At 41.4% G+C, this 144179-nt stretch overlaps 2 protein-coding genes across 2 annotated transcripts; both read right to left on the reverse strand.

The window, feature by feature from the left end:
• Nucleotides 1–28257: 28257 nt before the first annotated feature.
• On the reverse strand, nt 28258–98204 carry LOC126101102 (odorant receptor 43a-like). The gene is made up of 5 exons (XM_049911776.1): nt 97852–98204; nt 75321–75420; nt 61755–61856; nt 39311–39466; nt 28258–28968 (listed from the first exon to the last, which is right to left on the reverse strand). Exons 1-5 carry the CDS (start codon nt 98196–98198, stop codon nt 28915–28917), a joined length of 759 nt encoding a protein of 252 aa, XP_049767733.1. The 5' UTR covers nt 98199–98204; the 3' UTR covers nt 28258–28914.
• A 20275-nt stretch (nt 98205–118479) lies between these two features.
• On the reverse strand, nt 118480–119013 carry LOC126101344 (uncharacterized). Its single transcript, XM_049912014.1, has one exon. The coding sequence runs from the start codon at nt 119011–119013 to the stop codon at nt 118480–118482; it is 534 nt and encodes a 177-aa protein (XP_049767971.1).
• Between the last annotated feature and the right edge of the window lie 25166 nt (nt 119014–144179).

A 144179-nucleotide genomic window follows, 5' to 3' on the forward strand; every position in this document is an offset into this window, starting at 1 on the left:
GTAAAAGCGCCCTGACGAGCACCATTTGCAACAGTGGGCGAAACGTTGGAGAATTTTAGCCGCTGACAATCCGGTGACATACGCACAAGAATTTTATTGACACTGACAACGGGCGCAGAAACCTGCTCTTTCATTAAACCTATGGCTGTTCGCGCAATTCTCCTCTCAGTCTTTTTTTTATATTATCAGTGTACTATCTTCATTTCTAATAATTAAAAGAAACATGTAAACATTCTATCAGACTAACATTTTGAAACTAATTGCACATTTTTATAGATGTTCTCAGCAGAGATGGATACTGCATCGCTGCCATCTCAACCTACCCCTGACAGGCAACAGCAACACTTAACGATAAAACAAAATTTAAAATTTGTGTATTTTTGTGCTTGTGATGCATCATCAAAGGAAAGATACCGCGGTACTAGCCTTCTTGAAAGCGCAGTTCATGTATTCGAGTTATGACGTTATGGAGAAACAGAAAATATTAATCTTGGTAGCAGCTGGGAAATAGTTGGCTGCCCCTGCAGAATATATAACTCACAAGCGGTCACATTATTTTGTGAGCTATAATGGAGGTTACCAGGTACTTGTTTCATCCCGTCGGACATGTCTCTTAGTTGTTAAATCTTCGGATTGTATGGATGTAGAAATTGAAACCTGATCGACGAAAGTCTTCGACACATGCCAGTTCCTTTGTTAAGGTTTACATTTGACAAAGATTATCTTTTAATATCACGCCTTATTTTCACGATGTTTATGTCATTCGCCACGTTCGATCTGTCAGAAAGACTCCGAGGGACCAGGAACACATATAAAGACGACCAAAGTATCTCTGGACTTAACATTATCAGAGAAAATGTTTCATAGGCCATGACGATACATCTGACCAGATTCACCAGTAACTAAAATAAGACGACGAGATACCCTTCATTTTATGTCTCTCATCATAATCGTACTTCAATATATTACGTACCTGAGGATTCCTTGTTGACTATCTACGCACGGCAGTACATCTTTGCACACTTTCTAGTCATTTTTGAGCCCAACAGATTTCTCCACGACCGATTCCCTCTTGATTTTCAGATTCGCCATCAACATCGGAAGAATCTCGAGCTGCGAGTAGCACCGCTGAGGCCAACAGCTGACAGTCGAGGATAACGTTGTCTTCCCCAGAGAGAAGACCCGGCAGCACTGGTGGGCGTTGGACATTTCGTAGCAGCGGTCGCTGCCGTTGGCATATCAGTCGTGCTGGACCAAGGGCAGGTATCGGCAACCAGAGTCACACCTGCACCAGCATCAAGAGGAAGCCAGTCAGCGAGAAACACGCCGCGTATGTCCATAAGAACTCTCTCAGTTGGAAGGTCCTTACCGCAGCCCAAGCCCTGCAAAGACATCAGCGCGTCCAGACGGAGTACAAGGGCGCAGTAGAGCAGTGATGACACCGCTGCCGATTGTGAATGTGTTGGTCAAGACAAGAGTCGCCTCCTCCATCTACCGTCACGCGAAACACACCGCCAGTGCGTCCTCCACACAGGTCGCCAGGTCCATTGAGAAGACGAGGACACCATAGTCTCGGAAGAGCCACGAGCCGTTGAAGGTCCACACCCCTCCTAGGTACAGCAACCGGATGCTCATCTAGAGCACCGATCGTCCACTGTCTTGCCAGGACAGACGCTGTCCCCAGGCACTATCGTTCGTTTCCCGGACATTTCACTTACCGCCGAACACGAATGACGCTAACACACCTGCTGCTGTATTTTGAATGGAGTTGCGAAAGTGACTGCACTGGAAGCCAAAGGTATTGGCGAGAGAGACGGTGCAAGGCCACCGAATTCACTTAAGAAATCAATGTAGAACATGGCGTGAATATAAATATGCAAACCGCAGTTTAAATTTTCATTTGAAATTGCAGCTGTCGTCGCGAGATGTGAATTATGCAGGTGCACTGCAGGTGACGAACTCACATATTTATTTCTTGACTACATAATATAAACAATCTTAAGACATAAACAAAAGTAAAAGTTCGAGACTGTACAGTAGGTCAATGGTACATTCAACTCTCTTGCTACATGCGATATTTAAAAATGATGGCACTTCAGTTTACGTAACTGCGTAATTTTCCACTAGAGTACGCCTTCTCAAGCTGCCCGGAAGTTGCAAAACTGAGTGCCGGAACGGCACTCGAATCCATGCGTGGGCAGTTCAGTTGGTAGACCACTTCGCTTGCGATGCTCTTCCAGGAGAAAAGAAATCCATAATCTCTGAAAACGTATTTAGCAACTTTTAAATTGTGTATTGAGTGAAACATTGTTGCGAGTAGCGAAATAAAATATTTTTTACTACCTATATGTGCATACATTTATATAGATAAAAGGAAATTAAACATCCTTCATCTCTTCAATGAAGGGTCTACAATAATTGCCAAACGACTGTCCGGTCAGTAAGTCGATCACTTAACAGCGTGTTTGATGCCTTATTTACGACCCTGGAGTCGTATTCAGGAGGAAAACTATACAAATTGCAATTTAGGTTTACTACTGTTTAGCTAAATCGCATAGGCAAATTATCTGCTGTTTTCTTCGTAAGAGAACACAACCGATTTCGTCACGCGCTCTTCCCCGATACGAACTTTCTCTCAGATTTCAACAACCGCGTCATCGAAGACATGTTAATTATTAATATTTCTTTCTACATTTCGGCCATTTACGTGAAAATTCGTATTAGTGTCTTTTAAAAGGTAAACAGACGATGATGTTAACAACAAGCATTCAAAGGTTTTGAGATGCTGCAAAGTACAGAAAGTACAGAAAAGTACACGCTTTCTACATTTTGTCATATTTCTCGCCCTGCATTCGGTCTCCTCTCTGTCTCTATCTCTCTCTCTCCCACTCCCTCCTTCCCTCCCACCCTCCCTCTCTCTCTCCCTCTTTCTTTCTCACTCACACATTCGCACACACGCACACACACAGACACAGACACACACACACACACACACACACACACACACACACACACACACAGGCATAGATGGACACACACACAAGCGTGCAATCATGCGCGCACCCACATTCCTCCGCCGTTAAATTCGTTAGCCTTCTATTCACCCTCTCTTTTGTTTTATCCACAGCGTTACCCTCTTTACATGCTCCGGGGACAGGCTCCAGCGTGCATCTATTCGTCGTATGAAATTGTTTTTAAAAAATCATAAAATAATATTTCAATAGGACGCGACCCATATCTGAACATATATCCCGAAGTATACTTTCTTCCTGCGACACCCCCCGGATCACCGGCTGCCCAATGTGAAGCATCACGAATTGAAAGCGTGGTGTTCGACATAAACCATCCATAGGCTCTGTACACCCACTGGTTTGAAACATAAGGTATTCTAGAGAACATTCGAGAAATCTGATACTAGTGCCCATTTGAATATGCCCCAAGCACCATCGGCCAATTCTAATACTACCTTTTTCTGTGAATTTGACTCGCTTTTCGTTTTTAGTTACATAGTACGAGGGCTGTCCAGAAAGTAAGTTACGATCGGTCGCGAAATGGAAACGACTATGAAAATCCGATAAAGCTTTGCAGAGATGTGTTGGGCAGTGTCTCTAGTATGGCTCTAGGTAGAATTATGTCGCTCTTTTCATTCCTGAGCTCTTAGTGAGCGCGTAAAGATGTTATAGAAAATAGTGTCTCCCGCCAAGTACGAGGGCATGGTGAGAATTTTCTCCTGAAGATATGCAACCAACGTCACATAACTGTCGTGCGGTTTCTTCTTCAAGACAATTCTCAGCCTCATTCTGCAGGGGCAATGAAGATGTTCCTGCATCGTTTCAATTGGAAATGTTTGGTTACCCACAATACAGCCCGTAATTGTCTCTCACTGAGTTTCATCTCTGCTCAAACGAACCGCTGGCTATGAAGACAACATTTTGGCACAGACAACGAGCAGTAGGCCAGCGTAGAGAATTGGGGGAAATCACTGGCGGCTGCCTTCTATGATGAGGGTATTGGAAAGTTGGTACAACGCTACGACGAATGTCTGAGTCAGAACGGCGACTACGTAGAGAAGTGAGCTGAAAGGTGTAGCTAACTGTTACAAATGAAACATTTCTGATTTTCACTGTGATTTTTATTTCGCGATCAATCGTAACTTACTTTCTGGACAGCCCTCGTATTATCCATACATGTTGCTTTATCTACGTCAATCGTGGTACGATCATACAGACATCCCACTACTCGCGACAGATCTTGTCAAATACATTTCTACAAAACTAGAAAGACTGCTAGTAATTTAATGTTATCATGCCTCATTTAGAAAAGGACGAAGCGTTAAGTTTGCTTCTATAAACCCCTGTATTCTAGAGAGTTTGTCACGAAATTACGTTTTAATTGTCGTGGAGGGAAAATACTGCAAAGTTTAGACCGACTGTTTCACAGTCTCTGCCGTAGCAATCATCTTCATATATATATATATATATATATATATATATATATATATATATATATATATATATATATATATATATATCCCCAGCGCATGACACAAGTTATATTTCACCACGGCGGTTCTCCATACAAAATCAGTGCAAGTGAAGTTTCATTCACTCTCTGACGAACGCTAAGATAAAAAATTTGCAGCAGCACTCTCCCTGCGTCACTCCCCTTCACGATAAATATTATTCGCCAACCATCAGTACAGTAGAAAAAATCAAGACAGGCTTTTGATTACAAAAGTAGCACAAATTACGCCGACTAAAGTACAATTTGGATTTAGTTTCTAACGGTCACAATTCTAGTACATAAGCCTTCGATTTCTTTTTAACAACCGAGAACGAGTTTTGAAATATATATAATCATATTGTTATTAATGCTAGCGATTATCGGGTTTAGAAGTCCGATCACTATGTTATTCTGAATCGGTAATAATGAACTGTTACCATCTAAATCTTATGTCTCTAGTCAATCGAATCCGTGTATATGTAAAAATTCTGAAATATAATCCCGCTAATTTTCTTTGTCGTAAGTCCGTTCACACTCATCAGTCCCTCGATTGGTCTAGTAGCATACATTTAATAAATTATTTCGTTCGTTGTCCCTATGCCCTCTCTGCCGTACACTCTATATCGGATCTTAAAGATACCACGCTCTAGCATTCCAGTGTTTCTGATATTGTTTCTAACATCAGATCGCTTTATTATGAAATCAATGAGTCGTTCATACGTAGACACTAACACAACGTGTCTTTCCTTCTGCTAAGATTCTTCGGCACTTTGCCCACGCGCCACTAGCAGTGGTGTCCCAGATTTAAAACTCCACATACCATTCATCCTTTGTCTAGATTGGTTCATCTCTCACTATCATGTCGACTTTTGTGACGTTTGTGTTCTAGTATCTCGAAAATTTCTGTCAAAGTTTTTCGAATCTGTATATGCTAAAAAAAAGTTAGTTAAGATGACACTTTTGCTTAGAGACAATGAAAAGTTTATGTCTATAGATTTCACTGCCCAGATTGTTTTATGAGACTGACAGAAGTTTTATTTTTGTGTGTTTCATGCTAGAACCATACATTCATATAGACAGTGTACGAACTTACATGTGTAGTGCTGAGAGGCCGAGTAACTGTCATTACGCGCTGTACGAAAAGCAGCCGATACAGTTTAGCTCGTTTATAGCTGTTGTCAGGCTCTTCGATTAACTGTTGAATGGCTTATTAAATTGTTATAATATGTGTGGCACTACAAATTGTGTTTCTTATACTAAGTTCTCAGTGAACTGTTGCGCGATCGATAGCTCGCGTACCTGGAACACAATCACTGACGTGAAGGAGCGTGGCACTTTCGCCGCGAAGGGAGTGGACACATTATTAATTTGGACGACCAGGTCTGGAGGCGAGCGGTGCGTCGTCGTCATCCATACCTCTTCTAGGGGATCCACGTTTTCCACTGTTCGTCATCGCACAGCATTCTTGTATGCCCGGTGAGCAATGGAAAATTGTACTGAAATGCAGGAGGGTCTGCAGCGAATAGACGCATGGTGCAGGGAATGGCAATTGAATCTCAATGTAGACAAGTGCAATGTGCTGCGAATACATAGAAAGAAAGATCCCTTATCATTTAGCTACAATATAGCAGGTCAGCAACTGAAAGCAGTTAATTCCATAAAATATCTGGGAGTACGCATTAGTAGTGATTTTAAATGGAATGATCATATAAAGTTGATCGTCGGTAAAGCAGATGCCAGACTGAGATTCATTGCAAGAATCCTAAGGAAATACAATCCGAAAACGAAGGAAGTAGGTTACAGTACGATTGTTCGCCCACTGCTTGAATACTGCTCAGCAGTGTGGGATCCGTACCAGATAGGGTTGATAGAAGAGATAGAGAGGATCCAACGGAGAGCAGTGCGCTTCATTACAGGATCATTTAGTAATCGCGAAAGCGTTACGGAGATGATAGACAAACTCCAGTGAAAGATTCTGCAGGAGAGACGCTCAGTAGCTCGGTACGGGCTTTTGGTGAAGTTTCGAGAACATACCTGCACCGAAGAGTCAAGCAGTATATTGCTCCCTTCTATGTATATCTCGCGAAGAGACCATGAGGATAAAATCAGAGAGATTAGAGCCCACACACAAACAGGTGGCTTGCGGAGTGTGGATGTAGATGTAGATGTAGCTACGTTTAGCTCGTTGCTTCGGGTTCGAGATCACGCTTCATTCGTAAAGACTTATTTTGATCTCCAATGTGAGGGTTATAATTGTGGCTGGTACGCATCCTGCACGTCTTTGTCTGCTGCTACTTCTATATCGGATTCCGCTGAGCCTTCTGTTATTGTTGCTCTCTGTTCCTGCGTCTGGCCAGGTAATTTGAGGAGTGTGTCCATCGTATCAAAACATTTGGTAATTGTTGTAGTAATCCCTTTTCTTTTTTCTTCCCCATCCCCCCCACCCACCCAGAACCCCCTCAACTTTCGTGCAATGCCATACATTAGTGATTTGACGGTGGTCTGTGAATGACTTTGATGTTTAATGCGTCATTATTTAGGATATTAAAAATATTTTTCTAGTCTGGTATACGTTGTGCACTAAATCGCCAAACCGCTTTCTTTCGTTATTTCAAGCCCGCAAGCTTATCCGCCTTGCCGGGGCAAACCTAGTTGCATGGCCTTTGGTGTGTTATACTTGCAAGCCAAGCTTATGTTTCCATAGGTGAGGTTCATCAGCCAACCGTTCGCGTCCTTCTGCCACCCATGTTTCCCGTCCCGCGGGGCGGTTAAGTTTTTACCGTTTCCGCCCCGTGGCGTGATTTGAAGCTGAAGGTCGGTTGGCAGCTGAACTTCTTCACTGTCACGTGCAAGTACGGGAGTCGTTGCCCTCGCCATACCTTATTATCTTTTAGTAACTTTTCACAACTCTTTTGTCCGTAATTCCACCGTGTAATCTGAAAGTTTACGTTTTTACTTGTTTCACTTAAAAATGTTTTCTCTGTTCACTAGGCTATCTTTCTATGTTTGTGCCTTGGGGCGTGTTCCCACAGGTTGCTTACAAAAGGAATGTAGTGAGCAATGTTTCGTGCCTGTCTTAAGTAATTTCGGGTCTGTTCGTTCCCATAATATTGCCCGACGTATGGTGGTTTCATATCAAGGAACTTTCTTTTTTGTTCCCTTTTAATGAACCTCTTTTTAGGTTTTTTTGTACTTTTGTCAACACGTTAAATAAATGTCTGTGGACCGCCTATTTGAAGACTGTTTACCCAGAACCTTTCAATTCAATTGGTTCAATTGGCTCTGAGCACTATGGGACTTAACATCTATGCTCATCAGTCCCCTAGAACTTAGAACTACTTAAACCTAACTAACCTAAGGACATCACAAACACCCAGCCATCACGAGGCAGAGAAAATCCCTGACCCCGCCGGGAATCGAACCCGGGAACCCGGGCGTGGGAAGCGAGAACGCTACCGCACGACCACTAGATGCGGGCCCAGAACCTTTCAAGCAACTTGAAGTGTTATCTTGCTCCTCTTATTAAAATTTGCTGTAAATATTTCAACAATAGTAATCAGTGGCTCACAAGATTTGTACATTTTTGGAAAGAGAATAACATTTGTTGTAAATTTAAATTTTCATATTTAATGTTGACATGAAGGACTTTTGGAGAGTTGGGAGCAAGCGTTAATTAACACTGTAACCTATTATATGATCTTATTGAAAGTTTCATAAATTGTTGACCGGTTGTCAGTAATTGTTTTTAAGTAATTTTATTTAAATTGACAGTTTTGTCTTAAAATGTGAAGGTACTGTTGGCCTAATTAATAAAATTATTTGGTTGGCATGTGTTAGTAAAAATCTTCATACGAATGGTGTTCAATCCTTATTTGGCTCATCCTTCCACTCCCAGGCAACCTTACTGCAGTAGGGTGTACCACTCTCGTAGCTAGATCGTGGTTATTTCTGGAAGCTGAAGGATTGTTGTTATATTGAACATCCACATCTAATTATTTAATTACATCATAATACCTGTATTCCGTCTTAGACAGAATCGACTGTTTTTTGCATTGGGTTTCAGGTGCTTTCGTCTGTTACGCAGCCTCGAGTCGTGATGACAGTTGGCTGCCTTCGCATGAACCAGTTGCTATACAAGAATAAAATTCGAGGATTGGCAGAGAATGGGGGCTTGGAAGAGCTGTCGGCCCATCTTCACGGAGGTGGCCCGCAGCTCGTGGTCTAGTGGCTAGCGTTACTGCCTCTGGATCACGGGGTCCCGGGTTCGATTCCTGACCGGATTGGGGATCTTCTCTGCCCGTGGACTGGGTGTTTGTGTTGTCTTCATCAGTTCATCATCCTTATCACCATTCGTGACAGTAGCCAGATTGGATTGTGTAAAAATTTGGACTTTGTATGGGCGCTGATGACCGTGCAGTTGAGCGCCCCACAAACGAAACAATATCATCATCATCATCTACATAGTTGTGGGGGCTCTGTTGCAGGGGATTGCGGAGCGTATTGGTCAGGTGAGCGTGGTCATCGACCACTACGTCGCTTCCCTGTCAGACATAGAGCAGACCTTCAAGTTTCTTCGGTTCAGTGCCCCATAGCGCGTTCAGCTGTACTGCATGCAGGTGCAAATTATTCATTGGTTGCGTAGAGCTAAAGACCTGACTTCAGTAGTCACGGATTCCCAGCTCAAGTCCGCGGTTCATCCACTACGTAACAGAGTGATAAATTCGCAAACTAGTTTGAGTGACTTAGAGAGTGATCAGGGTTTACTTAACCACAGAATGCGGTGGTTACCGGAAATTAAGCCGTTCCTCTGGGGCACAGAAGTGGCCTTATAGAAAACCCATAGTCCAGTTTCGCTTGTTACCTAATCCCTTTTTGAACACTGTGGGCGGGATAGAATGCCTTGCTGTCGGTACTCAACAGGGATTGGTTAAATTTTTGTCGCTTACTGTTTTCTTAGAGAAACAAGTTAACGTTATTAAAGTGAAGTGCGAAACTGTTTTCCAGTTGATGTATCCTTTGTGTCAATGGTGCTTGGGCGAAACGATCAGTGAGGTTTTAGCGAGGAAGGGGAGTTTAATGGAAATGCACACCCTCGTGCTGTGGGAACGCTTGTCAGGCAGGGTTAGGAGCTAATTTGTTAATCAATATTTTTTCGTGTTCAACATGATTACGAGAACCTAGTTGAGTATATTCGTGGGACAGCCGTGGCCATTGATCTAGAGCGGGCTGAGCATGAGATTGTTGCCACCATTTTGCAAGCGACTAATCCGGAGGATCGTTCCATGCTCATGTTTGCCGAGAGGCAGACTACCTTTCGTAACTTGGATAACTTAGTCACTCTTGTGGAAGGGGTTAACCAAGGCAATCAAAGGAGAGACTGGGAAAAAGCGCTCTCAGTCTTATGCCAAACCCACCTCGGGTGCCGTTTCTGCTAGTAAGATGAGGTTCTCCCAAGGTAGCTGTTATCACTCGGGGTCGGCTGTGGCACTTTGCTCGCCAGTTCGAGGTCAGCCGAAAAAGGCGCTTCGACAGCTGACGCCATAGGCAGGAACGGCATGGCATCTTTTCCACGTTGCCGAGTGCACGTAATAAAGTAAAAGGGGTGACCCATAATGCTCTTCAATTTTTGTGGGCGTATGTCAATCATGAGCCGCTATTAGATTCCGGCAGCAATCTTTTCTTGATAAGTCGTAGGTGGTACTTCCGATACCGGATCATTTAAAGCCCGTGTATGAAACTTGTAGAACGGTTAATGGTCAAGCTCTTCCTTTGATAGGATTCGTGCTCATTACTAGTCGCATCAGTGAATTTTCTTGAGCAACAGAGTGTTGGTGGCGGAGGACTTAGGCAGCGACCTTCTCTTAGTGTGTGATTTTGTAAATAAAATGGGATTAGTTTTGGATTATGCCCTTGGTAAATTCTATTGCGGCTTTCGGTCTGAGGTGAAGACTCGCTTGTGCCGCAATCCTAGCAGGTCAGGTCTCTCCAATACTGACGTTAGTGGAGCGGAGTTCGACACTGCGAAGTAACCTCTTGACCAGGCTGAGGCTCTCCTTGAGATACTGCGTGGTTTCTCGAAAGCGTTGACAGATAAATTAGGTGTGAGCAATAGTGAGGAATACCGGACTTACTTTCCGACCTTCTTCCTGTCAGGCGATCCCTCTACCTGATATCCTCACCTAGGATGAGCGTATTGCATGATCTGTCGATAAAAGGCTCGCTGAGAGGGTCATAAGAACGTTCACCTCGCCGTACGCATCTCCGATATTTCGGGTGTCCAAGAATAATGGGAGGGAGGGGCTTCACACCCATTGTGAACTATGGCTGAAATTTGGTTTCGCAGGACAGAGCGAATCAGGTTGTGGAAAGGGGTCAAGGTCAATTAGTTATACAAGAACAGACACAACTTTATTCCTCAAACCAATGCACAGTTTTCTCTTTAAAACAACAAAGATCAATTCACGGCTGAGGGCCCAAGTAACTTCTCCAGAATAAGTTTAAATGATTGCTTTTAAAACACCAGGATTTAAAGTAAAGGCTGAAGGCCTTACCTAAGCAAAATTACAATATATTCTCGGCTAAAGGCCGAAATAATATTTCAGATCAACTAAGGAATTCTTTAAAAGCCAAGCATTTACAATTTCCGTCTAAAGGCCATATTAAGGAAAAAATGGTTCACATGGCTCTGAGCACTATGGGACTTAACATCTGTGGTCATCAGTCCCCTAGAACCTAGAACTACTTAAACCTAACTAATCTAAGGACATCACACACATCCATGCCCGAGGCAGGATTCGAACCTGCGACCATAGCGGTTGCGCGGTTCCAGACGATAGCGCCTAGAACCGCTCGGCAACTACGGCCGGCTCCTAAGGAAACTTGAAGTATCTTGTCGGCTGAAGGCCCCATATACTAAACATAAAACAGGCAATATTAACACACGGCTGAAGGCCTGGCACAGTACCTGCTACCAAATAAAATGACAACCATAAACAACATCAGTGCTGCTCAGAAGTGTTCCAATGGTCGGCCTGAGAAGGTCTCTCACGGGTGTAGTGAAGTGGGACAGGCAGCCAAGGTTGAAGGTCAGATAAGAGAAGGTAGCACAACTTAGGGACGTTCACGACCGACCGACAATCTTACCGGTTTCCAACCGTCAGATCCAACTTCGGAAATAATAGAAAATATCGGCCAATGACGAGTAAACCAAAATACATATTCTTCGGACACGGCCTCGCCAAGACCAAGGCATCACACACCAATCAAGACAAGTTTCAAAGAATGCAGAAAACACAAGTCACAACTGTCAAATTACTACGGAAGAAGGCTACTGGTTCTGGGCAGAAACACACACCAATTGCTGTCACACGCGTCAACGGCTGAGGAAACAACAGTCCACCAAAACGAAGAAATCGTAACAGTCGAGTTTTAAGAACAGGCAACTAATTACTCATTTCGAGGATCCTGCCTCGGTGGAAAGCGAAAAGTCGCTCACATAGTCGGTGATGAACGTGTGGGTGCTATTCTGTCATTCTGCACAACCGATTAATCTGAGCCGGCCGGTTCTAGGCGCTTCAGTCTGGAACCGCGTGACCGCTACGGTCGCAGGTTCGAATCCTGCCTCGGGCATGGTTGTGTGTGAAGTCCTTAGTATAGTTAGGTTTAAGTAGTTCTAAGTTCTAGGGGACTGATGACCACAGATATTAACTCCCATATTACTCAGAGCCATTTTTGATTAATCTGAGTACCCTTTACCCTGTGGCTCCTGCAAGATGCAATTTCCACCCCAACACTACTACAGAAGTCAGACAGACGCTCCTAACGTTCTAAAGAGAAATGCCTGAAAAATTTCAGCAATAAATATCTTCTGGAGTCGTCCGCTGTAAGGAAATGACACAAAAATTCACAAACATTCTTATGTAACTAGTGGGATACTTGGGTACTGGAGTAGTGCTAGTTAGTGTAAGAAAAACATGAAACTAACGAAAATTATTATTTTCATGCAAAAATTCTGAGAAATCACAGCTTTTAGTTATGAACTGAACAAGTTATTTCCGGGTTCTTTTCGGAATGTGAAGTTACCTCTTAAGGATAGGATTCGCTAATGAAATTTCTATACAAGGTTTAAGACTGTTATTGACTTGGCAGAATTGCTGAGAGCTGCGCCTACTCAACTTGAATAATTATCCGTTAGAGTGTTGCTAGGTACAGTGGAGGCTGTTGCGTGTGAAATGCAGTGAAGAGTACTGTTGTGGAAGGAAATATGGCGCTCGCAAGAGCTGTAGCGCACAATACGATAAGCTACGATGACTGCTGTCTGCGCCGCTCGCTGCTGACAAATAAGATAACTCTCGATCTGGATTGACCTTCGCTAATCAAACTCTCCCTACACAGCGATGAAGTCAAGGACTCCTATTCGCCCTTAGTCTAATTATTGGCGTAGTACACCAGTCAGATAACCAGTCCATCGTGATGCCACTCAAAAATTCGCTCGCAGGCGTTTAACTATAACTCTGTCGGTTCACACTGCACAATAAGTGTGGTGGCCAACACAGTGAACAACGCTTAATCACAAGGACTCAATACGGAGTCGCACTCGACAGAGGTGCTCTCCCAGTGAAGGACTGAGGAGAGACTTGTTCCTCACTCTTTGAGTACACGTACGAGCGTGTTCTCGTTCCAAGAGCGACAACGGAACGGCCCCTCTCCATGCCAGACTTGACGGGGTATATCTTTTGGTCCCTCCCATTACTCCTTCAGCTGAAGGCATCAGGAATATCGTCAGCCAAAAACGGGAGAATGACGTTTCGTTTAAGGTGACCAATCCGAAAATCTGTAGCATCGGCATTTGGCGTTTGCTGCCTCCCTGTGAAAACCTCTGAAACTGCGTGCTATGTTTGTAAAGAATGCGTAGGCTGGGCACTCCCACACAATGTAGCGGAATTTGCTTTTAAGCCGAACAAGGGGTTGTTCTCCCTTTCAACCATGCAAACGCTGTCTGATCTACGGGCAGTCGCCGGCCGATGTAGATATGTTGACTCTTCCTCTGAAGGGACCGGCCTCCTGGCGTGTGGTTTGCCTCTCTCGAACTAAAAGCTTTTGTGACTGTCGTGTCTTGAATTTGTGTGTGTACGCCAGTCTCGAGTATTTCAACACTGGTGCGCATTTGCGATTTACTTGTTATTTGCATATTGTTTACATGAATTCATACAACATTGACTTTATCTTATCGAGTTTGGGTTCGAATGAAGCGTCTTGATGTGTGGAATATGATTGTGAGGGCGGAATATGTAAGCAATGAAGGTCAGAAGATCACTACGTCTTACATACCTCCCTCCTTCTGACACAATTTTTGTCTGGGGTTTGTCAATGCCGAGGAAAACATTGATAAAGACAGGCAAAAATTGTTCTTCTAGATTTTCTAATAAACTTTTCTCAGCCATTGTTAACAATTTTTTCTAGTGATTTCTTTACAGCTATTGTTTCTATTTCTTAATTCTACGATTTATGTTTTGTTGTTAGGCAAATATATACTTTACAAACGTTGGTATTCTTTGTTGTTGCCAGTACATGTCAATGTTTTTCTTTTTCATTTCCAAAAATTGTTTTTACAATATTAATTTTTCTAAACTCGTTAGTGTGCAGTGTATCATGTTTTAGTGTGGTTATATCTTTTCTTTAGTTAAGCTTCGCGTGAACGTTTGCAAAAGCTCTGTTGTGTGACTTTGTTTTATTTATTTAGGCATTATTTTTGTGTCACTGTTTTAAGACTGAAGAAGTGTTTTTTTTTATTCTATTCTTTTTCAACCTATGATTAACCAAAACCTTTTTTATATAAAAAACTAACTTGGCTTTACAGGGATTTTTGAGATTATCTACTTATACTAATTAATTTTCTTTACATAATATTTTAAGGTCTCTATCACATTATGGGCTTTACATATATGATAAAATAATTACATAATTGTATTTTTACAAACATGTCATTTTCTTAACTGTACATTTGTATTTTATCAGTTTCTGTGATTGACGATCCCCACTGAAATACTGTAAGGCGTCGACTCATTTGTATGGGCGTCACAAATCATGAGAGAAGCACTCTAGCATGCGATGCCGGGTCTTACTTGTTGACATTGTCATCATGGAGAGGTACTTTTAACCGATGATGATGACTGTGGTTTACTGCATAAACGGTCTTGGTACTCCTTTGCTGTCACACCTGGGACAGTATGGCAGTTCAATGATTGTAGTTGACTACCGACGACCGTCACCCAATATTGTGCTGTGACATCTTGATACTTCACACCTGGTTCGGTATGGCAATTTGATGATGTGGGAGGAAGAATACTATTCATTTGGCTGAATCTGTTTCTAGATAACGTTGGTTGGTACTACTTAATATTCCGTTCGCCGTTCCCCTGTATTTGTTTGACTATTCAATGTTTATTTTTGGAGAGGTTGTTGTAGTAGTTGCCATGCCTCAAAGTTCATGGAAAGACGTTTGTAGCAATTTGCTTTGTAGGATAGGACAGAAAGGTATCTTGCTGTCTCTGCCCTTCTTCATCTTCCATCTTCTGTTCTTCTCTTCTTTCTTGCATTCTTCTGTTCTTCTTGGGCTAGGAATATGTGAATTTTAGTGTAGGAGTGATATAGGATTTGTAGGATCTGACTGCCTTTCCAAAAGTTACTTGATGAGTTTGTAGATCTTAGTAATTTTTTGTACCTTCGTTGTCGTCTCGTCATATTGTGATTCTGCCCACGCTCTTCTCTTCTGCTGTGTATCAGTGTCGTGAAATATGAAATGTCCGTGCTGCGCATTGCTCTCCTTAAGTCCAACCTGGTTGCTACCTGCATTTCCAGTGTGGCCTTGGTATTTATGTTGTTGTTATTGCCCTAAGTTCTTTCTCAACATGTCTGTACCCTCTCCATCGCTATCTCGAAGCATCTGGTGTTAAGGGAGTTGGTGATTGGTGTTGGTGGCGATGTCCCTTTTTTCGTGTAGAGAAATTTTTTACAATGTTTTCTTTTATACAAACAACAAGAGATTTTGACTGTATACAATACAATGTTTATAAAAATGAAGAAAATTATTATTTATTTCTCATATGATAATTTAATTAAAGCATACATCTATCATATTTATAGCCGACCACTTCTTCATTCTTTTAATTGTTGTGTACCATTTATTGTTTGTGGGCATGTTGTAATGTACTTGATACTACAACAGATTGTTAGTGTGTATTGTGTCTCTTTTCTTTTAATAAATGTGTTGTTCTGTTGATATATTAATTTAACTTTTATTTAGTGGTTAGTATAACATAGGGTGGACGTTAGTTTGCCTAACCTCTTCCGCATTTTTCAATTCAGTATTTACCTTTTACAGTATTCGGTGGCCTAACTTCTACATCTGGTTTGTCTTTGCTGTGTTGTTCGTGTCTCTGTGGACCATAATTTCCTCGGTAATTTTTCACGCCCTGGTCTCGCCCATTGCTGTTTCTGACATCGTGACCTCTATCAAAGGACCCTTGACCGTTGGCATTTTGATTCCTAAGCCCATATCCGCCACTGTATGAGTGTCCATTACCGTTCCTATTTCGGTACCAATTATTCTGGTTATCGTTTCTATGCCAATTGTCTCCATTGTGCCACTGTCCTTGTCTGTTAAATTGCCTGAAATTATTGGTGTTAGGATTAAGATTACTATTATTGGAATATTCGTTCCTAGTCCTTTCGATTTGCTGTTCCCTTTCCTTTCTTTTTTCTTTCACCTCGTCTTCTTTAAACATAAATTCAAGTTCCCTTAAAACCTCTTTGAATTCTTCGGTATTTTCATTTTTTCCTACTGTCGCCTGTTGATACTTTACCAGTAATTTCATTCTGCATCAGCTCTCCGTTACTGTATGGTTTGTCTAGGCATTGATTCTTTTTGTCCATTGTATCAAAGAGTTTTAGCACGCTTTTCTCTCCTGAGTTTTCATATGGTGTCATCTGAAGTAACTCGTATTTAATTTTGTTTTGCTCCTCCTTAGACCAATATCTTTCGAGAAGTGCTGTTATGAACTGTAGGTAACGCGTACAGGTAGCCGCGATCATTTGTATCACCTCTACTGCTGTCCCTGACATGTATACACAAATTAAATCACGTTTGTAGGCTACGCTCCAGTGGTTTGGTAAGCCTACTTGAAACTGATCGATGAATGTGCGTGCATGCAAGCTCAGCCATCTTCCTTGAAATGTTGAAATTTTCTAACTGTAAGGAAGTGGCCTGTATCATATCTACTCATAAATCCGGTTTGTGGCTGATTCATCGACTCAAATAATCTGCCACTTCTTGTGTCATCGTGTTTATTCTCTGGTAATCTACTGACTGTCTGCCTAGTCTCAATTTCCTGACTCATATCCGCGTCATGTCGTATCATTGGTGAACAAAAGTGTTGTTCGTAAGTTTCTACTCTCGTCGTTCGTGATATAGTACCTGTGCTGCTATTATGTTGTGTCATTGAATTTACTGATTCAGTTGCCTGTCTTTCGATTACTATCGGCTGAATGTATGTGTTCCGTTTTTCTGGTCCTGTGGCATGTCATGTATTACTTTAATCGGGGTTTTCTGTTTCGATTTCTGCGCGAGTTTTACGTCTAGTCTTGGTTCTACTTGAACTGTCTTAGAAGGTGCGTGTTCGTGTACTGAATTTATGCTGACGTGTCAGTTGTTTCGCTACAGGTGTAATCGGTCTCGATCTTTTCTTCGATAGTTTGTATCAACTGTGTTCAAAGCTTTTCAAACAAATTTTTGTTTTTTAGTTTTATTTTATTGATCCGCTGAACATAGTTTTTCAGTGCAACCTTTGCGACCTTTCTTTGAATTGCTTGTTCTTCCGAAATTTGTATTGCTGTTCGAGTGGCTTTTTTCGTAAAACGTTCCACCTTTTTGTCAACGTTTACCTTGGACCTTGTCCACGTCAGTGCGTAATTGCTGCTGACCTTGTGGTAGTACCTGAATTCTTTCTCTAGATTCTTTCGCGTCTTTGTTTATATGAGTGATCTGACTCTCAATTCTGGCGATCCTTCTTCCATCTGGATTTTAACCTGTTGGATCTGTGTGTTAATAACCTGATTATCCTGTTTCAGTTCCTGATTATCCTGTTTCAATTCCTTATACTGTTTTGTCATCTGTGTATTCTGTTTCGTTATCTGTGTATTAATATCCTGATTCTGTTTCGTCATACTAGCGTTCATTTTTTGTAACATCTCCATGATCGTGTCCTGTCGTGTAACACTACCTTCTGCTGAACTATGTATTCTCGATCTATTGTTTTCTACTCGCTCAGTTACGTCGTTTACTGGCCTATGCTGTGGCGTTTCTAAGTTTGATAACTGGAATAACCCGTGATGTCTGTGTTGAGGACTAGTTGCCTTCGTCATTGAACCATTACGTGGCGCAAACAACTCCGCATTCTGCTCTCTCTGTTGTGTATGTCTTGTGTTTGTAGGTACAGTTGCGTCTGTTATGAAACCTTTTCTTGGCGCTCGTAACTCCGCAAACTTCTGTGTCTGTTGTTGGGGCATATTTAGAATGTGTACGATAGGTTCGGCGTAATCTAAATGTTCCCCCTCTTCCTCACTGTCTACTTCTCTTTGAACGTTAGCTAACAGCCGGTTCATTGACTGTATTGACACGTATACTGTCCCTGAATATGCGGCAAACAAACGCGTTTCCTGTGCTCATTTCGCTTCTAATCTTTGCCATTTCCTACGTGGGCTGTCTATTTCTGGCTCAGAATGTGCCCTACCTGTAATTTCATATTCTGGAAAATCGATGTTCTCGTCCCTTCGATTCCTATCTGCCTGATCTGTCTCAATTTCATCCCAGTCTAACTGAGCCTGCTGATTCTGCAGCTCCCCGACTGTCCTATTCTCTGATTCACCGTCTGTCCTATTCTCAGGTTCACCTTCTGTCCTATTCTCAATAAGCTCGTATACTTGCTGTCTATCGGGTTGATTCTCCCCCATCTTGTCTACTTGCTGCCTCTCAAATAACCTTTTGGCTTGTGCTCTCGTTAACATGGAAATTCTTTCAACACACCACAACCCTATCTACAAAACTGTACGACCACTTACCAGTTGGTTGCACCACCAACAATAACAACGTCGTGACTTCTCAGCTAATGTTCTGTCTGCTCTGCTACAGTCTCCAATCTCCACCTGTGCGCTTGCAAAGGGAGAAAAATGTTGTTTCTTAATTCTAACTTATATGGTGCTGAGCCACGCTGCGTCTCTGCGTCACTCTGCGTCTGTGCCTATCACCTGACAATCCTATGCCTTAACAGCTGCACAAAAATCGTAAAAAAATGCAAAATTTTCCAACACAATAACACACACCCTTTTCCCTTCAATTCTGCTTTCTTCACTACCTGTATCTATTCTGATCCCAATCTTCGCAAATAGCTACTCGTATTTAATACATGAAAGAAAGTTCTGCAAAGGGCTACTGCTGCCACCTGCTGTACCTAACTATCCTGACATTTTCCTATCCTAGTAGCTTACCTGTTTTACCTATCCTGGCAGGGTCGCCATTTTCTGTGATGAACGTTAGGGTTAGGATTAATCTGAGATGTGCCCTTTACCCTGTGGGTCCTGCAAGATGCAATTTCCACCCCCACACTACTACAGAAGTCAGACAGACGCTCCTAACGTTCTAAAGAGAAATGCCTGAAAAACTTTCAGCAATAAATATCTTCTTGAGTCGTCCGCTGTAAGGAAATGACACAAAAATTCACAAAATTTCTTACGTAACTAGTGAGATACTTGGGTACTGGAGTAGTGCTAGTTAGTGTAAGAAAAACATGATACTAACTAAAATTAGTATTTATTTTGCAGAAATTCTGAGATATCACAATGGCATTTTTAGTTATGCGGAATCGGCAACAGCACTTTTAGTTATGCAGAATCAGCAACAGCATCGTCAAATACATATAAATCATATCACATGCACGAGTCATGTTGTCAGTAAAACTACTGACATGACTAGTGCATGTGATGTGATGTGATTCATATGTATTTGACGATGCTGGTGTTGATTCCGCATTTAGCACTTGACGATGCCACTATGGCTGCAGTAGATTAGGACTTTGTTTTTATGAAACATATCTGATGATGGTCATTAAAGACCGAAATCGGTAATCTGTTAAACAAAAAAGGTTGTGTGCATAGACGTAAATTAATTATTACATATACGGATCACTGTGTTTTTTCGCGACGATGTCGCAGTTTGTGAAATAATGTGCTGGGCTTTCGATAGAATTTACGATAGAATAAAGAGGAACGATATTCTTATGTCGCTATGGTTGAGCTCTAGATCTTGGAGCCTTGGGATTCATAACGATGTATTCTCTGCTCTCTTTATCAGACAGTACGAAGTTGCATCGTTTTTAGTGGGATCACAAGTCAGTTCCGCGATGCTAAGAATTCCTCAACTTTCTTGTTATAATTCTCTTTGACTTTTGATTTGAATTAATCAACAAATGTTTCACTGGAGAGAAAACCAGTGTACACTGATATTGAGGGGGCTATCAATAAGTATTAGTCGTTACTAAGGCAATTTGATGTTTCGCCTGCTGCCATGTGTTAGATGACATGGAAAGCGAAATGGTTTTAATTCAGCAACAAATCAAGTCCGATGTGCTACAATCGCTTTAAGGAAGTAATGGCAAAATAAATTTTTTTCCAAAAGTCTCGTTTACTTAGTTGAGTGACATTTCTTGAAGTATTCAGCTGATTCATTATTTTCACTTAGCCAGAATTTTCATACAAAAACATCACACTGATGTGAGTTAGAACTTAACTTGAATCGTAATAAACAATTAGCACCAAGTGTTTCAATAAATGGAAATGTGTGTAATTATAATCCTGATTCAGAATTATGTCCTAATATAAATACCCACGGGGTACATATGGCGATATTTTTATGATATTCTGCTTATGCATAGAGAACGCTTCTGTCTGCTTACATTCTTGATATGAGTAAATTCCGTTGCCAATAATTACTTTTCAGACTTCAGTGCAGCAATTGCAGGCTGTTAAAAACTTTGAATTGCCATAGAAAATTTGTAGGAGTGTTAATGCATCTTTCTATGTATGTTGTGACTTTATTGCTGAAATATAAAACACCTGTAGTTGCTAAAAGATCTGTGTAACAAATACTGCATAGATTTTAGTGAGCCCTGCAAAAAATGTGTTCAAATGTGTGTGAAATCTTATGGCACTTAACTGCTAAGGTCATCAGTCCCTAAGCTTACACACTAATTAACCTAAATTATCCTAAGGACAAACATACACACCCATGCCCGAGGAAGGACTGGGACCTCCGCCAGGACCAGCCACACAGTCGATGACTGTACACCTTCGACCGCTCGGCTACATGGGCCCTGTTCAGGATAATGTAACTGGTGTATTGGGCTGATGAAAAACAAGGCTACCAACTAAAAGGTGGTTGCAGAAGCAGCTAGAGCTACGATTGCGAGAAAAGGGAAGAAAAAGTTATTTCACCTCTAGGTAATAGCGTATAAGACACAATAGTGGCATAAAAATTCAATTTTTCCAGCATATATTTTGCAATGCCACATGAGAAATAAAAGCAACTCTCTCCCCCCCCCCCCCCGTGTCCTTTCCTTCTCTCACATACGCAGATACTCATATGTTTATACATCCTAATCTCACCACTGGTCATTCATTGTTACAATATCCTCATTGATAAAGACATATTTCACTGTTTAAATCAAGAATTTGTGTACTTGCTACAAACAACAAAAAATAATCATCTTGGCAACACATTTTCAAGGTTAGTTTATCGTGACAGTACCACAATTAATCTCAAGATGTAATCAAATTTCTAAATTATTTTATTCTGCAAATCCCGTAATCAGAAACATATTAGATGACAGCTGTGTTAATAAGAATGAGCTAATAGCACAGGCATAATAAAAGATTGTAGTTTTCTTATTAATACACATATTATACAAAAATTATGGAAGTGAATACTTGAATATCAGTTGGATTAGTGCTTTCACTAGAATAGCGGAATGTTTCATTGTGCCTTTTACCTAATATGTTAATCTATATAAGCTTTCTAAGTAAATTATTTTAAATTTCTTAGAGCTATATCTTCTTTTATACGGCCTTCCTCCAATTCCTCTCCTGTGCTACTCCCTGAGTAGCCAGATGTCCTCAATTATTTACTGGATGTGTTTAGTCACTGTCTTCTTCTACAGACTCTACCCTCTCTAGGTCTCTCTAGTACCATGGAAGTCATTACCTGATGTACACTCCTGGAAATTGAAATAAGAACACCGTGAATTCATTGTCCCAGGAAAGGGAAACTTTATTGACACATTCCTGGGGTCAGATACATCACATGATCACACTGACAGAACCACAGGCACATAGACACAGGCAACAGAGCATGCACAATGTCGGCACTAGTACAGTGTATATCCACCTTTCGCAGCAATGCAGGCTGCTATTCTCCCATGGAGACGACCGTAGTGATGCTGGATGTAGTCCTGTGGAACGGCTTGCCATGCCATTTCCACCTGGCGCCTCAGTTGGACCAGCGTTCGTGCTGGACGTGCAGACCGCGTGAGACGACGCTTCATTAAGTCCCAAACATGCTCAATGGGGGACAGATCCGGAGATCTTGCTGGCCAGGGTAGTTGACTTACAACTTCTAGAGCACGTTGGTGGCACGGGATACATGTGGACGTGCATTGTCCTGTTGGAACAGCAAGTTCCCTTGCCGGTCTAGGAATGGTAGAACGATGGGTTCGATGACGGTTTGGATGTACCGTGCACTATTCAGTGTCCCCTCGACGATCACCAGTGGTGTACGGCCAGTGTAGGAGATCGCTCCCCACACCATGATGCCGGGTGTTGGCCCTGTGTGCCTCGGTCGTATGCAGTCCTGATTGTGGCGCTCACCTGCACGGCGCCAAACACGCATACGACCATCATTGGCACCAAGGCAGAAGCGACTCTCATCGCTGAAGACGACACGTCTCCATTCGTCCCTCCATTCACGCCTGTCGCGACACCACTGGAGGCGGGCTGCACGATGTTGGGGCGTGAGCGGAAGACGGCCTAACGGTGTGCGGGACCGTAGCCCAGCTTCATGGAGACGGTTGCGAATGGTCCTCGCCGATACCCCAGGAGCAACAGTGTCCCTAATTTGCTGGGAAGTGGCGGTGCGGTCCCCTACGGCACTGCGTAGGATCCTACGGTCTTGGCGTGCATCCGTGCGTCGCTGCGGTTCGGTCCCAGGTCGACGGGCACGTGCACCTTCCGCCGACCACTGGCGACATCATCGATGTACTGTGGAGACCTCACGCCCCACGTGTTGAGCAATTCGGCGGTACGTCCACCCGGCCTCCCGCATGCCCACTATACGCCCTCGCTCAAAGTCCGTCAACTGCACATACGGTTCACGTCCACGCTGTCGCGGCATGCTACCAGTGTTAAAGACTGCGATGGAGCTCCGTATGCCACGGCAAACTGGCTGACATATATATATATATATATATATATATATATATATATATATATATATATATATATATATATATATATATTTGTTACTGTAAATATTCTACTAAATTTATAGGTGCTATAGAGGTTGATCCACGAAGATACAGAAATATTTTAATACGTTATTCTACAAGTAAAACTAAAGAAAAGAAGTTCACATAAACATAGGTCGGTAAATGTTTAGTTTCAGAGTTACGGCTAAGAAGAGATTTTGCCTAAAATTCAGCAACTTCGCTAATATTAAACCATCGCAAAACTGTACGAGGTTAAAGTAAAACATGATTTCCATTTATCCTATTGTTACTGATCTGGTAAATCTGGCAAAACATGTCCCAGATGTGTATCTGCAAAGGTTTTCCAGAACATTCAGAGAAACAAAGAAGTAATTTCGTAAAATTTTTAATTTATTAGCTACACATATCAAAATAAGTTTTGCATCACCCAGGTTCCCAAAACTCCTGAAGATAGACATTGACTGTGGATATTGTAACACAGACACAGTCCCTTTTTCTTTTCAGAGATGTCACTAAACCCGCATAAAGATGTAAATAACCATGCATTAGCAGCGCCTGTTAGAAGGAGGGGGTCCGACAGCCGATCAGTTCCAGTCATTCCACCACGAAGGAGGTACACGGCTCGTGTTGTCTGTAGTTAAACTATGGCTAGACGGCCAATACCGTGGTTCGATCGCATCCGCATTGTTACTTTGTGCCAGGAAGGGATCATAACAAGGGTAGTGTCCAGGCGTTTCGGAGTCATCAAAAGCGTTGTCATTCGGACATGAAGGAGATACAGAGAGACAGGAACTGTCGATGACATGCCCCGCCCACGCCGCCCAAGGGCTACTACTGCAGAGGATGACCATTACCTACGGATTATAGGTTGGAGAAACCCTGACAGCAATGCCACCATGTTGAATAATGCTTTTCGTGCAGCCACAGGATGTCGTGTTACGACTCAGACAGTGCGCAATAGGCTACATGATACGCAACTTCAACAACGACGTCCATGGCGAGGTCCATCTTTGCAATCACGACACCATGCAGCGCGGTAGAGATGGGCCCATCATCATGTCGCATGGACCGCTCAGGATTGCCATGACGTTCTCCTCACAATGAGTGTCGCATATGTCTTCAACCAGACAATCGTCGGTGTTTGGAGGCAACCCGGTTAGGCTGAACGCCTTAGACACATTCTCCAGCAGGCGCAGCAAGGTGGAGGTTCCGTGCTGTTTAGGAGTGGCTTTATGTGGGGCCGACGTACGCCGTTGGTGGTCATGGAAGGTGCCGTAACGACTGTACGATACGTGAATGCCATCCTCCGACCGATAGTGCAACCATATCGGCAGCTTATAGCCGACGCATTCATGGACGACAATTCGCGCCCCCATCGTGCACATCTTATGAATGACTTCCATCAGGATAACGACATCGCTCGACTATAGCGGCTAGCATATTCTCCAGATATGAACCCTGCCGACCATGCCTGGGATAGACTGAAAAGGTCTTTTTATGGACGGCATGATCCACGAAACACTTAGAGGGATCTACGCCGAATCGCCGTCGAGAAGTGGGACATACTGGACCAACAGTGCCTTGATGAATCTGTGGATAGTATACCACTGACGAATACAGGCATGCATCAAGAGGAATTAGATATTAGAGGTACCGGTGTGTACAGGAATCTGGACCATCACCTCTGAAGGTGTCGCTGTATGGTGGTACAACATGCAATATGCGGTTTTCATGAGCAATAAAAAGGTTGTAAATGATGTTTACATTGATCTCTATTCCAATTTCCTGTACAGATTCCGGAACTCACCGAACCGAGTTGATGCAAAACTTTTTTTAATGTGTGTACTTATCCCCATTTGTTTCTTAAATTCCAGACAGCTGCACAAAGTTTTCAACATAAGTTGTAGAGAATTTTATTTAGGAAAAATGATGGTAATAACGTTAACTGAAACTGTATGAATGTGTCAGATAACCTGCTTTTATTGACACTTTAGCACACGTGAATATATTTTAAACCGAAAAAAAACAAAACTCAGTGTTAAGGAAGTTGTACATTGTACATAAAACGTAACAATAAAAGTTCAGAAATGTCTCTACCAAGTTCAGTGCATTTAGCTGCACGTGTGTGAACAGATTTTGTTGCTCGTTTCAGTCTCGCGGGCTTGCTCTTAGTTTCGTCTATTCCATTCATAATGCGAGCAAATAATGCCTCACGTGTATTGACTTTGTTCCCATGTTTTATGGGATTCACCAGACCAGTAACAGCAAAATAATTGGAAATCGTGCTTTACTTTAACGTCGTACAGTTTTGCAATGGCTTCGTGTTCGCGAAGCTGGTTAATTTCAGGCAAAATCTTTTGTTAGCCGTAGCTTCGCAACTAAACATTTGCGGACCTATGCTGATATGAACCTTTTTCTTTAGTTTTACTTGCACAATAACATATTAAAGTATTTGCATATATTCGTGAATCACCCTGTATAGTTGCAATATAACTGTAATTGTTGTATGAACTGAGTATTATTTACTGTGTCATTTGTTTGTTGGATCTACATCTACATACAGATTCCGCAAACAACCATATGGTGTACGACGGAGGGTAGCTTGCACCATTGCTGCTTATTCCCTTTCTTGTTCCGCTTGCAATTGGGGCGACGGAAAGTGGGCTGTGATGTACCTCTTTAAGAGCCCAAGCTTGTCTTATTCTACGCTATCGTTATCCTAAAACTAGTGATAAACAAACTATACATAGTTCATAAGTGTAGCCCTAACAATATAATATTTTTATGCAAACATCACTCATAATTATTTCCATATCCTTGTATTATTTCTGTGAGCTTGTATGTGTTTCATAACAAATGAAACAGGTCACACACTGAAACAATTTCTGGTGAACAGATTGTCAATTTGTGTAATATTATGGTTGTGAAAGGCCAATTTTCTGATAAAGCCTAGTCACCTTATTTTACTTGGGACACAAAGTAGCTTAAAATGTGAATGTCACAAAAATGATTAGCAGGAATTACACCATATTTTATGTAGCCTGTAGATTCAGTTTACTCTGTAGCGGTTCTTCCTCCAATATTTTCACTGTGCCTTGATAAACATAGAGCCAGCTCCAGTTTTGTAGGGCGGTTTTGTGATTGCGGCTGGACTATGGGTGCTTATGTACCGGTCAACTTGGCCTTCATACCCAATGATCATCATCAAGCTGGCCACAGGCGCTTAGAGCAGCAGTACCATACACAGTCTCTGTACTGAGGTTGGTGAGCCCCACCTATCACCTGGAGGCAACCCTTATAGTGCATCAGGAGTATATATTCCTCACAGCACCTTCTTCCCAAGCATACTATTGCTCGTCTAGCTGTGGAACGCCTTTCTACCATTTGACCATGTGCATGAAGTGTGTGCTGGAGTCCTTTGGTGTGGTGCACATACAGGTTCAAATCCGTGGCTCTAACAGACTGCCATCGTAGCTGCCGCAGCGTCTAAAGTAACTTTACGCTTAGTGCAGTACTGGAATGATTACACTTCTGTTTATATTTTGACATGATATTACCTCAAATTTCAAACGATCATCACAGCCATTTAGCTGGCTTCACAGATGGTTATAAACAGGAGAATTCCTTGGCTGCTCTGTTGTTTCCACTAATCTTGTCCTCAAGATTTGGTAGCCTGCAGACTTCAGTCTTCGATACCTAATTATCCGAGACCTTGAGGACGCCGGAACAGATAAGACTTGCAGTCCCTGCTATGTTCCATGTCTTTTATGACTCCCTGCTTGCTCTTCAGTCTTTGTATCCGACCGATAAAATGTTCCGAGACATGCTGGATGTCTTTCTCCACTTGCAAAGGGCTGGGGAAGGGTGTGTCTTTCTGTTGAGCACCAGGGCTCATGGGTATTGCGGGGGAAGTAAGTGAATATGTAGCAGCGAAGGAGGCGTGTCGTGATCCTCAGTTAGCTCAGGGTGTCTTTCCCTACACGCATTCACTTCACTGTTGAGGTGCAGAGTCATGTGTCAATGGGAAGAATAGTGGCTGGATGTGACAGACAAGTCCATAACGCGGCCGAGGCGCACCTCCTTCTAGCCATGCAGGTGTGATAAGTTGCTCCTTACACAGCGCTACGACGAATGGCTTCTTGCTCCAGCGAGAGGATCTTCCAATGTGTGGTGGTTGTGGTGTTTGGCGCACACCTTTCACCCTTTCTCCACTGCCGTATGAATGTAAGATGGGGGGATTGCGTGGGTCAGAGCGGTGGACATGGGAGTGAGTGAATGTCATTTTGTGGGTGTACTCATCAGGGTGTTGCAATATTTTCAACCTTTTTATCCACATTCGTTTCTTTTAATATTTGTAAGTGCGGGATAACGTCGCCATTTGGGGCCCCTAACATCTAGATAACACACATATACAGTGATCATCAGAGGCTGCATGTATTTTATTATGACCTATTTGAATTATAGTTATAAATAGCAAAACTCAATCACTGTTTAAATAAACAGGTAACTCATATCACTGTCAGTAGGTACGACGAATTTGAGAGTAAAGTAGGAAAATACCAATAATTTTTCATACCTGATGAAATTAAAGGCTTTTTTATTCACACAGATGTCAGTATGGCGTAATTAGGATCACAGTGTGAAGATCTAATTTGTCGTAATCCTTTTAGTGAAATACAATATACGTTATATACGAACAGACGGAGCATATGACATAAAAATCTGACAATATAATGTAAATAACCAAAGTTAATTTCATACTTCAAATTACCTGTACTTGCTACTCCAAGTACATCTCCCAGTGTAAGATAATTACAAGAGATGAAATATCAAAGAACTGATCAAAATAGCCCAGGTTAGTCTCAATTGAAATTGAAATGTACCTAAACTACTTATGATATAATTGCCCACCTCCTAAATTACTTATGATATAATTTTCCAGTTATTTAAATTCAGGATAATAAAGTGTGGGTATATAACTAAATCAAATGAAATCAACACATCTACTAGCCACAAAAACCAATAAATGCATTATAGTGACAATTAAATTTATGTTCAATTTCAGCAAGAGCTATCAACTCAAGAAACTTGGATTACATTGTTCAGGTTACAAACTGTTGCACACACATTTAACATATTGGTGAGAACACCATCTTGTGCAGTACTGGAAAGGCACCTATAGCTCGATACTACTGTCTTTGGTAAGCAACTAATGTTTTCTCTTAAATTAAATAAATGTTTAATTTTTTTCTTAATTAGAAGAGAAATTATGAGAAGAGCTAATAGTGTGATGTTATCTATCAACAAGGAGAAAGCAGTAAAGGTGATTACAATTTCAGCTTAATAGTCTTCAGTACATTTGTTACACCAGCAAGCATTTATTACACAAAACCTCGAACAGTGTAGCATTTATAGCAGCTTCCAGAGAAAATTAATTTGAAATTCATATTTAGATAGATGAAAGTTAAGCACAAATTTTGTGAGATACTTTCCATCTAAATAATTATTCTTTGTATACATTCAGTAAAGAAACATTGCTCATTAACTGAAATTACTATAAATTTCGACATATACTTTTCCTTATTTTAATTTATATCTATCCTTTCATAGGTTTCACTATTACCCATACATTTAGCTGATGTCTTTTCAATTGTTATTTAATATGAACATGTCTGATATTTTGTAGCTTTTTGTTACATCATATAATGTCATGACGGAATGCCATCAGTGAAAGAAGTTTTGAAATATACAGGTACATCTATTAAAACCATAATATCATAAACCACTGGAGACCTTGGTTCCAAATTAGGGATTGACTCTATCATTTAGTCATTTGACCCAGCAATGCGTAGTATGAATATGATGCATTCACCAGCTGTAAAAATAAAATAGAAATGTATAAGTTCCAAAAAGAAGTATTCCACAGTTAAATACCTATGTGTGAAGAGGTTCCATTAACTTTTGTATTTTAATGCAAGAAATAACAGAGTAGCTAAAAGAGAGCTCTTCAAGACATGAAAATGGATATCTCCAGAACAGTTAAATACAATACTCTCTGGACAAAACACTAAAACTAAAGTTAGATGTATCTAAAGAGAAGCTATCTGAACTCAAAGACATGTTCAGCTATCGATAGGAACATGCTCAAGAGAAGATCATTGAAGCCCATAATATATGGAAAGATTGCTATATGATCATTTGTTAACACACCAACGGTTAGAACACAGATCCTTCGATAATGACAGTTATGATAATATACAAATTAAGTATTTTTGCCTGTTTTCGAAACACAACTGTCCTTAAAGAAGTTTAAGTATAATATCTTTCTTTAATTTATGCCTCTTTAATTGTTACTTTTATGTGTAAATGCCTGAAATTCGCCTAAAATTTATAGCATTTCCACTACAGAAGATGGCACCAAGAAGGAAGGACATTAGTGTCTTGTGACAGCCAGAGCGAGAGCACCAGCAGCAGCGAGTACTGTTTGTATAAAGCGTTTATTTTGCATTTTGTTTACGACCTTCTACTAAGGAAGGGATTCTATTTGTGTTTATCTGCTCTGCATAGAAACTAACAGTTCTTGATAAAACTTTACGTAGTTTTCGTGTTAGATTTCTTAGTGTTTTCTTGATCGTTTAGAACAGAAAGCGCCCTAAAACCGTCTTTTGTTTGTTTCGCGGCCGTTAGCCACTAGTCACTTGAATCAGCAGTTGTCTTGTGACAGCCAGAGCGAGAGCACCAGCAGCAGCGAGTACTGTTTGTATAAAGCGTTTATTTTGCATTTTGTTTACGACCTTCCACTAAGGAAGGGATTCTATTTGTGTTTATCTGCTCTGCATAGTAACTAACAGTTCTTGATAAAACTTTACGTATTTTTCGTGTTAGATTTCTTAGTGTTTTCTTGATCGTTTAGAACAGAAAGCGCTCTAAAACCGTCTTTGTTTGTTTCGCGGCCGTTAGCCACTAGTCACTTGAATCAGCAGTTGTCTTGTGACAGCCAGAGCGAGAGCACCAGCAGCAGCGAGTAGTGTTTGTATAAAGCGTTTTTGTACTTATTTGCTGCGCTTAGCTTTTAAATAGTTTTTCTGGGAAAACCTAGCGTAGTTTTCGCGTCTCGTATTTCAGTGAGTGTTTCTTGATTATCAGAGTAGCTCATCAGAAGATTATCTTGGGAATTTGTCACCGTATAGGGTAGGGTAAACATAGTCATGTGTAGGGACTGTGGTTGTTGTGAGCGGACGCAAGGAGAATTGGCCACTCTTCGGGGGCAGGTGGAGGCTTTGTCTGTTAGGCTCATCGAGCTCGAGGCGCAGGCGTCGGCTCGTAGTGGTGTTGGGGCAACTGTGGTGAGACCTATGCCTACTTCGGTGGCCTTGGAATCACATGGAGCCCCTGATGTCGCTGCGCCTTCCGGCAGTGAGCATCTTACCGGTCAGCCATCACTCCAGGGTGAATGGCGGACAGTGGTGGGCTCGCGCGTGCCTGGCCGAAAGGCGAAGGTGGGATCTGGCCGCGTGGCAGCTGCCTTACCCCTTTCCAACAGGTACGGGGTGCTTCCTAGTGGTGATGACATCGTTTCCGAGCCACCACAGGATGCCTCGCCTGTTGGGCCAGTGGCCGATTCTCCGGCAAGGTCCCGACAGTCACAGAGTGCGTGCCTATTAGTTATAGGAAGCTCCAACGTTAGGCGGGTTATGGAGCCCCTCAGGAAAATAGCGGGTAGGTCGGGGAAGAATGCCAGTGTGCACTCGGTGTGCTTGCCGGGGGGTCTCGTCCGTAATGTGGAGGAGGCCCTTCCGGCAGCTATTGAACGCACTGGGTGTGACCGGCTGCAGATAGTAGCACATGTCGGAACGAATGACGCCTGCCGCTTGGGTTCTGAGGCCATCCTTGGTTCCTTCCGGCGGCTGGCTGATTTGGTGAAGACAACCAGCATCGCACGCGGAGTGCAAGCTGAGCTTAATATCTGCAGCATAGTGCCCAGAGTCGATCGCGGTCCTCTGGTTTGGAGCCGTGTGGAGGGTCTAAACCAGAGGCTCAGACGACTCTGCGACTATAATGGTTGCAAATTCATCGACCTCCGTTATTGGGTGGAGAACTGTAGGGCCCCCCTAGACAGGTCAGGCGTGCACTACACACCGGAAGCAGCTACTAGGGTAGCAGAGTACGTGTGGCGTGCACACGGGGGTTTTTTAGGTTAGAGGGACCCCCCCTTGGGCGAAACGATAAAATACCTGACGGCTTACCAGAGAGGACATTATCATCGTTGATAAAGAACGTCCGTCCTCAGAGACCAAAAACAGGAAAAGTTAACGTAATATTGGTAAACTGCAGGAGTATCCAGGGCAAGGTTCCTGAATTAGTATCTCTTATTGAAGGAAATAGTGCGCATATAGTATTAGGAACGGAAAGTTGGTTAAAACCGGAAGTGAACAGTAACGAAATCCTAGACACAGAATGGAATATATACCGCAAGGATAGGATAAACGCCAATGGTGGAGGAGTATTTATAGCAGTAAAGAATTCAATAATATCCAGTGAAGTTATTAGCGAATGCGAATGTGAAATAATCTGGGTTAAGCTAAGTATCAAAGGTGGGTCAGATATGATAGTTGGATGCTTCTATAGACCACCTGCATCAGCAACCGTAGTAGTTGAGCGCCTCAGAGAGAACCTGCAGAACGTCGTGAAGAAGTTTCGTGATCATACTATTGTAATAGGGGGAGACTTCAATCTACCAGGTATAGAATGGGATAGTCACACAATCAGAACTGGAGCCAGGGACAGAGACTCTTGTGACATTATCCTGACTGCCTTGTCCGAGAATTACTTCGAGCAGATAGTTAGAGAACCAACTCGTGAAGCTAACGTTTTAGACCTCATAGCAACAAATAGACCGGAACTTTTCGACTCCGTGAATGTAGATGAGGGTATCAGTGATCATAAGTCAGTGGTTGCATCAATGACTACAAGTGTAATAAGAAATGCCAAGAAAGGAAGGAAAATATATTTGCTTAACAAGAGTGATAGGGCACAAATCGCAGAATATCTGAGTGACCACCATCAAACGTTCATTTCTGAGGAAGAGGATGTGGAACAAAAATGGAAAAAATTCAGAAACATCGTCCAGTACGCCTTAGATAAGTTCGTACCGACTAAGGTCCAAAGCGAGGGGAAAGATCCACCGTGGTATAACAATCATGTACGAAAGGTACTACGGAAACAAAGAAAGCTTCATCATAGGTTTAAGAGTAGTCGAATCATAGCTGATAAGGAAAAGCTGAACGAAGCGAAAAAGAGCGTAAAGAGAGCAATGAGAGAAGCATTCAACGAATTCGAACATAAAACATTGGCAAACAATCTAAACAAGAACCCTAAAAAGTTTTGGTCATATGTAAAATCGGTAAGCGGATCTAAATCCCCTATTCAGTCACTCGTTGACCACGATGGCACCGAAACAGAGGACGACCGAAGAAAGGCAGAAATACTGAATTCAGTGTTCCGAAACTGTTTCACTGCGGAAAATCGTAACACGGTCCCTGACTTCAGCCGTCGCACGGACGCCAAAATGGAAAATTTTGAAATAAACGATATCGGAATTGAAAAACAACTGCTATCACTTAGTAGCGGAAAAGCATCCGGACCAGACGAGATACCCTTAAGATTCTATAGTGATTATGCTAAAGAACTTGCCCCCTTTCTATCAGCAATTTATCGTAGATCGCTGGAAGAACGTAAAGTACCTAGCGACTGGAAGAAAGCGCAGGTCGTTCCCATTTTCAAGAAGGGTCATAAATCAGATGCGAATAATTATAGGCCTATTTCGCTTACGTCAATCTGTTGTAGAATAATGGAACATGTTTTGTGTTCTCGTATTATGACGTTCTTAGATAATACAAATCTCCTTCATCATAACTAACATGGATTCCGCAAACAGAGATCATGTGAAACTCAGCTCGCCCTATTTACCCAAGAAATTCACAGTGCCATAGACACTGGCGAGCAGATTGATGCCGTATTCCTGGACTTCAGGAAGGCATTTGATACGGTTCCGCACTTACGTTTAGTGAAAAAAATACGAGCTTACGGAATATCGGACCAGGTTTGTGATTGGATTCAGGATTTCCTAGAAGAAAGAACACAACATGTCATTCTTAACGGTTCAAAATCTGCAGATGTAGAGGTAATTTCGGGAGTACCGCAAGGAAGCGTGATAGGACCTTTATTGTTTACAATATACATAAATGACTTAGTTGACAACATCGGTAGCTCCGTGAGGCTATTTGCAGATGACACGGTTGTCTACAAGAAAGTAGCAACATCAGAAGACTCGTACGTACTCCAGGAAGACCTGCAGAGGATTAATGCATGGTGCGACAGCTGGCAGCTTTCCCTAAACGTAGATAAATGTAATATAATGCGCATACATAGGGGCAGAAATCCATTCCAGTACGATTATGCCATAGGTGGTAAATCATTGGAAGCGGTAACGACCGTAAAATACTTAGGAGTTACTATCCGGAGCGATCTGAAGTGGAATGATCACATAAAACAAATAGTGGGAAAAGCAGGCGCCAGGTTGAGATTCATAGGAAGAATTCTAAGAAAATGTGACTCATCGACGAAAGAAGTAGCTTACAAAACGCTTGTTCGTCCGATTCTTGAGTATTGCTCATCAGTATGGGACCCTTACCAGGTTGGATTAATAGAAGAGATAGACATGATCCAGCGAAAAGCAGCGCGATTCGTCATGGGGACATTTAGTCAGCGCGAGAGCGTTACGGAGATGCTGAACAAGCTCCAGTGGCGGACACTTCAAGAAAGGCGTTACGCAATACGGAGAGGTTTGTTATCGAAATTACGAGAGAGCACATTCCGGGAAGAGATGGGCAACATATTACTACCGCCCACATATATCTCGCGTAATGATCACAACGAAAAGATCCGAGAAATTAGAGCAAATACGGAGACTTACGAGCAGTCGTTCTTCCCACGCACAATTCGTGAATGGAACAGGGAAGGGGGGATCAGATAGTGGTACAATAAGTACCCTCCGCCACACACCGTAAGGTGGCTCGCGGAGTATAGATTTAGATGTAGTGAAAGAGGTTTTGAAAAAATAGATTGTAAGGATATCACCAACAAATTTCACTCGTCGCCCTTTCATGTGTTTCAAAGAGCAGTATGTTGTTCATCCTAACTATCTAGAGAGAATGCATACCATTGTTAACCTATGTTAGTGATCACGTTTTGTATCTGTATTTGTGTACACAAAATAAGGCCGCTCTTCTAAACAGTGATCTGGGTAATTCTTGTGTGTTGTTCCTCTTCCTCTTTTACCACACTGAGCATGAGATACGCATTTCCAACTAATTTTCTCCCACATCCAGTTTCTTTTTGTCAGATCCTGTGATTAGCTTTCACATTTTGACTTACGAAATTTGGGACACGATGTGTGCACGCGAGCTCAGAGGAGCAGTGACACAGTGCGTCTGGTTTGAGCTGTCCTTTGTGGGTTTCTGATAATTGAATGAATGTGAGTTGTTGATATGAGACTTCCATAGTATTTTCAACACTTATAAGTTTCAAATCCGTAAGCAATAGAAAAGAAAAGTGAATGTGTGGGTTTCTTCAGAGCCTGGACTTACTTTACTTCCTTTCCAAAAAATTTACTTGAGGGACACTATACTTCCTTTGAGCAACGCTAAGCTGGAAAATACTGCAAGTGATACTCATGTTCTCAAAATGGAATTTGACACTCGGGCCTACCATCGTGTGAGAGTCCATCCTCGAGGAAAAAATAAAGGATATTTCATTTCTTTCTTAATTTAAAATTTCTTACAATTTTGACACCTGCCACCTAAAATTCAGTGCGAATTGTAGTTCCTCACAGCTAGTGACAATTATATACAACTGTTATTAACATTCTCTTCGACATTTGTATTTTAAGGATTTGCAACAAATGATGAAATAATTTTTAAGGGAAACAGAAAATACATAAAATTTTAAATGAAAAGTAAAATCACCCAAGTCCATTAAACCAAGGTACTACATTAATTAATCATTTACGCTACCATTATAGCAGATAGCGTATTGCCATTTCCTAATCTTAACCACTGGGAAACATCACGTTAATCCTACCAACACTAATGAAATTTCGATAATGTGCAGTACCAATAGGCAGTTCTTTATGCTCACCACAAAATATGCGGAACGATTGTTTTTAACTTTTATTAACAACATATTTTTCAATAGGCACTAATATTTATGTAGGGTCTACAGCCCCAAAGTGTATTTTAGGACAGTCTTGAAAATACTACAGCATATTCTGCAAAGTGTATGCAGTCGGGAGGCGACTCAAAGAACACTACAGTTTATTTAAAATGCAAAGTTCGTTAGTTATCGTTGACTTTTGACTTTTATTCACAAAGGGTCTTAAGACTGAAAATAAATGACATATATAGCGAGAAGTCGCATTCAGTATTAACCATTATATTTTTGGGTTAAGATTTGCTGAAAAATTTAGAGGACTTACGGCGTCTTAAATAATTAATCGTTAAAAACAATCGATATTTTATTCAAAATTTTAAAATGTAATGTACATAACAAGATTACGATATTTTCAAAAGGTGGGCGTAAAATGCCCCCAATTGCAAGGTTTAAGATGGATATATGCTTCAGGAAGCCCGAGTTGCGGAAGTCTACATCCAAGACCCATTCTGTCATTAATTACTTATGTGTGAGGGAGTTCCCTGTTGCGCTGGTGAATCCTTGCTGACACTGATTCACTCACTCACAGTACCCAGTTCAGCATTATCGCCTGCAAGTGGGTTTATCTTAAATTCTAACCATTTTCAACTTCCCACCCAGATATTTTATTTAGTAATTTGTTCACCAGGTATCAATTGTATTTATGTAAAGGTCAGTGATCCATGGGATAGTAGTGTGTGAACAATGAGAAAGGTGTCATATTTACATTTCCATCAGCTCTCTCCCAAAGTTTCAGAAAGCCCAACAGGGTCACCTTAGTAACAATTGGTAAGCAAATTAAATATATGGACACATACATCACCTGTACTGTTCCTAATGAAATAGAAGACGACTGACAGGAGCGTCTGACCTTTTTCATACCTGAACCCCGCCGCCCACACACTGCCCACCATCACTGAATTGATCCAGTCAACCGATTCTTAGTCAACTTGTGCCACAAATTTCTTGTCTCCAAAATTCTATTCACCACCTCCTTATTAATTTCGTTGTAACCTTCAGCACTCTTCTCTAGCAGCACATTCCAAAGCTTCTATTCTCTTCTTATCTTAACTGGTTATTGTTCGTGTTTCACTACCATACATGGCTGCACTTCTGACAAATATCTTCAGAAAAGACTTCCTGACACTTGAGTCTGTATGCAACGTTAGCAAACTTCTCTTCTTCAAAAACGCTTGTCTTGCCATTGTCAGTCTACATTTCATATCCCCTTTACTTCAACCATCATCAGTTATTTTTCTTCCCAAACAGAAAACTCATGTATTATTTTAAGTGTCACGTTTCCCAATCTAATCCCCTCAGCATTATTTGGTTTCATTCGTCTAAATTCCATTAAGCTTGTCTTTCTCTTGTCGATATCCATCTTATATCCTCCTTTCAATACACTGTCTATTCCATTCAGTTGCTCCTCCAAGTATTTTGTTATGTCTGACAGAATTACAATGTCATCGGCCAACCTCAAGGCTTTTTTTTTTCTTCTCCCTGTACTTCAACTCATATTCCAAATTTTTCTTCAGTTTCCTTCACTGAAGGTTCAGTGTACCGATTGAATAACATTAGGGATAGGCTGCTACCTAGTCTCAAACCCTTATCAAACACTGCTTCTCTTTAATGCCCCTCTACTCTTATGACTACAATCTGGTTTCTATATAGGTTGTAAACAGCCTTTCGCTTCCTACATTTTACGCTTGACACCTTCAGAATTCCAAAGAGAGTATTCCAGTCAACATTGTCATAAGCTTTCTCTGAGTTTATAAACGCTGTAAACGTATCTTCTACTTTCATTAACCTATATCCTAAGTTAAGTCATAGCATTAGTATTGCCTCGAGTGATCTGACGTTTCTTTGAAGTCCAAACTCACCTTCTGTGAGGTCAGCTTCTACCATTTTTTACATTCTTCTGTGAGAAATTTGTGTTAGTATTAGCAACTGCTTTATTTGGAATTAGAATTACTACATTGTTCTTGAGGCCTGCCTCATACATCTTGATCACCAGATAGAAGATTTTTGCTGTGTCTGGCTCTCCCAAGGCTATCAGTGACTCTGACCGAATGCCATCTACTCTCATCTTCATTTACGTCCTCTTCCATTTATATAATGTTGCCTTCATCTTCTTGTATACACCCTCTATATGCCACTTCTACCTACCAGCTTTCCCTTCTTTGCTTAGTACTGGTTTTCCATCTGAGCTCTTGTTATTCATATAGCTGCTCCTCTTTTCTCCCAATTTCTTTTAATTTTCCTGTAGGCGGTATCTATTCTTCCCTTACGGAAATATGTTCCAAATCCTTACACTTGTCTGGAGGTATTTCTGCTTAGCCATTTTGCATTTCCTGTCAGTCTCAGTTTTTAGACGTTTGTATTCCTTTTAGCTTGCTTCATTTGCTGCACTTTCGTATTTTCTCCTTTCATCAATTACATTCAATAGCGCTTGTGTTATCCAAACATTTCTGCTAGGCCTTGTTTTTTACCTATTTGGTCTTCTACTGCCTTCACTATTTTGTCACTTCCACCATGTTTCTTTCCCCTTTTCTAGGCAACTGTTGCGTAACGTTCCCTCTGAAATTCTGAACAACCTCTTGTTCTTTTAGTTCATTCACGTCCTATCGCCTTAAATTCCTACTTTTTTGCAGTTTCTTCACTTTTAATCAGCAGTTCATAACCAATAAATTGTGGTCAGAATCCACATATGTCCCTGGAAATATCTTACAATTTAAAATCTGGTTCCGAAATCTCTGTCTTAGCATCATATAATCAATCTAAAACCTTCCGGTGTTTCCAAGTCTCTTCCACGTATACAAGCTTCTACACCATACTTAAACCAAGTGTTTGCGATGTTAAAATTACGCTCTGTGCAAAATTCCATTAGGTGGCTTAGTGTTTCATTCCTTTCCCCAAGTCCATATTCTGTACAACTTTTCGTTCTCTTGCTTTTCCAGCTATCAAATTCCAGTTCCCCGCCACAATTAAATTTTCGTCTCCATCAGTTATGTAAATAATTTCTTTCATCTTATCATACATTTATTCAACATTTTCATTAGTTAAATATATTTGTTTTTTGATGTTGTGGAGAAAAGGAAGGAAAAGAGATTAGCGTTTGACATCGAATAGATTACGAACTAGTTATAGTTGGAACGCAGGCTTGCATTGGGTACCGATGTTGATTCAGCGGAACCAACCCAGCATTAGCCTGAGGCAAATTATGGAATGCATAGACAACCTAAACCTGAATGTCCCTGTAAGTCCATCTTTATGAAGATGGTTGCGGAATGTCGAGCATTCAGTATAAAATTCTGAATAAAGGCACCTTCAGTCGTCTAAATTTCCAGTTGTTATTTTATTTGTGCAACCAGTTCCAGCGCTACATTATGCTATCTTCGCGTCCCTGGCCAACGTTTTAGTAGGATCCCACCTCTTGACCTGCAAAAATAGGGGCCACCATTCAGTGAGTTGTATCCGTAGATTTCTTAACTCAGCGATCCATTCGGTACTCACTTGCTAACTTGTGTCGACAAGTAATGATCGAAGGGATCACTGTGATAAGAAGAAATCTAAGGAAACCTCTCCCTGAATGTTGGCCCCTATTTCAACTGGGCCAGAGGTGGGATTCTTCTTACACGTCGATCTGGGCCTGAATATGGCATAATGCAGCGCTGAAACTGGTCGCACAAATAAAACAAGAACTGTAAATTTGGACGGCTGAAGGTGTTTTGATTCGACATTTTGTAAATGTAGGTAATCGGATGGCCATTTCAACCGGATTCCCGATGAATACGAGACCAGTATCTTAAGTAATGTGTCACTTCCCTCGGTTACTATGCTGGTAGGCAGCAAGCTCAAGTTTAATAATTTGGTCTTATACAAAATACATGCACGAGTTGTTTTGTGCAGTTGTACAAGTGGCATTTTTCGTCGGACCAATGAAATGTGATATCTATTTAAGCACTCACCGAAACGAACGCTTCCCTGTTCATGGGGTAGAGGTGTGCAGTGGTGAGAACGAGCGGCTTCTGGGCGCGGCTCATGAGTATCCTCAAAGCGCGCTTGAATCGACGGCTCGCCTTCAACCAGGAACAGCTGTACGCCGCCAGCGTTACTGCCTCCGCCTGCGGACAATGAAACACCTGCTGAAGTTTCGCTCGTCATGTGGGGCTTAAGGCAGGAACTAAAGTTTTTTTAGAATTACGGCTCAATTGTCTTAAAACTTTCTAAGGTGCTTTTTATCATCAGTGACCTATAACAAGAGATGGAATGGGAACCGAATGCAGGATTAGTGTGGGTCGCTGTTACCTGCAGACGTGGAGTAAAAAGCCGCACTGAGTTCTTGAATTTATTCCCATGGATTCAGGAGATGACCAATAGGGGGCAAGTTATTCTTATTGTAACTTACTGCTGCATGGAAGTTCATCCCGGCAGGTCACTCAAGAGGTGAGAAAATGTTTTTTACTATATACAAGTAACTTTTCCGATGTTTTACTTCAACTATGTATAATGTGCGTTTTAGTCACACTTTCACGTGGAAAAAATGGTTCTAGTTGGACCCCCAAATTCAACAATGTCGCATTTTTATGAAAATGGCACGATGGGGTATATCCCTGTAGTTGTTCTGGGGTAAATTGCCGCAGTTACAAAAAAGTGACAATTCTTCATTGATAATCCCCGGCAGAAGGTGATATTCAACACACACTGCGTGAGAATATCTCACCTGAATATTTTTCGGTCTTTAGGGACAACTTTCCAGCAAAGCTTTGAAAACTGAGCTTCTAACTATGACACCCAATAAATAACGAGTGGAAGCAGAATGCATGGGAAAATAAAAACTCGCTACTGAGAAAGAAAAATATGCCAGAGAAAGAAGAGAGCGCTATAGAAATAAAATGACGTAAGCTAGATTTCATTATATCAATGCCAAAAAAGGAAAGTAAACAAATCAAATTGATCGTTAATTCAGTCAGATTCAGACTTCTCACATCATGACGGTAGCTCGTATATAGATATGGTCTTACTATTTAGCTACGAAGTATTCAAGGAAGCACAAAAAGAGGAAGAACAAGAATCAGTGACTGCAAGGCAGAGTCAGAGGGCTTTACCTAGATAGCTTAGTCTCGGTAAATGAACTCGTTTAGGTTACCCTAATGATACTCTTTTCGTGCTGGAAAAAATGTAGTTTTTAAACATTATCTTCCACTTTGCAAGATATTTCAGTTCAACATTGCTTTGAGTAATTTGGCTGCAATACAACAATATTACAGAGGATTATTTCAAGTATTTAAATTAAGCAGTCATCCATTTTTATCCATGTTTATCTCAAATAAGGCAAAGACCCGCACTCATCGCTTTAGCACATTTTGTGTGGTGAAATCCAGAAATTTTTGATTTAACTAAATTATCTATTCCTCTGTTATTAATGATGAAACCGAGCTGGAATTTTGATGTCTTATAGATAATAGTCCAAGCTGTGACTTCTATTTGAAATCGCTGGACAATACGTCCCTTATTGATTACATTTTTAGAAAAACTGAGAATTGCGAGGCTGTACTGCCAACTGCCCCGTGTATGGGTAACCAAAGTGCATGATAACGAATAAATATTTACTAAACGAAAGCCGGAAAGCGTGGAGAGTTCATGGTGAATCTTCTTTTGGGATGGGGAATAATTACAATTGGAGTTCCACAGGGTTCAATTCCGAAATCACTCCTGTTCTCACTCGCTCATTTTCTCTCTCTCTCTCTCTCTCTCTCTCTCTCTCTCTCTCTCTTTCTTTCTCTCTCTGTCTCTCAACACACATAAACTTCGTCCCCAGACTGATAACTGATAAAGCAGAAACAGAGTTCAATGTTGCTGATCCAATCATCGTAAACAATCCCAAAAGAGCTGCAGCAACAAAAGGAGTGATAAATGCAAAATTCAAAGTGATGATATGTGAGACAGTCACATACAAAGAAACACATTTCATTCTATTCTGCAGAATGCTAATTGTATCATCATCAGCAACAAAACAACAACAGCAGAAAAGAAAAGAAACATGCATAACTATTAAAATTTCTTCGGAATGTATACGATAGGCACTGGGATTGTAAAATATATAAAAAAAGAAAGAAAGAAAGTTACATTAACGGAAAAAATTGCAACACCAGAAAATATTTAATGTGCAGTAAAGAAATTTCGAGAATGGATTTCTCTAGGTAGCTTATTTAAGTGATTAACGTTGAAATAACCAATGTAGTCGTCAGAATGTTGAATGCAAACCTGCATGCACTGCGTAGTTCAGGTACCGCATGTCAGTTTGTGGGATTGAGTTCCTCGTCTGTTGCATATGGTCGGTGAGTACAGTGACGATTAACACTGTTTGTATATGATGCCGAAGTTGTTATCCGATGATGTCTCACATGTACTAGACTGGAGACAGATTTGGTGATCGAGCAGACCAAAGCAACATGTCGACACACTGTAGTGCATGTTGGTTTACAATAGCAGTATGTGGGCGAGCGCTATCTTGTTGGTAAACATCCCTGGAATTTTATCCATGAATTGCGGCCAAACAGGTCGTATCACCAGACTGCGGCACAAATTTGCAGTCAGGGTCCGCGGGGTAACCACGAGAGTGCTCCTGCTCCCATATGAAGCACGCCCCAGATCATAAATGCAGGTGTTGGTCCAGAGTGTCCTGCACGCTGTCAGATTGGTGGAGGCCCTCAACCGGCCTTCTTCTAACCAACACAGGGCCGTCACTGGCACCGAGGAAGAACCAGCTTTAATTAGAAAAGGCAACAGACGTCCACCATGCCCTCCAATGACCTCTCGCTTGACACCACTGAAGTCGCAAACGGCGGTCTTTTAGGATCAGTCGAATGGAGACTAAAGCCGTCAGCACACGGACCGTGCATCCGTACGTTGAGCTTTGAGCGTGCCGAGTTTCTGACGTCATAACGAGGAATGGCACGTTCGGGAGTCCTTTTGAACGTGCAGAGCAATATCTAGCATATGAGATATTCTGAGGGTGCGTCTGGGCGTTGACCAATCAGATGGCACATCGCCACCTACGTACGGAGTTGTGAGGCGCCATATTGGCATTCTTTTCAAGCCTATACTTATATATGCCATTTCTGAACACCAGCAAAGTGAGAGTCACTCAAAAATCCGTCGTTAATTGTCTGATTCGTTGCAATAATATGAGAAACATCATATTCGTTGCAAAAGAATTATTGTCACTTGCGTATTATGAGAGTATGCCGTTTGAAGCCAACGACATACTGACGATCCACCAAAAACACAATGTTTTTGCTACAATTCGTTATAATTAAAATTCAATTACTAACATAGTTACGATTAATCCTTTCAGGAAATGGCAGGATGTTAGAAGTGGCTGATATACTGGGTGATCAAAAAGTCAGTATAAATTTGAAAACTGAATAAATCACGGAATAATGTAGGTAGGGAGGTACAAGTTGACACACATGCTTCGAATGACATGGGGTTTTATTAGAACCAAAAGTTGAAAAAATGTCCGATAGATGGCGCTTCATCTGATCAGAATAGCAATAATTAGCATAACAAAGTAAGGCAAAGCAAAGATAATGTTCTTTACAGGAAATGTTCAATATGTCCACCATCATTCCTCAACAATAGCTGTAGTCGAGGAATAATGTTGTGAACATCACTGTAAATCATGTCCGGAGGTATGGTGAGGCATTGGCGTCGGATGTTGTCTTTCAGCATCCCTAGAGATGTCGGTCGATCACGATACACTTGCTTCAGGTAACCCCAAAGCCAATAATCGCACGGACTCAGGTCTTTATCAGCCAGGCTGGGGATGATGCGATTCTGTAACATATCGGCGTACCTCTCACCCGTCACGGTAGCAGTACTGACGTTTTGCTGTCCACCGCCATCCGTCTGACATTTTGTGAACTTTGTTTTTCTGGTTCTAATAAAACCCCATGTCATTCCAAGTATGTGTGTCAATTTTTACTTCTCTATCTACATCATTCCGTCGTTTATTAAGTTTTCACATTTATACTGACTTTTTGATCACCCAGTATAATTGTCGCTGAATTGTCGTCAGAGGGTTCGGTCAGAGGGTTAGTTGCCCTCTGTAATAAAAACACTGAGTCAACGGCTCAACACTGAAATTGACGGGTGTCCTGAGACATCCGCACCGAACATATGCAACGAACAACATCGAACAAAATGAGAAAAAGAAGTAGCGTAGTGGGTAGCATTATTGCTTCTGCGTATTACGGCGATGGCGGTGGTTCACGTCTTCCCACATCCAAATTCTTTTTTCCCCCTAACATTCACGTTTTTAATAGGTTATGATGCTTTATTACTAGTTTAATATATGTACTATAATATTTGATGTTATGTAAACATAAGTTCACCTTTTTTCCGAGGAGTGAGTTCGATTGGCTTAATCTGCAGGACAGCTTGCGCTATTTGTAAAAGAAAAACGACCAACATATCTTTATACGTTTGTAATTCATGTGTTGCAAAGATTTTGCTACTAGGTAGGAACAGTGATCAAGTAAGAATGACCTTGGGGTTTTACTAAAACGTGGGAATGATGAAATAATGTTTATCTTACGTGGAGAATTATCGCAAAATTTGTATCGCACTGTTTTTAATGGAAGTTTTATAAGCCTACGTCCTTACTGATTGGACATGATACTTTCCTTTTCGCCTTCAAACATGTACATGGATATTGAAGTTTTTATTTGTGTGTATAACATATGGAACAATGTGACTAGCATATGGGCAATGGAGGAAATGTGCGTTTTAATAGAGCTAACGTGGCTATTTTACGCCCGCCCGTTTAGTAAACAGTGTGATTTACGAAATAGAAACAACTGCCGCTGGAGTGCGTTGTGATCGCGTGTACCACGCTGGGGCCCACGTAGCGTATGCACAAGTCGCATCGTTCCTCAGTGTTTAGCAGCACGTTGACCTCAACACGCTCAATGTTGACGTTCGACAGCACGGTCCGTATGCCGACGGGTTAAGGGCCGTGTGGCTCGGACCTGTCCTTGAAGTAACCGATTTGTAACAGTTCGTTGTATCACTGTGCTGCCAACTGCTGCTCAGACTGCTGCTGCAGATGCAGTGCGACGCGCCAGAGCCACACGCAGAACACGATGGTCTCCCCTCTCGATAGTACCAAGTGGTCGTCTGGAGCCAGGTCTTGACCTAGTCCAAATTGAGCGAGGTGTTGATAACGGCATCAACTCACGGCGTCTAAAGCAACGTAACTAACGCTCACTACCTTTACAAAGTTCCTTTAAAGCAAACCTGAATTGCATCGCTTAGTGACGCTGTTAGCATCATTCCTATGCTGGTGGCAGGAAATTGCTATAGACTTCATCTTTCAGATGTAGAAACACGCCTGTTAGATTTCGTTTATATCACACAGCTCCTCCTTCGTGTAGTGATTTTTTTCCGTCAGTGTATTATAAACCTTTTAAACGATTGATTTCAGTAACATTTCCTCTTTGTACTTCTAGCTACTTATTTTGGTGCTGAAAGCATTAGACAATTTGCCTAGTTCTCATACTTACTTTCTGCGACGTCACACAGAATGATTTTTCTTGGGCAGTTTCACACACACAACGTATTCCTTGCATATAAACGTTCTGTGTTGTGCATGTGGGCAACTGTTTAAAACGTACTCCTGTTAACGACAGGCTGACTGTGAGCTAAACGGTCCAGTCACATCATTGTGAACACCTGCCAGAGTCATGCATAACGCCTTTTGTAGCGCGGGTTGTTAGGAAGACAATCAATGAGGTTTATGATGTTTCCGTAAGTAGAAGAATGAGGAAAAAAACTATTCTTTAAGTAACGTTTGAATCCGTATTTAAGATATTGGTTGGATGGTTCATTTTGGGGAGAGAACCGGACAAAGAGGTCATCGCCCCCTTCAGATTGGGGAAGGATGTGGAGGTATATCGGCTGAACCTTTTCGAAGGAATCATCCTGGAATTTTCCTGAACCGGTTTAGTGAAATCACGGAAAACCTAAATCAAGATGGCCGGACGCGGATTTGTAGCGTCGTCCTCGCAAATGCGAGTCCAGTGTCCTAGCCACTGGACCACCTCGCTCGGTATTTAAGATATCGGAGAGTGGAAACGTTATAATTACAAGTCCCTTTACATGAGCTGAAAATACCTAATTTGGCTTCAGTTACAGAATAGAAGCTTTCGAAATGTGGTGCTACAGAAGAATGTTGAAGATTGGATGGGTAGATCACGTAACTAATGAGGAGGCATTGAATAGGATTGGGGAGACGTTTGTGGCACAACTTGACTAGAAGAAGGGATCGGTTGGTAGGACATGTTCTGAGGCATCAAGGGATCACAAATTTAGCATTGGAGGGCAGCGTGGAGGGTAAAAATCGTAGAGGGAGACCAAGAGATGAATACACTAAGCAGATTCAGAGGGATGTAGGTTGCAGTAGGTACTGGGAGATGAAGAAGCTTGCACAGGATAGAGTAGCTTGGAGAGCTGCATCAAACCAGTCTCAAGACTGAAGACCACAACAACAACAACATAGACACAGAACTGCTAAATATTGAAAATAGTTTCCCAACTGATTATTTTCACTGAATGTTAGAATTAAAAACTCTATAATGTTTATCCAACTTTGCCTTGCCGGGACTAAAATACATCGTTGGGGGAATGTCAATAATTGACTACGCGAGGGAAATTTAAGCTGCCGCGGTGTTTGGACGTTGACTTAGAAAAGATTATTACATGCTGCTAAAAAAGTAAATTTCGTTTTTGAACAGTACTTATGCTTTAAGAAGTTTCGATCTGTGGCTGTTGGCGTCTGACCGAATGTTCTAGTCAACGTCATGTTACCAAATACTGATGAGCTAGAAGCAGAACCTCGTTAACATTTATCAAAAGGATACAGTGTCATACTCCTTAGAAATTATTATTCGAATTATGAAATTACACTAGAGGATTAAAGCAGATGCTTACAAGCTTTGCTCAAGATACCAAAGGGAAGAGAACAGTAGTTGGTACTCGTTGTTTATTGTCAATGAAAGATATTACAGAGTCAACCCATAGTAGATCAATCACACCCTTCCTTTGATTTTCATACAATTACAATTCATATTTGGGAAAATAATAAAACTAATAATTATCTCTGTCCAACGAAATATTCATAAACCACGATTCTGTATGGAAATTTCTATGTCCATTTGAAGGCGCAACAGGTTCTGGAAAGTACGGACATGGACGTGGAGGTATGCCGGCTTCACTGCCGTGGCCAGCAGCCCTACGTTTCTCGGCTGAGGAACCACGGCGCGAAGAGGTCGATCGTGATGGCCCCCGGTTGTCGATTGGGTCTAAATAGGGAGGTTTTAAACTGCGTGTAGATATGGACACTGTCCCCAGTGATGAATGCACACTTTTACTCTTCCATTGTGCCTTCCACATTCACAAGATCACCGAGGAAAACATTTTCCAGCTTATAACAGTCCTAGTTGCAGGGTGTTTATCAACACCCGTTTCACGCCGTTCGCGCCAACAGTCATCTGTCCAATGGAGCATCTTACAAGACCACGTGTCACCACTCAGTGGACGTCCAGTGTAGTACCGACGTGCAAATTCCAGTCTTCTTCACCGATGAACAGCAGTTAGCAGCATGAACCTGGTGCCTGCTGCAGAGCCTCATAAGCAAAGACTTCCGTTGAACAGTCGTGATGGAGACGCTGCTGCCAGGTAGCCCCCTTTGTTCACCCGGCCGGTCATCTGCTCAACTGTTGCACGTCTATTCACCTGTACACATCTCCGCAGCTGTCGCTCATCCCTGACATCCATGGTCCGTGGTGCACGACATATGTCTCAGCGCTGGTTTTGGACTGCGCCATTTTGCCGTGCACGCTATACTTTAACCTCAGAAACGCTAGACAGTTTACAGGCTTAACCATTTCGGAAACGCCTCCACCCTTAACCGGAAAGCCAATGAGCATGCACGTATGGATGTCAGACAGTTCGTTGCATTTCCGCATTACAGCGACTGCACTGTTTTCGGCGTGACCCTGACTCGCTTATATGGAAACAAAAGAAAATTAGATATTTAAATACCGATGTCATGGGAAAACTGGGGCAACTGGTGACGTGAGGAAAGGAAATATTATCTGAATCACTTCACTTCTTTAGTGATTAGTGTTTGATCTGATGAAAAGTTCACCCCACAGATCTGGTTTTGCAAAGTTCAGTTTGGGCAAAAGGATATTAAGAGTAAAGATGTAACATTAACATCCTCGCCCTTGACACCAAAGCGGACAAGCAGTGCTGTACAGAGTAGATCAGATCACATTAGATTACATGGACTGTTCGTTCTAATTGATATAGATTTTTACAAAATAAGAACAGATATGCTACTATACCTTCAACAGGTACCAAATAAAATTGTCCTTGTCGATGTGGAGTTCGTCAAAAAACATCTTTAGCATATTTAAATTTAAAAGGGTATAAAAATGCCACCAAATATTAAATATTCACTACTCTTAGGTACGTATGATAATTGTAGCCACACGGCATCATATACAAAAGAAATCGTTTTGCATTACTTATTTACAATGATCGCATTACTGCACAAAATTTGTACAGAAGTCACATTGCGCACAGTATTACATTATGCAATATTGTCAGTGACATGTATTAATCAGTCAGTTCTGGTAAGAAATCTGTGGAGTAGAAGAAAATGTCCTCCAGTAAATCCTTCACTCTCTTCTCAAACTAAACTTGATTATTAGTTACATTTCTTATGGCTCCTTCTATGTTACTGAAAATTTGTATTTCTGAATAGTGTACACCTTTCTGAACCCAAGTAAGTGACTTTAAATCATTATTGTTAGTACTGCTTCCATGAACTGATCTATTAAACAAAACTAATGAATGGAAAGTTTCACTAAGGAATAAATACTTTGGGAGGTAGTAGTTAGTATCCGCAGCACTCCGAAGAACTTTCTTCAATTAACACTAGAAATAATTCGTATTGAACGTTTTTAAGATAGGTAAACTTTAGTTTGGCTTCATGTGTTACCCCAGAAAATAAGCCCATATCACATTATGGAAAGAATGTAAGCATAGTAAGTGAGCTTCTCTATTTGTAGAACACTTGTATCTGAAAACATTCGTATAGCCAATAGAGATTTGTTTAGGTGCATCAGCTGTTCCGTGTTATGATCCTCCTAGCTACCTTTCAAGGACGTCATGTCACTGTGTTGGTTACTGATCCTGGACTTAATGTTATATGCTTGTGCGTTCGGTCTATTTGGCTTCAACGATTTTTACGCCGAAGTATTTCATAGTTTATATAGTTATGCTGTGTAACGGATCCCCCAACCATTCCCTTGATGTTTGGATACGCGCGAAAATGTTCCTAACTTTTCCCGTTATTGTGCATTGTGGCTCGGGTGCCCTGCACATTGAATATCAGTGTGGCCCTGAACGACAAGGAACTCTTCAAAGAGTTCCCATCTGCTGCTTTCTGCTGTGAAGTGAGTTTTGTTGACCATAGGCTTTCAATGTAGCAAGCTGGGGCTTTTACCTTTTCTTGATTTCTTTTTTTGCTCTTTTCATTGCAGGTAAAAGCGCCTTTAACGTGACAGTTTCTCAAGTGAACTATAACACCCTGCCTGTTACAGGTAACAGCATTTTATTTAGAGAAGGTTGAGTCACCATTCTTCCCATATCAGGGCTTAAATGTTTTGCTGACGTGTGAACCTTCCATACTGGTTGTCACGAGCATAGAGTATTAGGATAGGTATCATTTTTTTATCGCAATGATGACTGAATCTTTCCTGTCATCTACATGTACACCTGAATATTTGGTCTGAAATCACGAAACCGGTCGCATTCCTGTAAAGTTCACATACAGCTGAAAGAGTTTTATTTCAGAAACATGGACGACTTCAGATGCGCTTGCCCTCAACAGGAAACAATTCGTAGCTTACCAGTTAAATTCATTTCTAAGTTGTAATCCCAAGAATTTAACACGGTCAACTTCTTCTATCAGCTTATCGTCGTATTTTAGGCATATACTTTTGGGAAACTCTTTACAAGTTCTGAAGAGCATGCAGTATTTTTTTTTTCAACGTTTAGTGACGGAGAATTTGGTACTAACCATTTATTAACACCCATAAAAATTTCACTAGCCGACCACTCTAAGGCTATACTTGATTTACTGTTTATTTCAATGTTTGTGTCATCTGCAAACATTGCAAAATTGGCATCTGGTAATGCTACAGATGATACACACAGGAAAAAAGTAAGGTCATTAATATGGAACCTTGGGAGACACTGTGTTGTTGTTGTTGTTGTGGTCTTCAGTCCTGAGACTGGTTTGATGCAGCTCTCCATGCTACTCTATCCTGTGCAAGCTTCCCAGTACCTGATGGATGGATGGATATGGTGTTATGGGCACTCAACAGTGTAGTCTTTGGCGCCCGCCCGGTACCTACTGCAATCTACATCCTTCTGAATTTGCTTAGTGTATTCATCTCTTGGTCTCCCTCTACGATTTTTACCCTCTACGCTGCCCTCCAATACTAAATTGGTGATCCCTTGATGCCTCAACACATGTCCTACCAAGCGATCCCTTCTTCTAGTCAAGTTGTGCCACAAACTTTTCTCCACAACAGTATTCAGTACTTCCTCATTAGTTATGTGATCTACCCAACTAATCTTCAGCATTCTTCTGTAGCACCACATTTCGAAAGCTTGTATTCTCTTCTTCTCCAAACTATTTATCGTCCATGTTTCACTTCCATACATGGCTACACTCCATACAAATACTTTCAGAAATGACTTCCTGACACTTAAATCTATACTCGATGTTAACAAATTTCTCTCCTTCAGAAACGCTTTCCTTGCCACTGCCAGTCTACATTTTATATCCTCTCTACTTCGACCATCATCAGTTATTTTGATCCCGAAATAGCAAAACTCCTTTACTACTTTAAGTGTCTCGTTGCCTAATCTAAAAACCCTCAGCATCACCCGACTCAATTCGACTACATTCCATTATCCTCGTTTTGCTTTTGTTGATGTTCGTCTTATATCCTCCTTTCAAGACACCATCCATTCCATTCAACTGCTCTTCCAAGTCCTTTGCTGTCACTGACTGAATTACAATCTCATCGGCGAACCTCAAAGTTTTTATTTCTTCTCCATGAATTTTAATATCTACTCAGAATTTGTCTTTTGTTCCCTTCACTGCTTGCTCAATATACAGATTGAATAACATCAGGGAGAGGCTACAACCCTGTCTCACTCCCTTCCCAACCACTGCTTCCCTCTCGTGCCCCTAAACTCTTATAACTGCCATCTAGTTTCTGTACAAATTGTAAATAGCCTTTTGCTCCCTGTATTTTACCCCTGCCATCTTAGAATTTCAAAGAGAGTATTCCAGTCAACATTGTCAAAAGCCTTCTCTAAGTCTACAAATGCTAGCTACGTAGGTTTGCCTTTCCTTAATCTAGCTTCTAAGATAAGTCGTAGGGTCAGTATTGCCTCACGTGTTCCGATATTTCTACGGAATCCAAACTGATCTTCCCCCAGGTCGGCTTATACCACTTTTTCCATTCGTCTGTAAAGAATTCGCGTTAGTATTTTGCAGCCGTGACTTATTAAACTGATAGTTCGGTAATTTTCACATCTGTCATCACCTGATTTCTTTGGGATTGGATTTATTAAACTCTTCTTGAAGTCTGAGGGTATTTCGCCTGTTTCATACATCTTGCTCACCAGATGGTAGAGTTTTGTCAGGACTGTCTCTCCCAAGGCTGTCAGTAGTTCTAATGCAATGTTGTCTACTCCTGGAGCCTTGTTTCGACTTAGGTCTTTCAGTGCTCTGTCAAACTCTTCACGCAGTATTATATCTCCCATTTCATCTTCATCTACATCCTCTTCCATTTCCATAATATTGTCCTCAAGTACATCGCACTTGTATAGACCCTCTATATACTCCTTCCACCTTTCTGCTTTCCCATCTTTGCTTAGACCTGGGTTTCCATCAGGGCTTTTGATGTTCATACAAGTGGTTCTCTTTTCTCCGAAGGTCTCTTTAATTTTCCTGCCGGCAGTATCTATCTTACCCCTAGTGAGATAAGCCTCTACATCCTTACATTTGTCCTCTAGCCATCCATGCTTAGCCATTTTGCACTGTCTGTGGATCTCATTTTTGAGACGATTGTATTCCTTTTTGCCTGCTTCATTTACTGCATTTTTATATTTTCTCCTTTCATCAATTAAATTCAATATATCTTCTGTTACCCAAGGATTTCTACTAGCCCTCTACTTTTTACCTACTTGATCCTCTGCTGCCTTCACTACTTCATCCCTCAAAGCTACCCATTCTTCTTCTACTGTATTTCTTTCCCACATTCCTGTCAATTTTTCCCTTATGGTCACCCCGAAACTCTGAACAACCTCTGGTTTAGTCAGTTTATCCAGGTCCCATCTCCTTAAAGTCCCACCTTTTTGGGAAATGTCTTACAATTTAAAACCTGGTTCCTAAATCTCTATCTTACCATTATATAATCTATCTGAAACCTGTCAGTATCTCCAGGCTTCTTCCACGTATACAATCTTCTTTTATGATTCTTGAACTAAGTGTTACCTATGATTAAGTTGTGCTCTATGCAAAATTCTACCAGGCGGCTTCCTCTTTCATTTCTTACCCGAAATCCATATTCACCTACTATGTTTCCTTCTCTCCCATTTCCTACTGCTGAATTCCAGTCACCTATGACTAGCAAACTTTCGTCTCCCTTCACTATCTGAATAATTTCTTTTATTTCATCATAGATTTCTTCAATTTCTTCATCATCTGCAGAGCTAGTTGGCATATAAACTTGTACTACTGAGGTAGGCATGGGCTTCGTATCTATCTTAGCCACAATAATGCGTTCACTATGCTGTTTGTAGTAGCTTACCCGCATTCCTATTTTCCTATTCATGATTAAACCTACTCCTGCATACCCCTATTTGATTTTGTATTTATAACCCGCCTGCCACCGAACTTCACTAATTCCCACTATATCTAACTTTAACCTATCCATTTCCCTTTTCAAATTTTCTAACCTACCTGCCCGATTAAGGGATCTGACATTCCATGCTCCGATCCGCAGAACGCCAGTTTTATTTCTCCTCATAACGACGTCCTCTTGAGTAGTCCCCGCCCGTAGATCCGAATGGGGGACTATTTTACCTCCGGAATATTTTACCCAAGAGGACGCCATCATCATTTAACGATACAGTAAAGCTGCATGCCCTCGGGAAAAATTACGGCCGTAGTTTCCCCTTGCTTTCAGCCGTTCGCACTACCAGCAGAGAAAGGCCATTTGGTTAGTGTTACAAGGCCAGATCAGTCAATCATCCAGACTGTTGCCCCTGCAACTAATGAAAAGGCTGCTGCCCCTCTTCAGGAAGCACACGTTTGTCTGGCCTCTCAACAGATACCCCTCCGTTGTGGTTGCATCCCGGGTTCGATTCCCGGCGGGGTCAGGGATTTTCTCTGCCTCGTGATGACTGGGTTTTGTGTGATGTCCTTAGGTTAGTTAGGTTTAAGTAGTTCTAAGTTCTAGGGGACTGATGACCATAGATGTTAAGTCCCATAGTGCTCAGAGCCATTTGAACCATTTTTTGTTAAGTCCCATAGTACTTAGAGCCATTTGAACTTTTTACTTAAAATAATACTGCGATTTACACAGATGCATTTCACAGATCACGAAATATACCAGTAGCCTGTAATTACTAAATTACTTAAAATGCCGGCCGCTGTGGTCGAGCGGTTCATGAATTAAGATCATTCTCACTGCATGTGTATATAGCCTTCTTAATATCAGACTCTTCAAAAATCCGAATTGTGACGTCGATGATATTTTCTAGTTCTCGTCCTTAAGGCGATCTGTTTCTCTTACAGAAACTTGGTACTCAAAATAGAAATACTCCGAGGCGACATTTTCTTCGTTGTAAGAACATTTTAAATTTACTTTTGGAATGCTCACCATAATTAAAGAGGTCATTTCTACACTGATTATATTCACTTACACCAGTATTATAAGATGCTGTACTGACAGCCGTTGTTCTAAGTGCTTCTGTCTCAGGATGGAATCATTGTACAAGTCCTGGTGTAATCACACAAACGCCGACAAAATGTCTTGTCAGAATATCACCTTTGTTCTTGAGAGACGTCTCTCAGACGAAAGTCTTCTCTCATAACATCTGAAGATCGAATTGCGGTCAGATCATGTGAACGAATAAACGTATTAATGGAACTGCTCTCTATAAGAGGCTCTCAGAAATCTGACCCTGACGCTAGCAAGAAAGATGTAAAAAGTCAACTGGGTTTCGAACACGCTGGATCTGCATCTACATCTACATCTACATTTATACTCCGCAAGCCACCCAACGGTGTGTGGTGGACGACACTTTACGTGCCACTGCCATTACCTCCCTTTCGTGTTCCAGTCGCGTATGGTTCGCTGGAAGAACGACTGCCGGAAAGCCTCCGTGCGCGCTCGAATCTCTCTAATTTTACATTCGTGATCTCCTCGGGAGGTATAAGTAGGGGGAAGCAATATATTCGATACCTCATCCAGAAACGCACCCTCTCGAAACCTGGACAGCAAGCTACACCGCAATGCAGAGGGCCTCTCTTGAAGAGTCTGCCACTTGAGTTTGCTAAACATCTCCGGAACGCTATCACGCTTAACAAATAACCCTGTGACGAAACGCGCCGCCCATCTTTGGATCTTCTCTATCTCCTCTGTCAACCCGACCTGGTACGGATCCCACACTGATGAGGAATACTCAAGTATTCTGATAGAATGGAAATTCTTTAAGCGAATTTAAGATTGCGACTCTCTTGAACTAAGCACACATCTGTGCAGTTGAGTGACAGGGAAGGAGATAAGCCAACGAACCATGGACCTCGCCGAAGAGATGAGTTTATTTTCATGCCTCAGCGATACAGATAACCGTACCGTTCTTGTAATTACATTGGAGGGGTATCTGTGGAGTGGCAAGACTAGCCAATGGTTCCTAAAGAGGAGTAGCACGCTTTTCAGTAGTTAGCCAACAAGTTCAGTTGAGTTTGGTTTGAAGCCGACGTTGGTCCATTTTGTCTTTCCATTGCTCAGCTGTACGCAAGTAGAAACTACAGCCGTTATTTTTCCTGAGGGCATGCGTCTCTGCTGTAGTGATGATTGATGTTGGAAAGCTCTTCGGCAAAATACTCCAGAGGTAAAATAGAACCTCCCTCGGGCCTCCGCGTGTGGAATACTATGGAGGACCTCATCATCAGGATAAACAAAGCACATTTTACGGGTCAGAGCATGGAATGTTAGTTTCCATAATCAGGTAGGTACATTACATAATTTGAAATTGGAAACGACTTGTTTGATATTAAATATGGTGGGAATTGGTGAAGAGTGATAGCAGAAAGAACAGGACTTCAGGACAGGTCAGGTATGATAGGTGTAGGGCTAATGATGATTAAGAAAACAGGAATGCAGGTAAAATACAACGAACATCACAGTAAACGCATTATCGTAGCTAAGACAGACATGAAGCCAACACATTTCACAGTAGTACAAATTCACAAGACAAATAGCTCCGTAGATGACAGGGAGATTGAAAGAATATATGGTGAGATACAAGAAGTTATTCAATTAGTTAAAACAGACGAAAATTTGTCATGGGTGGCTGGATTACTGCAGCAGGATAAGCAAGACATGGAAAAACTGTAGGAGATATTAGATTAGGGGAAAGTAACACAAGGTGAAACTGCTTGGTAGAATTTTTCATAGACCTTAATTTAATCAGCACTAACACTTGCTTTAAAAATTATTAAAGAAGGTTTATACATGGAACAGACCTAGGGACATAAGAAGCAGCAAGACGCTGACTTGAGGTCGTATACTATTTGGTCACTTTCGTTATCTCTGTCGGCTAGACCAACCGAGTTACAGATCGCTCTCCATGATTTCAGGAAGGTTGTTGAATCTGATATGCAATGGGCTGCGTAATAAGGAAAGAAAAGGCCCCGTAAATGATTTGTGGTTGTGGCTCTTACTACTTCATTTATGATTAACAACTCATGGGTTACGTATCTACTTAATAGACAATACTGATCAAAGTTAACCAAAATTATATTTACTCTTACCGAGTGACCTCACACACACAAATAGGAAGTACACATTAATGATATTAATAAGTTGCAAACAAAAGAGGAAATACAAGTCGTGAATATAAGCACGATTTAACTGTGATTCGTATTTGCTTGACAGGCCCAAGCAATCTCCATTGACTCCAGCTGTATTCTGACCATCATTGTTATGTTGTAAAATGGCATGACCCATTGAGACAAACCGCCTCTGCTGTCTGCTCTGTACAGTGACGACATTGTTGCGCTTTGTTCAACCGGCAACTAGAGATAATTCAAATTAGAGTTAATTTTGGAATGAACAGAGTTTCAATAGAAAATAGTAAAAGAAAAATATATAACCTCAGTATCGTTCTGCTTCTTACCTTCCACACTTTTATATACGTGTGGACATTTATCAGAATCTCATCTTGTCCTCTGATTCATCCGAGCTTCCCACTGTACTTTGCTCTACACCATACTCAAAGTGAGCTGAAATAGCATTTCAATATTCTCGTCCGGATTCAGTTTCTTCAATATTTATCAACACAAACAAATGCTCATCCGAGAGAGTTGTTCACTGACCCTGTTGATTCTACTTACACATATTTTTGTTCTGTTAAAGACGCCCCACTTACAGTTCCGTAGCTGCACTGCAGAAGTAGAATACAAGAAGACCAACAACAATTCATACGAGGGTAAGTCAATTATCATCCGCAAACTATTTATGAAATTTTATTGTAATCAAATAGGAAACTCACAAGAACATCATTTTTCGACATAGTCTCCTTCAGTTTGAACGTACTTGGTCCATCGTTGTTTAAGCTTCCTGATTCCCTCATAAAAGAAGGTTCTCGGTTGAACTGCGAGCCAGGAATGCACCGCTTCTTTCACTGCTTCGTCCGAGGCAAATCGACGTCCCTTTAATGCCTGTCTGAGTCGACCAAACAAGTGACTGTCTGAAGGGGCAAGATAGGGACTATATGGAGGACGATCCAGTACTTCAAGTTTGAGTTTCTGGAGCGTTGCAGCAATGTGAGCAGCAGTCTGCGGACGGGCATTGTCGTGCAACAACACAACCCCTTTTGACAGCAATCATCGACGTTTGCTTCGAACTGCAGGCTTTAGCTTGGCAGTAAGCATCTCACTGTAACGTACACTGTTTATTGTTGTTCCCCTTTCTCCAGAATGTTCCAGTACTGGACATTGTGAGTCCCATAAAACCGTAAGCATCAGTTTTCTTGCGGACGGTTGGGCCTTGAACTTTTCCTTGCACGACGAATTTGGATGTTGCCATTCCATACTCGGCCGTTTACTCTCCGGCTCGTGATGATGGACCCATGTTTCGTCACCAGTAATGATCCTGTTTAAGAAGTTGGCCCTTTCGTTATTTTAGAGGTCCAAATGTTTTTTGCAGATGTCCAAGCGCGTTTGTTTATGCAACTGTGTGAGTTTTTTTAGGACCCATCTTGCACAAACTTTATGAGGCCCAAGTCTGTTGTGGATGATTTCTTAGGCAGAACCATGAGTAATTTGCAGACGATGTGCCACTTCGTCAATAGTTAATCGTCTGTCTAAGAGAATCATTTCTTGTGAAAGCTCAATGGTTTCTTCATTTGTGGTGGCAAATCGTGGGTAACACTTGTGCGACCATTTCGGAATTTTTCAGTCCATTCGTAGACACTCCGCTGTGCCAAAACACTGTTTTCGTACTGTAACGAAAGTCTTCGATGAATTTCGGCCGCTGATACGCCTTCTGACCACAAAAAACGTATCACTGAACGTTGCTCTTCTTTGGTTCAAACAGACAGCGGAGGAGCTATGAGTAACAGCACGGAAGCCATAACGAAACTAACCTAGCGGCTTGAAAACTGCAAATATATAGCAAATAAACAAAGCATGCGTCATCAACGTAAAACGACAGTACTACCAAAATAAAAAAAAGCTATAGCTAAATTGCAGATAATAATTGACTTACCATCGTAGCTACGGCATTGCTGAGCATGTGTTGTTCCGAATTACGATGCAATGTACCTCCGGACGTGAATGCATATATGCAGTAACAAGCATTGCGATGACGGCAGTTTGTATGAAATGAATGAAATGTATTTGCAGTTGCTATTATGCACAACCGTCGGCTATATAATGGAATGACGACAATGAAAATTTGTGCCAGACTGGGACTCAACCCGCATTTACCGCTTATCACAAGCGATCATCTTACAATTAGACTATCCGAGCACGACTCATGGCCAGAGCCAAAGTTCCATATGTCGCCAACCATGTGTCTACATCCTGTACGTACATCCATTACGTATTTTACCGCACAGGGAAGACACTATAACTGAAAGTCACTTGCCCGCTCTAGGCGGATAAATATGATATTGCAGTGCCTGTGTTGTTCTCAATTATGATGACCTATTCAGTCGGACAACACATCGAGCTAGCAACTTTGAATTAAAACGTCTCCCTTGTACAGGAATATAATCAATGGATACTCCAGTACAAGTTGTAGACGCTTGGTTGTCGACACGTGGATGTTTGTGTCTGGCCGTGACTAGTGTTATGATAGCCATATGGTCCGGCACCAATTTTCATTTTCGTCATTCCATTATACAGTTGACGGTTGTTCATACTCGCAACTGCGAATATATTTGATATAATTTCTAGCTTTCAGTAGCACTGAGTTTATTCAGTGGGACAAGATGTGATGTCTTATAAACTATGCAACTGGCAGTGTGGACTTTTATTTGAAAATAAACTAGACTAGAAATATTAAAGTTCATGTGCCCTCATACATCTTCTAAAACCATAAGAAAAGAAAGAGTGGTTACAATTTTGCTATGGAAGAAAAATACCGGGTCAATGGTTCTAGTGTTAAGGTAAATTAGGGTGTTATTTCTCGGAAATATTTCTCCGTCTCTCTTCCACATCCTTCCATAAGCCGAGCATGTACTCTGATGATCACGTTGCTATGGAACGTTATAACGTGGTTTTCTTTCCTGTTTTCCTTCTGCTATAATGATTTGCAGTAACACATACAGTTAACGCTCAACCACCAGCCTTCGATAAATTATGGTCAGTTACCGTGGTTTTATGTTTGAAACACTTCATCCGTGAGTGTTTCATGTATGCCCGATTGGACCTATGCGTAGGGAACGAGCTGACCACCGTACACATATAGGAGTCGCACTCATCCAGCAATATACCCTTATGTTACCACGTATCAGATGGAGATCTGGCCCATTTACAAGACGAAGGCCGTGCACGAACCTCATGGACGTCCCTATGGACTCTGCCTCATGGAGCAAACTGTACCTATTAGAAAAGGAAGTCTGAGTCATTCGAATGAGATTCAAGGGTGCTAGTTCTGGGTTTTGGTCTTGGAGGGGGATATTTCACGCACTTTCGTAGATTCGACGTTGTTTTAGTCTGTATTATAATATTGCCTTTATTACTTAGGCCCAGAGAGATTACAATCCAATTTGTGTGTACAATCTTCTCGAGCCGTGCCAATCTCAAAAAATTTACGACTTTTAGCGTTTGAAACTTTTCTGAGTTTATTGTGACTTTCACAAGCAACAAATATTTTGCAACTGTTGTTGCCGCTGTGGTGGTAACTCCAAAGACTAATTCGATGCAGCTCCCCATTCTGGATCTCGTCCAAGCTTCTTCGTCTTTGCAAAACCACGGAAAGTTACGTCTATATGAATTTGTTTACTGTAGTCAAGCCACGATCCCTCCATTTTTTTTACTGCACCTCCTTTCATTACCAAATTGGCTATTCCTTAATGCGAGACGGCGTGTCCTATGTACCTATATCTACTTTTAGTCAAGTCGTGTCATAAATTTCTTTCTCCCAGTTGTAACCAGTACTCATCATTTGTTATTCGATGCACCGGCCTAATCTTGAACAGTCTTCTAAAGCACCGCATTCCAAAAGCTATTATGCTGTTCTTGTTTGAACTGCTCTTTCAAAAAAGTGATAGAACAAAGGGAGCGAAAGTTTATTTACAACTTGTATGGAAACCAGACTACAGTTGTAATAGTCAAAGAATACGAAAGGGAAGCAGATGTTGAGAAAGGAATGAGACAGAGTTGTGCCCCATAGTTCATGTAGTTCATGTTATGTAGTCTCCAAGTTGGCAAACTATGAGGGATATCACGTAGGGATCTGGAAAGTCCAACAAAAAAAAAAAAAAAAGTCCAGAAATTTTTCATCAAATCTACAAATGTTATAAATATAGGTTTGCCTTCCCTCAACCTGTCTTCTAAGATAAGTCATACGATCGGCTTCGTCTCGTATATTCCTACATTTCTTCGGAATCCAAAGTGAATTCCCTGAGGTTGGCTTCCACCATTTCTTCCATTCTTCTGTAAACACTTCATGTCAATATTTTGCAACCATGAGTTAATAAACTGATAGTTCCGTAATATTCAGGCTGGTCACACCTCCCTTTCTTAGATTTGGAATCACTGCATTTTTATTGAAACGAGGTTATTTCGCTTTTCTCACACATATTACCTTGCGCACCAGGCGTAATTGCACCAGGTGGAATAATTTCACCAGGTGGAATAATTTTATCATGGCTGTCCCTCCCAAGCACATGAATAATACCTGGGAAATGTCGTACTTATATCCACTTAGGTCTACCAAATCTGTAAAATTCTTCATAAAGCTTCTACAGTATCCTTCTCGAGTTGGTTTCGCTTATACAGACCCTCTGTATATTTCTTCATCCTTTCAGCATTTCCTTCCTTGCTTAGTACTAGCTTGTTACCTATGCCCTTAATGTTCATGCAGTGGGTGCTACTAACATTTCTCCTAGTCATGCATGCTCTTTCAATCTTGCATATTTCCCCAACTCAGTCTTCCTTTGCCATTTTGCAGTTCTCGTCAGTGAATGTGTTTTGGGTTTTTGAAGTGGAGAGTGAGATCATTCGTAGAAAATCAGTCAAAGATATTTTTAAGAACATTGTTTGCCACTTCTGTTGCTGTACATATGCTGTATGTTTGCTTTGATTACAATGCCAGTATAACCTGCAAAAGGAACTAATCCTGCTTGTTGTCTGTCACAAGAAATGATCGGTTACATAAACAAGAAATAATCATGGACCAAAGACTGAGCCTTGGGGCATGCCATATTTAATTTTTCTTTCCTGAGTCAAAATATTGTTCCCTGATTAGACTGTCTGTATTTATAAGTACAACTTTCTGCTTTCTTCTGAATGAATTAGGTATGATGTGATCCACTGATTGACTTAACTGTCAATTCCATAAAGTACCAGTTCATCTTGGAAAATGTTGTGATTCATGCAGTAGAGACCACAGGAAATAACCACTGGTGCTATTTTGTTATTTAATGCTTGTAAAATTTGGTGAGTGAACTTGTAAATGGCACTTTCATTTTAGCAGTTCATCTCAAATCCAAACTGGGGTTTACTGAGATTATTGTTTTTGTTCAAGTGGAATTCTGTTCTAGAATACGTCACTTGAATCACCTGTCCTAATGCTGTCAATTCGTCTTTGAGAGCACACATTATGCTCATGCCCCATATTGTTTCGCTGACCTCGAAGCTCAAGAAGTTACTGTTCAAGGAGACACAAGTAAAGAAGCTCATTTCGTGACAGAGGAGGTCAGTAATAAGCTGATCGGATCATGTTTACAGCGTTTAATTCAGATGTTAAACCCCACTTAAATGGCGTACTGTGACAATGCTGCCTGCACAAGATTTATTTCTGTAAGTGAGCGCCACCTGCATTTCAGCGAACCAGTGACAGCATCAAACTGCAAGTACGATATATTACACAGAAGTAACTGTGTGTAAGTTAGGTTACGTGATGTAATATAAAACTCATATAAGTAATTCGTAATTTGTAGAATAATATCCGCTGCCAGTCATAACGGAAGCGGTTGTTATACTACACCCGATCAAGGAAAGGTCAAGGAGTATAACTGCATCCGCTATGAATAATACGTATTTAATGAATTGTAGGTTAGAACAAAAATATTAGTCAGATGTTAGTTAAGTGAAGAAATCTGTAATCTACAGTAATCTACTTAAAAACTCAGAAATTTGGAAACACCAAGTTCCACAAGTTCCAAAAGCGGATCACTTTGTATATGGTCCAATGAAACGGGCGTTACACCGGCAAAGAACGGCTGTTACTCATCTGAACTTTACTGTTGAGCGTTACAGGTTCCCATTTCCTTACCCGAATATGTACCCACCTGTTCGGTAATGTTGTGTGCCGACCAGCAGTATAAGTAGATCTGGCCAGCGGGTACAGGAAGGAAACAGATGCACTTCAACACTGAGCCGAGTTCCGTGCTCTGTAACAAACAAATGAAAGAGCCACAATAAAGGTTACAAGGCAAAAGAGAGAATTTTTGAATCATAGCAGCGATTGTGAGAGACGCACATTTCTAAGATCTATAAGCGTTTTCTAAAACTGTTGTGAACACTTTGGTTGAACCGCGCCATCAAATCCAAACACCCAGCAGTTTTGATGGGTGGCTTCATTCTGTTGCAGGATAATGCCCGCCCACATGCTGCCGAGTTTGTTGCGAGTACGCTGCAGAAATGTCGCTGGGAAACCCTTACTTATCTTCCATACAGATCCGATCTCTCGCCATGCGGTTTCCATTGTTTTGGAGCCATGAAGAAAAACATTCGAGGACGTCGACTAGCTTAGGCGGAAGAGCAGCACGTCTGGGTGCAATCATGGTTCCTTAAGCAACCGCAAACATTTTTCAATGAAGGCATTGCTAGTCTTGCGTCCAAGCGGGATAAATTTATGAACAGTTGTGGTGATTAGTTTTGAAACCATAAACACTGAAGTTACTTCTTTTCCATCTGTTTTGTTCCCGTTTGGCTGCTACTTCTATAACAGGACGGCAAGCGGTCGACCAAACACCTCAACTCCTATCGCACTTTTAGAGCCCGGACATGTCCAGTAACTTAACCTTCAAACGACTGAGCCGTCCCTCCATTTGGCTACTAGTGTCTTTTCGCCTACCTTGGAAGTGCACTTTGGGGAGCTACCTATGTTAGTAAAAGTCTCCCACCATCAGTGGGACGCAATTGTTCATAGTCGCTAGACTTTTCTGTTCGTGAGTAGTTACAGTGTGGAAGTTGCAGCCATCACTTTGGGAGCAGTCCCGTGTAACATCGAGTACCATGAGCGCAAGTTACCAGTAATCACGTTCGTTACACACCGTTACCCACGCTCCGTTACGTGAGACTCCAAGCAAGTATCCTACCTTGAGTCCATCTGCAGTAATGTGAGTTACAATGCGCCGCCCTTGTTTCAGCTTGTATTGAACTGGGGACGTAGAAACGGCGGAGAGGCTTCGTCCCCACCATAGCCTGAGTTGTATAAAACAGAAATCACCGATATGGTATAACTGAAGCGGAACGAGGGGAACCAGCCCACCCGCATTCGCCGAGGAGGATGGAAAACCACCTTAGAAAGGTTGGCCGGCACACCAGACCGCGTCACTGATCCGCCGGGCGGATTCGTGGCGGGAACCGGCACGCCTTTCCACCCGGGAAACTGTGCGTTAGACAGCGCGGCTAAAAGGGCGGGCTGCTTCAGCTTTCTCACTCAGCTTCAGTGGTGTGCTTTTACAATGTTCGAGGTGGAATTTATGTAATCAGTCTCCCTCACTCTCTCTCTCTCTCTCTCTCTCTCTATCACTCTGAATTAGTTTTCGATTATTGCTTCGTTGCACTTTGTATGTTTTTGTCCTGTATATAATCCGGTCCATAACAGGAATGACCCTCTACATTTATGGCAGTACTTGTGGAAGGACCATAGTAACTTTTCTAACAGAGTTACCTCGATTTCTGTTGTCTGTTGTTTACGGTATATAAATAAATTAACGCCTCGAAAGTCCTCTGACTGATAGCAAGTGTTCCCTGTCCTTTTTTTATAATTATATCGAAGTCTAGACATCTAATTCGTTACCTGAAGGACAGGAACCCGTCAGCGTATCTGGTGCAAAGGACAGATAATCAGCAGGTGGCTGACTACGCAGGTGGCTGACTATCTCTCTGTCTGATAGATACAAGATGTGAGGCAGTTTATCAATCTTTAATCTCAATCGCCGCAAATGCCTCGATTGCCTTGACCGCAGTAAGAGTCTGTCACGTCCAAGCAATAACTATTCTTCAATCGCTACAATACCAGTTATAAAGAAAATTTTGCATGACATGAGCTCGTATCTGTATTTTGAGGTGAGAATTCTGATTCCAACATTACACAGTTAAATGTAACTGTTAGAAACTTGAACGAGGATAAAACGTTAATTCAAAAATGAGTTGTGAAAACAAACCGTAGTTAATAATCAATATCATGTCAGAATTCTCTTATTCTAAAGTGTAAGCCTTCTTAAGTGCAGGAATTCCTTCGCTCTCCTTCTTCACCGGTCGTCACTTGATAATTTGGTCTCGCAGGATCCTCTTCAGGTCCTGAAGTAATTGCTACCTTGTTCTGCCTGTGCCCCTTTCACCCAACAGTTTGCCTTCAGAGCAGTTCCTCATCCATTTATTAGTCCTCTGTACGTGTCCCACAAGTTTCAATTCCCATCACTTTTTTTGTATACTGTCGATTTCCCTTTCCTCATTTATATTTTAGGACTTCCTTATTTGTTTCTTTCCCAATATCCAGATCGTTACGGTGATCATCCCCCTGTATCTAAATAATGCTATTGCTTCCAGAAGTCCTCTATCGTCTTGACCTATTGTCCAGCTCGTGTTTCTACGAAACAATGTAACAAATGGAAAAGCTTCAGCAAATTCCTCTTTCGATTCTGTGCTAAAATGCTTCACAATTGAGAGACATAGGCAGCTCAGTGAACTTATCGTCTTCAAGCATATTGCTCGATAAACGACAAAATTGACTGATCTGTTCAATTTTCAATCTTCCGAGTTCTAATGTTTGTGATAAAGTGCTGATCGTTTCTATCTAATAATAACAGTTTAGTTTTAGAAGTGTTTATCTTCAGAGTATAGTAGTGCCTTCGGCATACTGCTTGTATTCTGGATCCTAGACTAAAACAGTATCGTGAGCCAATGTAGTGTTTTGCTTCTGAATTTCTCTTTGAGGATAGCATGTGGAATACGTGGAACAGGATTCGCTATAGGCGATCAGCTTGTTTACCTTCTTTTATTGATTTTAATTAGTCTTTCCTTCCACTAATAGCTATACCGTATATGTGTCCTAATGAACCGCCAACCTACTAGTCAATACCTGTTCCACGCACAAGCTTAAACGTCAGTTTCCAGTTTTTAGTTCCAGAGATATTTCTGTTATCGCTAAGAGCAACAAAGCTCGTCAGAGTCACTCCAGGATAATCCGCAGTACTAAAATTACTTCGGTAGTTTCTCTGCAGAAAGAAAGTAATTCCCCACAGTCTTGATTTAGATCGACGCCACTGAATTGGATAGTACAGTGATAAGATACTGGGCCCATATTAGAGCTGATAGCGGCTCAAATTTCCTTCAGTCATCAAGGTTTAGGTTTTCTGTGAGTTCAATAAATCACTTAAAGCAAATGCCGGGCCGGTTCCCTAGAAACCGCAGAGCTAATTTCCTTGCCATCCTGCTACAATTCTAAGTTTTGCTCCATCGTTGACGGGATGTCAATCCCTTATATTCTATCCTTCCTTTCCTTTCATATAGATGTAAGACTAATTTTTCATTCTGTACAAATGCCACATGCACCTTATTTCTTATTCGCAAGAATCGAGTGTACGAATTTTCTCATGGGCATCGTGTAGATGATTGTACAAACTTTGCAAGCTTTTTATCGGACACGAAACTCATTTTATATAGGTATAACGTAGCAGTTCTTAAAATTTACGAATGAAAATACACTGAAGCGCCAAAGAAACTGGTATACGCAAGCGTATTCAAACAGAGATATGTAAACTGGCAGCATACGGTCCTGTGGTCGGCACAGTTGTTAGACCGGTTACTGCTGCTACAGTAGCAGGTTATCAAGGTTTGAGTGAGTCTGAACGTAGTGTTATTGACAGATAAATACGTACATGCATTTGCACGGATAATAAGGTGATAGTCAATTATTGCTGATTATTTCCCAAGTAATACGAGAATAATTCATAGTTCTGCGTACTGTGTAGCGTTACACATGATGACCTGTGATACCACCAAGTCGGTGATATAAACGTCAGAGAAAACGCAAATGTAACGTTACTCAGTAAATACCTTGAAAAACGCCATAAGAGATTTCTATCATAAACGATTTACGTCATGTGAACGTAGACTTCCGCGGTCAGAAGAATTTCATTGACGATTTTCGTCGTTATTTTATTCCTCCCTGTAGAGGTGTGAAGAATTAAAGGAGAAATATAAATGATATTTTGATAAGAGCAGCAGCAGACGCTCTTGGAAACCTTAGAAAACAGAAGCAAAGAAAAGGAAAATATGGAATCACAAAATACAGGAATCCATGGAAATAAATAACCACGCTTACAAACAAATAATGAAAAAGTAGGTCCCAGAAGATATCGAGAAACATGAAGAACTGCCAGCTAATTCAGAAAGTAAGCTCACAGAATCACCAACAAGAGAGTTGGACAAGCACCCACAAAAGTTTGATGTTTTTATGGGCGGCAAAACATGGATTTATAATCCGAAACCATTTTCAATGATAAAGTAAAGAACAGTTGGAGATAAAGGTAAAACATAAAGGGCAACATTCCAGAAGAGTGGGATGTGTACCAGCAACAGGTTTCATCCTCTCGCTCCTTTGATCAACGTTCAACGCGAACATGACACTACACTATACATACACCATTCCAGTCATCTACAGTTGACAATACACTTACCCACACAGCTCTCATATTTCCCAACGGGAAGGTAATAGTGGGCGCGGAGGGCACGACAAAATTTTCTAATTACGTTGCTGAACCTGGCCTTGGAAGTCTCCCGACCAATCATGCCATAAGACTTTACAAAGAAAAATGACTCAAGTAGGACAAAAATACGGATTTCAAAATAGAAAATTACTCAAAGTGGGCATTAAATAAGAAACGATAGCACATATAAGATAAAACGAAGAAATAATGAGCTGTCTGAAACAGATGTAAACATGAGAGATCGAGGAAGTGAAAATGAAACCTTTTTTCGGAAGGAAGGAGACGAGGTACTGGCAGAAGTGAAGATGTGAGGACGGATCGTGAGTAGTGCTTGGGTAGCTCAGTTGTTAGAGAACTTGCCGGCGAAAGGCAAAGGTCCCGAGTTCGAGTCTCGGTCAGGCACACAGTTTTAGTCTACCAGGAAGTTTCAAATGAATACATGTTGAAATATTCATGTAAATATGCTGATATCGAAGCTCTGTGGCATTTGATGGAAAGGCACTAGAGAACTCAAACGCAAGAGATACGTTTGTGAAGTCTGATAACAAAATTGTCCATTAAGAGCTGTTTGTAAGAATCACACAAAGATAGTGACGTGATGACGTGATAAGATAGCACAAACAACCATAAAATCCCTACGTCGTTTTAGGAAAGGAAGAGGTCACAGGTGGTATAAAAGAGCTGACATGATAAAAGAGAAACAATTTTAATAGATACTATACAGTATCATTTAAGCTAGTAAAGGGATGAAAGATTTTCAACTTACTTGCAAACAGAGGACTACCACTGTGTGTGAGAAAAATGTGATTACATTAAGACATCATTCTTCCTTCAAATCAGTAACCGGCAACCTTAGTAATTCCATTCATTATCAGTACCATTAAAGATGTTGTTGTGGTTCATCTCTGAGGTAGTTTATCCTGTCGAAATCTCTTCATTTTTGAATAACTACTGCAACCAAAATACAATGAACCTGTTATCTGTAAAGAAGCATTAGTCCCTCCCTACAATTTTTATCCGTCACGGTACCTCTCCCCAAACCCCTCACACACACACACACATACACACACACTCACACGCACACCCACGCACACTTCAGCGCCAGGAGAACTTAACAAATATTCCTTGATGTTGCAGGATGTGCCCTATTAATGAAGCTCTCATTTTAGTCAAGTCGAGCCATAAAGTTCATTTCCACATAAATCGATGTAGTACCATATAACGTTACATCATTCCAGACAAATGCTTTCATAAATGAATTTTTAAGAGTCGATATCAATAAATATCGAGTTTTCATATCATTGTTCCTGTTATTCCCAGCATGAATTTCAAATCTTTTTTTATTTATTTTTTTTTAAATTTTGTCATAGTTAGTTAATTGTCTACACAAATGGTGAAAGTCGTCTATTACTTTTAGCGTCTAATTTCCTAATTTAATTCCCTCGCCATAACTTAGTTTAGTTTGACTACATTCCATCACCCTTGTTGTGCTATTTTTGACGTGCACCTTATGTATACTTTTCAAGGTAAAATCAATTCCCTTCAACTGATTTTCCAAGTCGGTTGCCAGCTCTGTCAGGATTCCATTGTACAAAGACAACCTTAAACTGTTTAATGTTTCTCACTGTATCTCTTTCAAGTGTTTGCCTTCATTTCCTTTACTGCTTCCTGTGCTAGCAGACTGAATAACATCGCGGATAGTTCACAACCCCTTTAATTCAGTGTTCTATTGCTGTGTCTCTTTCGTGCCCTTTGACGGCAGGGTGGTATCTGTACAAATCGTACTCAACTTTTCATTCTATGTAGTTTACCGCTGATAATTTCTGAGTTCTTAAGAAGCTTTAAAATCAGAAATGTCAAAACAGCTTTCTAATTTCATACTCTTATAAATGTTGGTTGGTATTTTTCGATCTACCTTTTAAGGTAAGTGATGTGGGCAGTATTACCTCGTGTCTTCCTACATTTCTCCTCAACCTCCACTTATTTTGCTCCATATCGGTTTCTACCAGTTGTTCCATTCTACTGTAGATAATGCGTGTCAGTATTCTGCGTCCATGACTTACTATGCTAATGGTTCAGCATTATTCACACCTGCCATGTTTGAAGTTGGTATTATTACATTGTTCTTGAAGTCAGATGGTGTTCCACCAGTCTCATTAACCCTGCGTAACAGATGGAGTAATTTCATTATGATAGTTTCCCCTAAAGATCTTGATTGATATGATAATACGTTATCTCCTCAAGATGCCTCGTTTCTGCTTAGGCCTGTCAGTATTCTGTCAAATTCGTCTCGCTCTATCACGCTTCCACTTCATCTCCATTTACTTCCTCTTCTCTTTCATAATACTGCCTTTAAATTTCTTTACTTTGTACAGTTCAGGTACGTATTCTTTCCACCTTTCGGCTTTTCCTTCTACGCTTATATTGTACCGTCATCTGAGCAGTTGATGTTCATACAGATACCCTTGTTTTCTACAAATATTTCTTTAATGTACTTACATGTTATGCAAGCTTCTATAACTTTATATTCATCGTGTAGCCATTTCTGTTTTGCTATTCTGCATTTTCTGCCTGTGTCGTTTCTAAGAGATCTTTGATTTGCTTCATATTCAATCTTTATGTTTTTTCTTTCTTCTTAAATTTAATACCTCCTATGTTATCGAAATATTTCTGCCAGGCTGCGTCTTCTCCGTTATTTATTTTCCTGTTTCTTTCACTGTTCATTCGTAAAAGCTACCCCTCATCTTCTGCTGTATTTCTCTTATGTCTGAGTCAATAATTGCTTAATATTTCCTTTCCTATTTCAATGTTTACGTTTTTTCATCTCATGCTTTTTCTTAATTGCTGTCTGTCTGAAATTTCTTCAACTTCAATCTGCTTTTCAAAACTTATAAATTGTCCAGAGAGGCCGCATCTACTACTGGAAACGTTTTACAGTTTGAAATTTAGTTTAGATATTTCTGACTTATTACTGTGTACCTATAAACGACCAACCTGCAATTCACACTTAAGTGTCACGCAAAGGGTTCGGCGAATAATCTTCAGACTTTTTCACTAGATTTCCATCCCGTTAACTAGCGGGAAAAACCAACTCTTAAATCACTATAATTTTATTACGATGATCATTTCTCCCTTTGTAGCTGGGCGTCAACAAAAGTTTTAGAATTTGGAGAAGGAAGTTGTTGATTCAAATTTCGTGGCAAAACCATGCTGCAATGAAAAAACCCTTTGTTTTATTGATTGCCGCACCAGCTCGCATGTTAGGTCAGTAACACTCCTTTCGTACTCAGCACTTCATGATAAACAGAACTAGCTGCCTTTATTTGATATTTCTCGATGCCGTCCATCAATTTTAAGTTGTTCTTAGTTGTTGTCCCTTGGTGTTTAGTTCAATAGATTTTTGTGATTTGTCCTTTATCCGAAATTTAACGACTTTAGTAACCTGTAGATGACCTCACACTTCCCATCATTTACAGTCAACTGCCACTTTTTGCGCCGTACAGATATCTTGCCTAAACCGTTTTGCAATTGGTTTTGATCTTCTGGTGGCTGTACTATAAAATCTGTTAGTTTTTGTTCCACAGACATTCCTACCATTACTCACCCTGGTTTTCTTTCAAATCTGGTTTATTATTTTTCGGAATGCACCCTTTGCCACATGGCATGGATTTTAGGAAGCTATTGTGCTTCCTGTTAAGAGCAGACGTTCCTCTCTCTATCCCAGTTCCACTGTTTGCAATGTTGTGTGAAGTCGTTAAAAGATATGAGTTATGTTTGAAGTAATAAATTTTTAGAAAAGCGCAGCGAAATCTAATACTGAAGCTTCAGCACGACCGCGCAGGGATTGGGCTTCATCAAAATCTTGATATTCATTTTGCAAGCAGTGATCTTTCTTTCAGTGATTGCATGGAATACAGGGAAAAAACGGAAGTGAACGGTATACCATGAAAGAAACAGTACTGTGGAATCTTTCTCGATTTACTCATTGTTTACCAAAAAGAAGAAGAAGAAGAAAACAGCATAAACTTATGTAAACATTTCCTGGAAGGGGAGGGGCATGGGGAGGTTTAACTTCTCCTCATTCTTAACTTCGTTTCATTAGCAAGGAATCAATATCGAGAGACGATTGGACACGGATGCTCTTGAGTATGCAATAACCTCTGACACGCGCAACATCCAAGTATTTGTACTAGCTAACAGGAAGCTACAGGAGGATGGTACATAGGGTTGGCACACCAGCAAACAGTGTTATTACAGGTGGCTCAGAAGAAAACTAGAAACCAAAAATACCACTTTGGTAAAAGTTCTAACAATTACAACGAATTTTTATTGACCCCCACTTTCCCTGGCTTGCAACTATTCATCCTGCAGGAAATTGATTAGGGCCAAGATGTTAGTCCACCTCCGTAACGGAGAACAATGGTTCGATTCCCAGTACTGCAAGAGAGTTTTGCTTTGTGGGAGGACTGGTGTGGTGTGCACTCAGCCTCGCGAGGCCAATTTAGGAGCTGCTCGACGATTACTAGCGGTTCAAAGGCGAAGAAACCCGACTATTGCCGAGAGAGCGGTGTGCGGTTAGCACGTGCCCCTCCATTCCGATGACGCCATTCTCAGGCGTGGGGTGGCTGGTCGGGATCGAGTGACCCTTACAGGGCCACAAGCCGAACTTTACCCTTACCCTACAAACATACGATCCCAATGTAGGTGGATCATAGATACAAAGTCAAGCCTGACAAAATCATATTGATGTAGATGAAAATCGGTATACACAAACCAGGATATATTAGATCCAGGTATTCGTTTTGCTCAGTGAACTAGGCATTAATTGACTGATGGGATGAGAACTCTGAATTTTACACATGGTCCATAAACAGGAAGCAACAGACTTAAATAGCTTATTGTTTCACACGATATCAAAGGGCATTAAATCCTCTAGTTGATTAATTTAACAAACACAGTGATCATTAACACTTAAAAACTAAATTAAAAACGGGTCCGATCCAAAAATGAAGCCATGTAAGGTGTACTCATAAGAACACATACTATGCACCATGCCAGTGCAGGAGAAATCTACCTTCAGACGCCTTTTTCCGGTGCGTCATTTCAAAGTGGTCAGGGAGGCGTCCTGTGCTATCTCCATCGGGTGGATGCTAAGGGCGCGGGAACTCGTGGTCTTCGAATCCACCAGTATACTGGACGGGTTACTGGTCAGGCATACTTTTAAAGAAAGAAAGAAGTTTGCCGCACCCCGCCCCGTCAGACGACAAGCCAGATTTGAAAACAAGAGTCAACGAAAATTTAACAAGATTTTACACGGAGAAATAAGAACAACTGCCTTGATAATTACTGTTTCATGTGCGCATCCAAATAATTTACATACTGCAGAGCTTATTCACTATGAGGTTTATGGAAATATGGATAATAGAAGCTGCTGATAAGCAACACAAAAATAAAAACCAGTTGTGAGATGGTTCCTTATGCAGTCCTCCAACCAGCTATGAAATATATAAAACAAATATCATAAAAGGAATCCGCTGGATTAATTGAAAGTATGTTAAGTATTACAGGTAAAAATTACGTGATAGGGAGCTGAAACACGTTCCTTTCAATTACACGGCGAACGACTGTATCACCTGCAAACGATTTGAGACTACCGCTCAGAGCGTCTTCTTTATCGTTTATACAGATTAGGAAAAGCAGAGGTTCTGTAACACTTCCTTGGGGAACGCCAGGTATCACTCCCTTTTCACCTGATGACTACTGTCAGGAACTTCGAACTGTGACCGTCCAGACAGGAAATTACAGTCGCACAACTGAGACCATCCACCGTAGGCATACAGTTCGGTTAGAAGTCCATTACGAGAAATGGTATAGAAAGCCTTTTGCAAATCTAAGATACGGAATCAGTTTGAGATCTCCTCTCAACAGCACTCACTGATAATAAAGAGCTGGTTTTGTTTCATTACAAAACCTATGTGGAATTTTCTGAGCTATGGAATCAGTGTGAGATCTCCTGTCAACAGCACTCAATAATAATAATAAAGAGCTAGTGTTGTTTCATTATAGAATGTATGTGAAATTTTCTGACATCCCAGGTCCTTTCCTAGAATACAACAATTTTTCATATGCCTTAAACTTAGTGTTATCAATGAATAAATGGTGCTGAGTGCATAATTTTACCTGATGACTTTTCTTTTCCTTCCAGTCTCACAATCTTTGTTCCTCTGTTTCTCCTTTTCTTCTTTTTCTTGTCACATAACATATCCTAATATGTCTTCACATTGCATTCTGTATACGACATGCTTCTAATATGCAGCGATGAAGATAATTTCTGTATTCCTACTCCAGAGTGTATGACTAAAATGAAACCTGCCGCACGGCATTATCCGAGCGGTCTTGGGCGCTGCAGTGCGTAAGCTTAGGGACTGATGACCTGGGCAGTGAAGTCCCATAAGATTTCACACACATTTGAACATTTTAAAAATGAAACTTCAAAATGTTTAATTCAACACAAAAATAAGGTTTGACATCATTGGTGTAGCGTGCGTACAATATGGGGCATAGTACTGTATTTCCTGGAACTCCAGACACAGAACTCCTAATGGTAAGACATGTTTGCTGTAATTAACAGAGTACTTTCAAACAGCAGTAAATCATGTGGATCGTATGTTCAGGACTGTGTAATTCGGAGAGCTCATAAATTAAGCCATGACGACAGAAACTGTCGAAGACCTTCTCGACGTTGGGAATGTTCTGCTGTGCTGCATTTCCTACAACCTGTAGGGATGTATATTAAGGGAAGGCTTTGATTTTGGAAGATGGTGAGTTATGAGACAAGGGAAGGAGATCAGTACTCTAGCTCAGGGATTCAAGTTAGGTTCTTGTCAGGACCTGAAGACTTATTGTTTGGTAAGTGAATGATACAGGCACATACAAGACGATAGGAAACAGGTCTAAATTTTGTTTCTGTTCTAATGTAGCTCAGTTGAGTCACTCGGTCCGACATCCATCGCCTCTTGCATGTCATCATCGAAATTGGGACTCAGAGGAACTAATCGAAACTAATGGCTTTTCTGTGTCTTCAGACACTAATCTCTTTCGTGGTATCCACCCTGGGAGAACCCTTCTGCGTTTTCACGATGTTCCGCACGTGGTTCGTCTTCTGATCTACTTCTCTGAGTTTCTCTGTCAGGTTAGGCTCATGGTCTCTTGCAGTTTTTGCCTTCTGGTCGCATAAGGGAAAGGCAGTCGGTGGGATAACCTTACCGTTGGCAACCCTCCTCACACGCCACGCCACACATTTATTGTCAGCTTTCAGGTTTCTGGGACAAGTACCTAGCACCAGCAGCAGTATCATCCTGGAGCTTGTCTCACGAACACATACTTGGAGGTCGTCATTCATGTATTCGGTTGCAGAGCCCACCTCTCTTTTATTTCACCATCATCATGTCTGGCTCTTCGGCATTGGCACGTTACAACCCAACTGGGCTGTTATCTGAGTGCAGCTCAAAGTAAACAGTGGCTTTAGTCCTCCAAGGTAGAATCCTCAGGGTCGATTACCAACAAGGAAGGATCTTCATCGACAATCTTCCACAACCTCTACTTACTGACATTCATGAGGTTAAAACCGAGATCAGTTTCCGTGTTCACGTTCCCTGCCAACAACACCTGTTCACTGATGCCTGTCAGTTCCTGTACAACACCTACATCTACACCTACACATACGTACTCCACAAGACACCATACGATGCATATTGGAGGGTACCTCATACCGTTACTAGTCATTCACCGTCCTGTTCCACTCGTATGTTATGTGGGAAAAATGGCTGTCTCTGCTCCTCCCTGCGAGTCCTATTATGTCTTACCTTATTTCGCGGTACTTAGGCGAAATGTACGCCAGTGGAATCGCCTTGCAGTCAGCCGCAAATGCCGGTTCTCTAACTTTTCACTACATTCTTTCGTGAAATAAAGTCTTCCCTCCGGGGCCAATATTTGAGTCCAAGAAGCATCTCCGCCATCATTAAATGTTGGTCGAATCTATCAATAACAAGTCTAGCAGGATGTCTTTGAACTGCTTTGATGTCTTCCTTTAATCTGACCTGCAGGCGATTCCATTCTAAGCAAGTTGAAACCAATAAGCTTAGATTTTAAAACTAATGGTTGGTACTCTGGACAGGTTTATACAAAAATGAATGAAATGAGATTATTCCAGAACTGCCTACTCAAAGTGACAGTTATTATTAAATGTGCACATGGACCAATTACTGCATATGCAATACACATTACTGCCGAATTACGGCTTTCTGGAGCCATTCACCTACCTCTACTAAACAGATCGAGAACGCTATTTTGCTGGAAAGGTGGTTTTTTTCTTGCATCTAGGAAATTTTGAACAAAATTTTTGCCAAATACATTCCGTTGGTTTATAATATTACATTTACTGCAAAAACTTTCTTGATGTCCTCTAAAATGATAGCACTATGACAGCATCACTTCGCCCAATGCGCGTACGGTGGAGGAAACAGTTCCCAGTGTCTGTAAAACCTTGTGGAGACTTTATGAGAGCCCTGGTTAGACCGCAGTGTAGCCCAGCAAGTGACTCTATCGCCCGTTTTTCTGTCGAAGGCCATACCTGCTTCTTCATAAAATGTCAAAACTAGTTACGTGTGAAAAAATCAACGCAAATGAAACTTACAACTGTTATGATAGTGAAATGAGAAGTGCAGAAGGACATACGTTAGCCATGCTCTTTCATAGAAAAAAGTCAATCATCAGTTACTCTTTCATCTGGTTTGACGAACACAAAACATTCATGTCTGAATTGACAACCAGTCCCTCTATAGGCATACTGACATATACCTCCACACAACAACATTAAATTGTGTTTGCAACATTTTAAAATGAAGATCTTACGTATGTTGCTTGAAACAATGACACACACGTGACGAGGACGCTGAAGCTGAATTGTGTCATTACGATGGAACTCATTGTCTTCTCCAAATGCTTGACGAACCTGCAACAGCAAATAAAAAAGTTCAGTCAATGGTACACCGTTTCACAAATTTTAAAAATGTAGTAATCCAATAAAATGGTGCCTTTCGGAAAGTAAAATAACATACAATTCCATAACCTTGAGAATATAAGTCAGTATTAGGGAACTTTGAATTGAATTTCTGTTATTCCTCAAAAAATTTTCATAATTAAATTTTTTCCTCAGACTCAAATCAGCAACTCGCAGTGACAGAAGGCTTCAAAGTACCTTGATGTGCCAACTGTGAAATTCCGAATTGCCAGTAATAATTGTCGAGTTGAGTCTTGAGTATTGTTGAATAAGGTCACTATGTCATTTGTGGTGTAAATAATGCTAGTGTTCGTTGTTACAGATTTTAATGTTTGAAATATATAATCGTCTAATTTACAAGAAATTGTTCTCTGTCTTAGATGGTATACTGTAAAATGTTAGTAAGATGAAAGTAAATGAAAGAAAGATAATTAAATATTCCTACTGCTATTCTGACACCATTTATATGATCATTGTAATTTGCAAACCGTTAGTTAATTATAAAATGTAAGAAACCTTTGCTTCCCCATGCATACATTTAATATGTAAGTGCTAAAATAGCTATAACGCATGTTTTTGGACTCATATTATGCAATAGTACCTTGTGAATATTGCAGTGCTATGAAAGAAGAGTATGAATATAAACGTATAGACAATTCAAGACAGATTATAAAATATAAATTACAGTGCAGTATGAGTGATTTTGCTTACGGACATTTGTGTGAAGTTTTCTTACACTTGTCTGTCAAGATCTGAGAGCTTTTGAACTTCATATAACGTTTCCAGCCAAAAGCCACAACTGCATAAGTAATCATTGTGTGTCTTCAACGCCAAAGGGCAACTACGAGATTGATTCAAAGTGTAGAACCGGAAGTTAATGATTGTTTTGCATCTAGAGCCAAGTTGGAACATAAAGTTAACATATACTGTATATTTTCATACATTGATGTCGTATGGGATACTTTTCTGGGGTAACTCATCGCTTAGGCAAACCGTATTCATTCCACAAAAGAAAGTAACTATATTTATTTGTGGAGCTGACACATGACGATCTTGCAAGTAACTCTTTGAATAGTTGAGAATATTAACCACAATCATATTTAATCACTTATGAAATCTGTTATCAACAGTCCATCTGAGTTTGAGAGTAACAGGTATAGTCGCCAGCACAGCAATGGACGGAAAAGTGATCTGTACTACCCTGTAATGAATCTAGGTTTGGCACGCAGCTAATAAACTCTTTGGTAATCTACCCATGGAAATAAACTGCCCAACAACAACAGATTTCTTTTCAAATGTAGATTAAAGAGCTTTCTCCTTAACAACTCCTGCTATACTATAGCAGAATTCTTGAGTAGAGATAACTAGTCATTTTAAAAAAAGCCGTAAATAGCCAACATGAAGCAATATAAGTATTACTTTTTTTAGTTTGTTGTTTGTAAGTGTTGTATATTTGTGCTGTTGAAACGGTCTACATCAGAGCGTTTATCGTGAATTAGACCCTTGGAACAAATAACTAAATAACAAATTAAAAGACTTTGAACGATCATTAACGATCACTCTCGTGAAGGTGATTTATGATATAGCACCTACTGGATTAACACCACCGCAGCACAGCCTGTCTTCTAAATATTTTGAGGTCCATTCATCAGTGTTATATGTAGAAGCGAATGGAAGAAAACTGTGTTAGTACTGTTATTCTGATCAAATTTTTAATCCAAGTCCAAGAGGTATTGCCACTTAACTGGACAAGACACCGTGAAGCAATGTTACTGAGTGAGGAGCGTTTGGAGAAGCCTCCACATGGTAAACGTCTTTCGGAGCTTACAGATGAGAAGAATGTTAATTAAAAGTAGAGAAAAACAATATACTCATTTTTACGTACTCACAGGTATCATTTAGGCTGTGAATGAAAGATATTAATTTCATATAGTGAGAACTAGTAACGAATTACAAGACCACGGAATAAGACAGTAATACTAATAAAGGACAATGGAAACAACTGATGTATTTTAGTGCCAAAATGAATATCGTAGCCTACAATAAATTTACAGAACGGATTTCCTGTGTTCCCTTAGCTTAAAGCCTTCCTTTATATTTTAACTATGCATTCTATTCTTATTTCAACAAATTTCTCATACTTTTTCGCATATTTCAATTGACTTGCTGCCTATGGAGGCTAAGCTTATTAGAGGGACGGAGAGCAGAGAACTGTCAGCCTAATTCCGCCTTTTTGTCATAGAAGGGAGAGAATCTACGCCAAAGAGAGGCCATGCGTGTGCTACGCTGTCTGCGTCATCGGAAGTAGACTGAGAAAAAATACGTTTGGTACTAACAATGGACATTACATTTTCCCTATAGTGATTACAGAACGGAGCTAAATATGTGATTAATGATAATATCCATGTGTTTGTGTGAAATTAACATTTAAATTCAAGTTACTGACGCAGACGCAATTCATTTTAAGCTCACAGGGAGATGTCCACCACATGAACCATGAAACTATCCTTGCTCTGGTGGCTTAAATACCTCAACAGTACAGACAAGCGTAATGTAGTTATGGAGGAGTGTCTGTAGAGAGGCCTAAATAACTTATGGTTCCCAAAGAGGATCAGCAGACTTTTCAGAAGTTGTAGGCTCAACAGTCTAGATCAGGTATCCAACCCGCAGCTAGCGTGCCGAATTCAGCCCGAAGCAAGTATCAATGCGCTCATGAAGTGAGTATCTCTCACACGATTGGTAGAAAAAATTATATATACTAGAGATTGAAAATACCGCTCCACTTTTAACTTTCTTTCATAATAACTACCGGTCTCGGGCTCTCATAAGCCCATCCTCAGGTGTCCCAACTATGATATGGCCCCCGAGCGCCTCGGTGGACGTGTACTAGGCACGGTCCACATTAATTCTATAACTACCCGGTTTCTGGCCTCTTGGTCGTCTGGAATGCGACGCTGTTAACATTCGAATGTAGGAAATCGATTTCCAGCGCTTGACCTATATTATTATCTTCTTATCTTATATAGAGTTCCACACATTACAGTAGCTTATGTGAATGAAACTACTACGTTGTTCACCAAACACAACATCAGTTCTATGTGACACAAACTCTTTATATGTTTCTGAGGGTGTGAGACGAAATTTACATCCAATTACGGTTCGGAAATTATAGTACATTCATATCACTCCTATAAAATGATAGCAAATTTTTAAACCTATACTCAGACGTCTGGATTTCACATATGCGTGAGAACGAGGCATGCAATTTCCATTACCTCCAACGTACGCCAGTTACCCAATTTTTACTACCTTTTCATTTGTTGGGAAACAATATTTGTAGCAGAGTAGGTGGAGATTATAAGGTGTAATTCTAACATGTGATAGTACTATCTTTTGTGTTATCACGGTTAAGGTGTTCTCGTTTCCGTAAAAGGATCAAAATCTCAGCAACTAGGAAACTGAGAGTTCTTCACACGTGGTTTGATGAATACTGGTGTTTATATAGACATCGGATGTTTCCGCAGAATATCTGAATAATAATCCGACGGATGCAGGGGTGCTTCCCTCAACAAAGTCCCTTATGTGGAATATACATTTGCCATAACCCCGTAAAATTTGAAATGAGCGCAGGTATTTAATTTTACAATTCAGATGAAAACGCTTCCTACTGATTCCGGCGTTAAGTACACAAGGTGAGAGTGCAGAAGACACAATGCAAACATGCTGGTGACGCTTTAACGCTATTTAAAGTCCTTAGATTCACATGTGAAAGTAAAGTCGATACAGCGTAACTCAGTTGGTCTACAGGACACACAAAACTCAAGCGATTCTTCACACAAAACGTAAGTATTTTACGAAGTACATAGCACATTCAACATCTCCAACGAATTTGTTATCCTACAGTCATCAGGGGTTTAACATCAAGTGAACCTGTGTGATAATGAGCTCAGTATTATAGCAAGGAAGATAAATATAGGTACCTTATGGATAGACCTAAAGAGAATAGTTGCATGATATTGTCTTTCTTACAACCTTGGAAGCATTGAGATAGACATGAGCTATTTGTGATTTCGTTTATTCAACATATTTTCTAAGATCAAAGTGTGATGACAAGTGTCACAGATTTGTGGTGGAACATACAGGGGATAGACAAAATAAAATATGAACACCTGTACTTACTTGGGATTGGTTTATTAATAAGGGGTTGGACCAATATTTGCCCATAAAACAGCTGCGATTCTTGTTGGAATACGGGCATATAACGATTGTATAGTCTCCAGTGGAATGTTATGCCACTCTTCGACCAGAAACTCCTCTAAAACCTGTAGAGACTAGAGAGCCGGAAATCTGCACTGTACACTGCGTTCCAATACCGCCCACAATGTTTCGATAACGTTCCAGGCCGGGGGCTGCGACGGCCAGGGAAGGCGCTGCAGTTCAATTGCATGCTCCTCTTACCACGATTGTACTGTCCTGTCTGTGTGAATAGCCGAATTATCGTCATGAAATATCGCGTCATTGTAGAGGAACAACATTTCATGGGGTGCACCTGAATATCTAAAATGTTCACATAATCGTCCGCTAGAACACGGCCTTAGAGAGTAATGATGGGACCGTCAGAATACCATGATAAGACTGCCCACACGATCACACTTCCAACTGCATGCTTAACCGTTGGAATCAAGCAATCAGGACTGTAGGCTTCTTTTGACGTTCTCCAAACGTAAACCCGGCCCGATGTTGCAAATAAGGAAAACGTTCATTCGTCGGACCATATGAAGTGTTTACACTGATCAGCCGTCCAAGATTTATGCTGCTAATACCACGTTTTACGCTTCTTTGCTTTGGTTGTCGTCAATAATGGTTTCTGTATAGCAGCTTGTCCATGTATAATCGCTTTATGGAGTTCTCGGTGGACAGTGTCGATAGATACGGGGAGTCCAAGATGGCTGTTGAGCTCTGCAGTCACTTTAGCGGCTGTAGCTTTCTGTTGATTTGACACAATTCGTGTTAGTGTACGATGATACCTGCCATTTAGTTTTTATTTGCCCCCATTATTACGTTCATACGATGATGTCTTGTCATGTTTTGTGTAGGCTGTTTATGACTGTTGAAACACTTGCTCTTGAAACATTCAATAAGTTGGCGGTCTTGGTTACTGATGCTCCAGCTAATCGGGCCCCCCACAATCTGCTCTCTTTGGAACCCTGTTAGGTTTTTCACTGCACGTCGAGTCGGCCTCTGAATGAAATACGAAGTGTGCGCTACCCGTAAACAACCTGCACTGATGCCTAGTCCGTACTAAACACGCATATTCTAGCGCGACACGAGCCTTACCTTTTCTTGTTGACCGTCAAACAGAACCAACCCATTACTACCACTGTTCACATGGGCGTACCCAGCGAGGGGCAGGGGGGGGGGCAGCTGTAGCTTTGTGTTGATTTGACACAATTCGTGTTAGTGTACGATGTACATGTGTACGATGTAGTGTAGTATATACACCCCTAGAGGATATTCGCAGTTTTTCACTAGTTTACTGTTTTATTTATTTAATCAGAAATGCTGCATGTTTTCTCGGATTATACAAGTGCATTCTTGTATTTTAAATGTTTATTAAAAGCAGTTTTTCACTTGTTTACTGTTTTATTTAATAAGAAGTGCTGTATGTTTTCTCGAGTCCTTGTCTCCTGAGACTGATTTGACCTGCCCCCCCCCCCCCCCCCCTAGTTCAGATCCTGGGGACGCCCTTGACTGTTCACATTAGTTTTCCTATTCACTGTAGATGGTTACACGGCACATCCATTCAGAAGCGTCACAGAAAAGAGAGGCGAATTAACTGTCGCAAATATACATTACTTGTTTCCACAGGTTTCTAAATAATTTCTGATCAGTGCATGTATAATTTCTTCAAAAACATGCTTGCATTGGAATTATTTTGCTGGCCAAGATTGCGAAGTATACCAGATGGGATTGAGAAGATTCTTTTAGAAGTCTGAAAAAGCATTTCACAGTAGGACATGGTCTACAGTTCGTTTACAGACAACTGCATCAACCTATGGCCAGTAGCGCACAGTTAACGTAGCGCAAGTACCATGCCTGTATGCAATAGACTCCCATCACAGTGAAGTATATACACCCTCAAACCAAGGTAACATAGTCGGCCGGAGTGGCCGAGCGGTTCTAGGCGCTTCAGTCTGGAACCGCGCGACCGCTACGGTCGCAGGTTCGAATCCTGCCTCGGACATGGATGTGTGTGATGTCCTTAGGTTAGTTAGGTTTAAGTGGTTCTAAGTTCTATGGGACTGATGACCTCTGATGTTGAGTCCCATAGTGCTGAGAGCCATTTGAACTGAGGTAACACAATTTAACCTTCGTACCACATCAACTCATCCTACTGGAGGACAGCAAAGTTCGTTATACTAGAATGAGAATGTCCATCATCTCAACATGCATCAACGACAGACGTAGAGATCACACAGTGTCAAATGATTTGTAAATAATTTATGATGAACATGAACTTGCATTGGCCTGCAGTAACACGACTGAGTCTGATATGACAGTCAACTGTGAAGTTAGTTCTTAAAATATCTTAGTCCTTAAAAGACGTGTGGTCATTGTGATTGAGTTAGCAGAGTACTAGTGGTTATTGCAATAGCAGTGCTGCTAGATTCATTCCGTAGGTTCAAGCTAAACGTCCACTGTAGTACAGTGAAATACGGTACTCTTTTGGTGGGTGACAGAATTATTATTAACTCACATTGAATTTCTTCGTAGTTGTGCCTAGAATATATTCTAATGCTCAGTCTAGCAATGCATTTTTTAAGTATTCCACACATAAATAACATTTTATCTTATACACAAGGCGTGAAACGTCTTTAGTGGATTTTCAAATGCAACATCCCCAGTGGATTTTCAACCACCACTCAACCCCAAGTGTCCAGCTTTCCTTCTCATCAAGGACATAATGGAGCAACACGCAGAATTTTCTCCAGGAAAGCCCTAGGGTACATTGGAGTAGGATACACTGAATCGCTGGCATATTATTCACGTGTAACATTCCATAACAATAAAATCTCTACACATGCTTAATGTCATATATACAACATAAATCACTTATAATTTATGTGAGGAATCACTTAAAATCCCCTTCCTTTTCATAGGAGGATTGACTGGAATTTCGTGGGAGCTGCAGACCAACTAACTAGTTATCTAATGATTTTACTTTAACATATGGACCTAAGGACTGTAGGATGGCGTTAAAGCTTCATAAGCATGTTTTCGTTAGGTCCTCTGCTGTCTCACCTTGTGTGCATACTTCGGATGAGGTAGAAAGCGTTTTCATCTGAATTACAAAAATATTGAAAGTCTTTATATAACCGCACTCTTTTCAAATTTTACGGGGGCTCTAGCTACCATACATTCCACACAAGAGCTCTTCTTGAGGGAGGAACGTCTGCCTTCGTCAGATTATTATTTGGAATATTGTGGAAGCATCTGATTTCTACGTAGGGTGAACAATAATAAAATTGTGAAACTGTAGTGACGGATTCCTGACTGGAAATGGAGGAGAAGAGGTCCTATTAATACATAGACGGTGTGTGTGCAAAGACAACAATTCTTTCCGGAACACAGTGCAGAGCTCCAGCTTATCCACGTAACAACAAATGTTCAAAATGGCTTCCATTGGATTATAGGTTATACGCATAGTAGCGGTTGTCATGCAGGATACACATAGCTGACCTTATGCTTACACCATATTGGCGGGTCACATGCGTGGCAGCTTGTAAGATGGTTCATCACAATATTCTGTGGAACCCAGTCCGCCAAATCTGGTGTACGCACAGTTTACCATCTCCCTGCACGCTCGTCTGTCTGAAAGGACGCATGATCACATAAACGCCCAAAATGGGCCTGAAATGTTGTGTGCTGTGGTTGGTATCCGTGGTGTTACTTATTTTGTTATTGCCGTGCTACCTCTTAATTGTTTCTACCCGCTTGGCCAAACACAAACATCATTTCTGCTTCTTCCCAACATAAATTGCGGATCATTCTGCTGCTTGCAGCAGGCTACGTCAGGTACATACTCTGCAACACACGAGGGACACACGGTACTTGGTCAGAGAACTGTCATTCCTCAGCGCCATCAAGCATGGCAACGATGCATTTCTGGACAAATGTTCATAGAACCTTTTTTCCTGCATTTCCAGAGAGGAATCTGTCCCAGCAGTTTGTCGGTTTTGTTAATGTTCATCTTGTATAAACAGCAGTATTCGTCAAAAAACATGTGACCAACTCTGTTTCCTAATTGTTGCTGTTTTGTGCCTGTAGCAGAAATGGGAATACTTTAACGTCATAACTGAATGGATAGTACTTTCAAATGTTAAAACTGTACTTACTAATTCCTACATGTTCTGCTAGTATGCTGTTCCCCATTAAATACAAAAGTAGCTGAAATTGGGTAACCGGGATGCTCTGAAGCTAGTTGAAACTGATGCCCCGATTCTTATTTACATGTGAGACCGAGATGTCTGAGCATAGGTTGAAAGGTTGACTGAGTGATGTGAATGTCCTACAATATCCGAACCGGTTATACGACGGTTGTCCAGAAAGTAAGTTCCAATCGGTCGCGAAATGGAAACCACAGTGAAAACCAGAAACGTTTCATTTGTAACAGTTAGGTACACCTTCCACGTAGTTCTCTACATAGTCGCCGCTCCCACTTCGAGTGTTGTCTTAGTGTTGTATCAACTTTCCATTATCCTCGTCGTAAAAAAACAGCCACCTGTGATTTCGGCCAGTTATCTGCACTGGTTTGCAGCTCATTATCTGTGGAAAAATTTTGTCTTCATAGCCAGCGGTTCTCGTGAGCAGAGAAGAGACTCAGGGGGTGCCAATTACGGACAGTACTGTGGGTGATGAAACACTTCTCATAGGAAACGCTGCAGCAGCGTCTTCATTGCCCCTGCAGTGTGCGGCCGAGAACTGGCATGAAGAAGGAACTGCTCAACAGTTGTGTAATGTGGGCTGCATCACACAGGCGAAATCTCTGACCAGGCCCTCGTACTTGGCTGGAGACGCTATTCCCTGCGCATCTTTACGTGCTCACTGTTCAGTCAAAACTGAAAAGAGCGATCGACACGATCGACGGGCATACTAGCGACACTGCCCAACACGTCTGTGCAAAGCTTTACTGGATTTTCCCAGTGGTTTCCATTTCACGACCAATCGGAACTTACTTTCTGGACAATCCTCGTATACCTCCGGAAACCTATAACGGGTTCGTGTCATGTAGAACTGATGTTGTATTTGGTGTGCAACGTAGTAGTTTCATCCTCTTAAGCGACCATAATTCATGGCTCTCTGTATAAGAGAACCTTGGTAGGTAAATATAGGACATGTACTGGAAATAGATTTCCTACATTCGCATGTTAACTGCGTCGCATTCTTGACGACTAAGAGGTCACAAACCTGGCAGTTATAAAATTAATGTTTAACTGCAAAATCATGACTTCTTAGGCATACATCCGAATGTTGAGTCAGCTTATAAAGGTCAGCGGCTGTGTTGGGCGCAATAGGCGAGCGTCTGCCTGCATTCAAAGCTATAGGCAGCGGTGCCAGCTGCTAGACGCTTTGTAATTAATAGTATAACACTGCAAGAAATGAAATAAAATGAAAAAAAATGTAGCAGCAAAGCGAATCGAATCTGACAAATGGTCAGTTAGTGCAAAATACCAATGGGCTATTGAACCACTACGTGAATCAGTGTTCGTAAACCCCTCATACTCTATTTGCATATTATTAGAGAGCGTCTTACCTTTTCCTAAGGCACATTCAGGCGAAATATTCTAGGAACTTGAAAGGGTGGCCAGATTGCCTCTAATCGCACAGTTTTATTTTATCTAGAGTTTTTGTCAACAGGATCAATAGCGATATTTGAGATCAACAAACATCTTTTGAATTCAGTAATCTGTGGCATGCGAATTACTTCAGATTAAACCAGGGCCGGCCAAACGCTGCACAGTGTGCAGACGTGCGGAAGTGCTGCACACCTGCGCACGTGTGAGACAGCGAGCGACAGCGACATCTGTTATGAGACATGTGTCCTAAATGAACGGCGGCGGCTCCACTTCCCTGTTCATGTGGTACACGCAAGAGCTTGTTTATGAAAGATTTGTCTAGGTGATGAAAATGAATAAATCAAGGTTTCGATCAAGCATAAGTGATGAAAATCTTCGCAACTGCTTGCGTTTGTCAATGAGCCGTGCTTTTGCGCCCGATTTTAACTATAAAATTTCTCATGACGAGTGATAATCGTGTTTGGATTTATTCCTTTCATAATTAAAAATTATTGTTTACTAATCGTGCATTATTGCCTCATTCTGCTCCATGTTACATTATTATCACGAAAATTGCTCATTAAACCTATTGTTCCAATGTATACTTACATTTAGGGCTTTTTATTAATGTGACAAGGGCTACGCTCAGTTGAAGTCGATAGTACATAACATTCACCTAATTGTCGATTATTATGGAGATTTCAGACGGAAATGATGAAAGATATACCAATAATGGTATTGAAATAACAGATGATCATCGAGAGGTCTGCGGTTATCATTCTGTTCAGAGGTCAGTGAGACAGAAATTATGTGGGTGTAACTGAGGGCACCGAGAATTAGTTATAGGAAACCTTGCATTAGTTTAATGTTATTTGAAATCATGAATAAGGTTCGTTGGAAGTCGCTAAGTGCTCTCTTTCTTAAATACTAGATCAAAAACATTACGCGTATTTACGTGCCGTCAGTCAAGCTGCCTTAATAAAAACCCACGGTTGTTAACTGTATTGCTTGTCTTACTGGATTAAACTGTTAACATAAAAGTAGACGTCTCAATGAGCAGAGTGTGACAGTAATGTTTAATACGCGAAATACCTTCCCATGGTTGGCTTGCAAGCTGTGGAAAGAGCACTAGAATTCGCCGGTACAGAGTATCCCAGCAAGTGGATAAAGCGACATCTATGCGTCGAAACATGCACTACATGAACGCTGACGGCTGCGGCGTGCACGCTGTGACCCGAAAGTTGCACATGTGCAGGACCACCGCACGCGTGCACAATTTCTGGCCGGCCCTGGATTAAACATTTGTTCAGAAAATGACATGCCCTTCCTACAACCACCTTGCTATTCACCTAGATCGCTCTCCAGTGTTGGTTCTACTCTATTTAGTGCAATATTGTAAAATGTATTATTTGCAACTGGCTGCAAAGAAATTCCTCTGTAGTTGCTAACGTCTTGTTAGTACTAGATGTAGTGGATGTATGGAGGCCACCTTTCCCTTTCCTGGGAGTGGTTCTGTTTTCAAGATTTTCTGGAAGGTTAATTTTAGCCCATGTTACTTTAGGTCATTATCAGGAGAAAGAAAACTGGCGTTCTACGGATCGGAGCGTGGAATGTCAGATCCCTTAATCGGGCAGGTAGGTTAGAAAATTTAAAAAGGGAAAAGGATAGGTTCGAGTTAGATATAGTGGGAATTAATGAAGTTCGGTGGCAGGAGGGGCAAGACTTTTGGTCAGGTGAATACAGGGTTATAAATACAAAATCAAATAGGGGTAATGCAGAGGTAGGTTTAATAATGAATAAAAAAAATAGGAGTGCGGGTAAGCTACTGCTAACAGCATAGTGAACGCATTATTGTGGCCAAGATAGACACGAAGCCCATGCCTACTACGGTAGTTCAAGTTTATATACCAACTGGCTCTGCAGATGATGAAGAAATTGATGAAATGTATGTTGAGATAACAGAAATTATTCAGGTAGTGAAGGGAGATGAAAATTTAATAGTCATGGGTGACTGGAATTCGAGAGTTGGAAAAGGGAGAGAAGGTAACATTCTGGGTGAATATGGATTGGGGCTAAGAAATGAAAGAGGAAACCGTCTGGTAGAATTTGGCACAGAGCATAACATAATCATAGCTAACACTTGGTTCAAGAATCATAAAAGGAGGTTGTATACATGGAAGAATCCTGGAGATACTAGAAGGTATCAGATAGATTATATAATGGTAAGACAGAGATTTAGGAAGCAGGTTTTAAACTGTAAGACATTTTCAGGGGCAGATGTGGACTCTGACCACAATCTATTGGTTATGAACTGTAGATTAAAACTGAAGAAACTGCAAAAAGGTGGGAATTTAAGGAAATGGGACCTGGATAAACTGAAAGAACCAGAGGTTGTACAGAGTTTCAGGGTGAGCATAAGGGAACAATTGACAGGGATGGGGGAAAGAAATGCAGTAGAAGAAGAATGGGTAGCTCTGAGGGATGAAGTAGTGAAGGCAGCAGAGGATCAACTAGGTAAAAAGTAGAGGGCTAGTAGAAATCCTTGGGTAACAGGAGATATATTGAATTTAATTGATGAAAGGAGAAAATATAAAAATGCAGTAAATGAAGCAGGCAAAAAGGAATACAAACGTCTCAAAAATGAGATCCACAGGCAGTGCAAAATGGCTAAACAGGGATGGCTAGAGGACAAATGTAAGGATGTAGAGGTTTATCTCACTAGGGGTAAGATAGATACTGCCTACAGGAAAATTAAAGAGACCTTTGGAGAAAAGAGAACCTCTTGTATGAATATCAAGAGATCAGATGGAAATCCAGTTCTAAGCAAAGAAGGGAAAGCAGAAAGGAGAAGGAGTATATAGAGGGTCTATACAAGGGCGATGTACTTGAGAATAATATTATGGAAATGGAAGAGGATGTAGATGAAGATTAAATGGGAGATATGATACTGCGTGAAGAGTTTGACAGAGCACTGAAAGACCTGAGTCGAAACAAGGCCCTGGGAGTAGACAACATTCCATTAGAGCTACTGACAGCCTTGGGAGAGCCAGTCCTGACAAAACTCTACCATCTGGTGAGCAAGATGTATAGGGCAGGCGAAATACCCTCAGACTTCAAGAAGAATATAATAATTCCAATCCCGAAGAAACAAGGTGTTGACAAACGTGAAAAATACCGAACTATCAGCTTAATAAGTCACAGCTGCAAAATACTAACGCGAATTCTTTACAGACGAATGGAAAAACTGATAGAAGCCGACCTCGGGGAAGATCAGTTTGGATTCCGCAGAAATGTTGGATCACGTGAGGCAATACTGACCCTACGACGTATCTTAGAAAATAGATTAAGGAAAGGCAAACCTACGTTTCTAGCATTTGTAGACTTAGAGAAAGCTTTTGACAATGTTGACTGGAATACTCTCTTTCAAATTCTAAAGATGGCAGGGGTAAAATACCGCTAGCGAAAGGCTATTTACAATTTGTACAGAAACCAGATGGTAGTCATAAGAGTCGAGGGGCATGAAAGGGAAGCAGCGGTTGGGAAGGGAGTGAGACAGGGTTGTAGCCTGCCCCAATGTTATTCAATCTGTGTATTGAGCAAGCAGTAAAGGAAACAAAAGAAAAGTTCGGAATAGGTATTAAAATCCATGGAGAAGAAATAAAAACGTTGAGGCTCGCCGATGACATTGTAATTCTGTCAGAGACAGCAAACGACTTGGAATAGCAGTTGAACGGAATGGACAGTGTCTTGAAAGGAGGATATAAGATGAACATCAAGAAAAGCAAAAGTAGGGTAATGGAATGTAGTCGAATTAAGTCGGGTAATGCTGAGGGAATTAGATTAGGAAATGAGACACTTAAAGTAGTAAATGAGTTTTGCTATTTGGGGAGCAAAATAAGTGATGATGGCCGAAGTAGAGAGGGTATAAAATGTAGACTTGCAATGGCAAGGAAAGCGTTTGTGAAGAAGAGAATTTTGTTAACATCGAGTATAGATTTAAGTGTCAGGAAGTCGTTTCGGAAAGAATTTGTATGGAGTGTAGCCATGTATGGAAGTGAAACATGGACGTTAAATAGTTTGGACAAGAAGAGAATAGAAGTTTTGGAATGTGGTGCTACAGAAGAATGCTGAAGATTAGATGGGTGGATCAAATAACTATTGAGGAGGTTTTGAATAGAATTGGGGAGAACAGGAGTTTGTGGCACAACTTGACAAGAAGAAGGTACCGGTTGGTAGGACGTGTTCTGAGGCATGAAGGGATCACAAATTTAGCATTGGAGGGAAGCGTAGAGGGTAAAAATCGTAGAGGGAGACCAAGAGATGAATAAACTAAGCAGATTCAGAAGGATGTAGGTTGCAGTAAGTACTGGGAGATGAAGAAGCTTGCACAGGATTGGGTAGCATGGAGAGCTGCATCAAACCAGTCTCAGGACTGAAGACAACAACAAACAACAACAACTTTAGGTAGATACCATTTCATAATTTCTGCTGTAGTAGTGTCTTATACACTCACTTCATAAGGTTTTAATATCTTCTTCAATTTCTTTGATAGCTGGTGGTAAATCTTCTTCAAGGTTTTCATAGGTGTTTGATTATACACGCTTATGAATTGAAACTGGGCAGTTATAAAGCTGATCAAAATATTTTGCAAGTGCTTCGAAATTTCTAGTTTCATGTGAGCCAAATCGGTGAAACTCGTGCCATGTCTATTCTTAAAACTTTCTCTCCCCTCCAAACATGTAACATAAAATGGCCCCTTTAGAAGATTATAACAGGTTACCAACAGGGAACACATTCATGCTAAATTTCCTTGTATATTTGTTTCTTTTACCGTCATCTACCCTATAGCTATTTGACCTACAAGGGTAATAATTATAACTCATTTGAATATATTAGTTTTACATGTATAAATTGAACTGTTTATACGTATTTATATCTTGTAGCTAATAGTTAATTATTTTGAGAAATAAAATGATATTAAAAGAAAGATTGATAACAGAATGAGTAGAAAAACAGTTTACATGAATAGAACTTCAGTCTGAGTTTATCGTAGCATGGATGACTGTCATTTCAGCACTTGACACTGATTTGTAGTTATCGTGGAGAATGAGCAACAAAACACGTTTTCGTCCACTTTATTTGCATAGTACCATGCATTCGAAGAGTAATAGCGTAATTCTATTGCGATTTCCATCTCGCATGCGAAAAGAAAAGGCATTATGTTTTAGGCTCGCATTCAAAAAGAAACGACAAAATTGTAGTGCAGTATTTGCAGTATGATGTAGCAACCTAGCACATAACAACCAGCCATCACTGCATGGTAGCGACAACCGTACAGGCTGCATTAGTCGACTAATCAATTTGAACTTGGGCCAAGAGCTGTGGTCCTGACAACAAACTATCTCCCCATCAAGTGTTATTACTCTATGGCATTGACGCCCAGTGTGCTTGACATCATTTAAAGTTAGGGTGAGTATATCTAGAATTTCTCGCCAGTTTGAACTCAGGACAAGTAATATTGTGAATTTTCCTGTAATTTTCAACTTAGGAATAACTAACTCCTGAGTTTGAAATTTAAGGTAGCTGGGTCGAATTGTTTAAACTGTGATGTGAAACTGGTGAGAGAGGGGGAGGGGGGATTGTCTAAACCTTAACGTCAGAGACAGATAATTTAAAATATACACTAGTAGACTTAAGATAAGTTACAACCAAATTTAAGGTGAAATTGTTTAAACTGTGATCTCGCAGTTTACATGTAGCACTAGGCGTTAATTAGGAAAGCGGTATGTGTGACATCAGGGAATTTGAACTGAAATAACACAATGCTCTACGATATATATGTTGGCCATTTTCAATTTCCTGCCAAATTTAAACTTAGGATGGTGCCAGTTTCATTGGTGACATCAGAGGGGAAAAATTAGGAATTCTATAAGTGACTGATCTGCTATAAATAGCCTCTAAGGGACTGAGCACTCTTTAGCAAACATGCCATTTTTTGTCAACTGTCACGCTTGGAGGAACAAAATTCCTTCATCTCATGTGAGTCACGTCATGGAAAAATTTTTCACGCCAAGATTCCCATGACAAAACCACAGGAAAATGACGGCTACATTCCTTCTTTGAGTTGGTGCGGCTGACCATCATATCTCCATTCGATACTGGTGCGTAGTTATCGTGGAGAATACGCTAAAACATGTTTTCTCTGTTTTATCTACATACCAGCACGCATTCACAAGAAAGCAGTGGACTGTCATATTTTTGGTCCGCAGTTAGAAATACGGAGACTGCTCGTAGAGTCGAGTGTCATTTGACGTTCTTCGGTGCAGCACATAATGCATGCAACTTGACAACTACCGCTATACTTATCTGTTTTCTTCCAAAATTTGAATGGGTATGATGCTTATTTAGTAGTTGGACACTTCGCTGATTTCAGCTTGAAAAGTGACCAAGTCAAGGTCCTGCTTGAGAGCACTGAAAAACACACATCTCATTCAGCTGAATCACCAACAACATTACTTTCCGCTTCCTGGTTTCCCTGTGGTTCACGGACACACCACTTCAAAATTTTTCGATGGAGAGACGCAACGAAACCACACCGCCCAACACATCAGCTTGCACCAGTAATCTTACAGGCAATGGCATAATGGATGCAGAATATAGGCATGCAGTCAATGTTTGGGAATAGTTCAACATCCTTAATTTACGGTAGTAAGCAAGACTTACTTGGACAAGGACTTGCTATTATTTTCAAATATTTTGGAGAAATTCCGGGGTGGATGCATGACCACATACATGTTGGACCCTACCTCCTATTACACTGCGCCAAAGCTTTCGTGGGACACCATGGCGAAAAAGACACATGTCAATATCGACCTATTGACCAATGTCGACATGCTGCTCTTTTTCAAGCGCGGAACCTGGTGACAACTTCGGCAATGTTTACATGCACACGCCAATACAAGAACGTGCATATGACTGAGGAACTCAACACATCCGACATTTCGAATTACATCCCGCACACGAATGGAAACAAATTATGCAGAAGCATCATACAACTGTCACTGCCAGCTGGCCACGCGGGGTAGCAGCGTGGTCTACAGCGCCTTCTGACGGTTCGCGGAGCTCTCCGCGTCGGAGGTTCGAGTCCTCACTCGGGTATGGATGTGAATGTTGTACTTAGCGTAAGTTAGTTTAAGTTATATTAAGCAATGTGTAAGCTTAGAGACCGATGATCTCAGCAGTTTGGTCCCATAGTACTTACCAAAAATTTCCAATTTTCATTGTCATTTGAAAGGTTTCGATGGTTGTCTGCTGAGTAAATCATTGAATTAGGTGAAATCAAGAATGTGGCAGTGGACTGTGGTGTAGGATATGTCGTTGAGGTAGAATCATCAATCCCAAAAGCCTACATGATGCACACAGGGATCTTTCGCTGGGTCCAGAGCGACTAGTTCCGAGCAGTAGCTCTGTGCCCGAGATGATAACAACGCAGGGGGATGAACAGAGAAACGTCCAGCAATGCATCAATTTGTTTGTGAATCTGATTAAGTCGCCCAAACTATCTCCTTCATGGAGTCACACTGGTTGAAGGACTATATTTATGTTAACACTGACATGAGGGCTCCGGAATGTGTAACTTTAAAAAGACGTTTCGTATCTCATGAAAACAGCAATTTTCGGCAGACAATGGCTAATCTGATTAACCACTGTGAAAATCAAATAGTTTATTGTTGGAAGAGGAGTAATGGCGCAAGGGATTACGTCACCAGTCCAAATTTTGGAGCTGCCTGAGATTATGATATGATTTACAAAACATGTTCATCTTGCTATATGTGTATTTGACCTACCTACACTCCAAATGTGCCACTTTCGCTACGAAATGTGAAAACTCATTTTGTAGACCCATAGTCGCTTTACGTAGGTGAATGGTTGTAATCGATTATAAGTAATAAGGTGCCCTGATGACAGATCCGATATGCCTGTAATCCCTATTGCATAATATTATTATATATTTTGATATAATCTTACCGTTTGCAAGCATTATGCCATCAGGATTATCAGCCTAATGAAGGATGTGACGGGCACACAGATAGTGAAATTTGTGCTTTTTGGGTCGGAAATCATTGTGTACCATACAGATAGGTCCCTCCCTAAAGCAGGCAATGGGTCTGCATCGTGAGACCTCAATGGCTGTAAGAACTGATGACTAGAAGTGCCTGCTCTGTGTAATTGGGTATACCCCACCTCAATCTTCACATATGGTGAGCCATACGAGTATTTGATCACAGGACCATGTGGTACACACACTGTATTGCAAATGAAAATCGCTCTCTCATGCCACGTCTACAAACGGTTCATTTGTGAGGATGGAATCGAGAACCTCCTGTACTCACACTATTCACATAGGAGATAGTGAGAGTGTGGATGTACTTATTTGTAAAAATTATATATGTATGTGAGTGTAGAGGAAATGGTGTCGACTGTTTGTCATATTGTAAGTAAATGTGTGACTGAGTTGATTGCATACTATGTGAATATACGTTGAATATATGTACTATGTGCACATCTGAGTTGGTTGCACACTGTATGCGTGTGCATATGCCGCGCGGGCGCGCTACGCGCGTGTGTGTGTGTGCGTGTGTGTGTCTGTCTGTTTTACATGCTTTCTTTACATTCTGATAGTCATCTCTGCCAGTATTACTACTATATCTCATTCTCCACGGGAAAAAACCTTTATTAACCAATGGTATCAAAGAAGGATGTTGTAACATTACAACATTTCCACTAAAGAATGATTACTGTATTTAAAAAAAAGTCTCCTAAAACAAGGATGCGAAAAGAGAATCTGCGTATACACGTAAGTTTCTTGTCATTATTACTCAAGTGTCTCAGAACTTATTGCTACCAAATACTTGCAGTAAAAGATGTTCAAAAAGTTTATTTGTATACACTGTACCTCGTACATTGTAACCAAGAACATTTTGTATAAAGAGATAGCTACGGAAGAAAATATTGTGAAATGATAGAGACAAAAACTCACCCTTTTTCCTTGTTTACTTACAAACCATACCGTCAAACCTAAAACTCAATCTCATTGGCACGTAAATGTAAAAAGCAGTTCTACTGAATAAAATGTATATAAATTTGAGCCACATGTCGTGTGTTCGTGCAGGGTAGAAGTGCTGATCGGATGAGGTATAGAATACAAGTGACGAAACACACAATTAACCCAAAGGGAGTAGGGGGAAGGAAGAGGAAGGGTGAGTGAAGGAGGAGAATTGTGGAACCTTTAACCTGGATTGGAGGATAAATTTGGCAACCCTATGGGCTATGCTCATTCCCACAGCCAATAGAAACTGTCATTTGTGGATTTTCTGTCACTTTTCAGCCACCCAATTGCCTTAGTAGGAGAAAGGGGAGGAGGAGAGATGACTTTGACCCTTGACCATTGAAGAGATCAGGCAATAATTCAGACTTCACTGCAACTGATACTGTTCCGCTATTAGCAACTACAAATAATTCAGTGAACACATTATCATAGCCAAAATAGATCCAAAGTCAAAACCTGGAACAGTAGCACAAGTTTATATACGTAGTAGCTCTGTAAACGATGACAAGTTCGAAAAAATGTACGAGATTTCTCAGATCGCTAAGCGAGAAAAAATGTACCAGTTGTGGGGGACTGAATTTCGATAGTAGGAAAGGAAGAGAAGAAAAACTATAAGGAGAACATAGATTGGGAGAAATAAATGAAAGGGGAAGCCGGCTAGTAGTTTTCATACAGCATGGCGAAGAAAGAAAGTTGTAGAGGTGGAAGAGACCTGGAGACAACGGCAGGCTTTGGGCAGATTACGTACCGCAAAGTAGTGCGACGCTGATATTAAACTGCAAAGTATTTCGACGGATAGCTGTGGACTGCAATTTATTGGTAACGGACTGCAGGTTAAAACCGAAGAAAACATACAGGGGAAGGAAATTAAAGGTAACTTCCAAGAGAGCGTTAGAAAACGATTGACTGAAACAGGGAAACAGGGGAAAGGAGTACTACAACAGCTGAATGGGTAGCTTCGAGAAATGAAACAATGAAAGCATCAGAGTGTCAAATGGGCAAAAAGACAAGACTCAGTAGAAATAGTGACTTTAACGAGCGAAAGAAGACGTGCGTGCTGACGACGTTATTACGAAATTCGTCTAAACAGGATCAACGTGCTCTTATTCTTTTCTGGACTGCGGAAGGAAAAATATCGGTAGACGGCTATCGGAGAACGAGACTGTGTATGGGGCAGCTTGACCGTCGAAAACCACTTCTGAGGAAAGATGCGCCAACGGATGCTGCTGCTTTATGACGACGCACATCTTGATATGGCAAATGTCGTAATGCGTAATTTGCTACAATGCAAGTTGGGGACACTCGAACATCCATTATATAATCCTGATCCCTCCCCATTCGATTATCACAGTTTTAGTCCCTTGAAAAAGACCTTGAAGGGTCAAAGATTTCTGTTGGACGAGAATGCACAGCACGTAGCTACGGACTATTTCATGCAGCACGAAACGATGTTTTACCAAACGTTTATCTCCATCCTGTTGTGTTAGTGGGATGACTGCGTCAATGCTCATGGTGATTTTGACTGATTGGAAAATCGATTCTCGAGTGAACGGCCTTCGAATGGAAACTTTTTGAACCCCTCTTGTAGTGGGTACTTTCTGCACGGAAAATTTTTAGATTATCGTGCTTAACTGGAATTTCGCAGGAAACTAAGGAATGTATCCACGTCTGGCAATGCTAATTTAGATTTCGCTAATCAAATTAAGGCTAATATCAGAGTTGTGTCTTTGAAAATGTTTCAGTGAATTTCCTGCCCATGGTTCCGCAGTCCACACTTTTACTCCCATCTCTAATGACATTGTGCTCAACAGTAAGTTGGTTTCTGCCTTACTTCCGAAGGACTACCACACTATTACGTTGATTGTTTACGAGATACCATGCAAGAGTTTCGTAAGCACCTTATTTGTAGATATACATCTGTTTCAAAGTATCCAAATACCTTGTCAACATTTGCCTGACCTGCAGATGAGTCATAAACCCAAGTGCATTTTTACGGAGGTTGAAGTCCACTACTCGACAGTCACCGTCATTACGTGTTAGCTTCCGCTCGTGACAAGAGCTCACTGGATTTCACGATAACGCTCTTCGGATAATACTTTATCAGGTTTGGTCGTTAGAAGCCAGCAGATGCCAAATTTTGTTGTAATACAATTATTTTGACTTTTGAAATTGTAAAGGAACCGGAGACTCAGTTCTCATGTTGCGATTGCTAATGGAAGCAAGACTAAAAATAAAAGTTGAGACAAGTTCATAGGACTTTTAGACCTGGCAAGAGCGTTCGTGTCAAATGGTATACGTTGTTGGAACTTCTGACAAAAATAGAGGTAATCTTTAGGAAAATACAGGTAACACACAAGAGCCAAGAGAGAGAAATACCAGTGGAATACCGAGAACAAAGTGCTTATAATAAAAGTGTGTAATACAGGGATGTAATCTTTCGCTCCTGCTGTTCAATCTATACATCGAAGAAGAAATAACGGAAATAAAGAAAGGTTCAAGTGTGGAATTAAAATGCAAGGTGAAAGAATATCAGCGAAAAAATTTGCTGATGACATTGTTATCCTTAGCGAAAGTGAGGAAGAATTACTGGATTTGATGAATGGAATGAACAGTTCGATGAGTACAGAATATACATTGAGAGTAAACTGAAGAAAGACGAAGGTAATGAGAGGTAACAGAAATGAGAACAGCGATAAGCTTAAAATCTTAACATCAGGATTAGTGATCACGAAGTAGATGAATTTAAGGAATTATGCTACCCGGGCTGCAAATAATCCATGATAGACTAAGCAATGAGGATATCAAAAGCATACTAGCACTGGAAAAAAGGGCATTCGTGGGCAGGAGAAGTCTTCTAGTATGAAACGTAAATCATAATTTGGCGAAAAAATTTCTTAGAACATGCATTTGGGGCATGGTAGTGAAACATAGTCAGTGGGAAAACCGGAACAGAAGAGAATGGAAACATTTGAAATGTGGTGCTACAGAAGAACGTTGAAAATTAGGTGGACTGATAAGGTAAGGAATGAGGAGGTTCTGCACAGAATCCCAGAGAAAGGAATATTTGGAAAACACTGGCAAGCAGAAGGGACAGTTGGCAGGACATCTTTTAACATATCACGGAATAATCTCCATGTTACTAGACTGAACTATAGTGGGTGAAAACTGTAGAGGAAGACAGAGATAGGAATACATACGGCAAATAATTGAAGACGTAGGTAGGAAGTGCTGCTTTGAGATGAAGAGGTTGGCACAACAGAGGAGTGCATGGAGGGCTGCATCAAACCAGGCTGAATATTGATGAGTCAAAATTTTAGGAAAAGAAAATAGACTATGCTGTTTCGCAGGGCATCAAGCATTGTCATATATGGTTTAGACCAACTTCATTGTGCTTATCCAGTTTTGTGCGAAAGGTGTTACTCAAATTATTTAACGTACCTGAGGATTTTCTGGTGACTCTCAATGCACAGACGCAATTTTTCATACATTTTATCACTGCAATTTTTTTCCGTCTGATCTGCCACGCAACTGATTCCTTTCTCTAGCTTTACTTCAGTGTCCTCAGGTTTGAGACTGGCAATGCGAATTGTGAGAATCTGCAGCTGCGCAGCTGTGAGGATCATGATGCTAACGAACAGTAAGTCCACACTGTTGCTGATCTGGGTGGTCCACGCCCCTATCACGCACTGTACGACGTACGATAGCTCGTAGAAGTTTGTGTTGTTGTCCCAGCCGTGCTGAGCGAATGGTAGGCGCCGTTCGTCTGGACGCGCAATTAAAGGCATCGGGAACCACACAGGGTACTGCGACAACATTAAGAGCAGCAGTCCTATGGTGAGACGGGAGGCACGCCTTTGAGAGCCCTGCCTAATGTCAGCCAAGGCAGGGTCTGCCGAACAGAACTCACTTTGCAAAGACACCAGCATCTCCACGCTTCGAGCCAGCGCATAGTACTGTCTCCGATTGCACATGAAGAAGGCCATCTTGACAGTGCCGCATCCGATGCTGAAGGTGCTGATGAATACCATCGTCGACTCATCCATGTCTCTCCAACAGAAGTAGAGGGCCAGTGTACTCTCTATAGCGTTCCAGACGCCAAGCACGATCCCCAAAGCGCCGTACAGTTCAAATATCCAGGAACCTGGTAGTGGCCACACACCACACAACCAAAGATGGCGGATGTTGAGCTTGAGGACTGATTTCCCACTATCCGCCCAGGACAGAGGCAGTTCCATGGCTTCTGGAATTTCTCTCGCCATCTACTTTGTCTAGTCCTGCTGATTACTATCGTTTCGATCCTAAGACGATTAAATTAGGCGAACATCTGAGAGCTACTCAGGGCCGTTCACCCTTTTTACAGCCACTGACACTGCAGTGGCATTGTATATACATAAGTGCAACTGCATCAAGTAACCGGCTTGTTAATGAGTTTTAAGTTATAGAGTAGTGCTGAACATGGTAGTTCATTATGTAGCGTTTGATACATTTAGTCAAGACTGACTTACATAATGTAATCAATGTAGCACGACATTGGATGAAAAATGAAAGTGGTCTCATTGTCTCGTTCTACATAACAGAAACTGATCGATCATCACAATTAAAAGTAACGAGTCTCTCTCCCTCTCCTTCTTTCTGCGTCGCCGGACATACTGTCAGAGTATGAAAGGAACATAGAAGCACTTACATGAAATATGTACCGGAAATTCAGTCAGTTTTCAAATATTCGTTTTATACATTTTTGAAACATTAGTAGTGCCGAATAGAGACGTCGGTATCAAATTGTGAGTCACTTAAGTATCTACGATTCAACAGGAATTTGTATCTGACTTAGACACTGGGTGTATTTCGCATTTGTAACACCTGAATGGAAAAAATTCGAACCACACTACTCCACACAATTAGGCGATTCAAGGTAAGGCAAAAGGTAGTCTTCTGTTATCTGGTTGTGTGCTAGGAAAGTGGAACTTAACAGGAAAAGAAGTTGCTTACGGACTACCAGTATGGATGGTAGCGGTATTCAAAATGTTCTGCCCTCCAAGCACAGGAAGAGGATCCGAAGAAATAGTAAACTATTTAAAATATGGCATGATAGCAGACATTTGGTACAAAAGGTAGGCAAAGATAGAAAACAAAACAGACAAAACATAGGTTTTGCCGCCGCTTGATTGGAATGCAAGGGAGCAAAACATAGGTACAGGGAAAACGAGTAGAAATGGCAAAACACGCTTTTGTCGATAGTTTATGTCACCAGTATATTCGTACGGGACCGATGACCGTAGCAGTCTGGTCCCTTTAACCCCCACAAACCAACCAACCTATATTCGTACCCTACCCTGGAAGTATTTGGGGAGCAGATGAAATATCAGCTATTCTGCATACGCATATAAATAGAGACCCTTATGGCGATATTGTGTCGTTTGGGTAGCAGTCTGAAGAAAAATGGGATGGATGGTATCACTAACTACGTGGTAAAGATAGGTACTGAGAATAGAGACACACCAGGAGAGCTTCCATTGCTATGATGCGAAATAATGCACTGATGAATACAGCACGCATTGAGCTGGCCGGCAGATGTGGCCGAGCTGTTCTAGGCGCTTCAGTCTGGAACCGCGCGACCGCTACCGTCGCAGGTTCGAATCCTGCCTCGGGCATGGATGTGTGTGATGTCCTTAGGTTAGTTACGTTTAAGTGCTTCTAAGTTCTAGGGGACTGATGACCTCAGATGTTAACTCCCATAGTGCTAAGAGACATTTGAGTTGTCACTTGCACTGATGTTGGTAGGTGCGTTTTGTGACCTGCCTCTAAATACACTATGTGATCCGAAGTACTCTGTCACCTACTACCAGGTACTCCATATCAGCGACCTCGGTCGTCATTAGATATCGTGAGAGAGCAAAATGGGGCCCTCCACCGAACTCTCTGTCCTAGAACGTGGTCAAGTGATTGGGTGTCACTTGTGTCATATGTCTGTACGCAAGATTTTCACACTCCTAAACATCCATAGGGCCACTGTTTCCGATGTGAAAGTGAAGTGCAAACGTGAAGGGCACGTGCAGCACAAAAGTGTACAGGTCAACTTCGTCTATTGTGTCGCAGAGACCGCCGACAGTTAAAGAGGGTCTAAGTGTGTAATAGGCAGACCAGACCATCACACAGGAGTTCGAAACTACATCAGGATCCATTGCAAGTACTATAACAGTGAGGCAGGAGGTGAGAAAACTAGGATTTCATGTTCGAGCGGCTGTCCATAAGCTACACATCACGCCGGTAAATGCCAAACGACGCCTCGCTTGGTGTAAGGAGCGTAAACATTGGATGATTGAACAGTGGAAAAACGTTGTGTGGAGTGACGAATCACGGTACACAATGTGGCGATTCGATGGCAGGCTGTGGGTATGGCGAATGCCAGGTGAGCGGCATCTGCCAGCGCGTGTAGTGCCAACAGTAAAATTCGGAGGCGGTGGCGTTTTTCACGGAAGGGGCTTGCACCCCTTTTTGTTTTGAGTGGCACTTTCACAGCTTAGGCCTACATTGATGTCTCAAGCAACTTCTTGCTTCCCATTGTTGATGAGCAATTCAGGGTTGGTGATCCCATCTTTCAACACGATCGAGCCCCCGTTTATAATGCGCGGCCTGTGGCGGAGTACTTACACGACAATACAATTTCTGTAATGGACTGGTCTGCACAGAGTCCTGAGCTAAATTCTATAGAATAGGTTTGGGATGTTTTGGAACGCCGACTTCGTGCCGGGCGTCACCGACCGGCATCGATACCACTCCTCAGCGCAGCACTCCGAGAAGAATGGGCTGCCATTCTCCAAGAAACCTTCCAGCGAACGTATGCATGCGAGAGTGGAAGCTGTCATCAAGGCTAAGGGTTGGCCAACACCATACTGAATTCCAGCATTAACGATGGAGGGCGCCACGAACTTGTAAGTCATTTTCAGCCAGGTGTCCGGATACTTTTGGTCACATAGTGTACGTATATGAGGTGGAGACTCATCGCAGTTGTTAATTGTTATTTAGAAATTAAACTGAGGTCTATTCATCTTTTGGATTTTCAGCTTTTCTACGTTTTCCGTGTTTGCAGTTACAATTATTGGCTGTAGGTTCCACCTTTTATGCAAAAGCACTGCTTTTTTTTCTTGTTACCAAACATGTTTCGGCACCTCTGTGCCATCATCAGTGGGTTTTGTCTGTTCGAAACTGGAAAAAAGTGAACATGTTTTAGGCTGCGGCTGATCTAACAAAGTGAGGTCAAAAAACAGTTTTTTTTTTTCTTCTTTTCATCCCGTGGTTTTACATTATATGGTTTAGCAGGACCATCTGGGTGGTCTCCTGCACGGATAGCTTGTCATCTGCAAACTAAATGATGTAAATGCGAATTTTTTCAGTGAGTTAACACATCCCTTGCTTTTTTAACTACAAAAAACATTTTTACGTCATTTGGTTTGCAAATGACAAGCTATCAGTGCAGGTCACCATACTGATGGTCCTGCAATACCATGAAACGTAAAATCACGATAAGAACGAAAATGAACAAACACTGTCTTTAGGCCTCACTTTGTTAGACCAGTTACATCCTAAAACATGCTCACTTTTTACAGTTTCAATAAACAAAACCCATTGATGACGGTACAGAGGTGACGAAACATGTTTGACTACGAAGTTTTCATAAAAGGCGAAACCTACATTCAATAATTAGAGCTGGGGTCATAAAAATATCACATTATGATTATTTTAATTTGAATTTCGCTCACATGATGATTCTGAAATTTAAGAATGTCCTTCAGCAGTTACGCTAAAAGCAACTGGTAGGACATTGTGTGGTGTCACGGAACTCCAATGTTGCGGTACTGCGTAATCAGTTCAACTTCGAGCTTTGAGGTGCGTTTATATAGTTGTTACATTTTAGTTCAGAAGGTTTTGTGAGGAATTAATGGTTCACTTGAACAAAACATATAAAGGCGATGAAAAAATTTCCATTCGTTGGTCGTATAGTTCAGGCTCGATTTGCCAGTCAGGCAAAATCGCCGTGATCATTGCGGCAATCAACTCATCGTTGCACCAGGGTGAAGATACCAGCTTGATGAAAACCGTGTCCTGCTGCTTGAAGAAGTCAGTAACAGCCTGCTGCACATCGTCGTTCGCCATGCATCATCGCTCCTTCATTTTTTAAGAGACCGAACCGTGATAATCACATGGGGAGAGTTCAGTATTACAGGGTAGGTGCCCGAAAGTCCCCCACTTGAGCTGGCGTAAGTACTGCGTTACAACATTTGCAATATGGCGACGTGCACGGAACTTGGCACATCATTCCAAGGCGGTGATCACCTGTCACTGACAAATAATGAAAATGTTTTCACTTGCTCGGTACAATTTTGAAGAGCACGCTTAAACATCTCCAAGGCGCTCACCTCTGTAACTGACTGCAACACCAAATTATTAATAGTCTTTATAACATGCTTCGTCTACATCACTAAGCATCCAAGTCATATATAAATATAATTTTAAAGTAAAGTAGTAGGATCAAGACGTATGGGAACAGATGTGCTATAATTAGAAGCATTTCATCAAAAAATTTTTTGTGGACAAGCAACAGAATCAAAAACCGTGGAAGAAGGTACGATTGAATTGGAAGCTTGTATTGGAAAATTCGTAGTCCCTAATGAAGGCTGTAATGCGTAACACAGAACAGTTATTAACCACTGAAGAGGAATGATGCACCAATCTCAATCTGGACATCCAGATTTAAGTTCTTTGCAAATTCCCTAAATCGGTGGAGGTTAAAATCTGTCCCCTCCCAACGTATGAATTGTCCCTAATAATCTCGTTGTCGATAGCTTTCCATCTCACCTTTCTGAACACCATATTGAAGCTGAAGAGCCAGTGAGACTCAATCTGTAGGTGTACATTTCAGGGAATTTCATCTGTAGGTTGTCTTTGCCGACTGTGGAGGGAATTGCCCTTTTTTCTATTCAGATATGCGAAGTTTTCAGAAGCATTAGTGAAAAAGTGTCAGAGTACCCTTCAGTAACGTTGTAATTCACTGGAAGTCAAAATTTAAGGGTGTTGAGTAAAATGATAAACTTAAGGCATGTTATTGTAAAAACCAATAGTATGAAATTATCAAATACAATTAAAATCTTTAGGATAGACGTAAAATAAAGTCTGATATATCGAACTTAATATCAGAGCAGAAACTATGAAATTTTTGAAGTAAAGTTATGAATATACACGGTGAATCACTTAAGACTTGTACCGCAAGTATTGCGGAAATGGAAAGTACAATTGGTGTGCGCTTTTCACGGAGTGGATTAGCAGTCAGGGGCTCGAGTTCTTACTTCACTGACACATATTTTCAAGTAGGTGTCTTACCCAATGAGATTTAAATAGTCGGTGATAACGTCTTTTGTGCAGATAGAAGAATACCTGTGTACCCAAAAATTTCTGAAGAACCTATGTACTACTTATTACCAGATAACAATGGTTTTGTTAACCCTCGGGTTCGAAAGGAAAGGGGACAAGTTCATTATGCCCACCTTTTGAAAATATTTTAATCTAGTCAGTTAATTTGTAATTCAAATTTTCGAAAAGAAATATTGTTTTTAACGAATTCTTCTACCAGATTTCATATACGTCTCAAATTTTTCAGGTAAACTTAACTCAAAAACGTAAGTCTTGATTGTAGATGTCACTTTGCCCAATGAATCTTATATTCATTATTTCGAGGTTCAGTGTCTTACTTACACATTAATATCTCATAAAGAATATGTTGAGAGTAAAAGTCAACAACACTTAAAGGAATTTGCATTTTTCTGTTTTTATGGTGGTCATAAAGTGGGTAGTATACTTTATTTGAAAGCACATTGATATCGTTAAGGGTGTGCTAAAAGGTATTTTCAGGTTGTTCACACTACTTACACACTAGTACATCCTTAAAGAGTATGTTGTTAATGTAATTCAACAACAATTAACGACATTTGTTTTTTTAAGATGGCTGCAAAGTGCCCCTTTACCTTTTAGCAATGGACTTTAAGGAAACTGCCTTGATATTTGCAAAGTTAAGTGTTACTTGTTGCACTGCTGAGTAACAACTGTTGGCAGAAATCCAAAACAATCAGATAATTTTCTTTTTTACTAAGAGAAGTCTTTCACGAAGTGTAAATATAGTGCTAAACAAGTTACAGAATTATGCAATTAAACCTTTCGTGCATTACATTGTTTCACTCTTATTTATGACTAACACTTAACATAGTGGGTTGGTCCTCTTCCACTCCCTCTCAGTGTCCACCTTATCCTCCCAACTCCATGTGTCTCCTATTCCTCACACTATCTGTCTCTTCCTATACTCCTCCCCCACCCTTTGTCCATTTCCTCCACCCTCTTTCTCTGATCACATCTTCTCTCCCCCTTCCTGTGATTACATACTCCTCCCCATCTCTTTTTCCATCTCTTCCTCCAACTCTTCCTCTTCCACCCTTCCACTATAGACTTTTCATCTGCCTCAGGTATTTCCCTCTCCTCCCCTCTCTGTGTCCATTCCTTCCTCTCATGTACTCTGTTGATCACCTCCTCTGTCCATCTCAACCTGTCCCCAAGCATGTTCATATGAATGCGTAGCCCTTGCAGTGCAGTTCCACAAAGCACGCCGTGATACTACTCACACAACACAATGATCATGCAGGGCAGATTATACATGCGAGGTTTGAAAATCATTTATTTGATCCTGATGTGCAGGCCGCCATGCAAAGTAGATCAATAAAGCCGGTTGATACAAAGCGAACACACGTGTTGTGCAGGGAACCCTACATGTCGGGCTCCAGCAAAGTGCTATTTGTGCAGACGTATAGGCTGACCTGCAAAGTAGGTTGATTTGGCAGGCCAACACTCTTTCCACTTACAAGACTTTCGTGCAGGGTAGCCTTCGCAAAAAAACTATTTTGTCCAAATCTACGCTATTATTGGAGCTAGGAAGTCATAAATGCCAAACTGCTGATACTCGTGAGGCCTGCAAATTCTCCTTTGGTTGGAATTGATCCAGACCTTCAAGAGGAAATCCCAGACATACACATTCACACATGCACTCTGCTTTACGTACATAACAGATCAGGAAACAGAAAGTTGCTGTATAAGTACTGATGCATAACAGGTAATGCTATTGAAATTCTGGAACAAGATATGTTCTTTGAGATCAGATAACAGGTTTTCTTCTTTTCCTAGTAAACCTCAAGGAATTGCTTTTAAGTACAAAAAAAATTCTAAGTTAATTTCGTTTATAAAAGTAAGCACTACCTTCACCAATTCAGATCATGGACTAAATAACATAAGAATACCTGCTCTAGACAGAATTAGCTCTTGATTCTTGGTAACGATCAATTCTCAATTGCAAGAAATACATTGTATCAATTTTCTAAAACACAATATAGTTAACATTGAAAATTATTTCTGTGTTGGAACAGATGACAACAAACTTATGGAGCTGAAGACAGATGGGATGGTCTCATGGATATCACACTATCATGACCTCATTTAGAAGCTAGTTTCAGGTAATTTTAAGGTATGAATATTGTCTACACTTAGTAAACACAACACATCTGTTTTACTTAATATACTTACTTGTAATTGCAATTGTGATATTTAGTCATATTTTGGGGCTATTTGTTGCAGGAGTAAACTGGATATATGCTTTAAAACCGAGCCATATGTGCAATTAACTCGCTCACAACTTGGGAATTCTTACTCTGCCATCCAGTGTCTCAGCCTTCTTGTGAGATTTGCGATTAACTACACAAACTAATTTAAATGAAACGGCAGCATCTACGCAATGGGCGCAGACTGAAGAGCGATTTCAACACGTTTTTATTAGTTCGCTTTCCTGCCTGTCTGTTCGGCACAAATTTTTGTAATTGATTTCAAACTAACATCCTGATGAGCTAAGGACTTCAAATTTTAAAAGTTACTCAGAACTGGATAACGGTGCAATAGCGTGGGAGTAATGATCACTTACCTGCAGGAGGGAAGGCAGTGGGGTAGAGATGGGGATTATGAAGAAACATAATACAGAGCACAGCTTCTTCAACTGAATTCCTGTATGATGGCTGTACTTAGCAGATAGGTTTACAGTACCTACAGTTGCGAGGCGCATAAATAGCCTGTGGCAGAAAGAGTCTGCGACAACATTCGATTAACAGATACAATTATTTAATGCCTAAAGCAGTTTCACTTGCAACCTGAGAAAAAATTACTATGACGTTAAGACACACCAGCACCACAGCATACCTAATTCTGAGATTGGGGGTGGCAGAGACGATATAAAAGTGTAACTTTGAGTTGCAGTTCCCACCTATTTTCATATGTATTTGACTCATTTTACTACGTTTCCATCAACTCGTTCTCTTTTCTGGTTGTCTGTTAAGCATAGATTTTAAACTGACTCTAAACTATTTTCCTGATGAAATAGGGATTGATACAGTCAATACAGGTCAGAACTTGGTTAATTTTTATATTTTCGAGGTACAGACGTAGGAAAAAAATCATATCCGTCGAATTAAGGTGAAGATAAATTGAAATAAAACAGTAAAGTATTCTATGACTCTGTTCGAATCTCATCAAGATGTCTGAAATCGATTGAAAAAGTAACACACAAGACTAACAAGCGGAAAATAATTATTTGAACGAAAATAAATTTTTAGTATAAGATATGTTTAAATCAGAGTAAAAAGTATAAAATAACATGGGTTCCTAACCCCATGGAAATCTATAAATTTATGATTGTGAATTTTTAACTGTTATTAAAAGACAGATGTATATCGAAAATCATGACATACATGCAATACATAATTGATGTACGAATAATTCACCTCCTAACTACTGCATGCACCTCACGTTTTTTGTTATACATCTTACAAGTGTTTACATAGGTGCTGAAACATCATATTGACAAATTTTCGTAACTGTTGATATGGGTTTAGGGATCTGTACAGGGCTGGTGGGGTTTTGCGTCCGCTGAATAGGTCAGGAATCCACCACACACAGCTACACTGGTAGCATGGGTTGTGTGGCGTGGACTGGACGGTTTTTTAGGTTAGATGGCCTCGGGCAAGAACAGAAATGGCAACAGCGTCAAAGAGTGCGGGGCAAGTCAGGACATGCGGGGACCAAGCTGCAATCGGCATTGTAATTGTGAACTGTAGAAGCTGCGTTGGTAAAGTACCGGAACTTCAAGCGCTGATAGAAAGCACCGAAGCTGACATCGTTATAGATACGGAAAGCTGGCTGAAGCCGGAGATAAATTCTGCCGAAACTTTTACAAAGGCACAGACGGTGTTTATAAAGGATAGATTGCATGCAACCGGTGGTGGCGTGTTTGTCGTTGTTACTGGTAGTTTATCCCGTAGTGAACTAGAAGTGGATAGTTCCTGTGAATTATTGTGGGTGGAGGTTATACTCAACAACCGAGCTAGGTTAATAATTGGCTCCTTTTACCGACCTCCCAACTCAGCAGCATTAGTGGCAGTACAACTGAGAGAAAATCTGAAATAAGTTTCACAAAAATTTCCTCAGCATGTTATAGTCTTAGTTGGAGATTTCAATTTACCAGATATAGACTGGGACACTCAGATGTTTAGGACGGGTGGTAGCGACAGAGCATCGAGTAACATTATACTGAGTGCACTATCCGAAAATTACCTCGAGCATTTAAACAGAGAACCGACTCTTTGAGATAACATCTAGGACCTACTGAAAACAAACAGACCCGAACTTTTCGACTCTGTAAGCGCAGAACAGGGAATCAGTGATCATAAGGCCGTTTAGCATCCCTGAATATTGAAGTAAATAGGAATATAAAAAAAGGGAGGAAGGTTTATCTGTTTAGCAAGAGTAATTGGAGGCAGATTTCGGACTACCTAACAGATCAAAACAAAAATTTCTGTTCGGACAGTGACAATGTTGAGTGTTTATGGAAAAAGTTCAAGGCAATCGTAAAATGCGTTTTAGACAGGTATGTGCCGAGTAAGACTGTGAGGGATGGGAAAAACCCACCGTGGTTCAACAACAAAGTTAGGAAACTACTGCGAAAGCAAAGAGAGCTGCAAATTTAAACGCAGCCAAACCCTCTCAGACAAATAGAAGCTAAACGATGTCAAAGTTAGCGTAACGAGGGCTATGCGTGAAGCGTTCAGTGAATTCGAAAGTAAAATTCTATGTACCGACTTGACAGAAAATCCTACGAAGTTCTGGTCTTACGTTAAATCAGTAAGTGGATCGAAACAGCATATCCAGACACTCTGGGATGATAATGGCATTGAAACAGAGGATGACACGCATAAAGCTGAAATACTAAACACCTTTTTCCAAAGCTGTTTCACATAGGAAGACCGCACTGCAGTTCTTTCTCTAAATCCTCGCACGAACGAAAAAATGGCTGACATCGAAATAAGTGTACAAGTAATAGAAAAGCAACTGAAACCACTCATCAGAGGAAAGTCCACTGGACCTGACTGGATACCAATTCAATTCTACACAGAGTACGCGAAAGAACGTCCCCTTTCTAACAGCCGTATACCGCAAGTCTCTAGAGGAACGGAAGGTTCCAAATGACTGGAGAAGAGCACAGGTAGTTCCAGTTTTCAAGAAGGGTCGTCGAGCAGATGTGCAAAACTGTAGGCCTATATCTCTGACATCGATCTGTTGTAGAATTTTAGAACATGTTTTTTGTTCGCTTATCATGTCATTTCTGGAAACCCAGAATCTACTCTGTAGGAATCAACATAGATTCCGGAAACAGCGATCGTGTGAGGTCCAACTCGCTTTATTTGTTCATGAGACCCAGAAAATATTAGATACAGGCTCCCAGGTAGATCCCATTTCTCTTAACTTCCGGAAGGCGTTCTGTACAGTTCCGCACTGTCGCCTGATAAACAAAGTAAGAGCCTACGGAATATCAGACCAGTTGTGTAGCTGGACTGAAGAGTTTTTAGCAAACAGAACACAGCATGTTGTTCTCAATGGAGAGACGTCTACAGACGTTAAAGTAACCTCTGGTGTGCCACGGGGTAATGTTATGGGCCCATTGCTTTTCACAATATACACTCCTGGAAATTGAAATAAGAACACCGTGAATTCATTGTCCCAGGAAGGGGAAACTTTATTGACACATTCCTGGGGTCAGATACATCACATGATCACACTGACAGAACCACAGACACATAGACACAGGCAACAGTGCATGCACAATGTCGGCACTAGTACAGTGTATATCCACTTTTCGCAGCAATGCAGGCTGCTATTCTCCCATGGAGACGATCATAGAGATGCTGGATGTAGTCCTGTGGAACGGCTTGCCATGCCATTTCCACCTGGGCCTCAGTTGGACCAGCGTTCGTGCTGGACGTGCAGACCGCGTGAGACGACGCTTCATCCAGTCCCAAACATGCTCAATGGGGGACAGATCCGGAGATATTGCTGGCCAGGGTAGTTGACTTACACCTTCTAGAGCACGTTGGGTGGCACGGGATACATGCGGACGTGCATTGTCCTGTTGGAACAGCAAGTTCCCTTGCCGGTCTAGGAATGGTAGAACGATGGGTTCGATGACGGTTTGGATGTACCGTGCACTATTCAGTGTCCCCTCGACGATCACCAGTGGTGTACGGCCAGTGTAGGAGATCGCTCCCCACACCATGATGCCGGGTGTTGGCCCTGTGTGCCTCGGTCGTATGCAGACCTGATTGTGGCGCTCACCTGCACGGTGCCAAACACGCATACGACCATCATTGGCACCAAGGCAGAAGCGACTCTCATCGCTGAAGACGACACGTCTCCATTCGTCCCTCCATTCACGCCTGTCGCGACACCACTGGAGGCGGGCTGCACGATGTTGGGGCGTGAGCGGAAGACGGCCTAACGGTGTGCGGGACCGTAGCCCAGCTTCATGGAGACGGTTGCGAATGGTCCTCGCCGATACCCCAGGAGCAACAGTGTCCCTAATTTGCTGGGAAGTGGCGGTGCGGTCCCCTACGCCACTGCGTAGGATCCTACGGTCTTGGCGTGCATCCGTGCGTCGCTGCGGTCCGGTCCCAGGTCGACGGGCACGTGCACCTTCCGCCGACCACTGGCGACAACATCGATGTACTGTGGAGACCTCACGCCCCACGTGTTGAGCAATTCGGCGGTACGTCCACCCGGCCTCCCGCATGCCCACTATACGCCCTCGCTCAAAGTCCGTCAACTGCACATACGGTTCACGTACACGCTGTCGCGGCATGCTACCAGTGTTAAAGACTGCGATGGAGCTCCGTATGCCACGGCAAACTGGCTGACACTGACGGCGGCGGTGCACAAATGCTGCGCAGCTAGCGCCATTCGACGGCCAACACCGCGGTTCCTGGTGTGTCCGCTGTGCCGTGCGTGTGATCATTGCTTGTACAGCCCTCTCGCAGTGTCCGGAGCAAGTATGGTGGGTCTGACACACCGGTGTCAATGTGATCTTTTTTCCATTTCCAGGAGTGTATATAAATGACCTAGTAGATAGTGTCGGAAGTTCCATACGGCTTTTCGAGGATGATGCTGTAGTATACAGAGGATTTGCAGCATTAGAAAATTGCAGCTAAATGCAGGAAGATCTGCAGCGGATAGGCATTTGGTGCAGAGAGTGGCAACTGACCCTTAACATCGACAAATGTAATGAATTACGAATACATAGGAAAAAGGATCCTTTATTGTATGATTATATGGTAGCGGAACAAACACTGGTAGCAGTTACTTCTGTAAAATATCTGGGAGTATGCGTGCGGAACGATTTGAAGTGGAATGATCATATAAAATTAATTGTTGGTAAGGCGGGTACCAGGTTGAGATTCATTGGGAGAGTCCTTAGAAAATGTAGTCCATCAACAAAGGAGGTGGCTTACAAAACACTCGTTCGACCTATACTTGAGTATTGCTCATCAGTGTGGGATCCGCACCAGATCGGGTTGACGGAGGAGATAGAGAAGATCCAAAGAAGAGCGGCGCGTTTCGTCACAGGGTTATTTGGTTAGCGTGATAGCGTTACGGAGACGTTTAGCAAACTCAAGTGGCAGACTCTGCAAGAGAGGCGCTCTGCATTGCGGTGTAGCTTGCTGTCCAGATTTCGATAGGGTGTGTTTCTGGTTGAGGTATCGAATATATCTCCCGAGGAGATCACGAATGTAAAATTAGAGAGATTCGAGCGCGCACGGAGGCTTTCCGGCAGTCGTTCTTCCCGCGAACCATACGCGACTGGAACAGGAAAGGGAGGGAATGACAGTGGCACGTAAAGTGTCGTCCGCCACACACTGTTGGGTGGCTTGCGTAGTATAAATGTAGATGTAGATGTAGATTATTTTATACTTCTAGGTACAATTTAAAAACTGTTTATTTCAAAAATTTATTTATATTTTAATAATTATTCAAATTGCAGGCACGATCTTAAAAACTGATCAAAAAGATCGCACCATATCGTGGCACAATGACTTAACTAGAGCTGAGGGTTATTGCTGGCTTACATGTCAGAGTTTTACACAAAAAGGATAGAGCTTCTCTTGAGAAACTTCATAACTTTTTAGTCTTTGCAAGCTATGTTTTCTTCTCATATGTGTCGGGATGAAACAAATTATATATGTGACAATAATCTTAATGACCATGCTGTTCTTTTTTATATGTCTCAGACTCACTTGCCATCATATTGTGCAAAGTAAAACGTTTTGTTCTTTTGAAAGATTAAAACTGTGTTCTCGACATTTCTCTGAAAGTTAGACTGCGTCTAATCCACCTCAGTAATCTTATAGCTCAGCTAAATATAAATAAGGCCTTACTGTAGGGATTAAGGAGTAGTACAGAAATGTGGACATGTTTAGAGGCCAACTGAAAAGAGACAGCTGCATCCTCAGGTAGCCCTGTTGAAAGTAGTGACACCAGCATAGGCATAGGTCTGATTTCATCTGCGACCTCAGCACACTGTTTTGCAAAGTTAGAGTTCCTTCTTTGCCGTCGTCGTTGGAAAATAGAAAACGCCACTGCCTCGTTAAGCGTTGAGTATTTTTAATTAGGTATATTTATATTTCGTACTTTTCTGGGAACTGGATTACCATTTACATTATCTATATACGCTGAAGAGCCAAGAAACCGGTACACCTGACCAACATCGTGTAGAACCCCCGCGAACACGCAGAAGTACCGCAGCACGACACGGCATGGGCTCGATTAATGTCTGAAGTAGTACTGTAGGTAATTGAAACCATGAATTCTGCAGGATGTCCATATATACGAGATCACTCCTGAACAGCACGTTGCAAGGCATCGCAGATATGCTCAATAATGTTCACCTCTGGGGAGTCTGGTGTCCAACAGAAGTTTTTAAACTCAGAAGAGTTCTCGTGGAGCCACCCTTTAGCAATTCTGGACGTGTGACGTGTCGCATTGACCTGCTGGAATTCCTCAAGTCCGACGGAATGCACAATGGACATGAATGGATGCAGGTGGTCACACAGGATGCTTACAAACGTTTCACCTGGCAGAGTCGTATCTAGACATACCAGGAGTCCCATATCACTCCAACTGCACATGCCTCAAACCATTACAGAGCCTCCACCAGCTTGAACAGTCCCCTGTTGACATGCAGTATTCATGGTTTCATGAGGTTGTCTCCATACCCGTACACGTCCATCCACTCGATACAATTTGCAAGTAGACTCGTCCGACCAGGCAACCTGTTTCCAGTCATCAATAGTCCAATGTCGGTGTCGATGGGCCCAGGTCAGGCGTGAAGCTTTGTGTCTCACAGTCATAGAGGATACACGAGTGGGCCTTCGGCTTCGAGAGCCCATATCGATGATGTTTCGTTGAATGGTTCCCATGTTTGCACTTGTTGATGGTCCAGCATTAAAATTTACAGCAATTTGCGGAAGGGTTACACTTTTGTCACGTTGAATGATTCTCTTCAGTCGTCGTTGGTCCCCTTCTTGCAGGATCTCTTTCCAGCCGCATTGATGTCCTAGATTTAATGTTTTATCGGATTCCTGATATTCATGGTACACTTGTGAAATTGTCATACGGGAAAATTCCCACTTCATCGCTACCTCGGGGGCACTGTGTCCCATCGCTTGTGCGCGTTTATAACATCATGTCCAGTTTCACTTAGATCTTGATAACCTGCCATTATAGCAGCAGTACCCGATCTAACAGCTGTGTCACACACTTGTAGTCTTACATAGTCGTTGCGATCGCAGCACCGTGTTCTGCCTGTTTACATATCTCTGTAACTGAATAGGTATGCCTATACTACTTTCTTTGGCGTTTCAATGTATTTCCATTCAAAACATGAACACAGCTGGAGAAGTTGTCGCAGTTTTCATTGGCTGTTACATTTTTAATATTTAACTATAATTTATCGGAAAGTGAGGACGAGAGATAAGAAGAGAGAGGATGATGATACCATTGATAACAGAGAATAGATCTCTGATAACAATAATGACATCACATATAAGCGCGATGACATCACTAGGTCAATAACCTTACGTTCACAACGGCACAAATGTAAAGTGAGCGAGAACATACATAACATCCGTACTGCAAATCAATAAATTTCACAGTTGTGACCGCTTCCTGTCATTGATATGGATGTGTAATAGAACACTGTGCGGTACATTTGCTTATTAACGAAATGAATTGTTACATGAACTGTTAGCTTCCCCTACTCGCATCCTTTAACAAATAATCTGATTTTTCTTCTCACGTTATGGAGATCGAACCCCTCTGTATAACCTGTAAAACACTCAAACGTGACTTCAACAACACTACAGTCTCTTCTCCTATCAATCCTAACGTCCTGCCGAGCCGGTACCAACACATACAACCACCCGCACTCTTACAAAGTGCATATCCCAATGTAACTTCGACAGCCTTGTCCTCCCAGGCAAGGATATCTACCCTAACAATCATCATTTCCATCAGACTGAACTTAATCTCTCGTTTTCCTTTTCTCGCTTCAGGATCGTTCTTATTATGTGAATGCAATCGGTTTTTTCTCTTTTTTTTTTTTGTTTCAAAAGACAACATAAAGTTTGAACATCTCCAGTCTGAAACATTTCTTTCTAATAATTTAAAACTGCAAATATTTTATAATATTAATATTTTAAAACTGTACTTGCACATTTTTCTAAATTTTCTTGACTGTAAAGTGAAACTTTGCAGTCCAGCCTCCCCCTGGAACGTAACGAGAACAAGTAACACCAAAGAAAAAATTATTTTTTTTTACTTTTCCTGCTAATGTGTAGGGTTGATGTCAGCGGAAAAGATATAAAACAGACCATCAAGAGACTAACTTTATTAAAAGTGCAGTACCGATATTCGCGTAGAGCGAATTTTGAGAAACATTAATCTTGAAGGCAGGTGGTAAATCTTCCATTGCACTTACAGTATAAGTAATTCACACTCGGGAACATTATTTTGTGAGATACGCTCGTCAGTCTGAACATTATAACCACCTGCCTAATAGCCGATACGTCCACCTTTGGCACGGATAACAACGGCGATACGTCGTGACATGGAAGCAATGAGGCCTTGGTAGGTCGCTGGAGGGACTTGGCACCACACCTGCACACACAAGTTACGTAACTCCCGTAACTCAAAAAGGGGATGGGAGAGGTGGAGTGCGATGAGCTCTGACGTCAAGTTCAATCACATCCTAGACGTGTTCGATAGGATTCACATCTGGCGAGATGCGGGGCAGCACATCAATTGGAACTCCCCACTGTGCTCCTCGTCCCACTCCATCACTCATGGGGTTATGACACGGCGCGTTATCTTGTTGAAAAATTGAAACATGATCGTCACGAAGGGATGTACGTGGTCTGCAACCAGTGTACGATACTCCTTGGCCGTCTTGGTGCCTCGCACGAGCTCCGCTGGGCCCACGAATGTTCAGGTGAGTGTTTCCCAGAGCATAATGGGATCACCGACAGCTGTCTCCATAACACAGTACAGGGTGAAGGAGCTGTTCCCCTGGAAGCCGACAGATTCGCGCACTCCCATCGGCAAGATTCATCAGACCATGAAACGCTCTGTCACTACGATAACGTCCAGCGCCGCTGGTCATCTATGCATTTCAGTCATAGTTACCGATGTGGTGTTAACATTGGCACGTACATGAGTCGTCATCTGCGGAGACCTGTCGTAAGGAGAGCTCGGTGCAGTGTGTTTCCAGACATATTTGTATTCTGGCTAGCACTTAAGTCTCCACCCTACGACGCCTGAATGTGGTTTCACCTCGATTTCGCCACGTGCTGAAAACACTCTCCACAGCACTCCTCGAACACCCGATAAGTGATGCAGTTTCCGAAATGCTCGTGCCAAGCCTATGGGCCATCACAATCTGTCCTTGGCCAGACTCACAAGGGGAATCCGTAATGTTGGGGACCACGGATTTAGATCAAACTTTGTACACTTTCAATAGGCCGTTAAAACAACAAAATCTGCAAGCAGTAGGACGCACAACTCTGAGAATTCCGAGGAAATCGCAAGAGGAGTTTTACGGATCTACTGTATAACCGATGTATTTGTGAGAAGTTGCCAGCCGTAAGAAGTCAGTCTGGTCAAGTCGTGTTCACACTCTGCAAGAGAGTCGTGGCCGACGCGATGGTTCGAATCCCCATGACGCTCGTTATCTGCAGTAGTCAAAGGAAAGGGGTGGTCTTCATTTCTGTAGTACAAGTGTAAATTCTGTGATGGTCAAAACATTTACGCTTTCACCATCCGCTCTTGCTAGACTAGCAATGTATCACCGCTACGCGGGTTAGCTGCCAAATGGGGCCTGCCTTTGGATTTGTAGCTCGAAGCGTTGAGGTACAAAGTAGTTACGGGTACCTTACCAGACTGCATGTATAAGGCGTTAATCAAATCACGACAGGCATACATTTTCAGGAAAACTCTACGCGTTTCTTCTTTTCCTTGTTGACAGTTATAAATATGTTTGTTCTAATTGTTAGATTTAATTAAAATTAGTAAGTTGTCAAATAACAAGAACTTCACTAAAACTTCATGCAAATACACGTAGTCTTTTTAAAATTATATGACATCTAAAATGTCATAAAAATTAAATAATATAACCAGTGATGAAAACCGTATGGGTTCGCAGCTCGTGGTCGTGCGGTAGCGTTCTCGCTTCCCACGCCCGGGTTCCCGGTTTCGATTCCCGGCGGGGTCAGGGATTTTCTCTGCCTCATGATGACTGAGTGTTGTGTGCTGTCCTTAGGTTAGTTAGGTTTAAGTAGTTCTAAGTTCTAGGGGACTGATGACCATAGATGTTAAGTCCCATAGTGCTCAGAGCCATTTTTTTAACCTAAACCGTATGGATTAGAAATTATGTTTTACCGGAAATCGAACCGTCGCCTTACCCACGTTAGGCTTATGATGCTCGAACGCTCATCATTTGACCACCACCAACTCTAACGAGCAGCATCTACGCACTGATATGTAAGGCACACGATCGACGCGTAGAACTACTCTTACGATTTTCTCGGTATTGCTAGAGTAGTGTACCTTACTAATTGCATGTGTTTTAATGGCTTATTAAAGGTGTACAAAGTTCGAAGTAAATCTGTAGTCCCACGGTCGTGGCCTCTCCCTATGATAGATTACGCGCCTGCCCCATTCTACACACGGACAGCACGCTCTCTTAAACTACAAGCACCATGCTTGCGTCTGACTACCAGTCATTCTTCTCCAGGTGACACTTCTGTCGCCTGTACGGGTTTATATCGATAGTTGGTCGATGATTACAATGTTCTGGCTGACCACTGTATGATAGAGGTTACTGCATACTTGTTGCAATCTGGCGTAATTTAAAATTTCATGTCTCTTAGTGGCTGGCAAATCTTTCGGCTCGTATGGTTGTAGTTCGTGATATAGACGATAAAGTTTGACAGACTACAGTTCCATGGTTAAGTTGTATCTTTGACGAACATTATCTCTGACATCCATGCCCCATTTTCACGATATTTATGCCAGTCGCCTCATAGACTCAACGGAACCGGGAGTACCTCTTACGATGCTCACAGCAGCTATGGACGAATCGTTAGAACCAATAAGTTTCATGGACCACTACCACAGAGCTGTAAGACACACTAGCAACTAAGACAATCGGTCGTGAGAAGCCTTCATGTGATCTCTTATCATATTAACCATCCTCTATGTAGTGAAGCAGCTTGAACCATTTAATGAAGGCAACTCTTCAAATCCTCATTGTACAACTATTAGATTACTTTCTGGGTATGCTGACCCAATAGTTCGATACGTAACAATCGTATTACGCCGCATGCTCGAAGAAACATCCGAACTGAAAAGTTGCACAGGTCACTACAATTTTCTAGAAAAGAATTAGCAGTAATTATATGAATTACAAACCCATATCACTGATGGCAATTTGTAGTAGTCAACAAGGATTCAGAAAATGATCTTGTGGTACTAATCTAGCACTTTATTCGCACCAAGTAATGAGTGTTGTCAACAGGGGATCTCATACTGAGTACAAATTTATAAATCTCCAGAAGGGTTTTGGCACCGTTCCTTAAAAGAGACATCTAATCAAATTGTGTGCTTATGGAGGGAGTACTGTCTTAGTTGTGGGACAAGATTCGTGATTTCTTATCAGAAACGTACCAGTATATAGCAATCAAACGGAACTCATCGAATAAAGCAGAAGTGATATCTCCGTTCCCCAAGGAGGAGTTATAGACCCTCTGCTGTTCTCGATCTACATTAACGAATTACTAGATAATCTGTGCAGTTCTCTTAGATAGTTTGCAGATGATGGCGTCGTTTACCGTCCAGCATCTGAAAAAGGAAGAAAGCGACGACATCCACACGAGTACTAAAAAAATTCCGTTAAATTTCGGTTACACGACAAATAACACAAACCTATTGGCTGTCAGTTCAAATAAATACATAGGAAATTACAACTACGAACAACTTAAATTGGAACGGTCACGTAGATAATGTTGTGCTTGAGGCAAACAAAAGACTATGTTTAATTACTGATCTTGCCTAGCCAGAAGACCGACCACCTCTGGAGGGTGTAGTATATATGACTCTAACGACCTCTGTCGTTTCCGACCAGTTGCTCTGGACACAGGGCAGGTGGTGTTGGCCAGGGCAGGCAACGACGGGCGTCACCATCCAGGGGCACGCCTCCACCAGCATGAAGTGGAAGCCGGACAGCAGGAAGCGCGAGGCATATCTCTTAGACTCTTCGAGGGATTTCTCCAGTTGTGGGACATCCAGTCGTCGCATCAGGGCGCTGTAGAGCTGACAGTCTCGCACGAAGAGGCCGATCTTCATGACGGCGCTGCCGCTTGTGGACGTGTTGGTCGAGACGAGCGTTGTCTCCTCCAACCGGCGCCAGGTGAAACACACCGCCAGTGCACCGTCCACAAAGGTCGCCAGACCTATAGACAAGATGATGGCGCCGTAGGCTTGGAAGAACCACCGGCAGTCGAGAGGCCACACCTCTCCCAGGAACCGCAATCGGTTGCTCATACTGAGCACCGACCTTCCACCATCTTGCGACGATAGCCGCATTTATTAGCTGTTTCCATCCTTCTCTACGGACCGCTCAACACTAACGGCGCCAGCAGACTCATACCGTTTTTTTTTTTTTTAACTAGACCTCCGAATGTTCCGAGACAAATGGGACCAGACTTTGGCGAGGTAGGCGATACGAGATCACCTAATTCCCTTAAGAAATCCGTGTCGAACGTAGCGTGGAAATAAATATGAGAACTGCAGTTTAAACATTCACTTGAAACCGCAGCTGTTGTCGCGGAATGTGAATTATACAGTAGCACTGCAGGTGCCTTACTCACATATTTATCTCTTGGTTACGTAGTATAAACAAACATAACATGTAAATAATCGAGATTGTACAGTATGTCAATTCCTCATTTAACACTGTCGCTTCAAACCATCTTCAAAAATTATAACTTCTCAGGTAACGTAACTGCGTGACAGGCAATAGCGAAATTTTCGGCCAGTGTATCCTATCTCAAGAAATACGCATATATTCTTGCAGTTTCCTGCTAATAGGAAAAGCATAATGAAACAGTCGAAAAATATACCAATTTTTCATCTTGCAGCGGAGTGTTTGCTGATTCGAAACATCCAGGAAGATTAAAATTCAGTCCCGGAACGAGTTTTGATCCCATGTCTAGGTAGTTCAACTGGGAAAACATTTGCCCGAAAAATTCAAATGTTCGTAGTTTTAGTCCCGGTCTTTTGCACAGTTTTTATCTCCTAGAAAGTTTCATAAAATAAGCCATCGGCTTCGTTAAAGGCAGAGGACACTCTTGTGTTGCACACAGATAGCGTAATATCTTCGCCACGGCCTCTTAAACGGCGCTGTTCCGACATTCACCAAAATCGGGAAAAGCGAACGAAGAAAAACCTGAATCATGTTAGGCCGACGGAGTTTGAACACGTATATTCTCTAGTCAAGCGTGACAGTCATTCCTTCGAGATGTTCCTCCACGAGCAAAGTAATCCGTGTCGTTAGAAAACGTATTCTGCAACTTTGAATTTCCAGCCAAGTGTGACCTACGTTCACTCGTGATGTTCCTCGAGGAGGAAAGTGATTCATATCCTCATGAAACGTATTCTGCGGCTCTCAGCCTGTTTACTTAGCTGAATATTGTTGTGAGCAACCTACATAAAATGTTAATATTCATTTACTCCAGGTATTTGCACGTATTTCCGTTCAGTAAAACATATTGTAATGTTCATCCTGAGTTCAATGGAGGTTCTACAATAGCTGGTAAGTGGCTGTTCGGCCATTAAGTCGGTCACTCATTGGGTCAGTGGCTTTCAAAAGGTTCAGCAGACGATGACGTTAACAGGGAGCATTCAAAGATTTTGAGAGGTTGCTGTATTTAACTTGACGATTTGTTTCTATGACTGCGAATTGATATGACTGTTAACAGTACAAGTACAGACGAGTATATGGTTTCTAGAAGTTCTCATATGCGCTATCTGCTTCCTGCCTCCCCCCCTCCCTCCCTCCCTCTCTCTCTCTCTCTCTCTCTATCTCTCTCTCTCTCTCTCTCTCTCTCTCGGCTCTCTCCCTCACACCCACCCACACACACACACACACACACACACACACACACACACACACTTGGACATGGTTGCGCTCACATACTCACGCACATACACATACACACACACACACACTTGGACATGGATGCGCTCACATACTCACGCACATACACACACACACACACACACACACACACACACACACACAAACGCACACACACATACGCAGATGTACACACAAAGCCGTGCACTCACGCATAATAAATTTTTAAAAACACATAAAATATTATTTCAGGACAACGTTTCGCAGATCTGAAATTTTTCCCTGAAATACCCTTTCTAAACGTTTCTGCGACACCCAGATCAGCGGCGACACCATTTGTAAAGCACGAATTAAAAGCGTGGCGTCCAACGCAAACCCTCCGTAGGCTCTCTATCGCCAGGGGATTCACAAACCTCAACCCTGTTTTGAAACATATTAAAAGATTCTAGAACATTCGAAAAATCTGATTATATTCCATGCCTGACTGTACCACTGGCAGATTCTATCAAATACTACCGTTCTTCTAAGGTTACGCTTTTCGTTGATTAGTGATACATTATTAGGCACACAACTTACTTTAATTAATTCAATCGCAAACCAAGTACACATCCTGCCCCTTTCCCCCCCCCCCCCCCCTCTCGTGCGACATCTTATCAAATCTGTTTCTGGATTAACTTAGTAATTTAATTCCTCCGCATAAGGAATGGAAAAGAATCGTAGAAGAATTTGACTGTCATGAAATTACGTCTTTGTTGTACTGTAAGAAATGAACTACTAAGTTCAGATCGACTGTTTCATAACTTCATTGTTACCAGTTTCTTCCATATCCATCAATTGGTCCATATGCCTATCTTCCAGCTCGTGATACAAGAATGTGTCGTCACTGCACTTCTTCATACAAAATCAATACAAGCCGTCTCACTCAGTGCAGAGAGCTCCGTGTGTCACTCCTCGAACATCAGCATTATTCGACGGTCATCAGTAATCATAATCGATACTGCACTCGAACACATATGTAGCACAAACTACGCTGTTGAATCTGCAACTAGGATTTATTTCCTAACAGTCACAATTCTCTCTTTTTTTCTATCGTGAAATGTGTCTCTATTACATACGCTTTCGGTTTTATTTAACAAGCGAATACAAGCCCTCAAACAGTAAATCGCAGAATACTACTGAAAGCGACTACCACGTTTGGAAATACATTCACTGAATTTTTATGAATACAGAATGCCAAACTGTATGTTTGAATACTTATCGGTTCCGTGAACTCGTAAATACTCTTAAACATAATCCCACTAATTCGATTTGTCGTACACCTTTTCATATTAGTTTGTTGATTGGCCTAGTAGAATACTCTTCATAAATAATTTCGTCCGTGGTACCAATATAGTTGTCTTTCCTCCCCACTGGACCTTACAGCCTGTTTCGAAGCTTACAGGAATTATTCTCTATCATTGGAGTGTTTCTGACGTCAGATTACTTTATTGTAAAATGAATCAGTCAATCAATCATTCATACCGGGACTGTAGCACCATGTGGTTTTTTCTGCTATGAGTTTGCACTTCCCACACTCTCCGTTAGACATGGTGATTCGAATTCAAAATTCCATATACCACTCATCGTTTGTCTAGAGTGACCTACCTCATTCTTCATGTTGTGGCGGGCTTCATATCGGTGGTGTGTTGGTACCTTGATAGTTTCTGTCAACATTTTAGAACTTCGTACATTCTGAAAAAAGTGAATTTGAACGGCGTTTTTGTTTACAGACAATAAAAAGTGTGTGTCTATAAACAGCACTGTCCAATTTCCTTTCTGAGACCGACAAATTTTTATTTCAGTGTGTTTCATTTCTGTGCCATAGACACAAATAGACGGTGCGCCCACATATTTGTGCAGGCCTGAACTTTGAAACCACCATCAGAAGTCATGTGACTTCTTAATAAGGCCGAGTCAGTGTCATAAGGAGCTGTGTCATGAGCAGCTTATAGTTACAGTTTACTTAATTTAAACCAGAAATCAAGGTCTTGATTTAATAATTAAATTTTACTACATTATTATTCTGTATTTAGCACTTTAACTAAGTTTTTATACTAAGTTCTCATTATTAAAGAGACAGTTATCTTTTAAAAAGTGAAGAATTTAAAAGTATAACAAAGATCTTGGAAAACTTCGGTTTTGCTGTTATTTCGGTATATATTTATTACAAGGGCCGGAAGTACGTTTTCGACCTAGCTTTTCTTCAACCATTACTTTAAGCTAAGATGTGCATTATTTCACTCACCGTTCTCACGGGACTGATATCGGAATCTTTGATATTAAGAAACCTTTTTTAATCAGTCCAATAATATCAGCACTTTGTATAATCATAATCTTTCTCATTCTTAGAGATTTGGAACTGCAAATCAAAATAAATCCAAGTACCCAGCACTAATTATGAAGGTAAACGTATGAAACCTCTATAGTAAAATCTAAAGGTGTGTGGACCACTTTCAGCTACTGAAATTGTTCTCTTAACTTCGTGGCTGTTAAATTGTACTTCGTAGCACTCTTTTGATAAAGAAATCTTTCTTTGCCCTCATTCAGCAACACTAGTCCTGTAGCCTCTCACAGGTTTTTAGGCAAACTAAATCAAACTTCTTGTCGATTTCTCTGAGATGATGATATTCTATTTTCTCGGTTTAATTTTAATATTGAGAAAAATTAAAAATTCATGGTCCATTTTCTTGATTTTGTGTTCTTCCAACACCAGAGGCCTCAGTATTAAAACATTAAGGTGAACAATATTTGCATAATTTTGCATGGTCTTTTACTTTAAAGATATGTCCTTTTAAAGGCAAATTTCGAACATTTCTTCGTAATTACGTCGTGTGCTATTTAACCCATGTGTGGTGCAAGTGTTCTTATACACTCCTGGATATGGAAAAAAGAACACATTGACACCGGTGTGTCAGACCCACCATACTTGCTCCGGACACTGCGAGAGGGCTGTACAAGCAATGATCACACGCACGGCACAGCGGACACACCAGGAACCACGGTGTTGGCCGTCGAATGGCGCTAGCTGCGCAGCATTTGTGCACCGCCGCCGTCAGTGTCAGCCAGTTTGCCGTGGCATACGGAGCTCCATCGCAGTCTTTAACACTGGTAGCATGCCGCGACAGCGTGGACGTGAACCGTATGTGCAGTTGACGGACTTTGAGCGAGGGCGTATAGTGGGCATGCGGGAGGCCGGGTGGACGTACCGCCGAATTGCTCAACACGTGGGGCGTGAGGTCTCCACAGTACATCGATGTTGTCGCCAGTGGTCGGCGGAAGGTGCACGTGCCCGTCGACCTGGGACCGGACCGCAGCGACGCACGGATGCACGCCAAGACCGTAGGATCCTACGCAGTGGCGTAGGGGACCGCACCGCCACTTCCCAGCAAATTAGGGACACTGTTGCTCCTGGGGTATCGGCGAGGACCATTCGCAACCGTCTCCATGAAGCTGGGCTACGGTCCCGCACACCGTTAGGCCGTCTTCCGCTCACGCCCCAACATCGTGCAGCCCGCCTCCAGTGGTGTCGCGACAGGCGTGAATGGAGGGACGAATGGAGACGTGTCGTCTTCAGCGATGAGAGTCGCTTCTGCCTTGGTGCCAATGATGGTCGTATGCGTGTTTGGCGCCGTGCAGGTGAGCGCCACAATCAGGACTGCATACGACCGAGGCACACAGGGCCAACACCCGGCATCATGGTGTGGGGAGCGATCTCCTACACTGGCCGTACACCACTGGTGACCGTCGAGGGGACACTGAATAGTGCACGGTACATCCAAACCGTCATCGAACCCATCGTTCTACCATTCCTAGACCGGCAAGGGAACTTGCTGTTCCAACAGGACAATGCACGTCCGCATGTATCCCGTGCCACCCAACGTGCTCTAGAAGGTGTAAGTCAACTACCATGGCCAGCAAGATCTCCGGATCTGTCCCCCATTGAGCATGTTTGGGACTTGATGAAGCGTCGTCTCACGCGGTCTGCACGTCCAGCACGAACGCTGGTCCAACTGAGGCGCCAGGTGGAAAAGGCATGGCAAGCCGTTCCACAGGACTACATCCAGCATCTCTACGATCGTCTCCATGGGAGAATAGCAGCCTGCATTGCTGCGAAAGGTGGATATACACTGTACTAGTGCCGACATTATGCATGCTCTGTTGCCTGTGTCTATGTGCCTGTGGTTCTGTCAGTGTGATCATGTGATGTATCTGACCCCAGGAATGTGTCAATAAAGTTTCCCCTTCCTGGGACAATGAATTCACGGTGTTCTTATTTCAATTTCCAGGAGTGTATATCTACCATGTTGGATGACGGAGATACGTATGGAAAAACTGAATAGTTTACTTCAGAAGAACGACTATAATCTGTTAAATAGTTGTCTAGTTTTAAAGAACAGTACACTAATTTCCCAAGTGCCCTCAAGAGATTAGCATTCAGAAAGTAACTCACCAAACAAGAAAAAGAAGTGCAAATTGAGCCGAAGTATATGGCTCAAATGGTGAAGAATTGTTCGTAGGCAGTTACTTATCTTTAAAGCAAAAACTGTGTAATATAACTTCTGTGCTTTCTTGTTGCGGTAGAACTCGCACACACATCTCCACTAGTGAATCAAATGGTTTAATATAACATCTGTGCTTTCTTGTTGCGGTAGAACTCGCACACACGTCTCCACTAGTGAATCAAATGGTTTAATTTCCTACGACATATTATCTCTGACACTGTTCCGAGTCTTTCGATATTGTTATATCGAGCAACAAGTTCATGAAACTCTAGGGATAATTTTTTTGGAAATAATTTAAATGAATCGGTGAGATCATTCCACGCCGAGCTACGTACATTGGAGCGCATTTTCAAAGCAATCACAATGTATTAACTGCACATCAACGCAACGCAGAACTAAAAAATATTTGCGTTCCATCACGGTTTGCTACAAGATGTCAGTGCCAGGCTATGTGTTCATGAACTGACGGCTCACGTTCCCGCCTAATTGGAGGAACTATTGGTAACAAAAATTAAATGAATACGAACCACATTTATGTGGCTGGTTATACAAACTAAATTTTAGTAATAGATTCTCTTAGCTTTTGGCATAAAGAAATCAATGTTCAAGTATAAGCTGTCTCTAAAACAGCGCTGTCAAGTCCTTGGCATGTATTAGACAACGTTGCCCCAGGAATAAACTAAACGTAGTTCCAATCTCCTGTTTTCCACCAATGATCTTGGTTGGTTATTAAGTGAATGACGGAATTGCTAAATGTCTTCCCGTAAAGGACTATGGAATTCCTGCATAGGTCAGTGGGCTTTAAAATAGTTATCCGTAACCGTTTATTCAGACAATAGCCTTGCACATCAACATGGTCAGTGACACTTAATGCATTCTTGATGGAGACCGCAAATCAGTCTGTCGTTGCAATCGCAATTTTAGTCTAGAGCTGTAGAAACATTTTAATGACTGAACAACATTCAGCACATCTTAATGGGATTCATTCATTTTGCAAACAGAAACTTGCCTGTAGTTCAGTTAAATCATAGGTAGCTAACAGGACAATAACACTGTAACGCGAGAGATGTGCAGCCATTCCCCAGACACATACGAAACCAGCTTAAAACATTCGTCACGCACTTTTACAGTAAAAAGTGGGTAAGTAAAGAGTTACTACATTGCAGAGCACAGATAACAAAAGTTCATTAAAAGTTAAAGTAATTTGTAGCCTATCAGTCTAGGATTGGGCTGACACACATTTCATTCTTTGTTGCATATATACAGTGTGGTCCATTGATGGTGACCGGGCCAAATATCTCACGAAATAAGCGTCAAACGAAAAAACTACAAAGAACGAAATTTGTCTAGCTTGAAGGGGAAACCGGGTGGCGCTATGGTTGGCCCGCTAGATGCCGCTGCCATAGGTCAAACGAATATCAAGTGCCTTTCTTTAAATAGGAACCAGCATTTTTAATACATATTCGTGTAGTACGTAAAGAAATATGAATGTTTTAGTTGGAAAACTTTTTTCGCTCTGTCATAGATGGCGCTGTAATAGTCACAAACATATGGCTAACAATTTCAGACGAACAGTTGGTAACAGGTAAGTTTTTTAAATTAAAATACAGAACGTAGGTACGTTTGAACATTTTATTTCGGTTGTTCCAATGTGATACATGTACCTTTCTGAACTTATCATTTCTGAGAACACATGGTCTTACAGCGTGATTACCTGCAAATGCTACATTAATGCAATAAATTCTCAAAATGATGTCCGTCAACCTCAATGCATTTGGCAATACGTGTAACGACACGCCTCTCAACAGCTAGTAGTCCGCCTTCCGTAATGTTCGCACATGCATTGACAATGCGCTGACACGTGTTGTCAGGCGTTGTCGGTGGATCACGATAGCAAATATCCTTCAACTGTTCCCACAGAAAGAAATCTGGGGACGTCAGATCCGGTGTACGTGCGGGCCATGCTATGGTGCTCAGACGACCAATCCACCTGTCATGAAATATGCTATCCTATATCGCTTCAACCGCACGTGAGCTATGTGCCGGACATCCATCATGTTGGAAGTACTCCGCCATTCTGTCATGCAGTGAAACATCTTGTAGTAACATCGGTAGAACATTACGTAGGAAACCAGCATACATTGCACCATTTAGATTGCCATCGATAAAATGGGGGCCAACTATCCTTCCTCCCATAATGCCGCACCATACATTAATCCGACAAGGTCGCTGATGTTCCACTTGTCGCAGCCATCGTGGATTTTCCGTTGCCCAATAGTGCATATTATGCCGGTTTACGTTACCGCTGTTGATGAATGACTCTTCGTCGCTAAACAGAACGCGTGCAAAAAATCTGTCATCATCCCGTAATTTCTCTGGTGCCCAGTCGCAGAACTCTACACGACGTTTAAAGTCGTCGCCATGTAATTACTGGTGCATAGAAATATGGTATGCCTGCAATCGATGTTGATGCAGCATTGTCAACACCGATGTTTTTGAGATTCCCGATTCTCGCGCAATTTGTCTGCTACTGATGTGTGGATTAGCCGCGACAGCAGCTAAAACACCTACTTGGGCATCATCATTTGTTGCAGGTCGTGGCTGACGTTTCACATGTGGCTGAACACTTCCTGTTTCCTTAAATAACGTAACTATCCGGTGAACGGTCCGGACACTTGGATGATGTCGTCCAGGATACCGAGCAGCATATATAGAACACTCCCGTTGGACATTTTGATCACAATAGCCATACATCAACACGATATCGGCCTTTTCCGCAGTTGGTAAACGGTCCATTTTAACACGGGTAATGTATCACGAAGAAAATACCGTCCGCACTGGCGGAATGTTACGTGATTCCACGTACTTATACATTTGTGACTATTACAGCGCCATCTATAACAAAGTGAAAAAAGTGGTCCAACTAAAACATTCATATTTCTTTACGTACTACACGAATATGTAATAAAAAATGGGGGTTCCCATTTTAAGAAAAACGCAGTTGATATCCGTTTGACCTATGACAGCGCCATCTAGCTGGCCAACCATAGTTCCATCTGGTTTTCCCCTTCAAGCCAGACGAGTTTCGTTCTTTGTAGTTTTTTCGTTGGATTCTTATTTCGTGAGATATTTGGCCCGGTCACTATCAATGGACCACCCTGTATATGGTAATTCCTGTGTTGACTGAGCCGATTTATTGAATGATGTTGATATGTTATCATGGTATGATAATGATTGCAAGCATCGAATGGGTCATATCTAATTTCATTGCCTTGTCCAACTATCTAGGTGCATGTTTTCTTAATTAACGGACTACATTTACCATTGGTAGTGTCACCAATGACAGAGCCAGTAACGCAGAGTTATTACATACAATTGTCCGAAATTCGTCCGCGAAAGAAGACCAACTAACCACTACAGAATTTGAACCATGAACAGCTGCGAACATGAATAGAAGTAGATATCCTCGGTGTTGCGAAGCAGCTGAAATCACTTAATACACGTAAGTCTTCCGCTCGATATAGTATACCAAGTGACGTCGACAACAGTGGAAGTTTGAGGAAAATGTAAGTGCATATCGAAATGACAGGCTAATGGGAAATGGAGGTTGTGTATTTGTGACGCTAAACAAGATACTCAAATCGAACGAGACAGATATTGAAGCTGCATAAAAAATTGTTTGGGGAAAGAGTTGTTACAAAAGTGCGACTGGATTCTTCTACCGACCACCAGACTCAGATCCTGATACAACCGAGAACTTCCTAGAAAACCTCATTTCGCTTGTACTTGAGCTTCCAAATCATACTGTAATCATCAGTGGAGAATTTAATCACCCAACAATCAAAAGGGAATGTTTTGTTAGTGATGGTCATCACAAGACAATCTGTGAAACACTAAAAAATGCATTTTCTGAAAACTACGTAGAACAGATGGTTCGGAATACCACTCATGATGGAAATATATTATTTAATGTCAACAACTATGCCTGATATCTTTGAGGATCACCACATGAAAATTGTTACAGTGACAATGACGTGGTTATAGGAACAATGATTACCAAAGCGTAAAGAGCAACTAACATTAGTGGAAAGACATACATTTTCAGTACACTAGATAAAAAAGCAGTAGTGTCACTGTTCAATCCTGCCTTTGACGTCAAACATGTGGGGCCTAGGAAGCCTACCTTCTCCGATCGCTAGACAACATTCAAACAAATCGTATTAATGAGTATTAATACGAAATGATCAATGACAAAACTTTGACAATAACACAGAACTGTCGCAAACTAAGGAGACACGCAAATAAGAAATGTCTTCAGTATATATAATTCCTAAGTCGCTGGCCTTGAAGTGCCTAATTTTGATGCTGCTGTAGAAGTCGGCTGCGACCAGTCGGCGCGGCTCCTTTGTCCTCTTCGCATAGAGGTCGCGTTGTCGTCCTGGAGAGTGGTCGGTCAGCGTGCAATTGGCTTACTTCTTCACAGCCATCTCAGCTCTCTGGTTTGCGACTAGGGTTCCGGCGCTTGACTTTACGCCGTAACAGTAAAGCCTCAAGAACTTGAAACTTTTAACACAGGACAGGAGTATGTAGAAGAGTTATTGCTCAAGTTCAAAGAAATATGCAATTGACATATGTGTGCCCAGTAGAACAGCTCATATTGTGAGGGACCCTCTACGGTATACAGTCACCGTAAAGAAACTGCTAAAGAGATTAATATTACCCCCTAGTAGCTTCAAAAGCAAGCATAGGGCTATAGATACACAGATGCTAAATGAAATGCGTGAAGCCTTCAATGATTGCCGTAGCAAAACTTTGTCGAATGGTGTGCCAAGATACCCGTAGAAATCCTGGTCATATGTACGGCTGTTAGCGGCACCAAACTTAGTGTCCAGTCACTCACCGATGAGACAGGAACTTAAATTGTGGGTAGCAATACAAAAACAAAGATTGCTAACTCTATTTTCAAATTTTCCATTTTTTTTTTTTTTTTTTTTTTTTTTTGAAAGAGGGTATAAACACTCAAGCTTTCGAACTTTTTCGTGAGTGTCACACACAACATACAGTAAACGTACTATGTAGCGTCGGTGCACATTTTCACTTCCCTCTGTCGGGTGGAGAGAGTGGTATAGTGCAGAGAGAGGGAGAGATATTTCTGCAGGTCTCAGACATCCTGATGAAATGCAGCCCACCTGTGAGACAGTCACACTCGCTACCATTGATGGAAACAAACACAAACAATACGCTACATACAAGATTTGTTATAGAAAAGTAGTTCTTTCATACAATGTTTTCACTTACAATGTTTTTTCATTTATTTACTTTATTCACATTTTTATAATATTAACATTACTCTTCCTCAATTATTTATGTTTTTTTAATTTTCTTGACAATAAGAACCAATTGGGTATTTACACTATACATAATCATTCCTTTAAAGGGTTTGCATCTCTTAAATATTTGTTTTTTTACATTAAAAACCTACCTAGTATTTACATTATATGCAGTCGTCATTTCTGATGTGATAATGTCTCCAGCTCAGTGTATTTACTTTACTAGGAAGTATATGCTCAAAATGGTTCAAATGGCTCTGAGCACTATGGGACTTAACAGCTGAGGTCATCAGTCCCCTAGAACTTAGAACTACTTAAACCTAACTAACCTAAGGACATCACACACATCCATGCCCGAGGCAGGACTCGAACCTGCGAACGTAGCGGTCGCGCAGTTCCAGACTGTAGCGCCTAGAACCGCTCGGCCATTCCGGCCGGCAAGTATATGCTATTCCTCACCTTGTACAGATAAAGAGACGTTAATTTCTTTAACTGTCAAAACAACATGCTGCTTCGATAGGATGAGTTTCTGCTTAGTGGTCTTCACATCCGGATCCAGCACATACTGCTCATAATCCTCAACGATCAGCCTATTTGCGCATTATGTGCCTATACTTTGTCTCAAGAGCATGTATTTTTGAGGAAAGACGTACAAATTCTGTGATAAGCTCACCATTTAGTTCATCCTTCATTAATCCAAACACTTTCTTAGTCTCCAGCGGAATATCGTATTTGTTATTAGCTTGGTATCCCTAAGTATCAAACATACATGCACATAGCTTCTGACATCTTTCTAGATATTTGGAGTTTCGATGTGGTAGACGACGTTGTCAGTGTCTGTGTAGCATTGCACTACACAGTTTGATGGGAATTTGTCCAACATACGTCTATAATGGAAATCGAATAGGAGCGTTCTCGAAATACCTAAAATAACTATTCGAGGTGCGATGGGTTTGTCGAAGACTATGTTTAGTTTACCTAATTCGATGACGACTAGATTCTCCTTGAAAATAATTCTCCTCTGAAAATTAGTTTCTGAAATTAATGCATCTGCCGCGAATCAACTTTCTTATGATATTCCTAGTCTAATGCTCCACTTCTTTCACTCAATTTGCTTCATTTTGCGTGATTTTTCCGAATGCAGCATTTCTCCCGAGTTGTAAAGAATTCTACGCAGAATCATTGTATGCACTCATCCGGCTTTACGTATTAATTTCTCTCTATGGCTTCATTCTGGAAGCTTCCATAAACGATAAGTTTTGATGAATCTTCTTTTGACTAATTTGTTTTGCAAACATGGTTTTAGATTTCTGTAGTGAACGGCCCGGTTTTTCTTCTCATTCAATGCTTAAAAAAAATTATTTGGTTTTTTACTGTATAATAGTAGTGCCATTTACTCCAGACATAACGGAAAATATGAATACAAATCGCAAATACTTTTGGAGTATTCAAGAACTATACCCATTACGCACCCTAAGTTCGAATCGCCTTGTACTTCCTCTACCATAAAACTTTCGACTTTCTCAGAAATCCATTCAGAATCAGGTACGGGAAGATGTTGCAACATCGCACAGCTGTACAGGCTATTCCCATCAAGATGAATAAAGTAAAATTCATCGATTTTTTCATTGTAATCAACCAAGAATCTATTACTTGCAACTGTATGTCTGTAAGAACAACTCTGATTTCTCGTTCAACAAACTGAAGTAGTTCATTATGGTTTATAAGCTGCAGTTCTGCTTTACGTATTTCCAGCAGTGCATCTCTGGCCAAGTAATATGAGGTAATATAACGTGCAGAATCTAATTCATATGTCCTAAAGATAAGACCGCGAAAGTGTTCGGACATGTCAGCAAGGAGCAGCACTTGAATACAAATCTTAATACTTTCTTATTGTCTTACATTTGAAAACTTTCCACACAATTCAAGTTCTTTGATACTCGGCTTCTGATATCGTTTCACCTGTTAACAACTTTTACATTTTTCGATTTGGTATAAGTGATATTGCAACAGAATCGATTAATTCTTAATATGTTCATGCAGAGAAACGCAATTCTGACTATCATAAACTTCTAATCATCAGTAATATATGATATCTTTACCTTGAGTTCATCATATTTTAGGTAAGCTGCACACTTTTCTAAGGAACATGTCCCACAATTTAGCAATTCAAGAAATCGGAAATTGGTACATTACTGGAATATTTTTCATGAATTTATTATATTTTTTTGGTTGACAGCAGAATCGAAAAATGGCCTGGATTAAATTCAGTTTCTTGATCGACATGTCATACTGTATTTTCGCAAATGTTTGTGATCAAGAAATGCCCGCAGTAATTTCTCAGAGTGTGGGCTATGACAGGCACAGTATAGTGATGTCTGTAATTCACACTGAAACTGGGATACGCTGCACCTTGGTATGCAACTATGAAATGACAATGTTCTCTGTACTTCACATCATCGTCCTCAAACGGGTTTTCACAAATGTGACAAAACTCTGCAGAGCAAATGCTGATCCTTCTTCAGAGCTTAATATCGTTTTATATTATAACACTAAGGTACTCACAGTCTGAGCTACTTCATAGAGCGGTTGAGTAAACCATTTCCTGCAATCCCTTTATCTACACATTTTAAACTGGAAATACTCCTCATTATAGTTGCATTGCATGCAGTAGTTTAGATAAAGCGTACCTGATCGCAACATGAAATAGAGTCTGTCCTATGACTGCTTCCAGCCACTGTCTCCTAGACGCATTCCATAAAAGCTTGTCACAAAAGGCAAATTTTATGGACTAGTTCCTTCCTCCAAGTATGACATTGGTGACAAGTTTTAACTGCACGCAGCAACTGAGTATGCCCCTAATTTTTCCTGGAACAAGAATGGCCCAGGCAGCGTTCACACATTACAGCTGAACAGTGATGATCAGTAATACTATCCCATGATAGCATTTATAAGTTTTTTATTTAACAGAAATGACATATACCGGTATTATGAAGAACCTGAAACATCAACAGACTTACAGATCTCCTGCGGTGGTATTTTGTAATATGTAGTGATACAACTCAGAATTCATTGTCTTTTCTCTTATCTTCCGCAGTCATCCACTTATAATCTGAATACTGAATGCCTGTAGACGTTTGCAGACACACCTTCATTCCGTTTTACGGAAATGTGAAGATGAGTGAGCTCTGCGCGGAAGAGAATGTGGGCAGCGTTTAATTTCTTTACATGTGTTCGGTATTTAGCCTCACATTGGGAATTCTTATTTACAGGATATAAACCTGCTATCAATAGCCGCTTAAAACGTGAAATATCCTTTATACTGACGTTTATTACCTACTATTTGTTTATCAGCTCCTACCACTGGCAGTTTTACGCGTATTGCTGCATAAAGGTCAATATTTTTCTCCTCCATATTTTCATTAACGTTAAAGCGTGACTGAATTATTTCCTGCAATGCTCAGTCAAATTCGCGAACTTTTAAAGTTCTCAGTTTTTTTTCGAAAGTCATTATGTGTCACTGGTTGAGTACCATTCTCAGATATCGGCAGACAACGATAAAGGTATTTTCTTCGCATTGAGGAACATCTGACTTTAGCAAGAGAAAGTTGCAGTACAGCAAACTGTTGTTAATCATAACATAGTATTTCATTTGACGAACTTTTATGTCATAAATGAGAAACCAGGCATCCACAAATTGCAAGTTTTTTTGTCTACAGCACCAGTGCATATTTCTCTCCAAAATGAAGACTTGGCAGCAACCCACTCAAGATTATCTAATTTTCTGCGTTTTTCTGCCAGTTGACCCATTACACTATTACTAGCTTAGCATCCTCTGCTTTGCTTTCGCAGATTGTATGGTCTGCACAAAGTTTTTGTTTCCCTTTAATCGGATTTTATTATTATTCACAAACTGCAATATCTTCCCTTTTCATGCTAGTTAAGACCAAAGAAACATGATCCTTTCAGTACGTGCCTCTGATCAAGAAGCGATTCCAACAGCTAGAGTCGAAGGTCTTTGTCAACCCCGTCTTTTGAGTTCATGTGATTATATTTCCGTATACCCTTTCATCCCCTAATACATATTTCTTTCAACACAGAATTATACAGCCAAACGGTTGCAATCTGTTGGTTGTATAATACTAAGCTGAAAGTAATAAACGGTTGCTGAGAAACAGCCATGTTTAAAACTTACATATTTCTTTAGAAAAAAATACAAATTTAGGAAGAATTTACATATAGGATGTTTTAATATAACGAAATATTTTCATGAAAGTTTTCATACCCTATTGCATCCCTCAAGGGTTGAGTTTCAAGAATAATGGAACACATATTTCTTTATATCTAACCAAGAAGTCAAACAAATTGTCATAGATATAGCTTAGGAAATGCTTTATTAGTACTTTAACACTGATTTTACTATTTTACCCCCTCGTGGTTGAATGTCCAAAAATGCTGAAGCATGTGTTTTTCTATTTCTGACCAAGAAGCCAAATAACAGTTTTCGTAATTCTAGCATCAAAATTGCCCTAATAGCGATATATTTTTAAAAATCGCCTCATCTCCTACTTCATCCCCTTAGAGGTAGATTTCCGAAAAATCCCTTACTAAATGATTCCTGTAGTATATGGTCAACGTCCTCTCCCAGTTTCAAGTTGCTATCTTTAGTAGTTTGGGCTGGGCTTTGACTACTAACTGAAACATGCAAACCCCTAGGTGTTTAAATAGCAGAAACACAGAACCATTTCTGTTTATTTATAGCCTGAAAGACATACCCCAAATTTTCATAGATTTCGATTCCAAAATGCTCTCATAATTAAATATTTTCGTAAAAACTTTAATCTCCAATTTCAACCCGCTTATGAGTTGAATTTCCAAAAACACAGAAACCCGTATTTTTTATTTCTAGACAATTTTCATGGATGTAGCTTTAAAACTGCTTTAGTTGTTTCTTAGTAATGATTTACTTTTTAAAAAAATTACCATCTGTTTCATCCCCACAGGAGTTTAATCTTCAAAAATACTGATACATGGATTTCCCTATTTCTGACCGACAAACTAAATACCGATTTTCGTAGTTCTAGCTTGAAAATTATTTTAATGGTGACATATTTTCAAAACACCTTTCATCCTCTATATCTCCATCTTATGGGTGGAATTTCCAAAAGTCTCTTTTTAAATGACGCCTACAGTTTAAGATCAACATCATCTTTAAATTTCAAGTTTCTAGAGGTTTGGGCTCGACAATGCTGAGTCTGTCAGTGACGCCATTGCCTCTTATGAACAGAGATTAAGTTAATCGATGTTACCCTACGGATTTGATCTTCTACATTTTCTAAGCTGTTGCTGATCCTACTTGTTTTACAATTTTTCCAGCCGTTCTTGCAGACTGCAGATTTTCCATTGCTTATTCAGGAGGACTGGTGGTTCTGTAACATTAAATCAGAAAAAAATGTCGCCATAGATTTGATAAAAAATGTTTGAATGACACCCAGAACTGCATAAGAAAAAGTGAATCGTCAAATTTTTTTGTCAAATTTCCGACTCTCTCTCTCTCTCTCTCTCTCTCTCCCTCTCTCTCTCTCTCTTTCTCAGTTCCCACCCCTGATCTCGAGGTTAACAGCTGGGGTAGCAAAACATGAACAACCTCAGCGAGCATGAAGGTCTCTTTTTATACCCTCGCCTCCCTGTTCAGACAGCAGAGATTTCCTGCCTCGTATGCTGAATCAGATATCGTGCATCCACACTTCTGGAAGTGCCAGTTTCGTACAAGCGTGAGGAAACGGATATACCTGAGCAAGGAGAGACTTCTTTTCCAACAAGAAAAAGCGAGCTGAGACTTGTTCCTATAGGTTTGCTTGGGCTTATTCCAGCCAGAATCTTCCGACTGACAGCCTATAGAGGTGATCTGGGTTTAAAAAAGTCTTTCTGAACGAGATTTAAGACAACGTGTGTATGTATTATTGAGAGAGGATTCTCCTCACTAAAATTCCTGGCTGCACATGCACATCCACATTTTGTAACATAAAGACAGAAAAATAAGTTACTAGTATATTTTGGAAAATTATGTTGTCCTATCTGCCATTTCCGATGGTGAGCTGTATTTAAGAAACCTAATATGAGCTATCTTGTCAGTTGTTGGTTGGACACCCCGCGAGTAACAGTGTCACAACAGATTGCAATTAGCTGTCTCACACCAGTAATTAGAGCATCTAGTAAGCTCTTCTTTGTATTATATAATTGTTGTTGAATGAAACCAGTCATTGCCCATTTTATTTATGTTTAAGGTTGGTAGCAAATGGACAGCAGAAGATTTGCGAAAGGGAAAACAGGCTGTTGCTGCAGGTTTATAGATTACAAAGGTTGCTGAGTAATTTAAAATACCTCTAAACACAATGCGATACAGGTTAAAGAGTTGAAAACAATCGGACCAAAGGTCTTACTTAGTTGAATAAAATTACGTGGCGGTGCTCATCTTGTAGAAACAGATCTTCTACATTTTTTTATCTTTTCAAATGTATAGAAAATGGGCTGTAGAAATTTGGGAAAGGAAAAACAGTTTTTTTAGAGGTGGAGCCCATCCGCGCTCGCACCGGCATGATGGCCGACTCAAAAATTCAACTGCCATCTCTGCATAAGGGTTAGTTTTCTCTGAAGTGAGCTGTCGCAGGTTGTGGGTACTGCGATACTTGCGTACGTCTGGTTAAGTTTAATCATTAATACGTGCTCATCTGGAGATAGGCTGGGTCGAAAGTCGAACGAAGGGCAGAAGTTTGAAGGGCAGAGGGAAAAAAGTGCCAAGGCAAGCACCAAGGGAAAAGAAACCTCTGCGATAGTTAGGTCGGGTAGTAAGAGCAGCAGCGGATGTGTTGCTGACTGCGACAGGTCATGCAAGCGTAGGTTATACACTACTGGCCATTAAAATTGCTACACCACGTAGGTGACGTGCTACAGACGAGAAATTAAACCGACAGGAAGAAGATGCTGTGATATGCAAATGATTAGCTTTTCAGAGCATTCACACAAGGTTGGCGCCGGTGGCAACACCTACAACGTGCTGACATGAGGAAAGTTTCCAACCGATTTCTCTGATACAAACAGCAGTTGATCGGCGTTGCCTGGTGAAACACTGTTGTGATGCCTCGTGTGAGGAGGAGAAATGCGTACCATCACGTTTCCGACTTTGATAAAGGTTGAATTGCAGCCTATCGAGGTTGCGGTTTATCGTATCGCGACATTCCAGCTCGCGTTGGTCGAGATCCAATGACTGTTAGCAGAATATGGAATCGGTGGGTTCAGGAGTGTAATACGGAACGCCGTGCTGGATACCATTGGCCGCGTATTACTAGCAGTCGAGATGACAGGCGTCTTATCCGCATGGCTGTAACGGATCGTGCAACCACGTCTCGATCCTTGAGTCAACAAATGGGGACGTTTGCAAGACAATAACCATCTCCAAGAACAGTTCGATGACGTTTGCAGCAGCATGGACTATCAGCTCGGAGACCATGGCTGTGGTTACCCTTGACGCTGCATCACAGACAGGAGCACCTGCGATGGTGTACTCAACGACGAACGTGGGTGCACGAATGGCAAAACGTCATTTTTTCGGATGAATCCAGGTTCTGTTTACAGCACCTTGATGGTCACATCCGTGTTTGGTGACATCGTCGTGAACGCACTTTGGAAGTGTGTATTCCTCATCGTCATACGGGCGTATCACCTGGCGTGATGGTATGGGGTGCCATTGCTTACACGTCTCGGTCACCTCTTGTTCTCATTGACGGCACTTTGAACAGTGGACATTACATTTCAGATGTGTTACGACCTGTGGGTCTACCCTTCATTCGATCCCTGCGAAACCCTACATTTCAGCAGGATAATACACGACCGCGTATTGTATATCCTGTACGGGCCTTTCTGAATACAGAAAATGTTCGACTGCTGCCCTGGCCAGCACATTCTCCAGATCTCTCACCAACTGAAAACGTCTGGTTAATGGTGGCCGAGCAACTTGCTCGTCACAATACGCCAGTCACTACTCTTGACGAACTGTTGTATCATGTTGAAGCTGCATACTCAGCTGTACCTGTACACGGCATCCAAGCTCTGTTTGACTCAATGCCCAGCCTTATCAAGGCCGTTATTACAGCCAGAGGTAGTTGTTCTGGGTACTGGTTTCTCAGGATCTATGGAACCAAATTGCGTGAAAATGTAATCACCTGTCAGTTCTAGTATAATATATTTGTGCAATGAATACCCGTTTATCATCTGCATTTCTTCTTGGTGTAGCAACTTTAATGGCCAGTAGTTTATTAATTGCTAGTACCGTGCAAGAGGATACCGTGTCCATGCCATTGGTCGTCATAATAAAAGGAGGCCGGTGCGGCTGCGCAGTGCGTTGCCTTGAGCCCTCTGATGTGCCCTATCGTGAGTGACTTGGCACAGATCATCAGGCTGGTGTTGAACGGCGGCAGCTCGCTGTTGGTCGGCGTCCCCTGTTACTGCGTCGCGCAGTTCTGCCGCAGCTGCTCTTCGAGCAGGTCTGCTCGGCGTACTGCACCACAGCTTCGTCGGAGACCTGCAGGCCGTTCTGTCGTTCATGCGCGATGTAGGCTGCCATTTTGTCTGCTCTTTCCCTTGCGGGGGTGCCCCCACGGCTGTCGGCGTTGCTGCCATTACCATTGGGACGGCGGCTGTCTGCTTGGCACCGTTTGCCTGCGGCGCTGCTGGGGCGGCCGTTGGGGCACACACCCAAACGCCCCTCCAATAAGTTGCAGGAACGTTCGCAGGGGTTCGAAGCCGTCCTGCTGGGTCGAAAGTCGAAGAAAGGGAGAAGTTTGAAGGGCAGAGGGAAAAAAGTGCCAAGGCAAGCACCAAGGGAAAAAAAAAACCTCTGCGATAGTTAGGTCGGGTAGTATGAGCAGCAGCGGACTGCACGCAGTTGACCCAAGGCCTCTTCCTTGTCTGCAGCCACGGCGGCTGCGATGGCATGACGGCTGTGATGGTTCTGCGGCTTCCTCCACGGCTGTGCTGCAATCGACGCCGCTATCTTGTCGGGGAATCCTCTCCGTCCGCCTGTGGGCGGTCGTCCCCGCTGCTAGCGAGGGGAGCTGCCGCCGCTCTGTCCCTCTGCTGGGCCGGGCTGGTCTGCGCCCGCCGTCGACGCTGAAGTCGTCGCCTCTTCCAGTGCGTCGTTGCGCCCGCGGCCACCTCGCCGTCTTCGGCACGACTGTGGCTGAAAAGGCCGGGCAGCCGCGCCAGCTGGCGACGTGTGGCCTGCCACACCGGGGGCAAGTCGCAAATACTTCTCTGCCGCGGTTGCAGGCGCGGCTGTCGTGCTCGCCGCCTGCAGTACTTGGCGACATGGCCTTGGCACTTGAAGCACTGGTGGAGCTGGGGGTCCGTGGCGGTCGGGAGAGCCTTCGTCGTAACCGCGAAGCCCAGCAGCTTCCGCAAGCCGAAGGTGTTGCCCTAGCCGTCGGCCGTGTGCCCGGTCACGGGGGACAGCGGCGCCCTCTTCTCGTTGTCGGGTTCTGCACCCTTGCCGTTGCGTTACTGAACCCCGCTCGCTACCGCCCCCCTCCCCCCGACCCCGGCCGCTGCCTCATCATAGCGCCAAACCAGGATCCTTTGGGGTGCCTTGATTGTCTTCTTCTTTCCGAAGGAAGGTGCTTTCACAAGCGCTAGCGGCGCGTCCACGATGTGCGCTTTTGATCTTCCCGTGGTCGGCCAAATTTGCTTCCAGTACGCAGATCAGTGAGTCTGTGTCGACAGACTTGTAGACCACCTCGTCCTTGGCGCAGGTCGTCATCACGTCCAACAGCGCTGTCCACCCTCCTCTGCATTTGACGTACAAACGGGGGATAGGCTGTGACTCGTCTTCTTGGGCCTTCTTTGCTTGGTCAGCAGAGTGAGTGAGTCGCACAACCGAATGCCCCATCGTAGCTGCGTGTTCTTCTTTCCCATGCTGATGGGCGCAGAACACGACAATATGCTGCCCTTGTTAAAACAATACACGACAATTTGTTCCTATATATATATATATATATATATATATATATATATATATATGTGTGTGTGTGTGTGTGTGTGTTTGTATGTGTGTGTGTGTGTGTGTGTGTGTGTGTGTGTGTGTGCGTGCGTGCGTGCGTGCATGCGTGTGTGTGTGTGTGTGTGTGTGTGTGTGTGTGTGTGGTGTGTACAGAGAGAGAGAGAGAGAGAATCGTTAGTTTGTATGAGAGCTGTTCAAGGAGTATATTATTTGATGTATGAAAGGGGGAAGGGTCGTGACTTTATATGTACAGTGCAAATATTTTAGACTCATAAGTCGTTTCAATACTGTGACTGCCTGGAGATAGGGTGGAGGGGAAGAGGGAGGGACAGGGTGACAGGGCTTTCAATTTTCACTATTTTGAAAATTCTTCATTTTGGTTTTTTATTAGTTCTCTCGGTTTTAATCATTCATTCTTGGTTGGAGGTAGGGAGGTGGTGATAAGGGTTGGGGAGATGAGGTATGGCTTTCCAGCACTGAGGATAAACTTCACTAGATAAATTAGTCATCCACATGACATCACAAATGCAGATAATGTGCGCCACCTTGCCCATGGTATTACTGTTAACTCGCTTATTACATATATCCAACGTCTCTCCCTTTACGCTATAATACAAAATAAACTGCCCTTTCTTGATCTTTTGCAGTATCAAGTATCAATCAGACCCATTACGGATCTCATACTGTACAGTAATACATGAGAAAGATAAGCAAAAGTGTACTGTAAAAGTCTCTTGGGGTATATATTCAACTTTCGAAGTGTTGAAGTGTTCTGACAGTATGAAATTGTCTTTGGGTCGCCTTCTCTATAGCATATTATATCGTCTCTTTCTGATATGTTGTTAATTGCAGTCTCTAGAGAATTGGTATAATTTACAACCTCTAATTTTGTATGTTTACCATCTACGAGAAATTCGTCGAATTTCTCTTAATAGCAATGTGGCGGACTTGAAATTTTTTATTGTAATTCTTTGTTATTTGCTGTTGAATTCACTAGGCGCTAACCGAACGAATCAGTTAAACTTAGACGACGGCTCGCAATGCATCATTTCTGACCGTGGCATGCGCATTAACGCCAATGAGGGCATGAATCAAAAGTAAGGAAGAGTAAGGGTTTGAATAGTTAAACCTTTTAAATGTGGTCGCCACAAATTAATTAATGTTCCATTGGATAAAAAGCCAGCATTAGCTGCTTCTTACTGAGACATTCAATAAGTGTCACTATTTCCAGACAGAAGCAGTTGCTAATGTTGGTGTTGGCCGTGATACTGATCATATTTAACCTTCGATTTGGTCGCCATTTCAGTAAGGTGTGCTAGGTGTTCTGCAAGTGATTTCGTACAATAATTAATGAAAAAATTACTTCTAGAATGATATTTCCACTCTGCGGCTGAATGTGTGCTGATACGAAACTTCCTGGCAGATTAAAACCGTGAACCATCTAAGTCCAGCACACGGTTTTAATCCGTCGGGAAGTTTTAAAATTAAATCCGCTCCAAAAGTACTGTTTACATGAGTACACTCACAGTAGTTCAAGTATTCACTTAAATCAGTGCCTACAAGAAAAGTTCAGTTAACGACAAAATTTATGAATAGACATTGTAGTGAAAACAATTAAAGCTTAGCTTCATTCGTGATCCACATCAAGCAACAAGTGTTTAAATAAATTTAAATGTACATAATAATATTCCTGTTTGATGAATGCTTTAGTGCATATATGTACTAGGTATGTTTGGTGATAATGCTGTGACATTCATGACTTGGTCCTCCTATTTAGAATTTTTTATGTATGTTTGTGTTCTTGATTTGAGTGCTACATTTCTACAAAACTGTGTTTCAGACCACAGTGCAGTAATTCCAGGCTACTAAAAATGTTGAATTTCAGTAGACAATTTGCAAGAGAGTAGACATTTTTAATGGAATATCTAACAACAGTAGGTAGTGGGAGACCTAAGTAGTTTAGGTCTCTACAAAACCTATAAATGTCTTTACATACTAAGAATAATACAGCTGGGGGTGGCCAACATACTGGACAGATCTCAAACAAGACAAACAACTAGAAAGGTAACGGTTCTTGGTGGCAGCAACGAGGTTGCAGCATTTCATTGAACTTCAAAAGGAAAAAAGCAGCATTTGAATCTCCAGCTGATACAAGGTCGCACACAGTATAGGAATAAGAATAGAGTTTTTCCAGCGTATAGTGTACAGCGAAACATGAGCGATACACCCCCCCACACATACACACACACTCACATACAAACACACACAAATATGCAAACACACACACACACACACACACACTCACACTTTCCCAAACCCTCCCCACACTATTGATCGCTGTATGTCCAGTGCATAGCAAATTCTGTCATTCAATATCCCAATTTCCTAATTGTTGAAGATATCACTTCAAAGTAAAAATCTGTGCACATTTTACAAACAACAAATAATGATTACCTTGAAATCACATTTTAATTCTTCGTTTATTGTGTCAGTACAACAGTTAATCTGAAGAACTAAATTAAATTTCTATTGCAAAGTTTTGTGCTAATCACTCAAACTAGTAACATGTTTTGTCAGATGACACTTTGTCAAACAAAATGAGTTAGTAGCAGGATTACAATAACATCCAAATGTTATGGTTTTCATATCCATAATCTAAAATGTCCCTAATCTGGAATTATATAGAAATATTTGTTAGATCGCTAATTACACTTCTCTTAATTACAACTTTAAGATATATTATAGCGTGGTACTGCAGTTAAACACTTCATTCCGCCCAGTTTTTCTTAAAATGTTTACCTAATTTTATTGGTACTGTACAATTACCACAAAAAACTTAATGCTTCATGAACTAAGCATAATTCACCAGGGAAATTTGTTCTTGGTAATGCTATGCTGCTGTTATTTCTAAACTTAGTGATACACACACATATTGCAGTTTCCCTCTCTCTCTCTCTCTCTCTCTCTCTCTCTCTCTCTCTCTCTCTCTCTCCCTCTCTCTCTCTCTCTCTCTCTCTCTCTCTCTCTTTCTCTGTCCATCATCACACGTGAGTGTGTGTAGACAGCGAGAGAGTTAGTCATAATTATATTTCTAACAATGTATTACTTCTTGTACATAGACACAATTCACCACTATAACTATAACTGTCTTCTATTTCTTTTAGACAATGTGTGTTTTATAGAAAATGCAACAAGTCTCGTATGTCATCATGTTCTGAATAGTATATTTTCGGCTTACATAAGATTATGATTATGGAATTCCAATTCTTTAATGATTCCCAGCCCTCTCACTCTGTTCAGGATATGAAGTAACTTCAAACATGAACTCTATTACAAGTTTATTGTGTAGTGAGTTTTTTACCATCTGTTTCAAGTATAGTGATAAGCTGAGATTGCATATAGTTCATCATAAACCTATATCTGTTATGAATGTAATTCCTGATACACAATAATTTGTTTAAATTGAGAGGTTATGCACCTCAGTGTTGCTATCTAAGCCCAATTTGAGAGTGAAGAAGAGTAATCAATTTTCATATACTAAGGAATAGACGCAATGCCTGTATATATTTCAGACATTTTATTTGCATAATTAACAACATTATGTGATTATGGCCACAATGCAAATATTCAGCTTGCTACAATAGACTCGCTGGTGTATTGCAATGTAGGATTCATACTTCGCATTCAGA

Source organism: Schistocerca cancellata, chromosome 9 (assembly GCF_023864275.1).
Source record: "Schistocerca cancellata isolate TAMUIC-IGC-003103 chromosome 9, iqSchCanc2.1, whole genome shotgun sequence".
Lineage (NCBI taxonomy): Eukaryota > Metazoa > Arthropoda > Insecta > Orthoptera > Acrididae > Schistocerca > Schistocerca cancellata.

Bases quoted from the DNA above. Each gene is read 5' to 3' on its own strand.
- LOC126101102 (XM_049911776.1), bottom strand. From the start codon at position 98,198: ATGCCTTTAATTGCGCGTCCAGACGAACGGCGCCTACCATTCGCTCAG. The intron at 61,857-75,320 runs GTAAGATCTTCA...TGTTTGTTACAG, and splicing joins CATTGTTTCAAGCAACATAC to AGCACGGAACTCGGCTCAGT. The intron at 39,467-61,754 runs GTGGGTACATAT...CATTGTCCGCAG, and splicing joins CACACAACATTACCGAACAG to GCGGAGGCAGTAACGCTGGC.
- LOC126101344 (XM_049912014.1), bottom strand. From the start codon at position 119,013: ATGCGGCTATCGTCGCAAGATGGTGGAAGGTCGGTGCTCAGTATGAGC.